The sequence below is a fragment of the Schistocerca serialis genome, chromosome 3, assembly GCF_023864345.2.
Source record: "Schistocerca serialis cubense isolate TAMUIC-IGC-003099 chromosome 3, iqSchSeri2.2, whole genome shotgun sequence".
Taxonomy (NCBI): domain Eukaryota; kingdom Metazoa; phylum Arthropoda; class Insecta; order Orthoptera; family Acrididae; genus Schistocerca; species Schistocerca serialis.
In genome coordinates, this window is record NC_064640.1 from 313,449,687 (window position 1) to 313,593,865 (window position 144,179).

A 144,179-nucleotide genomic window follows, 5' to 3' on the forward strand; every position below is an offset into this window, starting at 1 on the left:
GGTGAGTCAGTTGGTAACAGCTGACGGTAAGGATTGAGTGTGGCGCAGACCCCACGAACCCATGGACCCAAGTTGTAAACAAGGCATAGTGCAAGCTGGTGGTGGCTCCATAATGGTGAGAGCTGTGTTTATGTGGAATGGACAGGGTTCTCTGGTCCAACTGAATCAATCATTGACTGGAAACAGTTGTGTTTGGCTACTTGGAGACAATTTGCAGCCATTCATGGATTTCCTTGTTCCCAGATGACGATGGCATTTTTATGGACAACAATGCACCATGTCACCAGGCCACAACTGTTCACGACTGGTTTGAAGAATGTTCTGGACACTTTGTGTTAATGATTTGGACACCCAGATCACCAGACATGAATCCCATCGAACATTTATGGGATGTAATCGAGACGTCAGTTCGCGCACAAAATCCTGCACAAGCAACACTTTCACAATTATGGACGTTTATAAGGAACATGGCTCAGTATTTCTGCAAGGGACTTCCAACAACTTGTTGAGTCCATGCCACGTCCAGTTGCTGCACTATGTTGAACAAAAGGAGGTCCAACACAATACTGGGAGGTACTTCATGACTTCTGTAACTTCAGTGTATATGCAGCTCTTTCATAAAAAGAAATAGGTAGATGGAACGCAGGGAGAATGGAAAATGTAGTTTCCACACGATCACACTAAACACTCTCTCTCTCTCTCTCTCTCTCTCTCTCTCTCTCTCTCTCTCTCTCTCTCTCTGTGTGTGTGTGTGTGTGTGTGTGTGTGTGTGTGTGTGTGTGTGTGTGTGTGTTTTACGAAGTTCATTTTCATGCTATCATGTAAGAAATATTAAAGAACAGTTACTGGTTGCCACTGTTCAGTCCGCAGTCCACAGCAGTGAGCACAAAATGCAAAATGCAGATAGTTATTGAACATAAAACTGTGACTACAGATCTATACAATTAAAACTAGTTCAATAGAAGTTACAATAAATCAAACAACATGCAACAGTACTGAAGCTGCCAAATATTCACCTGAAGAAATTCTAGAGAAACAACTGTGGTCCTCCAACAGCAGCAGCACATACAGTTCTGTATAATAAGGTCCATAACCAATGTAAGAGTACATTTTAGGTTACCATGGGAGCATACAGTCAGAAATGCATCGAATGTGATGTAGGTAAATGCTGTAGGTGAAATTAAGTGATTCGGCAGCCTTTATTCTATGACAATACACGTATGATTTGATGCAAGTTTGGGGGCAGTGACAGGCGAGCTGCACTGGCACCATCAGCAGCAGTTGTTCTGCTTCTACTACCTCCAGTATATCATTAATATCAATAACCTCAGGTATTACAGTCATTGCTCGGTTTCAAGTAAAAAACTTGAGAATAACTGCACGATTTTACACTTAGAATACCTCAGCTTGTCTTCCAGAAGAGTTTCATTAATGTTACACACACCTTCACCAAATAACACTCTTTAATTTCAGTTATCTGCCTGCATCAATATTTGAGAAATAATGAGATGCAAAGTTTGCATTTTGTGTAATAGTCAATCCTGGGCCTATACAAACCTGTAAACTGACATGTTAGCCTATATTTGTAGCTTATTATTCTGGAGCAACTCATCCCTTCAGTAAAGTCTGTTTCGTACCAATAATGCAATATGCCATTCCATCATTATCTTTTAGAAATACTGTAGTCTTTGACCAAAACCTTTCAACTGGGAAGCCACAACGATGGGTAACTCCTAGTTGAATTCCAGCGAGACTATGAATGTAACTAGAATGAATCTTTCAATCTGCAGCAGAGCGTACACTTTTTGAATCTTACTGGCATATTAAAACTGTATGACAGGCTGGAACTCACGACTGGGTCAAGTCTGACCCTGGTACAAAGTTTTAGCCTGCTAGGAAGTTTTTGTAAACATGACCGCTCTCAGACTTCTGAACTATCTGCGAAGGCTGGCAGCATAGTAACTGTGGTTAACTGCACTCAGTTTAAATGAAAAGTTCAGAAATCCAGACTCTTCATTCCATCATCTTTCCGTGCCACATTTCATCCATATGCTAGACATATGTGCCAAATGGAAGGGGAGGGGGACAGGTAAAAAATCTGTAATATCCTACTCTTTGATAAAGCGAGAGAAATTTCCTCTTATGAAATAAATCTTTCTTCACTTACTCAATGACACGAATTAACTTATATATACCAAAACAACTTAGACAAAGGACAAGTAAAGTTTATCATTCTGTTGGCAACACGGTCATTAGAGTTAGAACAAAAGCTCGGATGGGGAAGGAAATTGGCTGTGCCCTTCTGAAGGAACCATCCAGAATTTGCCTTACACTGATTTCGGAAAATGAAGGAAAATCTAAATTTGGATGGGAACTAACTGCTGTCCCCCTGAATATGAGTCCAGTGTCTCACCCCTCCATGAACTTGCTTGGTAGCAATCTTTGGGTTGATGACTTCATTATAAGATGTTATATTGATATCAAATTATCGCTGTAATATTCTGATTGTTCACTTGATATTAATCCCTGTGATAGTGAATCAGTTGTTAATTGTGTAAGGTGGTCAAAAAAATATTCACATTTCTCTCATAAAAGTATCAGAATTTAGCATATACTTATTGATAATATGTCCCGTTACATTCCTGAGTGGCAGTCGTGCTGCAATAAGAAGGAGTCTTTTTTAATACACACACAGCATCTGCAAAGACTTAACTATGGGCACCTTTGGCATAGGAGATATGTGTTATGTAGAATACACACTAACAAAATGTTACACAGTAAACAGCACATTTCATGTACATTGTAATCAACTACAGTATAACTCCGCTTTTACATTCCCGGAATTAACATTTTCCTGCCGTTTACAACATTTTTTATCAGTCCCGTCACATTTCCTATGCCCACAATGTTAATTTGCACCTCATTTTGCGTCAACATATTTATAATTTTCCTGTGATTTACGAATTATGAAAAAATGTTTTGAGGAGAAAATATGATGCTGGCATAATGTTGGTCGTCCACAAGTGTTTACAAATATTAAGTGGTTATGTTTCTTGACACCAGTGCACTCTATTCAGTGGATTTGAATGAGTAAACGAGTAAAAGTTGTAACAATTCATGCTGTATCTCCTGCTGCTGCCAAGATTTACTTGGCATGGTGGCTGATGGGAGTAACAAGGTTCGTTCAAATGAAGATATATCTAATGCGCAAATGCAGTTTCGTGATTGTTGTGATCATTGTGGCACCTTTGTCAAACTATATTTAGCGTGTGGTCACGTGGAGCACTAGTTGACACCGTCATTCACTTTGTGTTGCTCAAATGTTTTTAGTGTAAACACAGCGTCGGTTACATATTGGATTCATGCTGAGCAAAACGTGTTTCGAGGTTCTCTTTGTTATGTGCAGTATTTACGTATGTATTTTTTGTAATGTTACACAAACAAACAATGTGAGTGATAGTTTGCGCATGTGTGTGTGTGTATTTGTTTCTACATAGCTGATGAGGCACAGTACTTGATAACCTCAAATAGATGAGTACAGTGCAAGAGACGCAGAATAACACATATTCAAACACCATACAAAATACTTATTTACATATTTGCACTTGACAACAAGAAAAAAATTCTCAAAATGTATCATGCTAAGCATGAAAAAATACGTAACTAGTGCAGTATTTCATTACTTAAATAATGAATGACAGCTGCTGGCTTTCCAAAAACATCGATTATGAAGTTTGAAATTAAAAATTCTCGAAATGCGTCATTAAGCATGAAAAAAATACGTAACTAGTGCAGTATTTCATTACTTAAATAATGAATGACAGCTGCAGGCTTTCCAAAAACATCGATAATGGCATTTGAAATTAAGTCAAACGTTTCCACTTCCCAGACAGTTATCAATTCCAGTTACATCAGCGGTTTTTATTAGATAATAAACCTTTATTAGATGATAAAGTCCCTGACAAGTCTTTTGATGCCTGTTATGTACATATATCATACATAAAGTGCCACGGGGGTGTCCTATACGTAACTTTTACAGCTTAAAACATTATTTCGCACATTTTTAATTTCCCCTTGTTTCACAGCATTTTTTTGAAGTCCCTTGAAAAGTGTAAAAGTGGGGTTTCGCTGTAACAGAGATATGTAATACAAATGTTGCTGGTATTAAAAATATACACAACAAATAAAAGAGATAAATAGATTATAAGCTTTACTTCATTCAAAAAATGTAATACTGATAAATTACAAATAAATTAACTTGCATTTTTGTCTTAGGAGACAGACAGACAGAGAGAGAGAGAGAGAGAGAGAGAGAGAGAGAGAGAGAGAGAGAGAGACTAAAATATTAAAATATATGCCTTCAGATTCTCTGTAGTTACAAATAGTAAGTGTAAAAATAACAGTTATAACACAAAAGATCACATCATATGGATTCAAATACTAGCACAAAAGTAAGTACATATATCACACTTATATTTCTAAGTATCCACAACAATCACATGAAATGAACAGGTCACTGTATTAAGTTGTTAAGTTATATCTATGTAACAGCCTACACAATCAACTTTTTACAACAATGTATCAACTTCCAATTGTCACAAAATAAAACATACTTTATCTAAGCAAAGACATTTGCTTTTAAACTGCAGTCTTATAGATTAGACAGTAAGTAACACATTTAGTAACTTGGAAGCTGAGCATTACAGATAATTTTATCACTTTTTCTTATCCATTACGGTATTACCACATAATGTGAACCATAAAAAATGATGGGATTTATATCAATTCAGCGAGCTTGCAGCACAGTTGATAATTTTAGCAAACTTACAATGGTAGATTAAATAAATACGATCACATATAAATAGTACACCAGTGAAATATCACACAACTTCGAACTCTTCACTTTCAAAATCATCTTCACTGTCATGTACAGAATCTGCAAGTCTAATGCTGTCATCTGGGATGCAAAATTTTGGAGCTGACATGACGTCTCTACTTCTTCCACTGCAGAATATAAACATGGGGTATTCAGCCTTTTCATGAGGAGGAATTAAGCACTGTGAACAAAAAAGGTAATAGACTTTTGAAGCTGAACGTACATTGAAACATTTTATTTTCAGATATTCATCAGGCTTATATTGAACAACAGAAAAAAATGGCCAATCACTAACAGTAAGGTAAAAACAAATTTCAGAAATGAAAATTGCTCAAACATGAGCTAGTAAATGGGTATGACAGCTGAATCCAAAGGGAGATACACAATGGAAAGTTTGTTTCGCTTTATGTTTACATATTTATCCACTCATCTTTCGTGTCTGACAATAACTTGAATTTTGATTTCTATAGATAACTTTTTTCTTTTTCCAACAAAGCAGCTAACTCCTTTCTCTCCAATATTATTTGTTCTGGAATTTAGCTATCTATTACAAGACTATCACTGAATTTTCACCTTAGCTGCATCTCTTACAAACCACTTCTCCAACACACACACTACATGCTTCTATACACTTTACTTCTATCAGACATGAATGCTGTCAATATTCCATATCAGTCATTGCATGGGAAAAATTGTTTTCACATGCATTCACAAGAGTGCGAGATACAAAAACTTGCCACTTTATCCTAACATAAGCTTCCACCACGGCAGCCAGTTTGAGTATCTCATGTGAATGGCTATGTCAGTTACCTTGAATATGCCTATATAAACTGTTCTTTATTTCATAATGGAGTGGAAACAAGGTGGAGAGCCCAAGCTGACCCACAGTCTGACCTGTATCAATTGTTGAGTGCTCAGTACATCATCCAGACAAATTGGTAATCTCACACTGCCATCCTCTCAAAAGAATTTCCCACTATATGAGCAGTTATTTCAAGTATTTGGTGCAGGTGATGTAAATTAAATTTACATAAAAATGTAGCTTTAAATTGGCTGCACAAGGTATTGATAAAGGTTACATTCTGTTTTGTGTGGTATTTGAAGAGATGTTATAGAACTGTGAAACCATGGGCAATGTGTGTGTGCAGTGATGAATCATAGTTTCTCATACGGTATTTTAATACAAATACATGGGTTTGTAGGTGGTCTTAATATCATCTATTGCTCATTTGGTACCTACAATTAAATTTACAAGTTGTAGAGTTAGATTGTGTTCTTATTGGTTGTGGAGAGGGCTTTAGGGGCTTCTGTAACAGTGCCATAGCAGAGTGTTACAAGACTACTCACACCAGCGAACCAAGTGGTACACATCTCACTATGAAAGATAACTCACTGAGACAGCATGATTAACTAACTAATTTCAGGGTAAACCGTCAATTGCAGAATGAACTGTGCTCGATGCTGATTTAAGCTTAGGAGTATTGAACCACTACCTTACCATCAGACCAAAAGCCTCACACATGGCATGTTCCTCACTAATGTTCATTAAAACTCTATCAAATATTACTGAGTAAAACAGTGTAGTGAGGAAGTTGGCTACAGAACCATGATTGTACTCAGGCATGCACCTCTTTGCCTGAAGCAAATTGACAGTCATAAATGTTTTCAGGGCACCAAAAATATTGAAATTGCTTGGGAAGATATCAGTACAACATTTTGTTGTGAAAATTCAGATCTTTGTTTTCAATTAATTTCTTTTCTTGTTAGACCTGCCACATTGTCACAAAAACAGTTACTGCTAACATTCAACTGTGCTGAGATTGAATTTCATCTTTAAATTGTGTAAACTGATAAAAGCAATAAAATAACTAACTAAACTTTTATATAATAAAGAACAAAACTGCAACAATTTCTTTGGCTAAAAAAAATTATAAAAGAGTCGAATGAAAATGAGACAGATGGGGAAAAAAGTAAGTAAACTGTTTATTATTTCAAAAGTTATTACCACAACTGTTAATACAATTATCCCACTGAGAGAATCGACAGTACCTTAATGGAATTTTTTTTGTGTTTCCTACAAAACCATGATTGTAGCCAAATGGGCACCTCTTTGTCTGAAGCAAATCAAAGGGCAGATGTTGCCAAAGTTGTTTTGATTATTGCTGCAAAAGTTTCATTGAGAAGCCCTTGCATATCTTTCATACAGTTCCGATCTCTTCCAACATGATTTCCATATTTTTGGAGTCCTGAAGTCATTCATGACTGTCAATTTGCTTTGGACAAAGAGGTGCACACCTGGGTAAAATCATGGTTCCTTAGGTAACTGCAAACATTTTTCCATGAAGGCACAGACTATCTTCTCAAATAGTTAAATAAGTGTATCAACAGTTACAGCAATTACTTCTGAAATAATGAAAAGTTTACTTAATTTTTCCATCTGTCTTGTTTCCATTTGACTGCCCATTACGCTACTTAGAAAATAATATGTAAACTATATTGACCTCACCGTTTGCACATTCTGAACAAACTTTTCAAGGTCATCTTTAGTTTGGCAGTAAAATCCTATGCAACACGATGGATCCATTTTGGAGAGATTCAGTTTCCTTGGTGACCTACAGTGAAAACTAGAGAGAGGAAACTCAGCTTTCCATACATCAACCATTTCTTGACAATAGTGTGGATCTAGATGAATCAATTTGTCATCTAGAAAGATCAAAATACAACATTACTATTACTGTTATTATAATAAGAGAAAGTATCTCTAATTTTAATAAAAGTTGCAGATCATTAAAACTCAGAAAAACTTGACTACTTTTTCCAATTCAGAGTGTAACATAATGGAAAGTAAGTTGTATAGGGCCAAGGAATATTATAATACAAGTAATTTCAAGAAGACAGTTATGACTGGTAAAGTAACTGCAGGGGGCAGTGTGGACATGTTTTATCACAGGTGTCAGCTTCTAACGAGTCTAATAAAATATGTTAAAAAAGAGGGTGAAAACATTTTACACTGCAGCAGCACTAGACACAATAAAAAGGTTAGAGTTTAATGCATCATCTACAATTAGGCTACAAAACAGTAAATTGTGTCAGTTGAGCAGGAGTATCTCTCAATGTTGTTGAAGCAGTAGCATGAAGCAATTTAATGAAACTACAGAATTTGGTTAAGATCAATTAGAAATGAAAGGTATACCATTAACTATGATCCACAAGTGTATGAAATATCAGTAATTTATTGCATACATTTAAAAATAATATACAACATAAAACATTCGTAAATCTAGGTTTTCACTCCTACTTTTATGGAAGGAAATGGATTTTCTATATCAAATTAGCTGACAGTTTTCCCATCATGGGATTAGTCATTTTTGGGAGATATGTTACATTGGGAGGAGAGGTAGTAAATTAATTAAAATAATATTGTGTTACAAGAGGGAACAGAAGCAATACCATACTGCCTTGCTGTGGTCTTAGACCAATAGAAATTGAATTTGTCATTTGCAAATCCACACAAATAATTACATATCTTACTTGCATGCAGAATCTTGCTACTTTATATTTGATCTTTGGCTTCATAACTCACTGTCAAATCATAATGGGCAACAGCAGTGGAAACTGAGGTAGGAAAAATACTCACTACAATGAAATATGTATGAGGAAAACCAAAAGTGCACACCCCTGAAAGATGGTAACTGCCTTTGATTTGGAGCCATCTGGAGGGTTCTTGCCACAGGCTCCACAGCCCTAGCTGCTGATTTCTGGGCTTGCATTACGGCTGGAGAATTGTAGGGCTCCCTTTCATAGTTCAGGCATGCAATACACAGAAGAAGCAGCTACTCAGGTAGCAGAGTACTTGTGGAGTGCACACAGCTTTTTTAGGATAGGTGATAATAGCTTGAGGTCCTCCAATGAATGCTCATCAGTCAACACACGAGTTACATCAGACCGCATATGACTTCGAATGCCAAGTTTTAATAGAAAACTTGTCTAAACATTTGTAATGAAGTCCTCGAATTTACCACCATCCAGGAAAGTAGTTGCACCCAAATTATATTCAGAACAGCGAGCTGGATGAAACACGGAGTAGAAAAGCTCTGAAATATTTAATGAGGCATGGCGTGTATATCGGAAAGACAGGTTAGACACTGTATGAGGGAGAGTATTCATGCAACTGACAAAACTATTGTGTATCAGGTTGAAACAACATAACTGTGAATTTATCTGCTTATGACTAACCAATCCAGGAAAACTCAAGTTAATCATCTCGTGTTTTTACAGACCACATGATTATATAGTAACAGTTGCAGAATTATCCACAGAAAGTCTGCACTCATTACTGTGTAACTACTTCTGTCATGCAATTTTTGTTGCGGATGACTTCAACCATCTATCTTGTATTGACTAGGACATATACAGATTCAATGAAGGTGGTAAGGACAGATATTCTTGTGAAGTAGTTCTGAACACATTTTACAAGAACTGTCTGGAGTAGTTACTTTGAAAACCCACACACAACAGAAATATTTTACACCTTGCAGCTACAAAAAGGCCTAACCTTACTGACAGTTTCAGTATAGAAACAAGGATTGGTGATCATGCTATAGCAATGAAGATTACTTAAGTAAATACAGACACCAATAAGGATATGGAGTTTTTATGCTGGAAAGAGTAGATAAGCAGTTGCTGGCATCCAACTTAGATAATGAATGGAGATAATTTACTTTCAACATGATGGACAAAAAAGAACTGGAGACAGAGCTTAAACTAACTGTAAATCATAACTTAGATCAATATATGCTGAGTCTGTGTATTAAGGGTAGTTTAATAACAAAATTCAGAAAATGTTGAGGAAACAGAGAGTGCTGCACTCTCGGTTCAAAAAAGAACACAGAAATGGCGGCAGGCAAAAGGTACTAGGAATTCGTGCACCTACAAAGAGAATGATGCATGAAATATAAAACTTATGCCATCATTTGTTAGGAAAGAGCTTGCTGAGAACACAAGAAAATTATGTTGTTAGATAAAATCATTATGTGGGTTGAAGGTTTCTATTCTGTCAAATCGTCTGATGTGACAATAAGAGACAGAAAAAGGAGAGCTGAAGTTTTAAATTTTTAATTTTAAAAATCATTCATGTGGGAGGATAATACAAACATACCATCGATTAACCATTGCACAGATACCCTTATGGAATTAACCACACACAAGCGTTACAAGATTTGCTTTTCACAGCCACACAAGGGTTACATTTCACTCCCTGGCACTGAGAAGCAACTGGGATAGCTGAATACATAATTCATCAGGTCCAGATGATATCCCATTTTATTTTACACAGACCACTCTTCAACATTGGCCGAGTACTTAGCTTGCATTTACTGTGAATATTTTGTCCAGCAGGTGACTCGTATATGTAAGAAAGGTAAAAGAATAGACCTGCACAATTACAGACCAATATCTTTAACACTGGTTTGCTGCAGAATTCTTGAACACATTCGAAGTTTCAATTTATTAAATTTCCTCAAGACAGAAGATGTTTTGTCCAAAAATCTGCACAGCTTTAGAATCCATCATTTGTACGAAACTGACCTTGCCTTTTTCTCACACGATATCCTGCAAACCACATTCCTACATTTCCAGAAAGCATCTGACACTGTACACCACTGCAGACTGATAACAAAGGTCTGAATGTAAGTAATGAGTACTCAGATATGTGAGTGGCTCGAAGACTTCTCAAATAAAAGAAACCACTGCACTGTCCTTGATGACGGATGTTTATCAAAACAAATAGTTTTCTATTGAGGGCAAACACAGCTGAAGTAACCCATGTTTCTGAAATAAACCACTTTCAGCTGTATATGAACTTTTACAGGAACATGACCGGTTTCGAGATTTCAAATCACATCTTCAGGTGTCTGACCCCAGTAGATGAATGGTCAGCGTGACGGATTGTCAATCCTCTGGGCCGAGGTTCGATTCCCGGCTGGGTTGGGGAATTTTCTCCACCCAGGGACTGGGTGTTGTGCTGTCATCATCATCATCATCATCATCATCATCATCATCATCATCCCTCATCGACTGCAGGTCGTCAAAGTGGCATTAAATTGAAAGACCGGCACCTGGTGTGGAACTGTTTTGAAGTCACTGTCTATGACAAAAACAGTTTGCTGCCAAACAACAGCTTCAGATGTGACAGACTCTTTGCTGTCCATCATGGCTCCATAAGACAAAAGCTGGTTCACAGTAACAGAATATTCAGGTGATGGGGCACACTTACAAACTTTCAAGAGACAATAGAAACCAATGTGCCAAACCTCACAGAGAGGAGTAGAAACCACCTTCTCGGGTAAAACATAAAATCTATGACTATTGACTATTGTGCAGGGGCAGTTGAATTTAGTGAAACTAAACTACTAATTGTTGTTTGTAGATCCCCTAACTCTGACTTCAGAGCATTTCTGCTCAAGCTAAAGAGTGTTCTTGGTTCACTTTGCAGGAAGTACCAAAAATTAATTGTATGTGGTTACTCCAACATTAATTTGTACATGAGTGTGCAAGGAAAAGGATATTGGTAGATCTCCTAAACTCATACGATCTGATGCAGATTGTGTTTTTTCAAACTAAGATGCAGGGGAACAGTAGCACAGCCATAGAGAATATTTTTATCCATTCTTCATTATTAGATGGGCATGATGTTACTAAAAGGGTGAATGGCCTTTCAAGACCATGATGCACAAATTTTAAGACTAAAAGGCTTTTGTACTCAAACAAATGTCACAAATAATTACAAACTACGTAGGAAAGATAACCCAACAGCAACAGAGAGTTTTTTAAACCTTGTTAAGGAACAAGAGTGGCACGTTGTTTATAGTGCCAATAACACAAGATGATAAATATAATGCTTTCCTTAACACATTTCTCACACTCTTTGATAGTTGCTTTCCATTAGAATGTTCTAACCGGGGTACTAGCAGTAGTAGGCAGCTCGGATGGCTGACTAGTGGGATAAGGATATCATGTAGAACAAAGTGGGAATTATATCAAAATGTTAGAAGTAGCCACAATCAAGCTACAGTAGCCCATTAAAAACAGTATTGTAAGGTGTTTAAAATGTTATTTGGAAGGCAAAGAATATGTGGTACGTAAATAAAAAAGCTAATTCACAGAATAAAATTAAAACCATGTGTTCAGTTTGTAGTAAAAATATTCTGTTACTGGTAAGTCAGATATATATACAGTATTTAACAATCATTTTCCAAGCATTGCTGGTGAATTAAATAAAAACTTAGTTTTGTAATAACTTCAAGTTGAACAAATATATTTTAAGGAAGACGCAATACATGAAAGTCACAGATCAAGTAAACAGTAAGACATGTGTACACTTTAACAGTCAAATCATAACTGAGTCCAAGTCTAGCGGCCGCTGGCTGGCTGGCCGCTTAGGTGGCGCAGCTACTGCATGGCTGGCAGACAGCGTCGCATGTAGAGGACACGCGTAACTGCGCGGCGGCACTTTGAAAGATCGACGAGTCACAACAAGTTTCTACAGGGATTCATATAACTGTTGGCAAATGCCTTTCAGAGATTGATGTCTGAAATACTCCTCTGTGATACTAACAAGGGGGAGATTGAGTCAATAATTAAATCACTGAAGACTAAGGACTCTCATGGATATTATGTAGTGCCTAGCAGAATATTAAAGTACTATGCTGCACATGTTAGCCCTGTACTTACCCATATTTGTAATTTTTCCTTTAAGACTGGTCAGTTTTCTGAACAATTAAAGTACTCGGTAGTAAAGCTGCTTTATAAAAAGGGAGAAAGGGATATGCCATCAGTGTTTGCTGACGTTACTGAAAAGGCTGTGTATGTAAGGATAACTGATCATTTTATATCACATAATTTACTGTCAAATGTACTGTTCGGCTTTAGAAGTTGTTTAACAACTGAAAATGCTATATTCTATTTTCTCTGTTAGGTACTGGATGGATTAAAACAAAAGGTTTCTAATGCTAGGCATATTTTCTGATCTAACTAAGGTGTTTGGTTGTGTTGATAATGAAATATTGCTCCAGAAGTTGGACCATTATGGAATACGGGAAGTAGCTCACAATTGGTTCACCTCTTACTTTAATTACAGACAGCGAAAGGTCTTTATTCACAGTGCTGAGAATGGCTGTGATGTGGGGTCTGAGTGGGGTACAGTCAAATGGGGGGTGCCCCAAGGATTTTATTTATATACATGATATGCCCTCTAGTATTATAGGTAATTCCAAAATATTTATGTTTCTGATGACACTAGCTTGGTAGTAAATGATGATGTATGCAACATTGGCACAGTTTCTAATAGTGCAGTTCATGACATAAGTTCATGGCTTGTAGAAAATAAACTAACACTAAATCACAGTAAGACTCTTTTTACAGTTTCTAACACACAATTCAACAAAATCCGACATTTTAATGTCACAGAATGGGTGTATGTGCAGTGAAACTGAACAGTTCAAATTTCTAGGTGTTAAGATAGATAGTAAACTGTCATGGAAAGCCCACATCCAGGATCTTGTTCAAAGACTTAATGCTGCCATTTTTACTATTAGAATGGCATCTGAAGTAAGTGATCGTTTGCTTAGTTTCATTCGCTTGTCATATGGTATTGTATTTTGGGGCAATTCTTCCCATTCTAAAAGGATATTTTTGTCTCAGGAACAGGCAGTTTGGGCAATAAGTGGTGCAAGTTCGTGAACCTCTTGTCAACACCTGTTCACTAGTCTGGATATTTTGACATTAGCTTCTCAATATATATATTCTTTACTGTTGTTTCTTGTTAACAATATTAGCTTATTCCCAAGAATCAGCAGCTTTCACCCAGTCAATACTCAGCAGAATTCCAATCTGCATTTGGATCGCACTTCCTTAACTCTCATGCAGAAAGATGTGCAGTATACTGCTGCATCCACTTTCAATAAGCTACCACAAGGATTTAAAAATCTTAGCAGTAATCCACGCACTTTCAAATCAGAACTGAAGAGCTTTCTCATGGGTCACTGCTTCTATTCTCTTGAAGAGTTCCTTGAAAAATTAAGCTGATTATTGGTGTATATTGTTGACTGCGTTTACTTAAACTTATGGCTCAAATTATTTTTGGGTTCACAAACATTTCATTTTTATGTGTTATTTCTTTTATGTTGTAATTTGTAATTGCACGTACCAACGTGTTCCATGACTTTGGAGATTTGCTCCTCAATTTGGTCCTACAGAACTAGAGGTGTAAATAAATATAAAAGTTGTTGGCATTTGATCTGTAGTGAAGGGACCCCATTCTCTGCATATAGGCTGGTCCAAAAGACACCTGTCACAAGTCTGACCCCACAGTGGCGGATTAGGTCCAGCACCTGCAATGCTGAAGGTGATGCTGAGCCCTATGCCAGACTTTCATAATAAAGACAGGGCAAAATCACAGTTTTCTAGAACTGCAAAAATGTAGAGCAGTTTGTGCTCCAGCTAGTGTTACTACGGGAGCAAAGAGTATAAAGATGTAATAAGCACATTTACTTAAGCTGGGAAAGCCACGTCAACTGGGCATCATAGACCACTCGTAGAAAGAAATAGACTCCACCCCAATGGGCAATTGGTTCTCAAGGTAGAGTTCCGATTGTGAATGGACAGTACCATGCCGACAGAAGAGCATGACGTGTCTTGGCAGCTAAAAACTGAAAGTCATGGGTGAGCGCTCATGACCGTGCCTTTTGTACAGCAGTCACCATTCAGTGACACCCAAAGAGGAGGAGCAATAGTAAATGCAAAAATCATCGGCATACTGGGAGGGTGACACTGTAAACCCCACAACTGCAGCTTGACCATTGATAGCCACTAGAATAAGAGACACACTCAATACAGAGCCCAGCTGGGTCCCATTCTCTTGTATATTGGGTGTATTGCAGAAAGTACCAACTCTGATACGGAAAGTATGGTGTGACAAGAAGTTCGGGCAAAAAATGTGGAGCAGGCCAAGGTCATATAGGGTAATGAGATGCCATGTGGTGTCAATGCCTTTGGCAAGTCAAAGATGACAGCTATTAGGTGTTGATGTCAGGCAAAAGCTGACCGGATAGCCGACTCTAGGTACCAACACAGCCATTGACTTACCATACATTCAAGCAACTTGCAGAGAACATTAATGAGACTAACTGGGCGACAGCTGCCTATGTCAAGGGGTGTTAACCAAATTTCAATGCCAGGAGTGTTACACTTCATTGTCATTGAGACGGAACTCATCCTCGCTCCAGATACGGTTGAAAATGGCAAGGATGTGATACTGGCAATTCACTGATAGGTGTTTGAGCAACTGACTGTGGATGTGGCCTGGCCGTGGACCTGTGTTTGGGCAAACGGCTAAGTCACTGGGAAACTCCGACTCACTGGATGGAGCATTGTTTAACTTCAGGTGAAGGGAGGGGGAGGGAGATGAGGGGAGGAGAGAGGGGGGAAAAAAGAGTGCCCAATATCCTACGAAATCCTAAACCAAGTCAAAGCAAAGCTGGCGCCAGAGAGACCATACAGTGGAAAAGCAAAGGAGAAAAAGGAATAGCAGAAAAATGGACTTGGAGTATGGAAAAGGAAGGTGTCCTGCAAGTGTTGAGAGCCCAGTTGACGAAACACATACAAAAGGGATCTGAGCCCCCTCGGGGCAGGGGAAGGGGGAGGGGAAGGGGGAGGGGAGGTTGTATGTAGCCGTGAGTAATCACTACTGTAAGGTGTTCATTTGCACAGACAGGCTACTATCTTCTGTAAGCTCTGCTTTTAGCAGTTTTGTTTTGTTAGAATGCATTTCTCCTCCAGTAAAGATGGTAGGGATTTGGTGACTTGGGACATTTGACTTTCCTGGTCTGTCTCTAGAGAAGAATTTGTGGCACTTTAGGGTTGCATGGTTTATTTTTCTTTTGTTTTATCTTATCTTGTGGGATTTGTACTGTTTGGTGAAAAGTGATTTGTCATAGCTCAGAAGTGTGATGGTCACACTTGCCAGTCAGCTTCCCTTGAAGTCATTCCAGGAGACAAATGCAGTGCATGGTTGGCTTGTGGGGTTGAAGGGACCAGACTACTAGGGCCATCGGTCCCTTTTTCCACGAACTTGAAACACCCACAAAGAATAAGAACAAGCAATGGAGATGACAAGAGACAACATAGGACAGGAAAGATACAGACAGAGACCAGAAAAAAGGAATTAAAATCACACCGAGTGTGACAGTGGTTGTCTGACCATAGAAACAAAAAATGAAAAGCCAACCACCAAGAAACACACTGAAAACCCCAGTCTAAAATCGTAGCCCAAAGGTCAGACTCAACACAAAAAAAAAGAACACACACTTAGATCAAGTGATAAAAACCCACTGCACGAATAAAACTCATAACTAAATCTGACGTCATCTGATAAAAGTGCAGGAAGCATATCAGACAGCGGAAACGTCTGCCTGAGCGGAGTTACAAGCGGGCAGTCCAACAAGATGTGAACCACCGTCAAAGCTGACCCGCAGCGACATAAAGATGGGTCCTTGTGGTGCAATAAATAGCTGTGTGTTATCCAGGTGTGGCCAATGCTCAGCCAGCAGAGGACAACAGAGTCCTTGTGAGAGACCCGCAAGGAGGAGCGCCACGTACCGGTAGCCCCCTTGATGGCCTGAAGTTTGTTGGGTGAAGGAAGGGTGCGCCATTCTTCACCCCAGGTGCAAAGTACCTTCTGCCGCAAAACTGACCTGAGGTCACTCTCCAAAAGACCAATCTCCAAGGCTGGTGCACCGACAGCCTGTTTGGCCAGTGCGTCAACAGGTTCATTTCCGTGGATGCCAACATGACCCGGGGTCCACACAAAGACCACAGAGCGGCCACAACGGGCAAGAGTATGGAGGGACTCCTGGACAGCCATCACCAGACGAGAGCGAGGGAAACACTGGTCAATAGCTCGTAAACTGCTCACGGAGTCACTCCTGAGCAGAAGCGGATATACTCTAGGGCGGGAGAGATGGCGACCAGCTCGGCAGTGAAAACACTGCAGCCAGCCGGCAATGAGTGTTGTTCATAACGATCCCCTAGAGTAAAAGCAGTGCATCAGATGATCTTAGAGGTCTAGACTCTTAGGAATAAATTGATGAACAACTCTGAACCACTATGATTACATTAAAGTGGCTTCAAATCAACAATGCATGAAATTTTTTTTAAGAAAACTGTCATGGGCACTTGGTGCCTTGTGCAGAAGTTTTGTCAGAGTGTAGTGGAGCTTATATCAGATTTCTTAATCATGGCATTTCCAATGTGAGAGGACTGATTTTGTTAAATACAGGTACTGAATGAGCAGTATGTGTGAGGCTTTTCAGAAGACAAAGGATAAAAATAAAAAAGTAAATGGCAATACCATTATCCTCATTTTGTCAGCTTCCCATCACTCTGTGCTACAACACTGGCTCTTTCAATTACGTACTGTGTGCGAGTTTTCATTACGGTCTTAGAATTTCCCCTAATCTACAGAATCCCATTCTGGACTCCACACTTAAATATGCCTGACCTGTAATATATATGGTCAAATACCCTGATCACTTTCAAATTGATTCTGGAAAGCATATGAAGCAGGCTAATAGTGACTTTACTGTTTAATTTTGTTATTTGTTAATATAAATACATAAATAAACAAACTCCTGCATTAAGGTAGTTAAATACATTTTTCCACTTCTTCAACATTTCTTTGGGTTGAGAAATCTTTTGCACAGATTAATTAATGACTATAAATGTGTAACTCCTGCAAAATCAAACTTTAAATATTTGTCAAATATACAGAATGTTCACATAAGAATTGTACATTCAATGCAATCTTTAACAGCCACCTATGGCAGAATATTTAGTTATCAAAAACCTTGTAAAACCACACATGTACTTATGTATGAAAATAACCTGATCTGTTATAATGATCTCTACAACTTTACCTTGGAATCCAACGAAGTACAGGGAATGTTTTGGTCGGCCTCCAATTATTCCAATACAATTATCCAAAGACAGCATGGCAGTAAGACATGGTGCATATATATAATTCAGTTTTTCTGCACCAAGACGAACTGGTATTAACAAAATTAAAGACTTCCAGGAGCCTTTACCATTTGCTTCACACTGATCTATCACATCTTGAAGATATACTGCAAACAAGCAAAATAGTACTCTGGTTGACTCACCTCCAGGAATAATAAAAAAAAATTACAAAAATGTACAACAATCATAATTATAGTATAGTATGCAAAAAGTTAATCTTGTACTCAGTGTTAAATGGCTTAATAACAATGGAAAAATAACAGGAAGATGCTTAGAAAAAGATCAGAAGAAGACATAAGAGAAGAAAGGCACAACTAAAGGTGGCAAAGACAGTTCAACATGATGGTTGGTAATGTTCTAGGCAGCGGGCACATAGTCTTAAGCAGAGAGACTGCGACAAAGTAAGATGTATAGCTTAGGAGAAACTAAGTTAATTAGTGTTAGCCAAGGAGTGAGAGGAATATATATGATTTCCAGCTGCATATTTAAAAAATACAGCTATTCATGAAAGAATTTCAAATAACTCGTGCAGAGAAATGTATGTTCATGCTATCTCTGTATGTTACAATGTAAATTTTGTAACACTGTACCATGTTGGTTGTAGTAACCATTTACCTGGGCCCATCAATTATTGCAGAGTATAATGATGGTTCTGCCAATCCAGAATACTGAACAGGGCCAGCATGTGGGTCGTCACATTATGTGAGTTCACAAATTGCTCTGTTTTATATTAACCTTCCAAACTGTATATACCAAGTAGGTACAATGACCAAAGTTTGTCACAGGGTCTGAAAAGAATGTATAGATTAGTTAAATGATGATAGGCCCTATTTGAGTAGCCCAAGGAGGATATTTTGCAGAGCAAATTACTGCACTAGCTGAATAATTCACAACTGACGTAAGGAGGACAGTGACTAGGTGTCTGTCCTGGTGAGGTTGATCAAACCTGCTGATGGTGGGTAATCGAAACTAGTTTGAGACAGTTGCTTTCAAAGTCGTAGCTTGAAACGCACAAAATAAATGTTCAATCATCATGGTGTTTTGTATATGATGAGCAATTCTTATCACATAAATCACTCAGATGAGTACGTGAAACGATTCTCTGCTAAGTCAGTGATTATCTAAATTTGTTTACTTTCAGTGTGACTTTTTATCTGTATCTCATCTATTTCAATTATTTAAGAAGTTATGTACATTTCTGTTAAATATAATTTCTATGACTTTAAAGAAAGGAGGTTCTCATGTGAAGTGATGCTAAAATTGAAGTAATTTTGTTCGTTTCTTGTTATGACTAGTTTTTTCCTGCTTCATTTAAATATTCTAGTACAAGGAAAAATTTAATGTCTGGTATGCTGGCCAGAACCAGTATGATTTCTATCCAATTGGAAGAAGTGTTTTCACTGCAATACAAACTACACAAGCAAACAAAACACAAGAAACAATATCAAAGAGCATACAGACAGATTGCCGACAGGATTAAGGTTATTGCTGATATTTGTTTTATGGGCAATAAGGCCATGGTCCAAGGCATAGTTCTCTGCCTAATGTTACGTCTTCCAAAGTTGAAAACATCAGTGGCGGCTTTAATAACTCAAAAAGTTGTTACAGTGCCACACAAGCTCAGTAAGCTTAACTGTTTATATGAATCCATACAATGGTCAGTTTGTGACATCATCTGATGACTGCCTAAGATCGCAGAGTCATGTCAACTTCAGTTATGGAACTTATAATGGCCAAGGGTTGCCAATGTTTGTTTTATTTATCACTAGGGCCCACATCTTGTCTATTTTCAATATGACTTCTTTTCTGTTAAAGTTGTTTTTGTGCTTTTGAATTTCTATGGTCCCTCTATACATCACACTGTACTGATGATTAGATCATGCTAAAAACACAGTGTCAGAGAACCTAATTTGGTGGTTCCCTGGTTCCAGTGAACGATCTGCTACCACCCATTTACTCGTCTTGCCCAGGTGACAATTACTCTTGTGTGCCATATAAAAATTTGCAACAACTTACTTTCAAAGGGACAACAAATTTTATGAGAAAACTTACAGAATGGCTACGGGGAACCCATTCAGTGGAGCTGCAGCAAAATTTTTATATGAAAAAATTTGAAGAGAGAGCCCTTCAGATGGGGAAGAAGAAACCCTCATGTTGGTTTTGGTATGTGGATGATACTTTAGTTACATAGCCTCATGGAGAAAAAGAATACTTACAATTTCTAATTTTTTTGAATAATATTGATTCTAATATAAAGCTCACTAGGGAAAAAGAGAAAGAAGGTCAAATTTCATTTTTGGATGTACAGGTACTTAGAAAACCTTATGGAACTTTAGGGCATAAAGTCTACAGCCCAGTCACATGGATATATACTTCACAGAAATTCTAATCACCATCTTAAGCAGAAAAGAGGAGTTATTAAAACATTTGCAGACTGGGCTAAAAGAAGCTGTGAGCCACAGCACTTGGAGGCAAGCTTTATCACTTGAGAACTGCCTCCAGAAAAAATGGCTATTCTTAGAATGAGATAAACAGAGCACTACATCCTAAATGGCCTAAAGCTCCTAATGAAAAAGAAGCATTTGTAAGAACTGTCACAGATTGCATCACAAACTACTAAGAAAACACTGCACGGACACATTGATTAATCTAACAAGAAAGTTAGGCAAATATTTGGAAAATTGCAGAGGATCTATGCTTGCTGCTTGCCACACCAGGAGAACATAAAATCCGTTGCACTTGTGGTCAAGTGTACATAGGAACTACAAAAGGGTGACTAACACTTGCCTTAGGGAACGAAAGAGCAATTGTTGCCCAGGCAAGATGGATTAATCAGCAAAAGCTGATCATGCACTAGAACCAGGGAACCACCAAATTTGTTTTCCAGACACTGTGGTTTTAAAAAGATCCATTAATACTATGCTAAGATGTACAGAGGGGCCACAAAAATTCAAAGGCACAAAAACAAATTTAACAGAAAGGAAGCAGTATTGGAAAAAAGCCAAGTTGTGGGCTTAATGCTAAATAAAACAAACAATATAAACATTTCCTTTTTGCAAGCTTCATGACTTAAGTGGGCACAACTGTGTGACCTTACACAGTGGTCTTATGACAACACAAACTGACCGTTGCATGGTTACATATAATCAGTTCAGCTTGCTTGAGAGTAACTGCTTTCTGAGTTGTTAAGGTATCTGATGATGTCCCCAGCACTGGAAGACGAAACATTAGGTATAGTGTCACACTTCTGACCATGATCTTATGCCCATAAAACCAATGTCAGCAACAATGCAAATACCATCCGCACAAGTCAGCATTATAGAATGATTAAGGTTGTCTGAATTTTACTGACATCTAAATAAAACTAAAGGGCTAACAGTAAATGGAACAATCATGGGGAAGCCACAAAAAGGGAAAAGCTACTTAGTCATTGCATGCATGGTGCACAGGGTGCCACGAAAGGAAACAGCAATTGAAGTAAGAAATCTGAGAGAGACATTTGCTCTGTTCCAAATGATTTACATCTCAACATCCAGCACCTTACAGCATCAGCATGGTGGACTAGTAACTGATATTTGCTGACTAGTATTACAGACTTTCTGTGAAGAAAACCTTTAAGGTGCGTCCACAGGATGCCCTTTTTCCATTCAACTTTGTGCACGTGCTTACATTTCCAATGTAGCAACTACGCACTTGCCTTTATGCATGTGTAATTTCCACTAAATGGAGGCCATATGTAGTTGCACATTGCTTCCTGTGATTGGTGGGAATTAATGTATGTTGACTCCAAAGAAAACAAGCTGATATTTATAGAAGATTACAGACAAAGAAAAGTTATGTGGAATGCTGCTTATACAGTTCATTTGAATAAAAGAGATGAGGTGCCCTGAGCGACAAGTACTAGATAAAAATTCTCCAATCATATTGCTGTAAAGGCATAGATACTGTAAGTCTCAAAGTAAGAAAACAAAGAAAAACCTGCCCACTATTTTATGAAAAGTGTATATGAAAACTGCAGATGATGATTCTTGATATGGTGACTTAACAGAACAGCTGGGGAGGCTGACATCTGAACAACAGAAATGACAGTGAGTGTAGCTCCTCAAAAAACAACTAGAAACTCAAATGAGGGACAATGATTTATGCAAGAAATACAAACTTTGAAAACACAACCTTAGTTCTAGTGGATTCTTGTGTCTGGCATTCCTGAATTTGTCTAGTCTGAGATTGTTAATCTAAATATAATCTTTAAAGATTAACGTTGTGTAAACAACTTTGTTATAAAATAAAATACAAATGACACATGGAAAGTTAGTTAACCACCTCAAAATGACTAAGATCCTCAGTCCTTAAGTACTTCTCAATTTCAGGAATAATCACTGAAATGTTTAGTTCTGAAACGTGAAATACTTAGTTCAAACTAGTATATAATTCACCGGTTACCAGCAAACAAAGTTATTGCCAGTCTTATCACTGCAGTTTCCTCAAGAAGAAAATCGAATATCTAAAACCTTGCTGTGACCACCTCCTGAAATTTGCAAACAAAATGTTGTCACTTTGTATTTCTTTACTCATATTATATAGATACTTTTTTACCCACAGCCACCTTTGTGTTTTCTCTTGTGTTGCCTTTTCATCACAATGCAGCACAAAATCCTAAGCATGAAGGGAATACATAGCAGACTGCTTGCACAATAAGGTAATGTGTGGACACGAGAAAACCCATGTATATATGTGTTGTTCTCATTAATTTTCCTGCATGCTCTTTGTCCCATGTCTCTCTAATTGTGCACAAAGAATGAAGCATCATGTGGCCATACCTTTAAACTCAACAGACTAACAGCTGAAAAAAAAGACAAGCACCCAGAAGGTACATTTTTGTGCAGGGCAGTTGTATACATTTTAAGGCACAACTGCACTCCAAACTAAAGCCAAGATTCCCCATCAGCTAATGTTCAAGCAGCTTTAGAATGGTGAAATCAAGTTTAAGAAGTCAAAAAAACCCAGTACTTCGATCTCTATTTCCTTTCCTGAGAAGAGAAAGGGAACATGTTAATTGCCTCAGGAGAGGAAGAAATGGACAGAAGTTGCATCTGACTGAACACAACAGTAGTGGTGAGTAAGCACTTAAGATTAATTTGCAGAGTTCTCTGTATTTATAATGCAATTTTATTTTATTTTCTGGCAAAGTTAACATCCCTTGAGGTTAATATAGTATAATGAGAGAAATCACCGTGCAGTTTTTTTTTATTCACAGAAAGATTTTCTGATAAAACAGTCTTTGTCAGTGAGCTACTCAATGTGGCCAAAAAGTTCCGAGACCGACTTTATTCCTGTTGTACAAACACCACTAGTGCAGTACCTATGGTGGCAGCTTGAACTAACAACTGCAAACAACAGATGTGCATTTGATCGGACTGTTGTGAGCACGCAGTGCTAAGTAGTGGATGTGTGGCCATACTGTGCCAACGTAGTGTCACAAATTGCAACTGAGTAACATCCCCAAGTCAAGTGTTCAAGGCATTTGGCAGAATATTTCGAAGAAAAGAAAAGTGTGTAAAATTTGTTCCACACAACTTGTAACCAGTTCATCACATTATGCACAAACAAAAATTAATTTATCAGTACACTAGGCTCCACTGAAATTCAGAATTGCCACAACACACTTGCATAGATATTGTTCACCCTGGAATCCAGCAATTACACATATGCCTCACCTCTAAGTGCAACGTCAAGTATGACAAAGCAGGCCATACACTCATTTTTGATAACTAACTGTTCTCATAATTGACAATATACCAAAAACTCATTTGACAGGCCATCATGATGATTATGCCACCTGCAGAAAGAAATTATCAACCAACACAAACATTTATGACTCTCTTGGTCATTCTGTTTGAGATGGAGTCAGGTGCAAGACCTGCCCAATCCACCCAGCCAGCACTTCCTCCTATTCCAGTCCTGTCACAGGCTTATCCTATCCCAAAAGATGCTGGACCACCAGTGAAAGCCGTAATGGCATACCAGCTCTGCTGCAATCAGTGCATGGCTTTTTATATTGGTATGACTACCAAGTAGCTGTCCACCAGGATGAAGGGCCACCACCAAACTGTGGCCAACAGCAAAGTGGACCACTCTGTGGCACACCATGCAGTCAACATAATAAGCTTGATTTCAATGGCTTCTTCCCAACCCAGGCTATCTGGACCTCCTCTCCACCACCAGCTTTTTTTTGAACTGCACATATGGGAGTTATCCTTACCACACATTCTCCACTCCCAAAATCATCTCGGCCACAGCCTACAGCAACTTACTGCTCCGACACCCTCCACCCATCAGTTTCCACACCCTCCATCCTATCACCTACTCCAACTCACATCTCCTCACCCCCTCACTCCCCACCACTCTGTGCCACACACTGCCAATGCACACACTGGTCTTTTCCCATTCTCTGGTCTCCTCCTTTACCACTCCCTGCTCCCCTCCCACCCTTACCCACAGCCTCACAACTATATGCCTGGCAGCCTTCTCCTTTCATCACCTAATCCCTGTGTGGTCCACCAGACAGTGCCGACTTCTTCTCTCTTGCTATCCCTCCCCCTTCCCCACCCCACTCCGGACTACTTCTCCCATTCGACGCAACACAGTTGCATTCTGGCAGAAGATAGCGGTCGTGTGTGTGTGTGTGTGTGTGTGTGTGTGTGTGTGTGTGTGTGTGTGCGTGCGTGCTTGGTTGTGTGGAGGGGAGGGAAAGAGAGAGAGAGAGAGAGAGAGAGAGAGAGAGAGAGAGAGAGAGAGAGAGAGAGAGTTTCCATTTCTGAAGAAAGCTTTAGCCAAAAGCTCAAATGTGTAACAGTCTTTGTCATACCTACTGCTACTCAGTGTGTTATCTGTATGGTGAGTAGCAATCTATCATTTTCATAATATTGCTGATATTCCAACCTGGACAGTCTATTGTATAATTTCAACAGATTTTCAATTTAGTGCTAATTCGACGTGTTGCTTTCTATTGCATTCTGAACTGTGTGTGTCAATTTTCTCATCTATGTTCACAAATTAACTGTCCAAAACATCTGCTACACATGCCATAATAATGCTACAATTCTTAGCAAAGCACTATCTTTTCTATGGTTAATTTCTCTGTTTCTCTTTTAAAAATATTTATTATTAGTTCTGGTTTAACAATGTTTACATATTTTACAAATTTCTATGATCACACAGAGAGTGCCCAATTCTTTTTCCCCATTCTTCTCTGCTCCTCCCTAACTCTTCAGGAACAGTCTTATTTCTTATTAACAAATGAGTCTACCAAATCCAAATATTATGTAGTTGTACCTGTTTTCTTCTTCCATTTGGCACCACATACATTACAGTCTTTGGAAGTCTATTTCTTGCACTCTTTTGATGAGCTCACACAACTGTAAGTGTTTCTGTTGAATAAAATTAATCACTGAATTTTGAACACTGATTTGGACTGATTACTTAGCTTCTTTTATTTTTATTTTCTTGTTATCACTACTGAACACCTTCAGAAATACATCTCTACAGGTTCGTAATTTTGAATTTAGTTACCATTTCTTTGTCAAAATTTCTGAGCCATAAGCGATATTGCTTATTGTTATAAAAATTCTTGCTCTAATATGATCCAGTAAAACCTGAACTTCCATGTATTAAACAGCTTCAAACATCTGATTACTTTAGAAATGAATTAACGTGTTAAATATTTAATGTTAAACATGTAAGTGAGAAAAGTTTAGAAAATATTTGAAACTATACTTAAATTTTGTCAGACATCATTAAATGCTCTCATTATGAAACACTGGCTGAACATATTCTGTGTAATTTGCACTCCATTTTAAGAAAAAGTGAAGTTTTTCACACATCTTAGTGTTTATGATGTCACATCTCCCGAACTATGTCTCATACAATGATATAATTTTGCAGATATATTGAATAGTATATGTGGGTACTGCCTGCAAACTGTATTGTAAATAGAGTCTGTGATGTAGTAATAAATTAAAATTTCATGGCTGATGGTGAAGTTTTACTGCATGAACAGTTAAAACGTCATACGCAATAAACTTTTTTTCCTTTCATCATTTTGTGGAGGGCCTCACCAACATATAAAGTTTCATACAGGTTTGAAATTATTTGTAAAGCTTGTCGGAAGAAGCTAACTGCTCTCATTCTCAAATACTATACGAATAAAGGCCAAGTATATGTGTGCGTCAGTTATGTTGCCTCAAAATAAACACAGTTTGTAACTGTAATACTTGTTTTATTGTATCAAACTTTTAATATAAGATTATACCTCTTAATTTCATGATGACAGCATTTTAAATTTTTAAATCCTGTCAATAATTAAATGAAGTATTAAAAATAAAATTTTTGTTGTCCCTAGAAGCTGTTCGATAGACAGCCTGCCACTGGTAGTGGGTTCCAGGATAGTCTCTTAGTAATACAGACCTTCCCTGTTTATCCCACAAAATTCCTTTTAATAAATAGTTCTTGATCTAATTAATTTACCTTGTTTCCTATCATTTGTTATTTCCACTTCTAAGTATTTATTTTTATCAGTAGCTGCAACTGTTCTCATCACTTTTTCGAATACAAAATTGTCATATACTCCACCAGTTACCATGTGTTTTGATGAATCTCCATATTTCTTAATTTTTTTTTCTTCCAGTGTTGTCAAATTTCTTCTGTGTATATTTTAAGTCACATGCATGAACTGTAATGTCCCTGACAACCAGTTTGTAGCTTGAAATCCAGGTGATAAATATTTGACGTGGCTAGGATATGCCTGTAAAATGTGCTTACCCTACCACAGGGCAGGACAACCTGTTAAAGGGATCAATGCCAGATACTAACTATGCTTTAATACTGAACATATGTTTATGTGGGCTTGAGTACCAACCGGCTGTCCATCATAGATTACTTATAGTTGAACTGGAAGTCTTTCAGGAAGATTGCAGAAGAAAGTTTCAGTGATGGAAGGAATGATTTGCTTAATGAGACCTTTGTGGAAATATACTATCCAAAAATGACCACTGTCAAACTGTTGGTAAGGACAAAGTTAACCATCCCATGGCAGGACAAGCTGCTGAGCACAACATGTTTAATTTCAATGGCTGGCCCACACCCTTTGCCATCTAGATTCTACACAGATGAAACTCATTCTTACAAATATCCTTTGATCCCACAAGCCTCAAGGTCTCAACCTCTACTAGCCCATGTCCCACACCCACCACTGTTTATTTTCCTGTGCCTCCCCCTTCACAGAATTAATCTATAAACACACTATTCTCTCCTTGGTTTCATGTTTCTTTGTTTCACCTTTCTCTCTCCCTTTTCCCAACCCACTTCTCCAGTCATCATGTGTCATACACATCCATCCTTGTGTGCACGACAGCAGGTTCACTGGTGATGCATTCCTATCACTTTCTTTCGCTGCCTCACCCTCTCGGCCATTCCACCACTTACAACCCCTCATCCCTCTGAACTTCAGCCTGGGACACAGTAGCCATGTGTGTGTTTTAATTGTAAAGAAGTATGCTTGATGTAAGCTCACAAATTTTTAATTTTGTTTACATGCATATCCACCATTCAACAACTCAACACTGAACTATAAGATGAGTTGCCACTTCGAATCTTTCCACTGTCTGTATTCCATCCATTCCTTCCACCACTGAAACTTCCTTCTGCAATTTTCCTTGAAAGACTTCCAGTTCAACTATAAGTAATCTATGAAAATATCCACATTAGTCATAAGATCACTATAAATATTAGGCTTTCATTTTACATAGGCAAGAATGTCATTCTAGGTGGAAAACTGCTACAGATTGCCAAAGGTTAGGAGAGATACTAAATATGCTCTTGTGAAGAAAATCATTCTGGCATTTATACTGAATTCTTTAGTGGAATTATGGGAAATTGAAACTGAGGTCTTCAAATTGGTTTTGATTGCACACTTCCTGTCCAAAAATCCACAGTTTACTAGTGTTTAAAACATTTAGCAGAAACCTTTAAGGAGTACACTTGTACCCTAAAGACAAAACTCATAACTAATTTACATTCAGTGAAGTCAGAGAAGCAATGGTTCCAAACAGCAGCATTTGCACAAATATAAATAAAATACTGCAAACTTGTACAAAACGTATCTCTAATGAAATTATGTTATTTACACTTGATACTATGTGAAGGACTAAAGAAACTATTCAGCATTCAATTAATATATATTTATGATTTTCTTGCTTTTGCACAAGCATAAGATAGTTTTTAGGCCAGTTTAAAAAATTATACACTAAATTTACCTGCACAATCCTGGGCAACATACACCGTCAACTGTTCAAAGTCACTGGTTTCTCTGGTGGCCATATCCACAGCTTTCCTGAAAAAGAAGGAAATAAATTGTAGCAAATAATATAATTTAATGCCATGAATTACCTCACATTAACAATTACTAAAACAGAACTTGTGGTCTGTACAGTCCAAACACTACAGTTACACTAAAAATTGAACTAAACAAGATTTGCCCATGTATCAACATGCAGCCCACTTAAAAACACACTAATGTGCAAAGAGCTGTTTTAACCATTAAATGGACTTAATTCAAACTCTGTCCTTAACAATTATACACTGAGGTGACAAAAGTCACGGGATAGTGATATGTACAGTCTTAGACACAAAAACTGAATGTTGACTGGCCGCCACAGAGACCAAGTCAGTCTGAGTTGTTCACTTAAGGTGGCCAATAAAACTGACCGCCCCTGACAACACTAAGTCCAGCCAACTGCACAATCTGGCAACACTGTAAGATGCGGAAGTGTCAGGAGGAAGTGTTGTCTACTTCCAAGATGTGTAGTGTGAGCCTGTGGTCTAGTGGTAATCATCGTGCATTCTAAACTTATAGTCGCATGTTTGTGTCCGACTGTATCTTTTTACCACATTTCGGCCATCGTCTGAAGTTATGAGTCTGATTGAACATTGAAGATAATTCGCTTCACATCGTACACACCAGTAAATAACAAATACTTCCAGAAAAAATTCCACAGGACAGCTTGTGGCTGCGTCATGATCAGAACAGCTTACGCTTGAACGTTTCCTTACGCTGCAGTGCCTACCGGACACCGGCCAGACACCACCCACCGCCTGAAATCGGGCGCCATCCAGGTGAACGCGGCATGATGCTGCCAGTGTATGCATCAACTGTCATTTGCGAATTTGAAGTTCTAGTTATCATCTTGCAGTTAAGTAATGGACTTTGCATACTTGAAACTTATGAACTACAGTTAAGAATTGTAAAATTGGGTTGCAAGTGGAAAAAGGTGTAACATCTGCAACACAGTATTTACTTCTGTTATAATAGAGGGGTGAATGCAGAGAAGGCAGCTTGAAAGATTTGTACTGTGTGTGGAGTGAGTGCTTTTGGGAAACATACACCAAAAAAAGATTCTTGATTCAACAAAGATCGTTCTGGCACGAATGTCTTTCCACATTAGGGAATCCTGACTACTGATGTAAGTGATGGATTACCATTTAACCATCAAGCGACATTTACTTTCAACAGGCAAGGTTCAGGAGTCTGGTTTAGGAATACTGCATGCTCTAATTCTAAACAACAAAAGTCAATGGAGTGACTGTTATTGCAGTTTTGCTTGAACGTCATCAGGTCACTCACTGAGCATCCCTAAGCAATACTGTTACTGGCGATGAGTAATGATGCTTTCATCGTTAACTTCCTAAAAAGAAGTGAAAGGCTGAACCCTACCAAAAGATGTAAACTTAAGCAAAGGGAAGTATGAACATAATATTTTCCATCCCAGAGCTCCAAAAGTGTGTTTTGCACTACGAATTCTTCCCCAAGTGTGTGTCCACCACAGCTGGAATTTCTTGCCAACAACAGACACCTTTCAGTAGCAGTGCAAGAAAACTGACCGACAAAACTACATCACATGTAATACTGCATGATAATGCACTCTGTTGATTTGAGGAACAAAACTATCCAGGAGATTGATAGGGAAGTCATCTCTCAGGCACTTGTTCCTCTGATTGTATACTCTTAAAATTTTACCTTTCCCACTCTTCATCGATCAACCGTCAAGGCAGTTCATTTCTACACAAAAATGTTCTTCAAACTACACTGCCTTAATGACATCGTTAGAACCAGTAGGTTCTACAGGCATAGAATTTGCAAACTACTTTAGCATTGTCAGATTGTTTTATATATTGTGAAAGAATACACTGTTGTTGATTAATTTCACTTTGGTCATTATTGTTGTGTTCAATAAACTAATGGAAAATGCAATTAAAATATTCACTGTACTAATACAAATTACATTCAACTTACTACAGAAACATCACGATGACTGTCTATCTTAATAAAGCATTATGTGTCTGTAAGATGATTGTGGCTATTTTAGCATGAATTAATAGGATAACTGACTTTTGACCTGGAAAAGGTCTGTATTTACTTCATATTCTGTATCATACTCAAGTATTAAGAAAATGTGGCAGTTCATAGATAAAATTATGTATTCATAATAACGAAAAATATGTGGGCAGAAAACAAAAGTGGCATTATGAATTTTGTAGTACCATAAGGTTTTCGCTCTGACTCTAAGGTGTACTGAAAGTAGCAAGACGAATTTTGCTCAAGCATTGTCTTATGACTCCCTTATGAGTTTCTATCTGCCTAGTTATTGCTCTGCTACAAAAGAATTAAAAATTTGGCTTTCAGGCAAACGAAGGCAGCTTGCACCTGGTGCGCAAGTACATTACCTTGGAGCTAGCAAAGAGGTGTGGCAGCTATATCTTACTTATTGGTCCAGTAGCTGCTATGACAGACAAATCACAGCATAAGAGATGAGAGTAGTTGTATTTTCTGTGCAGAATGACTTTCATGGACTAAAAAGCATTAACTGACAGCCTTATATCACATCTCAAAAGAAAATCACTCGCGTTACTCAAATGAAATGACAAAATGATATCAAGTGAATTTAGCAGGATAGTTCTGTGCCATCAAGGAAGTAATTCATTGGTCACAGAGTTGCCAAACATATTCTGCATTATTGCCAGGTTTCAGTTATACTACCAGGTAGGATACCAGATGATGTATTCTGTGAGTGACCTTCGAAGTGATTATAGCTTTGTCTCAAAGTTGTGGGTGACAAGGGATAGAATATCCTCATTATATGTCAATGAGTCTTATTCACATTTCTGTAATTAGGTTTAGCGGCTAGAGCATAATTACCTGTAATACATCGATGCACTGACTCCAAACAAAATGTCATAAATTAATAACTGCAACAATTCTTTGTGTCTTACTGTCTTAATCGGACCGAAACCTTGAAAGCGTATTGACCAGAGGCAATTCACAATTTTGGAGCTTCTCCAGTGGTAGAGTTGGCAACGTATCTTTGCTATACAATATTGTTATTGAGATCACCGTCATTGGCACACCCGCCAGAACACAGGAATGGCCTGACTTCTTCTTGTCAGCATTTCTGAAGGATATTCTGTCATTGCTCGCGCACGCACTCCGCTGCTCGACTCGCTGCGGCTTGCATCGTTACCGTCGCTCGCGCACGCCAACGCCACTAGCCCAACGCCATGTCCGGACGCAGAAAGGGAGGCAAACTTGCTGCTGTGGCAAAGCTTCTGCTCACGCTGGCAGGAGACGGCCGCGGCAGCAACAAGAAGAAGAAGTGCAGCCGACCGCAGCACAAGAGGCAGTGCTACCGCTGCCAGAAGATGGGACACGTCGCCAGGACGTGCAGGGACGCAATCGCGTGTCTGAAATGTGCAAAGGCACATGATACACGTGACTGCGGCAAGCCACCACACGTCGCGCCAACGTGCGTGCGCATACCTGAAGCAGCGGACACCAACAACCGCCAATAAAGCAGTACATGAAGAAGAGGCAGCCGTCCCACCACCCCCGCCCAAGGGGGAAAACGGCGCGGCCGCAATCCCGTTTAGCGCCGCTACCGACGACGCCGTGGCTGCCCTCAAAGCCACGATGGCGGCAGAGAGAGCGGCCATGCAGAAGAAGATCGTCGGTCTCCACCGGCAGCTGCAAGAGTTGCGGGAAGAAATCCGGACGACGCAAAAGAAGACACCTGCCCCCGTTGCCACCCCCACGGTGGTACAACAAGTTGGGGTGGATGTGTCCACGCAAACGGATGTGTCCACGCAAACGGACGTCGCCCCGGTACCTGTAGCAATACAGGAGACCGGGGAGACACCTATGGACGTGGTGCAGTCCGTCTCGCCGCCGCCGCCGGAAGTGGTGAAGAAGCAGCAGCAGCAGCAGCAGCAGCAGCAGGACATACAAGAGGCGGGAGGGATGTACTCCACAACCATCCCCTTCCCGGACGTCACCAACCTCCCAACGGTCTTGAAGAAGATCGTGACCATGGTGCGAGATGGGCGGTACGATGTCCGAAGAAAAACGTACCTTTTCGTGGAAGCGGAAGGGAAACAGAAGCCACCGCTTCCACACCGGCCGTTCGAGCTTCATGGCGGATATCGGGCAATTATGCTCGAATTTGTCACGAAGAAGGACCTCCACACCATAAATTCCAACCCGATCTTCACGCCGCGGGACTGAGGCTGCATCTTGGAGGACGCCGTCGCGCGGCTGAAGAAAGAAGTTGGAGATGGTGCGAGGAAGCTCACACCCGAGCTGGAGTCCACGCTGAACAACATAGCGCAGGATGGGAAGAACATCTAGTACCACAGGAACATCCACCGACACCGCCAGCATGCCTGTATGCTGGCAACCAGGACTTACGACCAGGCAACACACAAGGACCATCCACAACGAGAGGGAACACCATTCCAACAAATCCCGGAGACCCCACTCATACAATGTGGCAAGCATATGATGTCACCAGGTCATGTTGTATGCTTTATGCAAGTCAAAAAAGATGGCAACCAGATGTTTGCATCTGGAAAAGGCTGTTTGGATGGCAGACTCAAGGGCCACAAGATTATCAGTGGTAAAGAAACCCTTGCGGAAGCTGCCCTGACATGGAGCGAGTAAGCCACTTGACTCCAGGACCCAACCCAACCGCTGACACAGCATATGTTTCGTGAAAAAGTTCGAAAGTGCTGTGAGTGATAGTGATAATTTGGAACAAAAATTAAAAAAAGACAAACCAACTTTTTTAAGATGAAGGGACACAAAGAAGATTACTGTTTTTCAAGAAGCAGTTAAGTGTGCAAGCTCAAAATAATACTGACAAAGCTGACTGCTATTTCTCTATGAATGAGCCTGCTCCAACGTTTTGCGACTCACATTTTTTGGTACACAGACAGTGACTGCCCATCACACAAGTGCAACAATGAAAAAGTATTCACACAGAAAGGACAAAACATATCAATGACAAGATACCTGCCTGGGTTGATATCAACAATCTTGACGCCATAAGATGCTATTTGGGTATCAAACTAAATCAATCCGCTGACATAATTACATTACATCAAAGTGGTTATATCACAGAAGTTTTACACCGATTCAGAATGGATGACTGCAAGCCAGTAAGGACTCCATTGGCGACAGAGCAAGTTGGATGCAACAGCTGTGAACATGGAAGATGGCACTCATGGCCCATTCAGAAAGTTGGATGGAGCACTGATGTACTTCACTGTCGGCACCTGACGACAAACGCTATGCAGTCAATAAGCTAAGCCAGTAAAATAACAGCCATAATTTTGTTCACTGGTAAGTGGCTAAGCAAATCCTTATTTTCTACAAATGGACCATAGACAAGAAAGTGACCAAAATCATGGATAAGGAAGGTATATTCAGTTTCACACATGCTGATTGGGGAAGTTCTGATGCTGATAGGAACTCATTCACAGCGTACAACTTCACCTTGTCCAGATCAGCTGTTGTTGTTGTTGTGGTCTTCAATCCTGAGACTGGTTTGATGCAGCTCTCCATGCTACCCTATCCTGTGCAAGCTTCTTCATCTCCCAGTACTTACTGCAACCCACATCCTTCTGAATCTGCTTAGTGTATTCATCTCTTGGTCTACCTCTATGATTTTTACCCTCCACACTGCCCTCCAATGCTAAATTTGTGATCCCTTGATGCCTCAGAACATGTCCTACTAAACGGTCCCTTCTTTTTGTCAAGTTGTGCCACATACTCCACTTCTCCCCAATTCTATTCAATACTTCATCATTAGTTATGTGATCTACCCATCTAATCTTCAGCATTCTTCTGTAGCACCACATTTCGAAAGCTTCTATTCTCTTCTTGTCCAAACTATTTATCGTCCATGTTTCACTTCCATACATGGCTACACTCCATACAAATACTTTCAGAAACGACTTCCTGACACTTAAATCTATACTCGATGTTAACAAATTTCTCTTCTTCAGAAACGCTTTCCTTGCCATTGCCAGTCTACATTTTATATCTTCTCTACTTCAACCGTCATCAGTTATTTTGCTCCCCAAATAGCAAAACTCCTTTACTGCTTTAAGTGTCTCATTTCCTAATGTAATTCCCTCAGCATCACCCGACTTAATTCGACTACATTCCATTATCCTCGTTTTGCTTTTGTTGAAGTTCATCTTATATCCTCCTTTCAAGACACTGTCCATTCCATTCAACTGCTCTTCCAAGTCCTTTGCTGTCTCTGATAGAATTACAATGTCATCGGCGACCCTCAAAGTTTTTATTTCTTCTCCATGGATTTTAATACCTATTCCGAATTTTTCTTTTGTTTCCTTTACTGCTTGCTCAATATACAGACTGAATAACATCGGGGAGAGGCTACAACCCTGTCTCATTCCCTTCCCAACCACTGCTTCCCTTTCATGTCCCTAGACTCTTTATAACTGCCATTTGGTTTCTGTACAAATTGTAAATAGCCTTTCGCTCCCTGTATTTTACCCCTGCCACCTTTAGAATTTGAAAGAGAATATTCCAGTCAACATCGTCAAAAGCTTTCTCTAAGTCTACAAATGCTAGAAACGTCGGTTTGCCTTTCCTTAATCTTTCTTCTAAGACAAGTCGTAAGGTGAGTATTGCCTCACGTGTTCCAACATTTCTATGGAATCCAAACTGATCTTCCCCGAGGTCGACTTCTATCACTTTTTCCATTCGTCTGTAAAGAATTCGCGTTACTATTTTGCAGCCGTGACTTATTAAACTGATAGTTCGGTAATTTTCACATCTGTCAACACCTGCTTTCTTTGGGATTGGAATTATTATATTCTTCTTGAAGTCTGAGGGTATTTCGCCTATCTCATACATCTTGCTCACCAGATGGTAGAGTTTTGTCAGGACTGGCTCTCCCGAGGCCGTCAGTAGTTCTAATGGAATGTTGTCTACTCCCGGGGCCTTGTTCCGACTGACATCGTTCAGTGCTCTGTCAAACTCTTCACGCAGTATCATATCTCCCATTTCATCTTCATTTACATCCTCTTCGATTTCCATAATATTGTCCTCAAGTACATCGCCCTTGTATAGACCCTCTATATACTCCTTCCACCTTTCTGCTTTCCCTTCTTTGCTTAGAACTGGGTTTCCATCTGAGCTCTTGATATTCATACAAGTGGTTCCCTTTCCTCCAAAGGTCTCATTAATTTTCCTGTAGGCAGTATCTATCTTACCCCTAGTGAGATAAGCCTCTATATCCTTACATTTATCCTCTAGCCATCCCTGATTAGCCATTTTGCACTTCCTGTCGATCTAATTTTTGAGACGTTTGTATTCCTTTTTGCCTGCTTCATTTACTGCATTTTTATATTTCCTCCTTTCATCAATTAAATTCAATATTTCTTCTGTTTCCCAAGGATTTCTACTATCCCTTGTCTTTTTACCTACTTTATCCTCTGCTGCCTTCACTACTTCATCCCTCAGAGCTACCCCATCTTCTTCTACTGTACATCTTTCACCCATTCCTGTCAATTGTTCCCTTATGCTCTCCCTGAAACTCTGTACAACCTCTGGTTCTTTCAGTTTATCCAGGCCCCATCTCCTTAAATTCCCACCTTTTTGCAGTTTCTTCAGTTTTAATCTACAGTTCATAATCAATAGATTGTGGTCAGAGTCCACATCTGCCCCTGGAAATGTCTTACAATTTAAAACCTGGTTCCTAAATCTCTGTCTTACCATTATATAATCTATCTGATACCTTCTAGTATCTCCAGGATTCTTCCATGTATACAACCCAGATCAGCACTCACACTGAATTCACTGTAGCAGACAGCCATTGCTCTTTCATCAACTGAAGCTGAGTTACATGTGCCTCACCAAGGCAGCAAAGGAAGCAATCCACTTTTCAATATTCACATGAAGAAAGAGGGTTAGAGAAACTGTCATACATCACCTTGTTCAATGATAGCCAGTCAGGTCGAAAGTTTGCACATAACCTAGATTTCACTCACAGCTGAAGCACATTAGTATAAAATATTACTTCATTCATTGAGCTCTACAAGTGTATCTCCTGAAATTAGAACACCAGCCAACAGAAGGTATGGTGGCAGATGTACCGATTAAGGCTCTTCCTGCACTGAAGCATGAGAAATTTGTTTAAGGACTTGGGCTTCAACCCTTGAACCATAAACTTAAGACTACTTTCTTAATTTATCCCTGTCTCTAAAAACTGAGTGAGGATGTTGAGATGCAAATTTTACCACCATGTAATATCTTTGGTGCCTACAGAAGTTGCTGTGTGAATGTTTTTAAGTCTGTTGTTCTGTGGCTCTGAAGTCTGTGTTGTTAAATGTACAGTGAGTTATGAATAAAGTTGTTTAGTATTTGTGTGTTGTGCCATAATTTTCAAACCACATCCTGACAAGAACAATGCACCAGCCCACAAAAAATGCTTTGGCAATGGCAAGCAAGACACTGGGAATCCCAAAATTAAAAAAAAAATTAAAAACATACCTTATTAGTGACTCCTACAAATTACCTGAATATCTAGATTCAGGAATTTCAAATTTTTGTTAGCTACATGGCAAATAGCAGTGTTTGTTATAAAGCTGTATGACAAGTAGTAGTGTACTATAACCAGAACTCAGTATTTATAAACGTAAAAATATTTTCCTTGAAAAATATCATTGTAATGAAGCAAATATTAAGCTGCTGATTGCAGTTAACAATAGAATACCAACAGATTTTCAATAACATGTACAAAAATATTGAGGGGGGGGTAACCTTGCAACCACAAGAAAATTCTTTAATTATTGCTGAATTTTATTAACAACAATTTTTAAAGCAATACTAAAGTGTAAGTAGGGTGAAGAACCTGAAAATATTGAATGCAGAATTCGTTGTGAGAACTCAGTCTACTAATAAGTGAATGACAGTTTATGAACACCTCAATTAGATTAAAATTTATGGATTAAGTTTAAATCAAAAAATTTAAAACAATTTTAGAATATGATACGAGAATTCATTAAGAACAACAGATTTTGAAAATTTTAAAATATAAAATATACAACTAGATTACAATATTTATATAATAAAACTGAAGAGGCAGCAGCGTTTTTTGAAAGTAACATCATTTTTACTAATTTACTCAATGATATTTAGAGGCATAAGCATGAGCAGCATAAAGTAGTTTAGTGACAGTTCATTGTTTATACATCACCACACAGGTTAAGTTTCTATGATGTCTTTGTCTCAAGCTAATATATACCTTGACTTGTTCCATATCCCTGATGCTTGTCCGCGATGGGATCTGTTGCAACTCAAATAACTTAGACACCACTGGGTAAAATTATGACACCTTCCTTGGTTGGCACAAGAAACCAGAGTAACAGGGAAAGTCAGTCGACTGAGCAGAAGTTACACCACGGCTGATTGCTCGTGCAGCAAACATGGCTGCGGAAGCACTGGGTTGGTTACCTCATGTTGTTGCCAAGCAGAGGAGCTAGGAGTGTAAATACCATTGGTGCAGCACAAAAGCAAAGACATCATGGTCTAGATGGCCACTTACTTCATATCAGAGCCATGGAGTTCTTGTTGCTTTCGTGATCGGAACCTATGCAATAGTAAAACATGTACCCACAGAGCCAGTATAAAGCACCCTCATGTTTAGTCAAAGAGATAACAGTCTAGCAGTCACCGTCTACAAGGAAAGGTCCTAACCCAGTCCACTTGGCGATACACACACACACACACACACACACACACACACACACACACACACACACACACACACACACAAAAACCGTATGTCAGTGTTCCTGCTAAGCCACTGGCATCACAGCAGGCATCGTACCACCTGCTACATCACAGCCTTCCCACCTGCTGCCTTCAGCACACGCTCAGGAGGGCATGGCCACAACAAAGCATTGCAATGAGTGTTGTTGTGTGTTGTGTGACTGCTAATGATGTTTCTCTGAGCAACCGGTGGTCATCACCCTGACAACAATTCACTGACTCAACTCAACCCTCTTACTGTACAGGTCATGCAACCCAAGCCTCTGCAGATGGATGGAACATGATTAGTAAATGAATGAAAACTGAAGTATTTGAAAGATTAACTGCTGGAACTAGATTTTACATCCTCTGAATTTCACCTACCTGTTGCCACAACCAAGGAAATCTATGACTGGAGAACATTTTGAGTCCAACAGGTTATCAATGTTGTGAATGGATATTTTGCAGATTTACCAGAATCACACTTCAGGGATGGAATCTAGGGTGAAAATGGTAGATAATGTACATTGTCTTAAAGAGGATTATACTGAAATGTATATGATTTTTGACTGAAGTAACTGTCTTTCACTTTCAGGTCAAGAAATTTTCACAATAACCTCATGCTTACTTAATCCCTCTTGTCTCAAGGACTCAGTAACAGAGCACATACATGGAATTCATCTGTAAAAACATCACCTAATGTCACGCGAGTATTTGCTCAGCAGTGAAATGGCAAAGTCACATGAGACATCGGGGTCACATAAGTAAATTGAAGCCGACTGCAGCTGAATAATTTTTATGTTGTCTAATTAATGTGGCACTCGAGCCAAGTATTGGTCTGCAGAGCATTTCCCAGTGATTCTGTTTTTAAAATAGAACTCTGCCTTCACAGTACACAAAACAGCCACCACCATGTTCTTGACATACCAACAGTCTCAAACTGTGACAGATTCTCCAGTTTTGAATACACATATCTTGTTTTGAAAGTTGGTTTTTTATTACTATGAAGCCAGATTCTATAATTTTAACAATGTGGGTTCAGACAATGCTTAAGGAAACCTCCATCTAGTTACATCATCCCCTACATTTGATGTGAGGCTCAAACAGCTACCAGATCTGAATTTTAATACACATAGTGGAAGCCAGTCAAAAAAGAAAAAAGGTCCCAGAGAAAATATGATTTGTACACTCAGCTTTAAAAAACTACTATGGGAATTGTGAAGCAGAAAGTAAGTGCGACAAGCAGTTATTTTTATATGACAGGAATATAAAAACAAATGGAGGTAGTAGGCAGTTATTTTTTGGGTGATGAAGCACTGAGAAATTACCTCCAATACTTATCTCAACTGGAAATCTTTCATGATCACAAATCATCACACAGGGTGCTCCATGCCTCAAAATGACATCATCTACAAGGAACCTCACAATTTTCAAGCTTCAGCAGGCACAGCTTTGATGACTGTGTAGCAGGTGAGGGAGCCAGTGTAGACTATTATTCAGTGATTACCAATTTGGTTGAATGGCACTGCTGATGGTGAAATTAGTACCAGATGCCCCAGAGGTAATTGCAGCACATGCTTCTGTTGCTGGCACTCCTCACTGTGACTCATAGTGTCTACAAGATCGGTAGAGACCTGGCCAGTGATACCTGCATATGAGTCTGTCTAGAGTCTTTGCAAATGACAGGTGATAGATGTTTGAGCATCATGGAAAAGTTCAGGTTGGCTGTCTGTAGATGAGCAACCATTTCCACCCTGTCAGACTATAGTTCCACTGATACAATGTTCCATCAATTTATTTTAATTTTACTTTGGTTACTCAATCATTCTCCAAGGCTCCACAGCTATCCGCAAAGTTAGACTCCACCTCTGTTCAGCAGCAATGTCATTTAATGTAGCAATGGTTGAAATTGTGTCCGCTGTGTTCTGCCAAGGGATTCCTTGAAAGGCAGGCAGCATCCTTGTGTTTGTGTCCATTTTTGTATACCATTGTGATGTCATACTGCTTAAGCATCAGTGCCCATGTTGCCAATCACTTAATGCCTCCTTCAGGTTAGTCTACAAGCATACGGAATGGTGGTCTGTCAAAACGGTGAATGGTTTGCCAAGTAAATACAGCAAGAACTTGTAGGTAGCACAAATGACTAGAAGGTACTCTGCCTTGATTGTAGAATAGTTTTTTTTAGTACTCAATACTCTGGGATATTAATATCTACTCTGGACCTTGAGTTTATGACTATTGTTGCCGGTGTTTATTCAGTGCTCTTCTCACAATGAACTTGGCATTGTTTATGTTTAGGGCTTACACATTCATATCCGGTGCGGACATTTTAGGAAGGAAACGCAACCATGTTCTCAGTACCTTCCTGAATTCATACTAGAACTGCACCTACCTACACCATGTGATCAAAAGTATCTGGACACCTAGCTGAAAACGACTTACAAATTAATGGCACCCTCCATCGGCAATGCTGGAATTCAATAGGGTGTTGGCCCACCCTTAGCCCTGATGGCAGCTTGCACTCTCGCAGGCATACGTTCAGTCAGGTGCTGGAAGGTTTCTTGGGGAATGGCAGCCCATTCTTCACGGAGTGCTGCACTGAAGAGAGGTATTGATGTCAGTCAGTGAGGCCTGGCATGAAGTCTGTGTTCCAAAACATCCCAAAGGTGTTCTATAGGATTCAGGTCAGAACTCTGTGCAGGCCAGTCCATTACAGGGACGTTATTGTCATGTAACCACTCTGACACAGGCCGTGCATTATGAACAGGTGCTCGAACATGTTGAAAGATTCAATCTCCATCCCCGAATTGCTCTTCAACAGTGGCAAGCAAGAAGGTGCTTAAAACATCAATGTAGGCCTGTGCTGTGATACTGCTAGGCAAAACAAGGAGTGCAAGATACCTCCATGAAAAACACGACTACTCCATAACACCACCACCTCTCAATTTCATTGTTGGTACTACACACGCTGGCAGATGATGTTCGCCAGGCACTTGCCATACCCACACCCTGCCATCAGATCGCCACATTGTGTACCGTGATTTGCCACTCCACACAACATTTTCCCACTGTTTAATCGTCCAATGTTTACGCTCATTGCTTATGAGCAACTGCTTGACCATGAAACCCATGTTTTCTCACCTTCCGCCTAACTGTGGATCCTGATGCAGTTTGGAATTGCTGTGTGATGGTCTGGGTAGATGTCTGCCTGTTACACATTATGACCCTCTTCAACTGTCAGCTGTCTCTGTCAGTCAACAGACAAGGTCAGCCTATATGCTTTTGTGCCGTACGTGTTCCTTCACGTTTCCACTTCACTATCGCATTGGAAACAGTGGACTTTGGGATATTTAGGAGTGTGGAAATCTTGCATACAGATGTATGACACAAGTGACAATCAACTGACCACGTTCGAAGTCCGTGAGCTCCACGGAGTGCCCCATTCTGCTCTCTCACAATGTCTAATGACTACAGAGGTCACCGATATGGAGTACCTGGCAGTAGGTGGCAGCACAATGCACCAAATATGAAAAACGCAAGTTTTTGGGGGTGTCCGGATACTTATCACGTAGTGTATCACATTTAGCGTCACTGTATAGTTCTGTCTAAGCATTCTTGTCATAGAATGCCAAGATCTGCAAAAGATATTAGAGCCTCCTTAAGAGCAGGGAAAAATCTTTTTTGCACATTTTTCCACAAAAATTTGCCTTCTCCCTGAAGTACTTTTTGCAAGGGACATGTCTTGATATAGAAGTACTTTTATGAATCGCTGGTAGTACTAGCACATTCTAAGAAAACATCACGAATGTGCTGAGTAGGAAAATCTATGACTGCTCTTATTTTCTCTGGGTTGGAACTGACTTCATCACCACTCACCACGTGTCCCAAAACTTTTATTTCTTGAGTGGCACCATTCTGTTCAACTGCTCCTGGTAGTCCTTTGTTGCCTTGGGCAGAATTATAATGTGATCGGCAAACCCCATAATTTGTATTTTTTCTCCATGAACTTTAATTCAGTTACCACATTACTCCTTGGATTCCTTCACAGGTTGCTCACTACACATATTCAACAGCTTTATACTGATTCAGTAACATATAGGATAGGCTACAACCCAGTCTAAATCTGTTCTCAATCACTGCCTCCCTTTCACGACCCCAAACTACCATAACTGCAGTTTGATTTCTGTACAAGTTGTAGATAACTTTTCATTACCTATATTTTTTTGCTGCTACCTTCAGAATTTCAAAGAGTGCATTCCAATCCACATTATGAAAAGCTTTACCTGGCTCTACAAATGCTATAAACATATGAAACTTCCTGGCAGATTACTCTTTCCAGTACACAGTTTCAATCTGCCAGGAAGTTTCATATCAGTGCACTCTCCACTGCAGAGTGAAAATTTCATTCTGGCTATAAACACAAGTTTGTCATTCTTCAGTCAAACTTCTAAAATAAGTAGTATGGAGCAACATTGCTTCTTGAGGTTCCTACAATTCTTCGCAACCCCAAATGATCTTTCCCGAGGCCAGCTTTTACCAGTTTTTCCAATCTTCTATAATCAATTTGTGTCAGTACTTTGAAATCACAGCTTCCAACATTGGTGGCGGTTTGGTAATAGTCACAAAAGTATACCATTTTTGTGCCGAGTCAGGTACAAGATTTACGTAAAAATTACTCTATGAATTAAAAAGAGTCAGCTACAGGAAACTTATTCAGTTCAGCTGTATTTCAAATTTAGCCTTGCTGTCAGCCAGTTTATGGTACATGATCAGAGAATTTGATAGTAGTATTACTTGCCTCTTTCTGAGATGAATCCAATTTTAAATAAAAATAGCCAAGGTATTATTTCCCTTCATGTACTGTCATTATTGACATCAGTACTCTGAATTACTAACAACAAATTTCAGCCAAACATATGTAGACTCCCTCACAAAGAGCCTAGTCATCCACGGTACATTTATTTGTTCCACCAGTGAATCTATCAACACCTACACCAACACTCTTACCCAGCCCCCCTCCCCTGTAAATACTTAACAGATCTTACACACAAATAAATTTCCGTGCCAGTACCCTCCTCTCACTCCAACTAGTGCCACACCCTCTTCCAAAATCGAAAACTTAGAGAAGTACTCTTCTTGTATGCAGCACCAGCCAGGTCAACAACGTCTCGATACTTTACTCTGTGAAGGCCATGACTTCCTGAAGCTGAGCCCTGAAATGAGATCATAGCTCCCAAGCCTATCCACACCACCAGCTGTAGCCTTCTGTCACCCTCCCAACCTCTGTAATATCCTTGTCAAACCATGTGACAGTCCCAGACCATTATCTCTAACCCCACAATTGTTCCTTCACTACACTGCATTTTATACATGAACGTCGATCACCATGCTGTCTTCACTACACTGCATTTTATGTATGAACGACGATCACCATGCTGTCTAAGTGTATAAATGAAACCAGTGTCCAGTTGTTGAGCATGCTCTGCAGTGTGACTTATGTGACCTGAGTGCCCAATACACCACACTAACTATTTGCATCTCTGAACTCCTTGTGTGGAAACTTCTTTTCCAACATATCCCTCCATCCAACAACCACCCTTCTGGACTTAATCTCCATTAACATCTCTCTCTCTCTCTCTCTCTCTCTCTCTCTCTCTCTCTCTCTCTCTCTCACACACACACACACACACACACACACACACACACACAAATTATTTTATTAACTCCTTTTTTACCTAAAAAATACAACCTTCCCCCACCCCATTCTTTCTCTGTCTCCATTTTAGTTTTTAATTTCATTATTCATTTGATTTCTCACTTCCCCTCCTATATCATCCTTTTTCTTCTCACTCTGTCCTTATATAACTGAAGTTTCCATAATGCTTACCAATATACTATCTTTGGTCTCCTACTCTCTTTGACACTTCCCCCTTTCACGGTATCTTTGTTTTCCATCATCCTCACAACACATTGGTCCATCTCATCACGGGGCATGAGTGGCCTGTTGCTCCTTTCTAACTTTCCCCCAACCTATCTATCTTTGCATAAAGGTGTGTATCAAAAGCACTGTTATTTCACCTCCTGAAGACAATTGTTGGAGAGTCATCTCTGTAATTTTAATGTGTCGGAATTACATAAATCTGTAACTGTGACAGGAGAGTTCCTGGGTGATCCATGGTTAGGTAGAAGCAGAAGTTTTCCTGATATAGTATGAGATGCTGACATATCAGTAATCAATATTTACGCTTCTTTTCAAATATGCCAGGTGATTTCACAATATAACTTACAATCCATCATAAAAAAGTTATTCCACTGTTACTTCCTATTTCTCCTCTATTTGCATGTAATCCCCTTCACTAACATCTTCAAACTTCTCTCCTTCCCTCCTATAAGTACAAGGGGCATTTGAAAAGTCCGAGAGATGGCACCACCGGCGTGTATCGAGGTCATGTTTAGTTGGTAGAATCTTTGGAAAGAACGCACACCAAGTTTCAGCCATATTGGTCTATTTCTTTGTGTTTGGCATTCGTGTGAATCAAGGAAATTGAGTGATTGTCAAAAAATGGACGAAAAAGAATTTTGTATGGTGACTGAAATGAAATGGATCATATGGCATTGTTGGCTGGGAGGTCCCATTCAGGGCAGTAACCATTACTTTATGAAAGGCAAAACGCCTCAGGAAGCTAAAGAGAAGCTTGATAGACATTACAGTGATTCTGCACCTTTGATTAGAACAGTTTATAAGTAGTTTCAAAATTTTCGGAGTGGCCATATTGGCACAAGTGATGCTGAACGTTCTGGATGCCCTGTGGAGGTTACGACTCCAGAAATCATTGATAAAATCCATGATATGGTGATGGATGACAGAAGAGTTAAGGTGCATGAGATTGCTAGTGCTGCGGGCATCTCGAATGAATGGGCACATAATATTTTGCACAAACATTTGGACATGAGAAAGCTATCCACAAGATGGATTCCATGATTGCTCACGCTTGACCAAAAACGGAATCATGTGAAGTGTTGCAAGGATGGTTTGCAGCTGTTCAGGAAGAATCTGCAGGACTTGAAGCGTCGTTTCGTCACTGTGGATGAAACATGGATACATTACTATACTCCTGAGACCAAGCAACAATCTAAACAATGGGTTACCAAGGGAGAATCTGCACGAAAAAAGGCAAAGATCATTCCTTCGATTGGAAAGGTTATGGCGACTGTCTTTTGGGATTCACAAAGGATAATCCTCATCGACTACCTGGGAAAGGGTAAAACTATTACAGGTGAATATTATTCATCGTAATTGGACCATTTGAAAACCAAGCTGCAAGAAAAATACCAGTGATTGGACTGCAAAAAAGTCCTTTGCCATCACAGCAATGCACCAGCACACACCTCAGCAGTTGTGGTCACAAAATTAACGGAAACAGGATTCCAACTCGTTTCACAGCCCCCCTGTTCTCCAGACTTGGCTCCCTCGGACTACTATTTGTTCCCCAATTTGAAGAAATGGCTGGCGGGACAAAGATTTTATTCAAATGGGGAGGTGATTGCAGTAACTAATAGCTATTTTACAGACTTGGACAATTTCTGTTATTTGGAACGGATCAACAAAATAGAACAGCAATGGAAAAAGTGTATAAGTCTAAAAGGAGACTATGTCAAAAAATAAAAAAGGTTTACCCCAAACATGTAAGTAGTTTTTCTTTTTGCACAGACATTTCTAATGCCCCTAGTTATCTACATTGTGACTTTTTCCTTCTATGTCTTGCCTTTTGGTTGTGACAGGGCAGAGCAGGCCAGAACATACCAAATGCGGCATTTTCTACCTCTCTTGTTTGCAACCTTATTAGTTTCATAAATTTACCATTTTTTTTAGCAATACAAGGGAACAGTGAAGTTTAGATGGGTATATTAGGTAAATGATGACAAAGTACTGAATCAAGCTGGGGAGAAAAAGAAATATATGCACAACGAAAGGAAGGCGTCGGTTGATAGGATGCATCCTGAGGCATCAATGAATCATCAGCTACAACAAGCAAGTTCAAATGGACGTAGTTTGCCACAGTTGGTCAGAGATGAAAGTGCTTGCTCAGGAGAGACTATAGTGGAGAGCTGCATCGAACAAGCTCAAGTGCCCACCTGTGGGGAGCTGGGCATCCGCAGGCTGAGGTGGGCAAAAAGCTCACATACAGTCACTCAAAGAGATGAATGGTAAATTGGATGATCATATGCCTTAGTCAAGCAGCTGTGGGCAGGAGTAGGTACATGCCTTCTGGCAGGTAGCCTACCACCTACATCTTCTCTGTGGGCACCCAGGCCCCATGGGGAAACAATTGCTGAGCCTCCTTTGGATTTCACACACAATGAAGAAGGGGAGATGCTCAACAAATCAAGAAGTTTACAACAACCGTTCCTTCACATTACATCCCATCTGCTTCAACCAAAACTGCTACATATAACGTAAGCCCAAGCCAATACAAAATAATCAGCTTTTAGGGTTCTATGCCTCAAGTGGTAAAAACAGAAACCTTATAGGATCACTTTTTGTTGTCTGTCTGCCTGCCTGCCTTAACACCAGACTAGTGGTATCAAGTCGAAATTTATGTCACATACTAAGGTATACACTCCTTGGTGGTGTCAAAAATTTTAGATTCTAAGTCAGTATAATCAAAAGATACATGTATGTCACATACTTTGATATTCAGAAAGTCAGTCATCAAAACTGATAGATGAACTATCTATACATATAACAGTTCTGATGGTGTAACAGTAAAGCATGTGCCTGGAAACAGAGATATTGTGGGATCGACTCTTGGTCGGACTACCGATTTTTCAGTCTTTGTTTTAACCTAGCCTTCACCTGTCTATGACGTGAGGACTCATCTGAAACAACATGTAGTTTGGATTCTGCATTAAACTGTAGGACCCCTTTCCCCGGTTACATAAGTGAGGTAGAACAGGGGCGCACAAGTTGCTGAAGTGGCATCCAATAGAAAAACTTGCACCAGGCCATTATGCCACACAAAATAATTGTCATTTTTTCCTTAGAGCACAAGGGCTAATCACACTTGCCCATTTTTTAAAAAATAAATAGTACATCTTAAATTGCCAAAAAGCTGCTACATGAATACTATTCTCTACGAGTTTTGATCCTTGAGACTACCATCTCCTCAATGTAATAATACAAATGCTTAAAAAATAAAGTTCCTTGGCACCATATACAGAAATAAAAGGTACATTTTCAGTGCATGGAGTATAGTGGATGGACCTGCTAGCATACAGATCTTCAGCAAAGAACAGAAAAAAATTGTTCATATAACAATATAAAGTGAAATGTGTCTAAGTCCTCAAACAGTTCTCAAATTTACAATTGGCATAAAAGTAAAAAAGACTGTGCTATTCACTTGAAGTACACATGCACTACACGTGTCAATTTTTCCGTAACATGCAGTACTATTAGAAATGTTCATCTGTCTACTGTATCAATTCACACTCACTTTAGCAAGTGTGCCACTGAACCAGGACCATACCAGTCTCCTGGCTTCTTTCCAGATACTTCCCCCAATGATACCAGTGTATGAATTGATAGAGGACTCATTTGTGATGGTGTATCACCAAACCACTTGATAATCTTTCGATGGTTCACAGCATCCCTGTATTGTTTTTCATTACTAGGTCGCTGGTTTGGATCCCACCGCCAGCCTGAAAAGTATTATTTTGTCTATAATAATGAACATTTGTTAATGCTAAATGTGGATAAATTTAGAGACCTAGGTTACCTGTGTAAAGTTTGAAGAGAAGACTTCTATTATTTCTGAGGCTTAATAATTTTACACTGATATTCACTGCAAAATATTCATGCATTTCTATTATTTTCCTGCATGTGGATTTATTGGTAAGTCCCAAAGGTCAAGAAAACATCAAAGTTGCATATGTCATCTACTATATCAACTATAAGCTTTAGAAGACAACAAACATACATAGCATACATTTTCTGCTGCCTGAGCATTTACTACAAGTAGCAAATTTCTAACTCATCAAGAGTGCCCCTACAATTTCCTGTTTCACAATAGAGGAGTTTAACACATATGTACTCCCGTTCATTTTAGAAGCCAAAAGGTCTAATTTACACCTTCCATTCTTTACAGTTCCTGTAATTTCCTTTGATATGGGTAATTGTTAACACAGTTTATGCTTGCAATAAAAACACACACACTGTTGGTACAACACTGTAAAATCAAGGTCGTTGCAGACAGTGGATGATTATGAGGCTGATTCTGCCATTGTACAGCAGACACAACAAAGAGAACTGTGCCACATGAAATCTTTGGAACAGTAACTCCATCCTTATAAGATGTGTTTAATACAGTATGAATGGTAAAGGCTACTCATCAGACTGCAAATAAAATTTTTGTAGAAATCTCTCAACTGTGAACAAAATAAATGTACATTATCTACATCTACAACTACATTTATTCTCCGCAAGCCACCCAACGGTGTGTGGCGGAGGGCACATTACGTGCCACTGTCATTACCTCCCTTTCCTGTTCCAGTCGCGTATGGTTCGCGGGAAGAACGACTGTCTGAAAGCCTCCGTGCGCGCTCTAATCTCTCTAATTTTACATTCGTGATCTCCTCGGGAGGTATAAGTAGGGGGAAACAATATATTCGATACCTCATCCAGAAACGCACCCTCTCGAAACCTGGCAAGCAAGCTACACCGCGATGCAGAGCGCCTCTCTTGTAGAGTCTGCCAATTGAGTTTGTTAAACATCTCCGTAATGCTATCATGGTTACCAAATAACCCTGTTACGAAACGCGCCGCTCTTCTTTGGATCTTCTCTATCTCCTCCGTCAACCCGATCTGGTACGGATCCCACACTGATGAGCAATACTCAAGTATAGGTCGAACGAGTGTTTTGTAAGCCACCTCCTTTGTTGATGGACTACATTTTCTAAGGACTCTCCCAATGAATCTCAACCTGGTACCCGCCTTATCAACAATTAATTTTATATGATCATTCCACTTCAAATCGTTCCGCACGCATACTCCCAGATATTTTACAGAAGTTCTACATCTACATCTACATTTATACTCCGCAAGCCACCCAACGGTGTGTGGCGGAGGGCACTTTATGTGCCACTGTCATTACCTCCCTTTCCTGTTCCAGTCGCGTATGGTTCGCGGGAAGAACGACTGTCTGAAAGCCTCCGTGCGCGCTTTAATCTCTCTAATTTTACATTCGTGATCTCCTCGGGAGGTATAAGTAGGGGGAAGCAATATATTCGATACCTCATCCAGAAACGCACCCTCTCGAAACCTGGCGAGCAATCTACACCGTGACGCAGAGCGCCTCTCTTGCAGAGTCTGCCACTTGAGTTTATTAAACATCTCCGTAACGCTATCACGGTTACCAAATAACCCTGTGACTATTTTCTAAGCACTCTCCCAATGAATCTCAACCTGGTACCCGCCTTACCAACAATTAATTTTATATGATCATTCCACTTCAAATCGTTCCGCACGCATACTCCCAGATATTTTACGGAAATAACTGCTACCACTGTTTGTTCCGCTATCATATAATCATACAATAAAGGATCCTTCTTTCTATGTATTCGCAATACATTACATTTGTCTATGTTAAGGGTCAGTTGCCACTCCCTGCACCAAGTGCCTATCCGCTGCAGATCTTCCTGCATTTCGCTACAATTTTCTAATGCTGCAACTTCTCTGTATACTACAGCATCATCCGCGAAAAGCCGCATGGGACTTCCAACACTATCTACTAGGTCATTTATATATATTGTGAAAAGCAATGGTCCCATAACACTCCCCTGTGGCACGCCAGAGGTTACTTTAACATCTGTAGACGTCTCTCCATTGACAACAACATGCTGTGTTCTGTTTGCTAAAAACTCTTCAATCCAGCCACACAGCTGGTCTGATATTCTGTAGGCTCTTACTTTGTTTATCAGGCGACAGTGAGGAACTGTATCGAACGCCTTCCGGAAGTCAAGAAAAATAGCATCTACCTGGGAGCCTGTATCTAATATTTTCTGGGTCTCATGAACAAATAAAGCAAGTTGGGTCTCACACGATCGCTGTTTCCGGAATCCATGTTGATTCCTACATAGAAGATTCTGGGTTTCCAAAAACGACATGATACTCAAGCAAAAAACATGTTCTAAAATTCTACAACAGATCGACGTCAGAGATATAGGTCTATAGTTTTGCGCATCTGCTCGACGACCTTTCTTGAAGACTGGGACTACCTGTGCTCTTTTCCAATAATTTGGAACCTTCCGTTTCTCTAGAGACTTGCGGTACACGGCTGTTAGAAGGGGGGCAAGTTCTTTCGCGTACTCTGTGAAGAATCGAATTGGTATCCCGTCAGGTCCAGCGGACTTTCCTCTGTTGAGTGATTCCAGTTGCTTTTCTATTCCTTGAACACTTATTTCGATGTCAGCCATTTTTTTGTTTGTGCGAGGATTTAGAGAAGGAACTGCAGTGCGGTCTTCCTTTGTGAAACAGCTTTGGAAAAAGGTGTTTAGTATTTCAGCTTTACGCGTTTCATCCTCTGTTTCAATGCCATCATCATCCCGGAGTGTCTGGATATGCTGTTTCGAGCCACTTACTGATTTAACGTAAGACCAGAACTTCCTAGGATTTTCTGTCAAGTCGGTACATAGAATTTTACTTTCGAATTCACTGAACGCTTCACGCATAGCCCTCCTTACGCTAACTTTGACATCGTTTAGCTTCTGTTTGTCTGAGAGGTTTTGGCTGCGTTTAAACTTGGAGTGAAGCTCTCTCTGCTTTCGCAGTAGTTTCCTAACTGTAATGTAGTACCACAGTGGGTTTTTCCCTGTCCCTCACAGTTTCACTCGGCACGTACCTGTCTAAAATGCATTTTACGATTGCCTTGAACTTTTTCCATAAACACTCAACATTGTCAGTGTCGGAACAGAAATTTTCGTTTTGATCTGTTAGGTAGTCTGAAATCAGCCTTCTATTACTCTTGCTAAACAGATAAACCTTCCTCCCTTTTTTTATATTCCTACTAACTTCCATATTCAGGGATGCTGCAATGGCCTTATGATCACTGATTCCCTGTTCTGTACATACAGAATCGAAAAGTTTGGGTCTGTTTGTTATCAGTAGGTCCAAGATGTTATCTCCACGTGTCGGTTCTCTGCTTAATTGCTCGAGGTAATTTTCGGATAGTGCACTCAGTATAATGTCACTCGATGCTCTGTCCCTACCACCCGTCCTAAACATCTGAGTGTCCCAGTCTATATCTGGTAAATTGAAATCTCCACCTAAGACTAGAACATGCTGAGAAAATTTATGTGAAATGTATTCCAAATTTTCTCTCAGTTGTTCTGCCACTAATGCTGCTGAGTCGGGAGGTCGGTAAAAGGAGCCAATTACTAACCTAGCTCGGTTGTTGAGTGTAACCTCCACCCATAATAATTCACAGGAACTATCCACTTCTACTTCACTACAGGATAAGCTACTACTAACAGCGACGAACACTCCACCACCGGTTGCATGCAATCTATCCTTTCTAAACACCGTCTGTACCTTTGTAAAAATTTCGCCAGAATTTATCTCTGGCTTCAGCCAGCTTTCTGTACCTATAACGACTTCAGCTTCGGTGCTTTCTATCAGCGCTTGAAGTTCCGGTACTTTACCAACGCAGCTTCGACAGTTGACAATTACAATACCGATTGCTGCTTGGTCCCCGCATGTCCTGACTTTGCCCCGCACCCGATGAGGCTGTTGCCCTTTCTGTACTTGCCCAAGGCCATCTAACCTAAAAAACCGCCCAGCCCACACCACACAACCCCTGCTACCCGTGTAGCCGCTTGTTGCGTGTAGCGGACTCCTGACCTATCCAGCGGAACCCGAAACCCCACCACCCTATGGCGCAAGTCGAGGAATCTGCAGCCCACACGGTCGCAGAACCGTCTCAGCCTCTGATTCAGACCCTCCACTCGGCTCTGTACCAAAGGTCCGCAGTCAGTCCTGTCGACGATGCTGCAGATGGTGAGCTCTGCTGTCATCCCGCTAGCGAGACTGGCAGTCTTCACCAAATCAGATAGCCGCCGGAAGCCAGAGAGGATTTCCTCGGATCCATAGCGACACACATGATTGGTGCCAACATGAGCGACCACTTGCAGATGGGTGCACCATGTACCCTTCATCAATCCAAAGCAGAGTTTAATAATGTAGTAACTGTTTTGTATGCTACGGTGTCATCGTATAATAGGGCACTTATAAAGGACATCAGCACCTGTGTGAAAATATTTTAAACTGCTGCATTTGCAGACCCATTTCCCTGTCTCCCAAAATGCCCTGGAACCAACAGAATGCCACCCTTTTCTTCTGCCTCTGTAACTGGATGAATGAGTCCCAGATGTTCTAGGCTTTATCTTGTGCAATAATGCAATAGGCAGCTTGAAGAGGGTACTTGGTGGATGAGAAGCATATGAGGAATTTTGAAGCATAATGTTATCTCATTCAACAATGCTGCTGTTTCTGGCATATTCTCTCTCTCTCTCTCTCTCTCTCTCTCTCTCTCTCTCTGTGTGTGTGTGTGTGTGTGTGTGTGTGTGTGTGTGTGTGTGTGTGGTACACATGTAATAATGTTGATGGCGATATCTGTCACAAACTAGTTTGGGAATAAATGAATAACAAAAGTGTTTTGCATTAAGGTAGACCAACAATCACATATTATTGTTTTTGTACGCCAACACGGACCAACGGAAGTTTCAAGATAAAATTACTGTCATCTCATTCACTCTAGTGCCACCAACATTGAATTCGATGCAATTTACTTGCAGTGATTTCACTTGGCAAGGGAATATTGAGAATAAGTTCAGAGAATACTACAGAGTATATGATCGGATCACCCTGTTTAGGTCCAATTAGTGTAAACAAACACTCAAAGTTCGTAAGACATGAACTTAACAATGTGGTCTGGTGCAAGATTCCTTTTGAATCATAACAAATTTAAAATAACATTGTGTCTCCTTTTCAACCACAATGGTGAATGACTCCATCCTCAGTTACGTGCAGCAATACAGTCCACACTTAGTGCCAACAGGTTCCTGCTTAGAGCAAACCCCAAATAGCCTAGTTGCTCATGCCAATTCATGAATTTTTTTCCCCACTACGGGGTAAGCAATTGCACAGAACACTGCTGTGTGGTGCTGACAGCAGGCTGGATGTATAACACATCATGAAGATCTGCTGCTGAATGGCAAGTGCTACCTCACAAACTACAGCACAGAGATTGTGAGCTGGGCTTGTGTTGTATGATGTTGTCGTCAGGTGGTAGGAGACAGGTGTTGTAAATCACAGTGTGGTTAATTGTCCAAAATCCTAGCACATGTATTCCAAGGAGAGTGAAGCAATCTATGACCCCCTCCAACATATATTTCACATACTACCAAGATGATACAATACTCACACAGACACTGAGCAAGTCATTCTTCCCACCCATAATTCATGATCAAGACACAAAAGGGGGGAAGGGGGTGTGATGACAGTGGTACCTTCAGCCAAACACAGTAAAGTTACTTACGTGCGAAGTACGAAAGGCATAAAAAACAAACATTGACATCTGTCAGTATGTTGTGCATGGTCTCCCTTGAAAAATGAGCCATTTGTCATTCTACACAACATACTATGAGTTCTCTGTGGACTTTATATAGCCCTGTAAATGTAGATGTAGCTGGTTCAGTCTTCCAGGTCTCTGACAAGAGCTAACCCTGCTCTCACATGGAAAAGAGTCTTCCCTCCATTAATGCCATGTGGCTACAGAAAGATGATTCCCAATTTTCAGTGTGTGAAGTACTCTGCCATTGTCTGGGTGACATCTCGTGTTTGGAGATTTTTGTGCTTCAATACAAAAATTACTGATGTGTGACAAACTTACAAAAAATTCTTCTCATATTTTTTTAAGAGTTAAAAGGACAATTTACTGCATGAGAAATCTACTTGTGTTCTATTTTGCTGTTCATTGACCCTCTGTCTTAGTGACCTGAAAATCTAAGGGTTTTTCAACAAATGGTTGGCATTTAAATCGTCTCAAAACTGTGCACTAATTGTAACTGAAGAGCGGCACTTTTCTTTGTATAACAGAACATTCTGGCTGTGAAATTTGCTGATTATTTTGGGGCGGATAGACAGATGAATGATACAGTGGATCATGTTTACAATATGATCCATCCAGTCCTGAACAATGTCTAGAGGTATAAAAATAGCCATTTTGCTCTGCTGAGCATCCACAGCTGTGGCTTCCTTTCAGGGCCTTAACTACCTGACAGCTACAGATAGGTGACAAAGTGGTCACTGGGGTCCAAGTCATCAACCATTTCCCACTGAGCAGTGTCTGTATGTGCAGACGAGCACAATGTAAAGTTAATATCAGACATTAAAGCACCTAAATGTACGTTACAAACTGTAACTACAGACATTGCTATTTGTAGTCATATCATACAGTAAATCACGTTGCAGAATAAGAGAAACTTGTCAATGACAAAAAACAAATGAGACAAGTTACCAGTTAACTTAAGAATAGGTAATTATTAAAACACAATGACTAACATGAAATGAATCCATTTTTGGTTATCATGGCAGTTTTCATTTAGTTCATTGAGCTTTTGTAACGGATAAATTTTGATAAAACAATTACGTCATTTGCAGACTAAAGATTTGAAGATACACTTATGTGAGAATCGGCAACAAAATTTATCATAAAATATCAATTTGAAATCATTTTTTGTAGGACACTTCATTAAAGACTGTATTTTAATACCAAAAATTGTTGTTGGCCACAACAGGTTCTGCAACTGCAGTCAAGTGTCCCATTGTGCAAATCATTTTAATTATCAGCAGTTCAAGGACTTCTTGGACTAGAACATTTACTTATTACAAATCAAATCACAGCTTCTGTATTTTATTTACTTCATCACTATCATCAATGGAATGAGCTTCAGCCCTGTATGCCGCATTCAACAAGACACCTGTAGCTGCACGATATGTCTCACAGTGGTGAGCACTTCCACTCCCAGAGCCCTTTCTTCCTAGAAAAGGAGCAAAATCTTGCTTCCCCATAGTGTGAAATGGTTCTAGTTTGGTCCACAAGACTGTGCATGAAGTGTGGTAGTTTGTTACTAATTGTTTGGCAGTTCAATACTGGATATTATTTGGTGTTGCATCCTGAACAGTCTTCATTACATGGTTGGTTTGTTCTGCCATTGCCTGTAGCTCACTTGGTTAGCTTGTAGGCAACATACTGTAACAAGGTACACATAGTGTGTCAGGATATATTTGCAATAATTAAAAAGGAAGAATGTGAATTAATGTGTTACCATTACACAAACAAAAGAGCTTAAGAGATTAACCAGAGGGAGAAACTGGGTATGGCAGCTCATACAGAAGACAGCCTGCATCTCTCCTAAGCAGGTCAAAGTCCTCCGCTCGATCATTTGTAGGTCAGTCTGGTGTGGCAATAGAAGACAGCAACAGGAACTCTGCAGTTTTGGATTTCACATCTAAGAAATCATTCACACAGTAGGATCACACAGACATACCACTGTTTGACAACCAACCACTGTTATGTAGGACATAGAAACAGTCTTCCCTGGCACTGAAAAAAGCTGAAAGAGTTGAAGACAAATAAGTTTCCAGATCGAGATGGAATCACATTCTGATTTTACAGTCGGTACTCTTTGGTGTTGGCTCCATATTTAGATTTCTTTTATCATGAATATTTTGTCCAGCAGAAAGTCCCAAGTGACTGGAAAAATGTAAAAGTGACTCCCATACATAAGCAGGGTACAAGAATGGAAACAGAAAATTATAGATCTAAAACTTTAATGTTTACTCGAAAACCTTTGAGCATATTCTATCTTTGTGCAAAACAAATTTCTTTGAGACAGAAAAGCTTCTATCCACAAATCATCATGGATTTCAAAAGCGACTCTCATGTGAAACTAGGACTGGCCTCCTCCCACATGATATGAACCACAGGTGGAGAGCAACAGGCAGATTCCATATTCCTGGACTTCGAGAAAACATTTGACACAGTGCTACTCTGCAGGCTGTTAACAAGTCTTTGAGCATATTGAATAGGTTCCCAGATATGTTAGTAGGTCAAAGACTCTAAGTAATAGAACACAACACGCTGCACTGGACGGCTAATCTTCATCAGAGACAAGGCTATTGACAGGGGTGACCCAGGGAACTGTGATACGACTGCTCTTGTTCTCTTGACACACACACGATTTGACACACACGATTTGACACACAGGGTGAGCATCAGTCTGTAAATGTTTGCTGCTGATGCTGTAGTGTATGGGGAATTGTTCTCCTTGAGTGACTGTGGGAGGATGGAGGATGAGTTAAGCTGAATTTCTATTTTGTGTAATGAATGACAGCTTGCTCTAAGTGTACAAAAATGAAATTTAGTGCATATGTGTAGGTAAAACAATCATGTAATGTTTGAACATAGCATTAGCAATGTACTGCTCAACATAATCACATCAATCAAATATCTAGGTGTCATGTTACATAAAATATCTAGGTGTAATGTTACATAAAATATCTAGGCAGAATGTTGCAAAGCAATATGAAGTGCAAGGAGCACAAGATATGGCAAGATTAGCAAAGACCATTCTCACCTGAAGATGACAGCCAGATGAACTGTGAAAATATTGTGTTCAGGTGATATCATTATCTGGCTGGAGACATGACAAGAATATCAAATATCTAGGTGTCATGTTACATAAAATATCTAGGTGTAATGTTACATAAAATATCTAGGCAGAATGTTGCAAAGCAATATGAAGTGCAAGGAGCACAAGATATGGCAAGATTAGCAAAGACCATTCTCACCTGAAGATGACAGCCAGATGAACTGTGAAAATATTGTGTTCAGGTGATATCATTATCTGGCTGGAGACATGACAAGAATATCAACAGGTAATATGTCAGAAACGTTATGTAGTCACGTCAAGTACCTCTATGGGGAGGAGATGCTTGAACTTTTAAGGAAGTTTGATAAACATTGAAAGAATAAGGGGAGCTGCTGACTGCCCTCACTTTTATGATGAGCCGCCATAATACTGGTATCATACTGTACCTAGATTCGCAAAATTTGTTCAATGTACTGATATCAAAATTGCCAATAATATTAAAAAGCATGTTAGTTTTGTCCTAGTAAAGTAGTGCATTCATTTTACTTACATATACTGGATGTTATATACAAAGATTTTATTTCTGCATTTGGAGGCTTTATCAATGCTGCCAGCTGTGTTTTGGGAATGAGTGGAATGGGCCCACAAGAGTGCCGTCATTAGGCAACCTTCAAAATTTCAATGTCTCTGATTTCTATCCCATGACATGATTAACCTCACGAGTAAAGAATTGGATGACATCACATTATCAGTTTTGGAGAAAAACCTAAATTTTGCTCCTCCTCTGTGGAGTCTGTCCATCAATAAATTTATTTGCTCAGTGGAGGAGCAAGCAGTGTGTAGCTCTCCACAGGTCCGAGCAGAAGAAATCAGGCAAGAGATTTTGAGCACGCAGTCGGACTCTGAGGCCAGAGGGCAATATTTCCTCTCTTGAAAACTCAATTACTGAAAAATTAGACATGGAAATGATGAAGCTTTGTCATCATGTATTGATGTCTATATATTTTTTATTAAATGACAAATATTTTGAACACACTGATGAACTGGCTATTGGGAATCCATTACACTCATATTTGCCAATTTACTTATGGAAGATTTTGAAGACAGGACACTGAGGACAGCATTTTTGAAATATACCATTTTTAGAGAAATAATGATGATACATACAGCTTTCCTTTTCTTATATGCTCTGCGAACTGTGGATGAAAGGCAATAGGCAGATTCCATATTCCTAGATTTCTGACAAGTGTTTGGAATTGTGCCCTGCAGCAGACTTAATGAAGGTACGAGCATATGGAATAGGTCCCAGGTATGTGTGTGAGTGGCTTGTAGACTTCTTACATAATAGAACCCAGTATGTTGTTCTCGAGGGCAAGTGCTCATCAGAGGCAAGGGTACAGTCAGGAATACTCCACAGAAGTGTGATAGGACCTCTATCTCTCTCTCACACACACACACACACACACACACACACACACACACACACATATATATATATATATATATATATATATATATATATATATATATAAGGGGCAATCAATCAAAAAGTTTCCATTTGAGGGCTCTTCAGTCCATAATCAGTATGCCAATTAGGCTACATCACCATCAGCATTGAGGATAGCATCCAATGGATGCACCAGGTAGAAGATACCTGTTTAGTGAAACATTGTATTGCTCCATGAAGAAGTCTGTACCTGCTTGCTGCACATCCTCATCTCACACAAGTCGTCAACCCTTCAAGACATTCTTTAAAGGACTGAAGGCATGGTATTAGCATGAGGAGACATCAGGACTATAGGGCTGATGCTCAAGTATCCTCCATTTGAGTTGGCATGACTTCTGTGTTAAGACATTTGCGATACAAGGATGTCTGTTATCATGAAGTAGCAGCACCCCTTGGTTTTTGACAGACATGCTGCCCCATACAAATTCTCCATTCTCCAATGGATGTATACTGATGTTTGTCCTTCAGCAGCCACAAAAAGAATAACAGCATGTTGATCCTGTTTGGACACATTTGGTAATAATGTCACCACAGTTCACATTTCTGCATTTACTGAACACATGTCATAAACACATGAATGCTTATATACCAACATCAGAGTCGTGCTATGTTGCATATACACTGCAGCAACACCATCAAATGGAAATTCTTTGATCACTCCTTATATTACCTTACTTTCTATATAAAAATTTATGTACCACAAAGACTTGAACATATCTTACTTGGATTATAAATAAAACAGAAGAAAAATATTACCTCTTCCAAGAAAATGTGAAACAAGTGCCTGGGCTAAAAGCATTTGGCCACTGCGAAGCATGCAACCCCAACCACAATCTGAGCTAATGTTCGAACCATCAAGACTGGGGAACTCCTTTCTGTATGTTAGCCAAATGCGGCTCATGAAGTCACTCTTAAAGCTCTCAATTCCTTCTTCTTTCTCATCGCTTACCAGTTGTTCATCACATGGGTCAGTCTTACGATGGTAACATCTTCCTAAGAGCCACACTGGAGAATCTCGTGAAAAGTTTGTTTTCATCTTCACATTAAGACCTTCAAAAAGACAAAGAAATGATTATTGAAGGAGGACTCCAGTTTCAGAACTGAACACCGAGCTATAACTACATAATATCCCAGTTTTCTCAATGATGTTCTCTCTCCCTTACTACTCACAACTGTTTTCACTGCAATATAACATTTAATACATCTAAATATAATCTGTAATATTAAATATACACATAGCAAGCTTTAAAAACTGTCAAGAACCTGCAGTGACAATATGTGCTGTGAACTACACCTAAAAAATGATAAGGTTGCTTTAGGGTCAATTTACAGACATACTACTCAAGTATATCCACGATATTCATTTAATCACCAAGTTTCTCCCAATATCAAAGGTAGAATGACCCATTTTGGAATATTCTCCACATTGTTTTCACAAATACTGAACCCTTTTACATTTTGAATTACAAAGTAATGTGCTGATGTTACAGACTAGCATAAAACGTGTGTTTTGTGCTTGAATGACTGCCTCCTAACAACATTTACTGAGGTGATAAAAGTCATGGGCTACCTCCTTTTGCCCAGAGTAGAGCAGCAACTCTATGTGGCATGGACTCAGTCATTGGAAGTCTCCTGAAGAAATACTGAGCCATGCTGCATTTATAGCTCTCCATAATTGTGAAAGTCTTGCCGATGCAGGATTATATGCATGAACTGACCTCTCAATTATGTCTTATAAATGTTTTATGGGATTCATGTCCGGCAATCTGAGTGGTCAAATCATTCCCTCAAATTATCCAGAATGTTCTTCAAATCAATCGCGAACTGTGGCCTGGTGACGTGGTGCACTGTCATTCATAAAAATTCCGTTACTGTTTGGAAACATGGAAGTCCAAGAATGGCTGCGAATGGTCTCCAAGTAGCTGAACACAACCATTTTCAGTCACTGATCAGTTCACTTGGACTAGAGGACCCAGTCCATCCCATGTAAACGCAGCCCACAACATTATGAAGCCACTGCCACCAGCTGGCACAATGCTTTGTTGTAACTTCGGTCCATGTTTTCGTGGGCTCTGCGCTACACTCAAACCCTACCATCAGCCCTTACCAACTAAAATCAGGACTTATCTGACCAGCCCACAGTTTTCTAGTTGTCTAGGGTGCAACCAATATGGTCACGAGCCCAGGAGAGGCACTGTTAGTAAAAGCACTCGCATCAGTGGTCTGCTCCCACAGCCTATTAATTCCAAATTTCACCACACTGTCTAATGGATATGTTTGTTGTACATCCCACATTCGTTTCTGTGGTTATTTCACGTGGTGTTGCTTGTATGTTACAACTGACAACTCTACGCAAAGGCTGCTGTTCTCAAAAGTTACATGAAGGCTGTCAGCCATTGCGTTACCTGTGGTGAGAGTTAACGCCTGAAATTTGGTATTCTTGGCACCCCCTTGACACTGTGGATCTCGGAATATTGAATTTCCTCACAATTTCCAAAATAGAATGTCCCATGTGCCAAGCTCCAACTACTATTCCACTGTTAATTCTCGTCATGTGGCCATAATCACATTGGAAATCTTTTCACATGAATATCCAGAGCACAAATGACAGCTTTGCCAATGCACTGACCTTTTATACCTTGTGTATGCAATACTACAACCGTTTGTATATGTGTACATAACCACCCCATGACTTGTCACCTCACTCTATAAGAGGCTCAGTAAAATTATCACCAATCACACTTAAAAAAATCGGATTTTAATCAAGTGGTTTTAAAACTGCATATATCACAACGAATCATTTGCAAGTAATTAATTACATTACAGACCAGAGCATCAAGTATGACTCACCACATTATCTAGACATTCATAGATTTTGATAAAGCTTTTGACTACTTCAACAAAATCGGTATTTACAGCCCTTGAGACAATATATACACAAGAACAAAGTTGACCACCCAGTGGCACATACTGCTGGGCACAACACTTTTAAGTCCAATGTCATTTGGATATTTCCCTCTAGCACAAGCTCTTCTGAACTACATAGATGGGAAACTTCCCGGCAGATTAAAACTGTGTACCGGACCGAGACTCGAACTCGGGACCTTTACCTTTCGCGGGCAAGTGCTCTACCAACTGAGCTACCCAAGCACGACTCATGCCCCGTCCTCACAGCTTTACTTCTGCCAGTACCTTGTCTCCTACTTTCCAAACTTGACAGAAGCTCTCCTGTATACATTCTGGATACATAGATGGGAGTTATCCTTGCAATACATCCTTCACTCCCATAATCCTCCTGACCTCCACTCTGATAACCCACTGTCTCCAACCCTCCACCCAACAATTTTCCTTTTCTCTGTTCCGTCACCCCCTCCTATGTTGTACCTCCACATCATCATCATCATCATCATCCATCACATCTAATCAGCTCCGATACTCGTGTATGATATGCTTAGCCCATGCACCTGCCACTCCTCCTTCCCAGCACACCTGCTGGCTCCCTCCAAGCTACTAGCCACAAACTACTCAGTAGGTATCCCTGAACAACCTCAACGTTCACCCTGTTTATATATTGGCTGTCCACAAAACTCTGAGGCTAATTTTATTCGCGATATATACATGACATCAGCACAGTATCTATGGTGGCAGCTTGAACTAGCAACTGTATACAGTACATGTGCTTTCAAACAGTCACTTGTGAGCAGGCAGTGCTAAGTAGTGGATGTGTCGCTGTAGTGTCAATGTTATCGTGTCACAAATTGCAATGGTGCAACAAACTGAATGCCTCTAGGTCAAAAGTTCAAAGCGATTCTCCAGCATCTTTTGAAGAAGAGAGAAGTCTGTCCAATACACAATGACCCCTGGAAGAAAAGAGAGAGAGAGAGAGAGAGAGAGAGAGAGAGAGAGAGAGAGAGAGAGAGAGAAGTATGTGGATATCTGCCATGACCTGATTGTAATGAGAAACATGGAAAAAATCTTTCCTGGAAAAAAGATTACCATGGGTGACAAAAATGGGTGTTACCGATATGAACCTAGCATAAAACGACAAAGTGCAGAATGAGTCTCTGGTGGCTCACCAAGACTGAAGAATGTGCGAATGTTACACAGAGTTGACAATCGTCCCAAAGAAGGCCTTTTCCAACAGTTTCACATGGCTGTATAAACAGTCTGTGTGATGTACTCAAGTGGGGGAGATCAAGAAGAACACCTGCAGCACCATCAGGATAATCATAAATTCAGAACTGAAAGAGGAGTTAAACAAAGAGGTTCAACATCACTAATGATATCTTCAGCAGTTCTTGAGGAAGTTTTCTGTAATCAAATTGGGAAAACCTAAAAACAAATGTATGTTAATGGAACATATCTGAACCACCTTTGTTTTGCAGGTGTTAATGTACTGTTTACTTCTAGTGGTCATAAATTCCGACAAATAGAAGAATTTAACAGAGCTAGTTTGAAAATAGAACTGAAAATAATGTACATTCTGAATGAAAATTATAATGCCAATGAAAAGAAACATTACAAATTAACAAACAAGTCATGGAACAAGCTGACGAGTTTTAGTATTTAGACAGTTGAACACAACTGGCGAGAAAGTAAAAGAAATACAGAGAAGGTATGGCTTGGAGTGCTTCTGGTAAACTAAATACAGTTTTCAAAACTCAATTATAAATGTCTCTGAAATGAAAAGTTTACAATCATGTGTATTACGAGTTTTGACTTACAATAGTAAGGCATACATTTTCAGGATTGAAGAGACAGGAAAAGAAACTGATGGAGTGGACGATGCAATTACAATAAACAATGAAATGGAGATGGGTCCTATTTGCCATTCCTGCGTGTAACCTGATGTCTTCTTGCACTTGTGGGAGCTCTCTTCACCTTCATATTTGTGTGCCCTTATGATGTAAACTGCAGATGGCATGGGGGGGGGGGGGGGGGCAGGAATGAGGAATAAGTTGGGGATGACATGCATATATGCTATGAACCTATGTCTGATACATGAACAACAGTCATTAACATCTGTTTTAAGTGCTGATCCACAGCTCAGTGCAGCTACATGGTGTACTACTTTGTACCAGTGTTACTTGTTTCCCTATCCTTTCAATTCACAGTAGTTACAAGGAAACAATGACTACCTGTACTAAAGTCTCATCTCATCATGATACATATATATTAGGAAAAAAAACAGGTTTTTACACTGCATTAGTGGCCTCAGAATGTAGTTTATTATGGTGAAATTCTTGGATAGATGTTTCACTGATTTCTCACCACTTGATGCTAAATGTATATGCCATGTGACTAGGGCCTCCCGTCGGGTAGACCATTCGCCGGGTGCAAGTCTTTTGATTTGATGCCACTTCGGCGACTTGCGCGTCAATGGGGATGAAATGATGATGATTAGGACAACACAACATGCAGTCCCTGAGTGGAGAAAATCTCTGGCCCAGCCGGAAATCAAACCTGGGTCCTTAGGATTGACATTCTGTCGTGCTGACCACTCAGCTACCAGGGGCTGACACCACTTGATGCTGACAAGCTACAAAGAAGTAAAGACAGCAACAAAATCTTTGTGCAAAATATTTGTGACTTCTGTGACATCTCCATGACATAATTCAGTGAACTAAATAAAGTACTACATGAGCTCCTGGTAACTCCTGATGAAAACAGAGGAAGCTGGTTAAAAATCCTTGGGTGTCAGCTCTAGCCATCTTGTAAGGTCTCCATGAGATTTTGGCAGACTCATTGCCATCTTCATGTGGTTCCTGATGATTGCTGATCTGCTTGTCTTGGTCTCCTGTATATGTTGGCCGTTACCTCCTGCATCACTCCACTCCTGTCTTCAGTGCAGCCATGGCACTGATTGGTGGTGATGGTGGGGCTGGCAATGCCCAGTTGCGAACTATGGTCTCCAGTGTCCATGCTAACACTTTCGGGTGCAGATATCACTGTATGGGTATGCTTTGCTGCTTCTCAACTTTGTGCACGGTTTGACACCTGACTCAGATGTAGGCTGCTATCTTTATTAATTAGTCCATCTTCGGCCCCAATTTCAATGAGCTCTTTAATCACACAATCCCAGAAGGAGGAAGATTGCCGAAGTATATTGGTTTTGCTGTACTCTATAATATATAATATGACCAGTTTTTAAACTGTGGTCAGCCATGACCGACTTGGTGGTGATGTATGCGTTGCTGCATTGACAAGGGATTTGGTAGACCCCAGATTTGTATGGCCTAGCTCATCCTTTACTGAACCTAGTAGTGTTGAGGTCTTGGGGGGGGGCAATGTACACATTCGATACTGTGTCACTCCACCCGCTGTAGTGGCTGCACTTATAGCAACAGGAGCAGGATGACCGAGGGGGTAATGGCCAACATGTATAGGACGCCGACATGAGCAGAATATCAGTCATGAAGAACCACCTGAAGGTGGCAAAGAGTTGCCTACTGATATATCAAAGAGAATCTACAATTTGACATGGCTGGTCAACCAAGAACTGAAAAAGTAAGACATACCCAGGGAAAATATTAGCCTGCTTGACTGAGGAAGCTGTCAAAAGCTTTAGTTCACACACAAATATCATGCAGCAACAAATACAGTGGAACTTCGCACAGCAAGCACAATTCGTTCCACAATCTTACTCTTAGTGCAAAACATTCATTAAGCAAAACAATTTATCCCATATAAATTAATACAAAATACAATAATGCACTTCATGTGCAAAAAGTACTGAAAGTTGTATCATATTCATGCCATTTATTCAAAGAAAATTATATGTACAGTATTATGTACTTTATTATTCATGATACATAACTAATTGTTTTTTACTAGGAAACTATCTACAGTCATTTGTTTCTGCTGACGCTTCAAGTCTTGGTGAAAATGTGACACAGAATTATCATCAAATAAATTTGCAGCGTGTGTAGTCACTGCTTTATTGGAGTGATGATTTTCAATGTATGATGCAACTGATTCCCACACTTTCAGCATTTCTCTTATAGTGGCAGAAGATTGCTCCTTTGTTGTTACCGCCTCCTCCTCCCAAGAACTCCTCTCGGCAGCTTCCTGCTGTAAAACACACAGCTACTCCAAAAGCTCGCCAGTGACCATTTCTTGGCTGCAATCTTCCACAAGCTCATTGATATCATTGTCATCCACTTTTAGTCCCAAGCTCTTGGCCAAAGACACAATCTAGTTGACTACGGGCTCCAAAGGTACTGACTGAAACGCCTCAGAGTCACATTCGAGAAAGCACTCCAGCCAAAGCTGCTTCCAAGCAAAAGTGAGAGTTCTCTTGGTAACCCCTGACCACGCCTTTTCAACCACCTTGACACAGGCGACGATGCTGAAGTGATATTTCCAAAACTTTCTAGGAGTGAGATTGGTAGCCTGAGTCAACGCAAACCAATGCTCGAAGAGTGCATTAGAGTAGAGTTTCTTAAGGTTAGGAATAATTTGCTGGTCCATAGGCTGGATAACAGAGTGGTGATAGATGACAGAAATTAGATCCTAATGAATTGAAATTTCTCAAGGTGGTGGTCTTATAGGCCTGGAGAATGGGCAGGAGCATTGTCCATAAGAAGCAAGACATGGAGTGGTTGACTCATCTCAAGCAAATATTTTTTCACCGAAGGACCAAACACTTTAGTGATTCAATCAGAAAAAAGATCACAGGTCACCCAAGTCTTGTTGTTGGACCTCCACATCATCACATTTAGCCTGCCCTTATGAACTTTACACTGCTTGAAGGCTCATGCAGTTTCTGCATGGTAAACCAACATCACTTTAATTTTCAAATCATTGCTTGCACTGGCACAGAATAGCAGTGCGAGATGGTCTTTCATGGCTTGTGGCTCGGCAATGCATTCTCCTCTGCCATTAAAAAGGTATGCTTCAGCATCTTTTTCTGGACTAGACCAGTCTTGTCACAATTAAAAACCTGTTGTGGCACATAACCCTCAGAATCTACAAGCATCTGGACGTTGCTGATGAAGTTCTCTGCTGCCTTTGTGTCTGAGCTGGTTGCTTCACTGTGCCTCACAACACTGTGAATTCCAGTTCTTCTCTTAAACTTCTTGAACCACCCACGGCTTCCCTTAAAAACTTCTTTGACCGCTAATGAGGTAGTGATGCTGCTTTGTCAGTTGCTCCTATAAAAGGCTATGTACAGAAACATTTTATTTGTTACCTTGCTTGCACAGGTACTACCCACACATGAGTAACAGGATTTGTACAAACCAACTGTTGAGGGGCATGCCATGTGAACACTGCAGCAAAGCAATAAAAAACTTCCATACCAATGGCATTAGAGAGCTCATTACTATGCAACCATTATTACTCAAGGACATGTCAAATTTCTTGCAAGCTGCTACCGCTATAAACAAGTTGTATCTACCTACAATCCACTCAGTGGCTCAGGCATTTCCTGGTAAAAATTCACAGGGTTCCACAGTTTTAATTCTTTCTGATCAATCAATCCATTAGTAACTGACCTTAATGATTTTATCATGACAACACTTCAAAAGTATAGGGTATTTACATACACTAATAAACAATACTTTGAATTTGTTTATGCCTTAATGATATTCTCTCTAACTGACAAAGAGAAAGTCTCCTACAATTAGTCCTGCATCAAAGCAGTGGATAGGTGAAAGAGCCACAACTGATATAGTATAGCACAGTGGCTGTATTGAAGATATCAGAAAATAAAAATTTGAAGTTACAGCTTTGCAAATACACTGCCCAGTCACATTAATGTGACCACCTATCAAGAGCCTTTTACAGCACAGACCACTGCAAGCCATGAAGAGTCAATGAGGTTCTGGAAGGTACTGACTCCAGTACCATGGCTAGCTGCACCAAGTTCCTTGGTTGAGGATCCCTGGGGTGAACAGCCTGATGGATGTGGTCCCACACATTCTCAAATGCGTTTAAATTCAGGTGGCCATGGGTATATGGTAAACTCATCCCCCTGCTCTTCAAATCACACACGTAAAATGCGAGTTGTGTGACATGTTGCATTGTCTTGCTGGTAGATGCCATCATGTCGAAGAAAAGGAAACTGTGTGTGGGGAAGGACATAGTCCCCTGGGAGAGATGCACACTTGTATACGTTTCCTTTCAGACATTTCACATTGTACACGCCACCGGCCATCTGTTGATGGAGCATAAAACATGATTTATCCCAAAAGGCATCCTGTCATCTCTCAGTGGACATCCATTTGCAGTACTGATGTGTAAGTCCCAGTATTTGTCGCCGATGAACAGCAGTCAGCATTGGTACACGAACCACGTGCCTGCTGCGAAGACCCATACACAGCGATGTTTGCTGAACAGTCATTGCTAGTGCCTTGGTCCACCTGGACAGTCAGTTGCTCAACAGTTGCCCATCTACTCACCCATACACATCTCCACAGCTGTCACTCACACTGTCACTGGTGCACCACAGTTGCCTTGGTGCTGGATTTGAATAGCGCTATTTTGCCATGCACGGCATACCTCGTCCACAACATAACAAAGTTTACAAACACAGCTGTTTTGGAAATTCTTCCTCTCTTGCCTGAAAGCCCATGATCATGCCTGTTTGGATATCAGATAAATCACTCCATTTTTGCATTACAACAACTGCAATATTTTCCACATCCCCCAACATGCTTTATATACTGTCCACTACTAGTGTTGCCACCTGCCGTCTGGGAGTGGTTATTGTGAGTTGATGATTAACATAGGTGATGGTCACTTTAATGTGAGCAGATTGTGTACGAGGCATCTGAGAAAAGTAATGAGACTGGCAACACTGTGAGCAGTCCGACAATGCTGTGTTGTTCTACTTACGTAGACTAGTGTGTTCATCCTTTCCAGATGCTCAGTCCAAGTTTAAACTCCGTACAAGCAACAATTGATGTCCGAGAGCATCATCACTGAAGGTGTGTGTCATAAAGACAGAACAGTGGAATTTAGAGTGACATCGTGTGATATAGTTTTGTGTTAAACTTGGGGTCTCTGTGAGCATTATATTTGAAAAGTTGGAACAGGTCTATGGGGAACATTCCTTATCAAGAGCACAAGTTTACCACTGGCAAAAATCATTTTTGAAAGGCCGAGAACATGTTGAAGGTGAAACTTGCTCGGCAAGACCTTCAATTCCAAAAACCAATTAAAAAGTCAAAAGCATGCATGTTCTTGTGAGATCAGACCAACCCTTTACTAATAAGGATTATGGGTGATCTGTTAAACACTTTCTCAATACATCAAATTGTGACTGAAGGTTTGCACACGCAAAAGGTTTGTGCCAAACTGGTGACAATGCCCCATGTCACACTGTGATTTTCATCAGGGAATTTTTGACCTAAAAGACATTACTGTTGTTCCACAGCCCATTATTCACCTGATCGGAATCCTTGTGACTTTTTTCTTTTCCTGAAATCGGAAAATATCTTAAAAGAATGTCATTTTGGGACTCTGGAGAACATTCAACAGAATGTGACCAAGACTTTAAAGGCCCTACCAGTTAAAGGCTTTCGATGCTGCTATGAAGACTGGGAACAACTACTACACTGGTGTATAGCTGCCAAGGGGGACTACTTTGAAGGAGACAATACTGTTGTCTGAAAAAAATAAAAACTTTGGTAGATAAAAATCACTAATTTCTTTTCTCTCACACCTTACACATTCTTTGTGGCACTTACAAGTATTGAAATACCTCATTTACGACATTAAAGTGCCAAAGAAACTGGTATAGGCATGCATATTCAATTAAAGAGATACAAAAACAGACAGAATATTGTGGTGTGGTCGGCAATGCCTATATAAGACAAGTGTCTGGCGCAGCTGTTGGATCAGTTACTGCTGCTACAATTGCATGTTATCAAGATTTAAGGGAGTTTGAACATGGTGTTACAGTCGGTGCATGAACAATGGGACACAGCATCTCTGAGGTAGTGACAAAATAGGGATTTTCTCATACAACCATTTCACGAGTGTACCATGAATATCAGGAATCCAATACTGAGGAGGATCATTCAATGTGACAAAAGTGCAACCCTTCTACAGATTGCTGCAGATTTCAATGCTGGGCCATCAACAGGCATCAGTGTGCAAACCATTCAATGAAACAACATCAACATGGGCTTTCAGAGCTGAAGGCCCACTCGTGTACCCTCGATGACTGCATGACATGAAGTTTTACATCTTGCCTGGGCCCGTCAACACTGACATTGGACTGTTTTATGACTGGAAACATGCTGCCTGGTCGGACAAGTCTCATTTCAAATTGTATCAAGTGGGTGGATGTGTATGGGTATGGAGACAACCTCACGAATCCATGGATCCTACATGTCAGCATGGGACTGTTCAAGCAGGTGGAGGCTTTGTAATGGTGTGGGCACTTTGAGTGATGTGGAATCCCTGATATGCCTAGATATGGCTCTGACAGGTGACATACACATAAGCATTCTTTCTGATCACCTGCACCCATTTATGTCTATTGTGCATTCCGACAGGCTTGAGCAATTCCCACAGGACAATGCAACACCCCACACATCCAGAATTGCTACAGAGTGGCTCCAGGAACACTCTTCTGAGTTGTAACTCTTCTGCTGACCACCAAACTCCCCAGACATGAACATTATTGAGCATATCTGGGATGCCTTGCAACATGCTGTTCAGAAGGGATCTCCACCACCTCGTACTCTTATGGATTTGTGGACAGCCCTGAAGGATTCATTGTGTCAATTCCCTCCAGCACTACTTCTGACATTAGTCAATTCCATGCCACATCGTGTTGCGGCACTTCTGTGTGCTTGTAGGGCCTTACATGATATTCGGCAGGTGTACCAGTTTCTTTTTCTCTTCAGTGTATATGGGAGACTACATAATTGGAAAATCTGGAATTCACAAGGAACAACTAGCAAGAAGTGGAAACAAAGTGAATATTTTCTGCAGGTAGCTCCTGTTGCAAGAGTGTCCTCAGGAAACAGAAGATAAATTGTACCTGAGGACTTACTGATGTTCTATCTGGCATTGTGTAGCAGCATAATGCGTTCTGGGAGCTCAGGCACTGTAACAGATAGCTTGGATAAAACACCACCAGCCGGAAGTGAATTTTCTCACCATTCTGAAAAATGCACAGTTGAGGATCGCCAGGGGATAGTCTGTCTTCAAACATTTGCAGAGAAGAACATCTACATAAATGATATGGGAATGTTATTAAAAATTTCAAGGCAGGCTATCAGTTTACTGTAGGGAATGATAATTAATCACACGACTGTGGGGAAAGGGGGGGGGATGAGAGATGAGGAGACAAGGAACACACAGTGGTAGTGATTTCGTGTGTAAATAGGTGCTGAGAAAAAAGCAGATCACATGGACACAGATGTGAATGAGTGCAGGCATGGGCAGTGAGCAGCTGTCTGACCTTGAAATGGTAAGATACTGATTTCGTTTAAATTACAAGTGCAATGGACTAGCAAATACTGCAAGACATTATGGTGAATGAGTAGAACTAAGAAAAGGCCAACTGGGTTGTCCTAGCATGCTAGAGAGAAGCACACTACTGCTTAGACAGGTTTCCATGACTGAGGTTTCATTCATAAATGTGACAAAATACTAATAGTAATTTTCCAACTGGACATGGAATCAATTTAATTTAAACAGAATAAATGTTATTCTGTATTTGCATTTCTATTTTTATTTTTGTGTTCCCTTGATTCTTCAAGTGTTTCTGTATGTTTTGTTGCTGCCAATTTTGTCCTATTGATGACCTCACAGTTTCTCACTGATCTGATAAATAAATCACACATCTGGAATAAAATAATCAGAGTCTATGAACGTCCTGAAAGCTGATAACTCTTGGCTCAGTGTTTTGAATGTAGTGAGGCTGCTGACTAATGTAGAATCTACAAGTCACTGAAACAGCCAACTTGTTTTAATCAACATATATTTTGATTGACCCTCCATCTTCCTGTCACCAGACTACAACAATGGGACAATTGCTTATGTTATGATGATGATACACTTTAAACAGAAGACATGATTTGGAACAGTTATTTATCTTACACACAATAAACTATCTGACAATATGAATATAAAAGACTGTGTTAACTCAACAATTCACTCAATTTATGGCCTGAGTCTAACATTGTTTGTGTTTGTGGTACCATCAAATGTACTGAAATAAAAATTCACATGGATATAACAAATCTAACAACTTTAGCTCCCTTGGGAGGCCAGGCTTTGTCAGTCCCAAGTCTGGATAAAGGGGGAGTGATGGAGTAACACCACGTTAAGAATCTCCAGGTAAAAGTCCTGACCTTGTAAAATTCTCTTGCTAAAGTAATGGAGATGCAACCGTCTTGGACCTTGGGACCAGCTTCTCACAGAGCGGAAGCAGCAGGCACACTTTGTACAAATCGTGGAGATTGACACATCAAGTGTAATGCTACCTGCAGTTGTCAACTAATGGCTGTACTACTGTGATGTGAAGGCTAAAGGAAACCACATTATTTTTCTCTAGTACATGCAGTTCTCTGTTAAAAATGTTATGACAACTTCCTCTTGGGTACAATAGTTTCCCATTTGGATGTCCAGGTGGGGATTACTCACAAGCAGCTATCAAATGAAACAGAATTTTGATTATGGGGGTAACACACAATGTTAGAATGTCAATGCAGAGTGGGGAAACTAGAAAATCTAAAGGCAGAAATGCCAAGAATGGAGACACACGTAAGGAATCAGTGAGATGTGATGGGCTGAAGGGAAATAGTTTTGGAGTGGAAATCATGTGATTAGTCACACTGAGACAGATAATGGTACAACAGGAGTAGGAATAATCATTAAGAGCAAAATTAGCAATAGCATAAAGGGTTATCTGCAGCAAACAGAAAGAGAACTGATAGTGGAATTGAATGGATATCCAAGAGATATGGCAGTCATATTCATGAATTAAAATATCTCAAAAAAGGTGGTAATTTAATCATAATCAAGTGCCAGAATGCAGGTATCAGTAAAGTATGTGAAAATAAAAAGCGAGAAAGTTGGGTCTTGGCAAGCAAACACAGTAGGAAGGTTGAGTAACAGAATTCAGTACTATGCACAAGTTAGTAGTTGTGAATATACAAGGTGGTTATACTTAAACTGATGGTGTTCTGAGTGAGGATATTGAGATATTTTACACATGTTCATTAAATGGTGCACTCGTTGAGTATGCTGAAAAAAATAATAGTTCCACTTTCTGCCACATAGTGAAAATACGGCGTTCCAAACAGTCAATATGAGAAATGTTTGTTGTTTTGACTTCAATGTGCTGTTTGTCAATTGGTGATACTTGATTTCTTTTGCGAAGTGACTGTTGGTGCAAAGTGTTAAGAAGATTGAACTTTTCCATGGCTATTGAGAAATAAGACTGGGCACTGCTGGTAAAGTTGTTTTATCAGAATGGCAGCAATATCAGTGCTGCATAATGGGAATTTCACCAACAGAAACAGTTCCGAAGAGGCCCCACATCAATAAATAGGCTAAAGAGTATAATCAACAAATTTGAAGAAACAGTCGAATTAGATGGTGCAGCAAGGAGGAGGTGGCCCATTCCCATGGCAGCTGGTCGAGAAATTGCTGTAGCTATAGTGATTGTGCAGCACAAGCTTCAAATTCTGCAACCAGTGCTTGAGATGTGTCACAGGAATTCTCTCTCCCCTGGTCAACAGTTAAAAGGATTTTGGGCACATTTTACACTGGCATCCATACAAGATTCAAAAGGTGCAACAAAGACAGCCCCAAGATAGGCTACAAAGTCGTGACTTTGGCCTTGGCCTTAGTTTTTGAGCATGCACAGAAATGGATGACATGTGACCAGGCATATTCTTTGGACGAACGAGGCCCATTTTACTCTACTTGCTGCCGTGAATGCACAGAACTGCCACATATGGGGTTCTACTTTGCCGCATTGTGCCGGAATATCTACTGCACTCAGCTTATGTGACTGTATGGTTAGGTGGTGTGGTTTCACAAGATCCTTAATTCTCGGTCCTTTTCTCTTCAAGGACGTCACATGGGCCTGTTAAGTGTACTGTGCACATCTGCAAGTTAGAAGGACCTTCCTGAGCAAAACATGATTCCAGCTTTGCAAGACCACAGCTGTGTCCTCATGACTATTTTCAAGCAAGATGGGGTGACACCACATGTCACTTGCCAAGTGAAAGATTTGCTTCAACAAACCTTTGGTAACACTCAAATTATTTCTAGGCACTTTCAAGATATTTGGTCTTCATGATCACCCGTCCTAAATACATGTGACTTCTGGTTGTGAGGATATCTGAAAGGTTGTGTCTATTACAGATGTTCTGGACTCTTCCTGATCTGAAGGATAGCATACGGCAACATCTCACTCCAATTACACTGGATATACTGCAAGCAACTGTCCACCATGCCACTGTTATGGAAGCAGCATGTTGCTGACTCGGGAAACCATACTGAACATGTGTTGTAACTTGTGAATATATTCTAATAAACGTGCCACCACCATCACTGTCATGTGTCTGATTTTCCCTCCCCTTTTCCTGCATCCACACCATATTCTGATTGCTTGCGGCACATTTCCACCTGGTGACAGAAAGTGGAACAACAGTTTTTCTCAGTAAAATCTGCGAGTGCACCAATTAATGAACATACCTATGATGTTTTGGTGCCTGTGATGTATATAGCCTGTACTGCAACATCTGGAACATCATCAGTTTAATTATAACTACCTGGTACTTTACAAGTATCACTTGAGGTGGTGGTAGACATAAAAGATATCAGATGATCAGAAAAGGTATCGAGAGTTACTATTTTTCATCTTTTTTCTTTCTTGTGAGAAAAAAAATAGTGAAGAATCAAGTTAAAGTCTGCAAGAGTTATCTGGGTGCTGACTTGATAGTGAACATAACTTCATACTAGAGAAATACCACTTGGAAGCAAAAAAGTTAAAAAGACTATTAACATTTTAACATCCTGTCAACACTGGAGTGATTAGAGATGAGGTACAAGCTTGGATCTGGATAGCATCCAAGGAAATCATGCTGCCTGCTTTTCGAAACAACCATCCTGACATTTCCCTGCAGCAATTTAGGGAATCTAAATCTGGATGGCTGAAAGATGATCTGAATTATTGTCCTCCCAAATTAGAGTCCATTGCCTTAACTACATTGTCACCTTGCACAGTGAAAGAAGTTAAAAACTCTGATGTCCTGGAGTGAAATGCAACAAAAGAAATAATGACACTTTGAGGAGTTACACAATGTGGAAAACTAGAGGAATAGTGTTAGAGGAAGAATAGTAAATGCAGCAAATGGAGTATTAGGGTTGAAAAAGGCAGTAAAACAGAAGCCACACATAACAGGCAGAATAAAAACATGGTAATACAGATGCTGCATACCACCCAGAAACAATCACTTTGTGGAGCCCATGGAGGCAAATGAGTAATGGAAGCAGCAAAAACAGTGAAGAGATGGAAACAATACTTAGAAAAACTTAATAGTGATGCAGAACAAATTTGGCTAAGGTGCAAGAAGAAGACATGAAGATTCAGGCTTCTGTCCAAAATTCAAAAATCTTTGCACAAACTCTACATATTCCCAAAGAAAGTGAAAGAGGATGGATGTGAAACTTATCACACAATCAGTTTAGTACCACATCCACCAAAAATATTCATAAGTAGATTTTACTGAAGAATGAATGGTAAAATTGACAGGTGCACCTGGAAAGCTATTTTAGCACTGTGGTTAATTGCCTTTACAAAAAGCAGAATACAGCAGTTGGCACAGACAGAATGATACAATTTTTTCAATGCGATAGGGTCCGCAGCTGCAATGAATTTTTTGAGTGATTTCTTGAAGCCTTCAGCTGCCATTCTCTTTATTTCCTGTACGATATCATAGGAGCAATGACATAAATGACATAATCTGTTACTAAAAAATCATCCATAAAATACTTGAAAATGGCGTAAGGCCAAAATTGCACAATCATACAGGAAATAAGAGAATGTCAGCTGAAAGCTTCAAGAAATCAGTCAAAGAATGATAACCGCTGATGTTTAAGGAAAGTGCACAAATGAAAGTCTTATTTAAGAAGGGACAAGTTCTATTTAAATTTCACAGTTTATGACAACTGCAGAAGAACCACAAGGGAATGCAGGAAAACCTTTCCATGAAGGAAAGATAGTGGCATTTCTAGACATTGCATTACTTGAGAGTTACAAAAACTACGATGATATCACCTTCTGAGGATGGGGGGAGGAGGGGGAGGTGCAAAAATCATTGGAAAAAAATAAAATTAGGAATCCTTTTCAGCAATTTTGAATACCAGTATTGTTATTTGTAAACATTTCGACACAGCATAAAAGTCAATAAAGAAGGGTCAAGTGAACCTGAAAGTTTTGTTTTGAAGTTGCGCTAATTGTGGTGAATTTAAAGTACAGCAAAAAACCAATAACACAAGATCAAATAGCCGAGTGGAGAAAATACATTATGAGAAATGATCCATTTGCAATTGCGTAAATAGTGTAACATGCCTGTAAAATAACATTTTCTGTGTAACATACATTATCTCCACTTTCTCATCCACAGATGTAGCAACAGTACAATGACATGTCACACATCTAGATAACAGCTGTTATTAGTCAAACATTCCCTTCAGGATCCCCATGTGAGGGGCCGATTCCTTTGAAAACTGCTTCCTGAAATTCTCTAAGGAGATTTTTTTTTCAAGATTCTCAAACGGTTTTTTCCAACAACACAAGAAGTATATTTTTAAATGTGAATTGCCGTATAAGACAGGAAGTTACCATCAGAATGAAAACAAAACTGAAGCATTTGAAGATAATCAGAGGGACATTATAGTATAAATTCAGAAGGCTATGAACTATTGTGCACAACAGCAGTATTCCTTTACATATTCACCCTTTAATGCAACATATTTTTTCCAAATTATGGATGACTTCACAGAACTCTTGGTTCTGGAAGTCTGCATTTTGGCTATTCAGAAATTTTTTATCTAAAAAGTCATGTCATCATCCTGTAAATGGCTGACACATAATGGTTTCTTCATATGAGAAACGACAAAATAATCATTGAGTGCTGTGCCAGATTAATAAGAGGATGAGACACACAATGGAAGAACCGTGGAACACCGTAGGTATGCTTTAGCCCTTTACCGTGTAATTTAGTTTAATGTGAGAGCCAGATTTCAGTCAGCAATATCAGTGGTAAAAATAACGTAGTGGACCTCCTTTACATTCAATATGGCATGAACATAAATATTAGGCTATATTAAAGATCAGTGTTTTACCACAATTTTATTTCACATTCAAATTTGTTGGCATCACCAATTCACAACCAAATCATCATCTTCCAACATAACATAGACTTGAGCTAAGCTACAGATCAATCTGTTAAGATTTCAAGGATGGGGTGCTTGTCCACTATCACACACTCATGAAGTGGAACTTATCACAACTCTCCATCAGCAAATGATGCTGATGACATTGGTTCTTTTCTAAAAGTAACTTAACCACTTACCACAGTATTTTCTTGTATCCCTCACGCTGCCACTGCCTTTCTAATCAACAGTCACCAATGTGTAAAAAGGCAGTGGATTTGTGAGGTATCAACAAATGGAGCTACAATTCAACACCATCATCTACAATCATGAGCAGTTCACACTCTTCAGCGATGAAACTGTTGCCATAAGAGGTTTATGTTGACTGACACACACATCCTTATTTTCAGTGCTGGAACTGAGAACAGGAATGGGCACTAACTAATCCATAGCTCTTAAGTAAGTTCCAAATTTCACCATACAATTTAATGAACAGTAAAAAAAGTGCACACAGTATAAACAATGAGGCATATTAAGAGCCATGAATCTTTATCTCTGATATCTCCTTAGAAGAGAGTAATTAATATTAATTTGAAGTCTCTTATATGTAATACATAATATACAAGTACAATTTATATGAATATCTAAGATCTCATGAGCACCTGTCCGTTAATCATATGGATAATCTCTGTACAATATGGTGAATCAAATAACATATAGCAGCTGGCTATGTTCTTTTTGTTACAATGCATCATCATGAATGGGAGATGCACACTTTAAATAACACACATTTATGCACCTAATCCTATAATAAATATGTAGCTCCAAGTTCTGAATTGATAGAAGTGAAGTCAGTAATGTTTTGCATATGGCCACTGTCAACACAGTAATCAAAAAGTATGGTGTGCAGCAGTACTAGGGCAGCCAGTGCTGAATCACATTTCATCTTTTGTGTTGGACTCTACCAGTTTGTGTTAGGATTAGTAATTAATCACTTTCTTGTTGATCACAGGCACTATCTATCGCTTCTCAATAGAGGAGACAGGGATTAATTGAACCCTTAGACACTGCTTTGGCAGCTAATAAGCAAACTGTCCTGTCGTATTCCAACCTAATGTTGACTTCAAGCTCCAATACTGATTAGTGTGTCACCACAACCTACACCAAAGAATAATACAGACATAAAATACCAGTGTTCTGTTCTCTTTCTATTTGTGCACATATGATGCAACGTCATCACCACATGGGACACTTCTGACATTAAATATCTATTGGTTCAATGGACCCAAAGAAAGTTCAGTATTCAATCAGTGAGCATATACTATGTATGAACATAAAGCATAACTACAACAGCCATAGGACAGTGAGGGAAATGGGGCCTGCTATCTCTACAACCCCCCCCCCCCCCCCCCACATATAAATAAAAGTCTATGCGTGCCTTTTTGGAGGTCGCCACAACCACGATGTCAAGGTGGGGCATCATCATATTAACCTGGAAACTGTGTTGGACACATTTCTAGGAATATTATTTCACAATTCATAAAAAAAAAGGTAATACTACATTCTGATATGGTCACATAAACAAGTGATGAGCACACAAGATAGCTGTACTGCAATCTGGACTATAGTCCTCCCAGTGTGACCATCACTGTGTTACATCACTCAATGAAACAGGAACCTGGAAAGTTCCTTAGATAATTCATAATGACTTAAGCTGCATGAAATTAACTAAGAGTTACACAATAACTGATTCCAGATTAACATCAATTCAACTCCCCCCCCCCCCCCCCCCCACTCCCTCTCTCTCTCTACCCAAGGTAAGTGACCTTACAGGCAAATGATCCTCTAAGCACTATGGGACTTAACATCTGTCATCAGTCCCCGGGTAAGAGATGAAAACTACCAATTTGCAGAGGTTTATGACAGCTGTGAAGAGTGTTGCAGGTTTGCACATTGTGTGAAATTTAAATGCATCTGTCACAACATAAATGACTATAACTCTGGATGTAATCCAGATACAGTAATGAAACTTATATAATTGACGAGCTAATGAGTAGAGCTTTACATTGATTTGCAACACGGTAGGTTTCTATGAATTTTTACATTCAAGGTCATTGGCATTAATCTTTGACCATGAATATCTCAAAAGACCCTACCTTTAATTTTTATGAAAAGAAAAAAGTATTGGTCCAATATGCTACTATAAAACAGGAAATATCTAGATAGCTCACCAAATACAGTAAGCAGCTATGTATCAGAGCTTTTCTGGAACAGCAGACAATAGCAGTCACCATTATTCTGAAAATTTCTTATTGTGAACAGTCAATTAGAGAAGCTTTTACTGTAACCAGTCATCATTAGTCTGTTTCATACGTGTGGCCTGTTTACTCAAACTGCTGTGTACACATGCTGTGAAGCAGTATTTCACTTCAAAATTATCCCACTGCAATCCATTTAAAGAAGAAGAGCACACAAGAGTACAGAAGATTCTGAGGAACGTTCAGCAGTGGATGGTAAATGTATTGCTAAGTGGAAAAATTTGCAGCAAATGTAGAAATCAAGTATCACAAAACCTATCAATCTCTACATGTGCTGCCTCAGCTGTGCTAGGTACTTCCAGATAAGATAAGTGAAGATGAAAGAGCATCACATCTGGATTCTTTAAATATTAACTTCCAGTTTTTAGTTGAATCTCCAGTGAAGAAAAAGAGGTTTCATTGTGAGGAAAAGTATCCAAAGTAAAAGTTGAAAAAGGTTGCCTCAGTTTTGGAGCATACTTATGTGCCACAATTGTAAAAATAAGTGTGTGAAAAATTGGATAAAGAGAAATCATGTTGTTGTTGTTGTGGTCTTCAGTCCTGAGACTGGTTTGATGCAGCTCTCCATGCTACTCTATCCTGTGCAAGCTTCTTCATCTCCAGTACCTACTGCAACCTACATCCTTCTGAATCTGCTTAGTGTATTCATCTCTTGGTCTCCCTCTACGATTTTTACCCTCCACGCTGCCCTCCAATGCTAAATTTGTGATCCCTTGATGCCTCAAAACATGTCCTACCAACCGCCTTCTTCTAGTCAAGTTGTGCCACAAACTTCTCTTCTCCCCAATCCTCTTCAACACCTCCTCATTAGTTATGTGATCTACCTATCTAATCTTCAGCATTCTTCTGTAGCACCACATTTCGAAATCATAGCCCAACTGAAAGATAAGTTTCACAATACAGAACGTATATGTAACAAAATAGAAGTTTTGACAGTACTTCCAAAGACCTGGGGTACAAGGAAAACCACAAAAGGATTTCCCACTTTGGATTACTTGGCACAAAGAGCAGAACAGTGAGCAGCAGGATGTCATATTCATCTTTAAGATCTGCAGCTCTTGCCTTTCTTTCTGTGTTTGCAGTTAAATTATTGGATACAGGTCTGCCTTTTATGCAAAAACACTTTTCTTGTTAGCCAAACATGTTTTGGCATGTCTGTGTCATCCTCAGTGGGTTTTGTTTATCAAAAACGTTATTTTACACTATATCTGTATGGTGTTCTGCAATGATAGCTTGTCATGTTTTGTTGTGAATTATACTCCTTTTGCATTCTGAGGGCACGGCAAACACATACATTAACGTATCTTGTGTGCAGTGCCCTCAGAACGCAAAAGAAGAGGGATCAGTCACAACAAAACATGACGAGCTATCAGTGCAGGACACTATATAGATTGTCCTGCAAAACCATATAATGTAAAACCACATTTTCAATAAACAAAACCCACTGACGCTGGCACGGGATTATGGAAGTGTCCAATTCCACCCCTCTGCTTTGACCCATGAAGTCATCAATATGGCGGAAACGGCTATTCTGAGCATCTCCAATATGGCGCCTATGATGCCAGTATGTACACACGGCAACAAACTTAAAACTACGTATATGTAAGACAATAACATCTCCCTCCAAAAATACAATCAAACTAATGGGACAGCCACGGGAAATTGGGGGTTTTAGAGAGGGGGCAAGGTAAATATAATAGTAAAAAAAACACCATGATCCCAAAACACACAAAATGACAAAAAACAATTACAAAATCTACAGGAATCTGACACTTCCCTTGACCTATATTGGTCAACCATAACTACTGATACGAAAAATCCAACACCTACAAAAAACAAAACCAAAACCACAACTCCTCAAAAAGTCAAAAGCCAAACATCCCTACATAGATTGAAACACATTCAATACACAAAACATTACAACACGAGGGGGGGAAGAAACGCCCCCCCTCACACACACAGGGTGCCATCAAACACAACAACATCTACGAACACAACCAACTTATAAACTCTGCGCCATAATGTCACACACCAAAACACCCTTACGTCATGGCGTCAAAGCAGATGGGTGGAATCGGATGCTTCCTTGTCGAAACGTGTTTGAGTAACAAGATGAAACAGTGTTTCTCATAAAAGGCAGACCTATATCCAATACAGGACATATATTAGCAATACCAAAGCCAAAGCCAGGCAGGGGGAGAGAGAGGGGGGAGGGGGAGAGAGAGGGGGCAGGGGGGGAGAGAAGGGGGAGGGGAAAGAGAGGGGGGAGGGGAAAGAGAGGGGGGAGGGGGAGAGGGGGGAGGGGGAGAGGGGGGAGGGGGGAGGGGGAGAGAGGGGGAGGGGGAGAGAGAGGGGGAGGGGAGAGAGAGGGGGAGGGGAGAGAGAGGGGGAGGGTGAGAGAGAGGGGGAGGGTGAGAGAGAGGGGGAGGGTGAGAGAGAGGGGGAGGGGGAGAGAGAGGGGGAGGGGGAGAGAGAGGGGAGGGGGAGAGAGAGGGGGAGGGGGAGAGAGAGGGGGAGGGGGGAGAGGGGGGAGTGGGAGGGGGGAAGTGGGGGAGAGAGGGGGGAAGTGGGGGAGAGAGGGGGGAAGTGGGGGAGAGAGGGGGGAAGTGGGGGGAAGTGGGGGAGAGAGGGGGGAAGTGGGGGAGAGAGGGGGGAAGTGGGGGAGAGAGGGGGGAAGTGGGGGAGAGAGGGGGGAAGTTGGGAGAGAGGGGGGGAAGTGGGGGAGAGAGGGGGGAAGTGGGGGAGAGAGGGGGGAAGTGGGGGAGAGAAGGGGGAAGTGGGGGAGAGAGGGGGGAAGTGGGGGAGAGAGGGGGGAAGTGGGGGAGAGAGGGGGGAAGTGGGGGAGAGAGGGGGGAGTGGGGAGAGAGAGGGGGGGAGGGGGGGAGGTAGAAGGGGGGCGGAGGGAGGCAGAGAGGTGGGTGGAGGGAGGGAGGCAGAGGGGGGGAGATATATTTCAACATGTACATGATTTTTACTGCGATCACAATATGAGCCAAATGATGCCAAGAAGAAAATACTGTGCCTGTGGGGAAAAAAAACAGAGGCAGCCACAATTGCACATACTTATGGAATTGTATGCTTATTTTAAAGATAAATACCCAAATGTAAATATTGGATTCTCAAAATGTTGTTATTTGCTGCAAAGTACTGTTTCTTGCCTATTCCAACGGGACCCATGCTATTTCTTTGTGTGTGTTACACCAAAATTTTCACAAAAGCACTGTGTAGCATTTAATTACAGGCAATCCTGCACTACTAGCATGTTTATTAGGTGCATGTCCCTATTGCCCAAGTTTGTCAAGACTAACCAAATAAGCATTTGAATTGTTTAGTATGAACTGCATTGACAAAAATATGAAGTTCTAGAGACTATAACAAAACCAAAAGATTATTTAGTTGAGGTGTTTGCACTGAATTTACAACAGCTGCTACCACACTCGTGTATCACCCAGCAGCAGTCACAGTTCTTTAAAATCACTGAAGAACAACTCAGAGCAAATCAATATCTAGTTGTTTGTGATTTTGTAGAGAATTACTCCATCAATCAGGATGAAGTGTAGGGATTTCTTAGGAATAAGCCACAGGTTACAATTCACCCACTTGTAGCTTACTACAGACACATAAATAATAATGAAATATACCACATGTCATATGTGGAAATATTTGGTTATCTTCAGCATGATAAAGAGAAAAGAGAGAGAGAGAGAGAGAGAGAGAGAGTGAGGTTTCTTTCCACAACAATCTCATCAATTTCTTAAAATGTCATTTTCCAACCATTTTCCAACGTGAAAGCACGTTTATTACTTTTCGGATGGATGTGCTGCCAATACAGAAACAGAGAGAATTTCAAGAATCTGTCCCACCATCAGAAAGATTTTTTTTTCTTTTTTAAATGGTAAAGGACCTTGTGGTGGTGTTGCAGGGGCTGTAAAGATATTAGCCATACTTGTCAGCCTTGAGCAACCTCATCAAAACCACATTTTGACACCATGGTAGTTGTTTCAGTGGTGCAAAGAAAATATTCCTTCATGTGTCTTCAAATATACATCAGTTTCCCATCATCATTAAGACATCGCCAAGCTGCAGAAATGTTTCAAGAATACAGCTGCAGGTACTCAGGTACTCATAAGTTTCATCATTGTGTAATAATAATTACAGTTATAGCAAAAACAAAAGCATATTCTGCTTGTTTACTGAGCAGGAACGAGTCACTGATTGCTATGTGGAAAGAAATACTGTTCACCTACATACACAGATCTGCTGTCTGTATGTATGACAATCATTGGTGTGACTGATGCATGTCTTACAAACTTATGGAGAAACAGAAGAAGTATGGGCCAGCTTCTTGGATCCACATGGACCACCTCCATGATTTCTGTTTCCTGCCGTAACAGTCAAAATTGTGTTGTCAGATGTGACATTCACACAATACTTGATCCAGTGACATCAACTGGAAGGGCATTCATTCACTGTCACTCTGCCACACTCTGCAACAGATTTGGTGAGCATCAAACATTTATAGATACATGAAGGTATGTTCGGTCTTTGCAACTAAACGAAAGGCAGTTTGTTTTTTGCCATTAACCATTTAATTGGAGACTTGTGAAACGAGATGTAACCACTTTTTATCGCCCTTTCATTGACACTACACCGTAAATGGTTCATAATGCTACTATAATTTAAACCATACTTTTGGGTAACATTACCTATGAACTGTATTTTTTAAATACAGTTTTTATGTGCTATCATCTGCATTTTGATAGGGCATTGATGCTTTGAAAATAAATTTTTGGGCATGGTGCATTTGGTGTGCCACTTCGATTTTACCACGTTTATAGTAGCACATTTGAGCAATATAATATACAGTGGGGTGTTTTGCGATATTCAAGGTCAAATGTAAAGGTCAATGACCTTGAATGTGACAAATTCTTAGAATCCCGCCATGTTGCATATCAATGTAAAGCATTACTCATTAGCTTTTCAATCATACAAGTTCCACTGCTGTATCTCAATTGGAACCAGGGTTCTAGACATTTATGCTGAGGCATACGCATGCAAAATTCACACAAGTTCCAAACTTTGCACACCTGTAACTTTCTTCACAACTGCTATACATCTCAACAAACTGGTAGTTTTGCATCTCTTATCCTAGATGATTGGACGCACCAAATTTGAAAGAAATCCAAGATTGTCAGGTTGAAAACGTTACTTTTCTGCGTTGAAATGACACTATTACCCATATGGAACCACACGACACATACAAAAAGGACAGAATACTGCAATGCAATCAACACCATACATAATTTTACCTCCCAAGCATCTAATAACGTCCGAAGGAATTAAAATACATATCGAAGAATTAATTATGAGACTAGTATTGACTGGACAAGGGTGGAGGAAGAACTACATTATGCCATTGTTGCAGGAACCGTCCCGGTAATCATCTCATCGGAACACACAAATCTAAACCAGTCTAGCCAGACAGAGATGTCGACACTGCTCTTCACGAATACCAGTATCGAGTTTTAACCATTGGTCACAAGCAAGCCACAGTAAGCAATAGCTGTTTTACTTCGTCAGTTCTGTGGTAGAAGCAACTTCACGAAAACAAAGGGAAGAATCACCTAACAGAACGAATGTCTGTTAGTCTATCCTCATTCTGTCATTAACGTTTCCTCATCAGCTTACCGGCATATATCAATGGTTAAAAAGTTAACAATTCGTCTTTACAATACATCTTCTGACAAAAACTCGCATATGGAAGCACAGACGTAAATAAATGTAACTGCATCTTACCATATTTCATGTTGTACCACATAGCAAGCAACTTTGTTTTAACTTTGCCTTCACCTTCTGCCAGCTCATTGTCTTCCTCGGCACCTCTCGCCTGCGGAAATGTAATCCGTCCATCCTCCCTAATACCAGACAACAAACGTTTACTTCTCGTGAAATAATCCGTATTCATAATTACAATAAATTACAACGGCATCAAAAATAGGAACAGTAACTCCATTATGTATCTGAATTGAGAATTTATCTTTTTTGTGAAATTCAACAGCAGCATATTGACACAATATTGCCCACTGCCTTCAATGACATTTCCAGCCTACCACAACACGCCCTTCCTACATAAACAAAACTAATGGGATTTGCAAAGAACTTAATTTGGCAAAGATGTTGAATTCCCAGAAGCGCCTCTTTTACGAACATAAAGGATTTTATTGATTCGAAGGCGCACGCATTCATGGCCAACTGTGACGCGTCTCTCGCCTCAGTAAAATAAAAGAATTAGCCAAGGGTACAGTAGTCATAATTCCATCTTTGGGGCTGAATAATAAAATTTTATGAAGTTTGGAGCAAAATGAAATGCAATTCTTGACATATAGTGCATATAAAAAGTATTTGCACACCAGATATTTTTAATCTCACAGCTTCCTTAGGAAACAAATCATTTGCTAATAAGAAAATACACTGCTAATAACAAATGTAGAAGAATTTACTTACTATGTGAAACAGAATAATAATCAAAATCAAGCATTCTGTGTCAAATAAAATTTAACTTTAGAGCCCCACTCGTTTTTGTCCTACTAGTATTGTAATGAGGTGTTGGGTTGGGTTGATTTGGGGCAAGAGACCAAACTGTGAGGTCATCGATCTCATCGCATTAGGGAAGGATGGGGAAGGAAGTCGGCCATGCCCTTTCAAAGGAACCATCCCAGCATTCGCCTGAAGCGATTTAGGGAAATCACGGAAAACCTAAATCCGGATGGCCGAACGCGGAATTGAACCGTCGTTCTCCCGAATTGGAGTCCAGTGTGCTAACCACTACACCACCTCGCTCGGTACATTGTAATGAGGAAGGACGGTTGGAGTTTAACGTCCCGTCGACGATAAAGTAATTACGAATGGAGCAGAAGCTCATATTGGGGTAGGAAGTTGGCCTTGTCCTGATTAATGGAAGCATATCGATGTTTGCTTTAACCACAGAAAATGTAAATCTGGACGACTGAATGGGAATGAGAAACAGTGTCATCTGAATGTGAGCCCAGTGTCTTAACCACTGCGCTCTCTCACTTGGTAACAAGTATTCGGAAACTGCTACAAGGAAGAAAGAATCATGTGGCATTGTTAGCTGGAAACTGAAGATTTTGCTTCAGCTGCATAAATTGAAAGGGTCTTCTGTCTCTGTGCACAATGTTTCGATTTCCTGCTGCTGTGAGTGAGTTGTATACTGAGCGTATCTATTGACTGTAGGTAACTGTCGTGTATGTGTGTGTACAATCCAGTGTTAGATTTTTGTTGTATGGTGCTATAAGAAGAGAAAGGGTAAAATCAGGTGCTGATACTACATATGGGCTATTCATCTATTAATCGTAATTATTTTTGGTAATTGGTTAGGGATACACCAATATTTCTTTTACATTAAATAGTTTTTACATAAGTGATTAACTTTACAATTAATTATTTCAGTTTTTGCAGTTTGGAAACTAAACAAGGAAGAAAGAATAAAGTAGCATTGTCTCTCTAACACACATTATTACACAAACAAGTCCTCTTGTCCCTAGTACTCATCGTGTAATGTCAGCATAAGTCAGAACATTTCATGTTGACTGTGTTTCTCTTACAATTGTGGCAAACATCGGTGACCTAACAGCAGGAGCTCCTAAGTAATGAGGCAAAGTCTTGTGCTGTGTGTGTCAAATTCAGAAATGAATAGCGTAACAAGTGTGTATGAATATGAATGTCTCTATGATGTACTTTCACCAAACCTTGTTACTTCTGTCGTAATTTATGTCATAGCTTCTGATAAGTAGCAGCTGCATGGACCTACAATTTGTCAAACTGGAGGGAAATAAGTAACCATTCCCCCTTTCAAGACCCCTCACCACACTGCGACCACGTCATCTTCCTCTGCTCTCCTCCCCCCATGAGCCATTCAGACTTTCACCTGTAACCAAGCCTTATTGTTGTGTCTACTTTCCAAACGATTGTGTCTAAATACGCGCTAAGTTAAAATCATGCCACGAAAGACATCATGTAAAGTATGGAAATATTTTGAGAAAAGTGACAAAGATTTATGTAAATGTAAGCTGTGTTTCTAGACCACAAAAAGTTTGGTAAATAGACCAAATCTGATGAATTACTTGAAAATTAGCCATGTGTTAACGAAAAACAATCATGTAAGTTCTCCAGTAGTTTATTTCCCAATACATCATAAATGTTAAAGAAACAACTAATAACACAAACAGTTCACTATGATTTACTGTAACTAAAACTAAAATATTTGTTATAAATTTCAAAATATATTATGAATAAAAAGTAAATGATTTTCATATTGTTGAACATGTGATAACTGAATGATACTTTTAATTCAGCATTAACATCCGTGATAGCAAAAAACTGCTTGCCTGCTATGATTACCTAATGGTGGTTCATTTGCACACTTGTAAATAAACCTTGTTTGAAAGGGCAGCACTATAAAAAATATGTTGTAATAAATAAGCAATAGTAAATAACATTTATTAGGAGTGTGTTACAAAACGGTACTCAGATTTGGTACAGTCTGATTCTAAATCTAAATCTAAATCTTGATGCATGGCACTGGCACATGATGTCCTATACTCAATACGATTATATCTTAATAACTACCGTGTGGGGTAGTGCAGTGGTTAGCACACTGGACTTACATTCAGGAGGATGACAGTTCAAAGATGTGTCTGGACATCCTGATCTGGGTTTTCTGTTATTTCCCTAAATCGCTTAAGACAAATGCCGGGATGGTTTCTTCGAAAGGGCATCGCCACTTTACTTCTCCAACCTTCCCTAATCCGAGCTTGTGCTTCATATCTAACGAACTCGTCATCAATGGGATGTTGTACACTAATCTCCTCCTCCTTGTGTTAATAACTTTGCTGTCTTTTGGAAGTCTATAATTTTCTAAGTATCACTGATAGTAATGTTTGCAGACATTCTGTTACTGGTCACAGTTCTCTGTAAACAGCAACTCCTAAATTGGAGAGTAGTCTTCTGAGGACTGTACTAAGCTAACTGCAGGTATGGAAGTGAACTGTCTGACTGCTGGTTTATAACTATTTGAGTGTTTATGGCACATCACGATTTGGAATCATTGCAGTTTGGTAGCAGTTGGGGCCCACTGCTGGAGGTGCAGGCAGAGGCAGCTGCCAGCTGTGTAGGAAGGTCCCTGAGAAATCTGACTGCATGTAAGTCTTTTGATTCTGTAAAAGTAAACAGCCTAGGAGTTTTGCCTATATCCATACATGGGCAGTGTGGCCTGATTCGATTGCTTTGCTACGGTTTCATGTGAATATTTAGCCTTAAACACATAATTGCCAAGCTGCTCTATGACTATGTCTGGTACTCATTTTTTTCTGACACTTGGACATTGAAATGAATACTAGATCAGTCAGCTAAAATGCTTTTTGTTTCAACTGTTGTCGAGACTCAGCATGAGGATGCATGAGTGGCTTTAAAATTGACATTAATATCCAATGTGGCGTTCCATGGAGTTTCTCTACTGTAGAGTCACTCTGCACTGAAATAAGAAGATCAATAAAGCACTGTCTTTATTGTATTGTTGAACAAGCTATGTCACATGTGACTTATGACTTAAAAGTTCGTATAAATCTTTCAGTGGGTCCACTGGCTCAGGACGAAAAGGTGCAGTCCTGAAGTGTGAATGTGAAATGTTGGTTTCACAAACCTGCTTATATTCCTAAGAAGAAAATTTTGTGCCATTATCAGTGACAACAGATTGTGGTGGTCCTTCCACAGAGAAGACCTTTGACAAAACCTGAATAGTCTTCATTGAAGATATTTATGGCATCTACATCACAAACAGAAATTTAGATAAAGCAGTGATGAGGATATGCTAGTAGGTTTTGGGAAACCGTCCAAGAAAGTCAGTATGCAGACATGACCTGGCTTCTGATGCCTATGAACACACAGTGCTGTCCACAGGGAGATGTCTGATATTCCTGACATAAACAGCTTTTAGCCATCATAATTTCAATGTCTTTTTCAATATTCTTCCAGTAGCAGTGCTCCCTGGCAATGTGTTAGGTATGAACAATGTCTGCTGGCACTGATGTAGCATTTGCAATACCTTATATTTACGCACCACAGGAATAACGACTCGTGCCTTGCTTGATTCTGTATGCACCAGAACGACACCTTTGTACACTGCAAGTGCATGCCTCATATTGCAATAAAATTTAATCTCTGGTTATTTAAGCAACTTCTTATCATTACATCACTCCATTTGGAATACTGTTTGATCTTAGACAAAACAGTATTTTTAGGCACACATTCGCTAATTACATTAGAGGTTACTGGAAAATTTTCCATAGTGTCTTGATTACTACTGATAAACAAACATAAGGTAGCGAGTCAAACTTTTTGTTTTGTCCTGCTGGCAGTCATGAAAGAAAATACTTATAATTTTGTAGTCGTAAGTCAACAGAAGAAGAGCCCAGCGCTGCAAACGTTGAGCTATCCATGTAGGTACAGTATTGTGCGGTCTATATATTGAGGTCTGTGGAGAGGATGAATATACGTCCATAAATGCAATCATGAAGTGTCTAGGCTGCGAATAGAATAGCGAAAGTCTCTTTCTCGATCTGACAGCAGTTTCTTTGTTCCACTGTCAGAGTTTTTGAAGCAAACAGTATTGGTACTTGAAAACCATGATGCTGGTGTTACAAATGGTGCCTACATCGTAATCTGAAGCATCAACTGTGAGCACTTTGCTCAGATCACATGTAATAAAATATTTGGTGTCAAGAAAACATTGTTTTATTTTGGTAAATGCACATTGGCATTCATTAATCCAGTTCATTTATTACCTTCTCGCAAAAACTTGTCCAGTGGTTCACTGATGGAAGCTGCATGAGGGTGAAACTTCCAATACTAATTTATGTGTCTCAATACAGAATGTGATTGCTTGGCATCGATAGGAGCAAGATGGTTTTTAATAGTGTCAATATTTGCAGGAGTCAGTTTGCTGCCATGTGCATACATGTCTCTTAAGTATTGCACTTTACATTTAAAGAAGATGCAATTGTCTATATTACATTTCACATTTAATGCTAGTAGATATATTGTGTCACTTCAAGTGCAACTTAGTGCAAGTTGTAAATATTTTATCAATAATGGAAAAACTATGAAAATATCACGAAATCTCAAACAAGAAACAAGATTCTGCCAAAAATATGATTTTAATAACGAATAAACTCGATTGTCATTTTTTCAAGAATTGCAATGGTTTTTTCTTGTTTTTTTTTGAAACACTACATAATTTTTTAAGTAATTTTACCATTAATTTATAATGTTTTCGAAGTTTTTCCAATGATTTTTCAAATATGTTCTAATTATTTCAAAGGAAAATAGCAGAATTTCAAGCATAAAATATAGATACAAATGTTTAAATCATACCCTCATTTTCATCTCTTTGTTCTTGGCTATATGGATGGATAAGAAAATGGAAAAACTCAGTAAAATGAGAAATTTTTTTCACTTTATTAAAAAATTTCATATTAAGAAATAAGGTGAAATTCTTTTCATAATTACTAAATTAACTAATTTAGCAAAAATTTTAGTGTTAGTCATTTGATTCTTTTATTAAATTTGGCGAAACTTTACCGAGATTTGAGGACAAATTTAAATGCATCAATAAATCTTATTATCAAATTTTCTTTTTTTACCAAAATTAACGAATCTATCTACATTATGTAGTAATAAATCTATTTCTTTTTTACCATAACCAAATCCTTTAATGAATAAATTAGAATCGTACCTTGTCAAATTATATAAACAAATAGGTACAGAATGTGGCTGTTTTTGTTATAAATTACAGCTATTACATGTTGGATTAATATATTTTCCAGTTAACTATTCATGATGATGAACTGTTTTGTTATTTTGTGAATAATGAAATTGACATAATGACGTGATTTTGATTTATTATGTCTTGATTGTGCATCATTTATTAGCAGTTTCATTCCTTCAGTTTTAGGATACATTTTTCATATTTCTTCAAGTTTGTCTTTCATACATTCGATAACTTTTTATGTCACTTTCGTTCTCAATATCCAACTGGATTTTTATAATGTCCATTGATATATTTAATTTAATAATAATTACCACATAGATCATGTTTTTTTATATTTCATTATATTTGTTTTTTTCTGGATCAGATGAATGGTTATGTTTTTAAAAAGCAAAAATTTAAAAACTCAGCATAAATAACGAATGGAACTTTCATTGTATGTTGAATATTCAATATATATATATATATATATATATATATATATATATGAATTTTTAACTGGCAATTAAACTTATAATGGTTTATTAATTGAACAATTTGGAATGTGAATATCTAATTTTTTTGGTAGTAAAGAGCAGTAAACACATATTACAAATAAATTTTGCATCCTTGTGTTTCTGTGATTTGGTTTGAAACAAGTTTGGATAAATCTTTTATTGATGGAATAAAGTGAAATATTTTTGTGTTTCAAACATAATAGGTTGAAATGCTAATCTTGTTTGTATTTAGTTATTTTAAATGGGTATACTTGAGGTTTATCATCAGATGAATAAGCATTGATTCACAGATTAATATTGGCCCAGTTTTTGGAATATGGTCGATCTCAAGTGGAAACTTTCATTTTGTAAGTTTTTGGTCGATTTTCGGTCCAAAATTTTTATATTTACTAATTCTTTGTGTATGTTTCTTTACAGGATATAAAGTAGTTTTTATTGACAACAAAAACTTTTATCATTATTTTTAACATGAACAAAGAGGTTTTAGGTTTTAAGTGTTTTTGGGTAAATCGATTTATGTTGAACCTCTTAATGGATTATATTAATTAATTGCTATGTGTAATCCAATAGCTCGACATAGACGTCAACCAGGTCCTCAAGCTTGAAGCTTAGACACTTGTGATATAATTTTTTATTTCCTATATTTATAACATTGTATTAAATCTTTTTCATTCATGATTGTATAACTGTGTATGAGAATTTTAAATTCCGTCGTTTTTTACGATTCTGATACTTTCATCTTTTAATCACGAAACACTATAACATATACTGTCAACAGATTGTGTGATTTTAAATTTTCTATCACTGTTACCACAATTTTAGGTTCCAATGCATTAAAAAAACTTGATCAAGGAGGTTAAGATACTTCTCTAAATTTATAGTTTATAATATATTTTCCAATACTTTATTAACTCGATACTGATTAACTGTTTTCCTGTTTTTTGTTAACAGATACATTGGTTGAGAATGGAATATTACTTTCAATTGTTAAGTTTCATCATTTTTAAAAATTTCATCATTGTTTTTTACTTGAAAATGAGGTATTTTTTCCAAATAATGTTGAGCAACTTTGCTCTGTTTCGATTTTATCGCCATTTGCCTGGAAAAAATTAATTAGACAAATCAAAATGACAAATTAAAAATTATTTAAAAATAAGGAAAACAAAGCTAAGAGAATCAAACATTATTATAAATTACTTGAATATAATATAAATGTCAATTTAATTTACTTAAAGTTATAGATAAATTTGATGTTAAGATTTGAAGACTAATTTTAACTGGGTTCAAAATGATTTTTTCATTATATGATTACTTCATTATTTATATGTGAAAAAATTTTAGAACTGAATAATAAGAATTAAGAATATATTAAGAATTATGATAAATTAATTGAATGTGAGATAAAAATAAATTTGTGTGCCAGATGATTTTTAACATAAAATACTTTTTAATTACCCCTTGGACTAATACTTATAAATATATTTTTGACATATACACATATTTCTGTTATTATTATAATGTTTTTATGATATTTGTTAAAACAGTGTCTCCATATTGTCTTATAGCCATCTTTTGTATATTTCTGTAAATTAAAATTATCAAGTGATTTGAGGGCATCATACATTTCATACTTTTTAGAGTTAATGTAGTCACACCAGTTTTTTTGGACATTTAGGTTTTCTTTGTCAGTTTCACATTTATGTACAAATATTTAAGTAATTAAAACAATAGTGCTACTGATATTGTGATTGGTCTTAATATCAATAAATTCTTGTTTTAATTAAATGCTGCTTCTTCTTATTGTACAAGGTTCTCATTTTCTCCTTTACAAAACCATTTTATAAATATTTTGTTCGATTTCTACATAATTTTTCTACAACTATTAAATGAGTCTTGTACACCACATTGAGGCAAATTCAGTAAATTTAATATGTCTTTACTTAAGTTGCCTTTTATTTCATTATTAAAAGTCATCCAAAATAGCATTATTACACCTCTGACTGCATCATCACTTGATTGTCTATTTAAATTATCTGATGTGTCCGTGTAACCGAAATTATTTAAATAATTTATTGCTTTACTCTTGTCATCATCAGCTGTTATTTTTACAACAATAATAATAAAAGTATCTTTATTTATGTATATTTAAAATAAAATATGGGTTGTGCTGAAAATTTATGAATCAGATTTAGATAAAAATAATTTTAGAAAATTTAAAAGGTATTAAAAGGAATCAAAATACCACATGTCTTTGTTCATGAATCCGTTTATATTACAGAGGAATCAGGTTACTGCCTTGCAGATTTTAAACAAAATATATAACAAAATATCGAAAAATCAAGTGTAATGATTTGTTACTCTTGCAGTGAGATACAGATTTTTTTTAATGAATCGAATTTAAATATTTTAATTTTGTGACAAAAATAAGAATCTAAAAATTAACAATATAAAAGAAAAAATATTTGTAATGAAATTGTTTTCTTAAGGAATGAAGTGTATCCAGGTTTCAAATAAATCTAACGAAACAACAATGTTAAATATATTCAACTTTTTCAACCAAAACATTCATCAATAAAATTTAGAGACATGGTTTAAAGATATATGGATTCCACTATTTGAACAAATGAAATGGATTGATTACAAAAGATATTTTGTCATTTATATACCATGTTCCAGGTAGTAAAAATTTATTACTAGAATTATATCAATAAATAAGAGAGATTATGTTAACTTTCTTGGCTAAAACGATAGTTCATTTGCTGAAATAAAGCATGAGTCCACTTGTTTTAGAATATGAATTTATTCAATATGAAATTTAAATTTTGAAAGCAAATACTCTTGTTCAAAACAAATGGATTTTATTAACGGTTGATAATTTTAAATATTTGAAAATGACATTTAATACTGAACAATGTAAACAAGTAATGAAATATTATTTTCCTATAGAAAAAATTTTGATAGATTTCATAGAATATACGCAGAATATTAATCACTACAACTCGTAATTGGAGAAAAAGAATTATAAGAAGTAAAGTATAAATATTATTGCACTAAGTAACATTAATAGAACTTGTCGAAAAGTGATCAAAATGATATCATATATGTTGTTAGTACAAAATTACTGCAAGAAGATCATTTTTATAAAGTTAGTGTTACTAATCTACAATAAATCTGAATATCACTACATGAGAAGTAGTGTTAATTATCGTCTTAATCCAGTATTATTTAAAAACAGCTTTTAAATCGAAATGATGAGAAGAAAGTAAAGAATTATATAACATGAATTTGAATAACAAAGAATATTATTTAGAAATTTTTTATTGGTTTAAAAGTGATTCATTCTTAAATGAACTAAAAATAAATGATAACAAAACTGGAGATAAAATATTTAACAAAATATTTATATCTCCTCAGAAAACAACCATTAAATTACCTCAAGAAATTACAGCTACTTGGTAAATTAGTATTTGATAATATCAGGTATTACTACATAAAACAAGTAATAAAAAACGTTACTCAATAATTTATGAAAGATAAAATACTGGCAAAGATTTGGAACAAGACCTATATGATAATGATTTAAAATAAACAAAAAGAAAGCTATATTACCAAGTGAGGTGGCACAGTGGTCAGTACAATGGACTGGCATTCGGGTGGGCGATGGTTCAATCCCGCGTTCGGCCATTCTGATTTACGTTTTCCATGTTTTTCCCTAAATCGCTTCAGGCAAATGCCAGGATGGTTCCTCTGAAAGGGCACGGCTGAATTCCTTCCCCATCCATCTCTGATCTGACGAGACCAATGACCTCGCAGTTTGGTCTCTTCCCACAAAACAACCCAACTCAAAGCTGTATTGAAAGTAACAAATTTGACAATAAAATTAAGTACGGATATTTGTCTGTCTATTAAAATAATCATAAACAAAATATTTCATCACCGTTTAGATCAAATAAATAACTGACAAAATCATCAGTCTATTTGTTTATTAATCTACATACTTCATCTTCATCATTATCAGGATAAAATACGGAGAGAAAGAAGAGTGCAGATTTTTTCATCTATAAATAAAACTGTTTGTACAAGTATTTTATTTTTATTTAGCCAAGTATTATCTGATTTATGAAATCTGGAACCTTTAACAAAAGCTTTCTCACCTTGCTTTTGTAAAACCTTTACTATCAGATATGTTTTGTGTTTTGTATTTCTTGCTCATAAGAATTTCCTTTTATACCTTTGTTTCTATGTAGTTGGATCTGAAAGTATAACAGCTTCAATGCCAAAGATTTCCATAGGTTAATAACATTTCAAACTTGCTTTTCTTCAGGAGCATGCAATGCCACATCTCAGCTTACAGGAGCACGAAACAACATGAACTGACTCAAGTGTTGGTTTCTTAGCTCATTAGAACAGGCCTCAGACTGATTACTGGAATTCTTGCCTGATTTTGCAGGATGTTTCCGGTTTCCCTTCAAACTTTGGACTTGCTTGTAATTCCATACTGAATGATGTTGTGCAGCTTCTTTCGTGAGTCACAACCTGGCAAGGTTCAACTTGCTTTTTGTGGCAGACTTGGTGAATAGCTGGTACCACAAGTCATTTAGTGTGTGGGATCTACACTACACAATGAACTAATAAACTATTCACCAGCTGTTACTATCTCTTCACAGGTTTCTTGAATGTGCCAGGTGCTGAATTATTCTTAATAATATTGCAGAGACCAGTTTTTCCTTAACAGAAAAAAATTGATGTTGTATCTTATCCACTAACAGCGCCAGTGAACAGCATATTTTCACTGTCGAACTGTAGAATCTGGTACAAAACCACTTCTGCACTTCCGCTTCCCAGCTTTAGAAAAAGAAAGTTTTAGAGGCCTTTTCCTAAACTAGCTATGAGCACAAGAAGGCCACCATCTTCTCCCACTGTGACCATACACTTCCAAAATCTTCAGTTACTGAAATGGATGATGGTACTATCATAATGGCAGCATCTTCTTGTACCTGGTCCAACTCAGTGCTACACTCTCTAAATTCCTTCTTAAAAGGTGTGATCGTGCAATTCTGCTTTCGTTCATTGAACAAGAATTTGTCCTGTAGTTTACCATCTCTGATTCAACTACAACTGGAACCAATGGAATGTTTTCTAGGCCTATGAATTCTCTCAACACTCTTTGTGCTATATTTCTCTCCCATGCAAGAGTACAATATCAAATTGGGATTCAAAATGATGCTGCAGGTAAGAAATATGACTTTGGGCTTTTGATTTGAAGGTGAAATTTCACTGCCAAGTTACTTTGTGTATGAGATATCCTCCATGAACGAAAAAAAATTATTCTGTGCAGTTGAGTTCACGTCCTTTACTGGAACAAAGCCTTTCTAGAATGGAGATTTTGTTCTGTTTCACATGGTTTTTTTTCTGAGAGCAGAGACATTGGATAAGGAGCAAGTTCATATTTCAGAAAGCCTTTTAATTATTCTTTACTTTGTTGCATTAAACACATGTTGGTCCAGCAATATATGATCGCTATGCTGCAAAGTGGGATGTTCATTTCCAATGTATAACACAATATGTAATACACTTCTATTGTATAAACAGAAACTGAAATAAAGGTGCTCAAAAAGTTGGTATTATGTCATTTTGTGCTAAGTTTGAAACATAGTTAGTTTTTGAGAAACTGTAGCACCTTTGGTATAGGATGCAGAAAAAAGTTGTAGTCATCAAATTTATAGAGAAGACTGTGCTATTTTATAAAGGAAATAGATGCCAAAGTGTCAGGTTAACAAGAAACTAAAATTTTTTGAAAAAAGAAAGAAATTTTTAAGTTTTTTGGTTACAGAAAATTTGGTCAACATAAATTTTGTTGCAAAAGTTGATTTTCCAATCTTTCCAATTATATGAACGAAATAAAAAAATTAAATCTTCTACCCCACCTTGTATACAGTTTTTTTTCGAGAATTTGATTGGACTAACGTAGTTGTTCCAGTACTTTCCCAATGCAAGCCGGAATGTGTGCCGGTGGCAACTTGAACTGCACTAGTTATTCTTATTGGCCGTCGTTCTTGTGTTGTTCAAGTCGGGCCAAGTGCGCCACCAAGAGTTCCAGGGTTGCTGACAGCTGTTACAATAAGTGTGGGGCTGGCTGCAGGACGAATGCCATTTTGACTGTGTCTGAAAAACATGCTCAGAACAGGTTACAAAATTCACAAAAATCTTCCTGGAAAGAAAGCGGATTATAATCCGAGACTAGAAGAATCATAGAATAAATCCACTCAGTGTTACAATAAAAATTAATGAAAATGAAAGAACAATAAAATTTTTCCTTGTTGGTAATTTTGACCGTTTTCTCCAGTAGTATTTCCTGTTATTCATTGTGTAATGTTGACAAAAAGACTATAGGTTTGCACTGATTAACAAGTTCCAGTTTTTCTCATCGCCAAGTGTTGAGTATTGGCGAAAAAGCGTGACCAATCTTTTGTTTTTCACATCGTTAAAATGTTGGTGGGCAAAAATTGTTATCAATTCTTAAAGTTTATTTATATTCTTTAGAATGTTGTGAATGTAGTAACTGAATGCTCCTATTACTTCAGCCCAAACATCCATGGTAGCAGAAAACTGATTTCCTGCTAGTGTTCCTTAATTGTGTCTGGTATGCATGCTTGCAAAGCAACCTTGCTTGATAGGACAGTACTATAACAAAGATGTGGCAACACAGTAAGAAATAACAAATATCGTCTATTAAGAATATGTTACAAAATGATACTTGACCTTGGTATCATTCTGTGTGTGGCACTTTATGTCCTATACCTAATACGAGGGCAGTTCAATAAGTAATGCAACACATTTTTTTTCTGAAACAGGGGTTGTTTTATTCAGCATTGAAATACACCAGGTTATTCCCCAATCTTTTAGCTACACAACACTATTTTTCAACGTAATCTCCATTCAATGCTACGGCCTTATGCCATCTCGAAATGAGGGCCTGTATGCCTGCACGGTACCATTCCACTGGTCGATGTCGGAGCCAACGTCGTACTGCATCAATAACATCTTCATCATCCGCGGAGTGCCTCCCACGGATTGCGTCCTTCATTGGGCCAAACATATGGAAATCCGACGGTGCGAGATCGGGGCTGTAGGGTGCATGAGGAAGAACAGTCCACTGAAGTTTTGTGAGCTCCTCTTGGGTGCGAAGACTTGTGTGAGGTCTTGCGTTGTCATGAAGAAGGAGAAGTTCGTTCAGATTTTTGTGCCTACGAACACGCTGAAGTCGTTTCTTCAATTTCTGAAGAGTAGCACAATACACTTCAGAGTTGATCGTTTGACCATGGGGAAGGACATCGAACAGAATAACCCCTTCAGTGTCCCATAAGACTGTAACCATAACTTTACCGGCTGAGGGTATGGCTTTAAACTTTTTCTTGGTAGGGGAGTGGGTGTGGCGCCACTCCATTGATTGCCGTTTTGTTTCAGGTTCGAAGTGATGAACCCATGTTTCATCGCCTGTAACAATCTTTGACAAGAAATTGTCACCCTCAGCCACATGACGAGCAAGCAATTCCGCACAGATGGTTCTCCTTTGCTCTTTATGGTGTTCGGTTAGACAACGAGGGACCCAGAGGGGATAAACCTTTGAATATCCCAACTGGTGAACAATTGTGACAGCACTACCAACAGAGATGTCAAGTTGAGCACTGAGTTGTTTGATGGTGATCCATCGATCATCTCGAACGAGTGTGTTCGCACGCTCCACCATTGCAGGAGTCACAGCTGTGCAAGGCCGGCCCGCACGCGGGAGATCAGACAGTCTTGCTTGACCTTACGGCGATGATGATACACGCTTTGCCCAACGACTCACCGTGCTTTTGTCCACTGCCAGATCACCGTAGACATTCTGCAAGCGCCTATGAATATCTGAGATGCCCTGGTTTTCCGCCAAAAGAAACTCTATCACTGCCCGTTGTTTGCAACGCACATCCGTTACAGACGCCATTTTAACAGCTCCGTACAGCGCTGCCATCTGTCAGAAGTCAATGAAACTATACGAGAAGAAGCGGGAATGTTTGAAAATATTCCACAAGAAATTTCCGGTTTTTTCAACCAAAATTGGCCGAGAAAAAAAATGCGTTGCGTTACTTATTGAACTGCCCTCGTAGAATGAAATGTGAATAGCTTTGCTATCTCTTCGCAATCTATGATTTTGTAAGTATCACTGATAGCAATGTTTGCAGACACTCTGTTACTGGTCATAGTTCTTCATAAATAGTGACTGCTAAGTGGGAGGGTAGTCTTCAGAACACTGTTGCAGCCACTGAAGTGAACTGTCTCACAGCTGGTTCGTGACTGTCTTTTGTTAGTGTCTATGATATGTCGTGTTTTGGTGCCTGTCGGCGGAAGGATTTCCCTGTCTGCCAGTGCATGGTGGACGTGAAGTAGTTCACAGTTGACCGCATTCCCTATTGGCTGTCTGCACTATGGGCAATCGTACACGACACACCGAAGGAAGGCAGAAGAGGTTCATGTTTTGTGATTGCCATCTGGAGGGTGCTTCACAGAGCTGAGAAAGACTAGGTGAGTAGCTATGCCTGTGTGGCGGCGGTCTGTGTTGCTGTACTTCTTGCCAGATACACAACACACACATATCATAGGCTGCAGCTGCTGAAATGAATTATTTTTCTATTTTTTTTCAAAATATAAGTTGGATACTTTTAAATTTCAAAATATAAGCTAGACCAGTTTGCTTGATGTGGACATTGCAGACAATCCTTGTTCTGCGCTTGGTCCAGCAGTATTGATTAATGTAGCTAGAAATGTAAGTGAAAACAGCCAACAATTTCTGGAACTTCGAAGAGACAAAAAATTTAAGTAGGTAACTTACTAATCATAAAATCATAAGTTAATTAAATATACAGGGTCCTCTACTGATCGTGACTGGGCCAAATATCTTACGAAATAAGGGTCAAACGAAAAAACTACAAAGAACGAAACTTGTCTGGCTTGAATGGGGAAACCAGATGGCGCTATGGTTGGCCTATTAGATGGCGCTGCCATAGGTCAAACGGATATCAACTGCGTTTATTTAAGTAGGAACCCCCATTTTTATTTGATATTCGTGTAGTACGTAAAGAAATATGAATGTTTTAGTTGGGCCACTTTTTTCGCTTTGTGATAGATGGCGCTGTAACAGTGACAAACATATGGCTCACAATTTTAGACGAACAGTTGGTAACAGGTAGGTTTTTTAAATTAAAATACAGAACGCAGGTACGTGTGAACATTTTATTTCGGCTGCTCAAATGTGATACATGTACCTTTGTGAACTTATCATTTCTGAGAACGCTTGCTGTTACAGCGTGATTACTTATAAATACCACATTAATGCAATAAATGCTCAAAATGATGTCCGTCAACCTCAATGCATTTGGCAATACGTGTAACGACATTCCTCTCAACAACGAGTAGCTCGCCTTCCGTAATGTTCGCACATGCATTGACAATGCGCTGACGCATGCTGTCAGGCGTTGTCGGTGGATCACGATAGCAAATATCCTTCAACTTTCCCCACAGAAAGAAATCCGGGGACGTCAGATCTGGTGCACGTGCGGGCCATGGTATGGTGCTTCGATGACCAATCCACCTGTCATGAAATATGTTATTCAATACCGCTTCAACCGCACGCGAGCTATGTGTCGGATACCCATCATGTTGGAGGTACATCGCCATTCTGTCATGCAGTAAAACATCTTGTAGTAACATCGGTAGAACATTACGTAGGAAATCAGCATACATTGCACCATTTAGATTGCCATCGATAAAATGGGGGCCAATTATACTTCCTCCCATAATGCCGCACCATACATTAACCCTCCAAGGTCGCTGATGTTTCACATGTCGCAACCATCGTGGATTTTCCGTCGCCCAATAGTGCATATTATGCCGGTTTACGTTACCACTGTTGGTGAATGACGCTTCGTCGCTAAATAGAACGCGTGCAAAAAATCTGTCATCGTCCCGTAATCTCTCTTGTGCCCAGTGGCAGAACTGTACACGACGCTCAAAGTCGTCGCCTTGCAATTCCTGGTGCATAGTTTTTGGTGAGCAGTGAGGCTCTCTGGTAAAATGCTTGCTCGCTGTGTATGTATGTGTGTGTGTGTGTGGGGGGGGGGGGGGGGGGGGGAGGTGGGAGCATGGGTTCGATGCCACGTCAAATCAAATTTTTAAAAAGGTCCATGTTCTATGAGCATTTCTGTGAAGTGTAGCATACATAAAGCGCACGATGCAGGTAATCACTAGACCTAATTCCATTTTTCTCATTTTTTTCCCATTTAGTTCGAATACCTATGTCATTTAAGTATAAAACAACTGATTGTCATGAAACGTGCATGTCATCTTATTTCTAATTATATCGGGTGGTCAAGCACAATCTGAGAAGTTTGTAAGAGTGTTGCAGGGTAGGTTGTGGTGAGAAATAATTGCTAAGAAAAAAATAGATACCTTGCGGCGTTTCCGAGTTAATTAGTATTGAAGTTACCCAATCAGGTCGTTGCACATGCAACTCAAGTGGCCCACCAGAGACAGTGTCGCCAAATGTGTTAGTCGTTTGGTTTCCTAAAACCGAACAAGAGAGCGATACAAATGCTGGACATGGGACAGTGACAATGACTGAACCCAAGCGAAAGGCTGAGCAGGCTTAAGAGCTATCGTCTACGCTATGAGAACACCTGGCGAGCCACTTGAATTTGCGAGTGCAACGGCCTCATTGTATAAATTTAATGTTTATTAACTCGGAAATAGCGCAACGTATCGAATTTTTTTCTTAGCAATTATTTCTCAACACAGCCTAACCTGCAACACCCTTACAAGCTGTTCAGATTGTTTCTGACGACCCTGTACACTGCAAACAAAAATCCAGTATTCATTGCAAACAAAAATTCTTGATTACCTATCTTTTATAAAAGATTCCGCCACTATTCAAACACAGGCCCTCTACCTCTGAGGGAAGCACCATGTCACATAGCAACACTGCTTACCAGCAGAACAACAGTTTAGTTTAGCATATTAAAAACGGTCTGAAAACTTCAAAGACTATTTTTTGAGTGTTTTTGAGGACGGCATCAAACTGCTTTTGGAAAGGTCTATTAGAGTTCTGAACATCAAGTACCATAAATGTACAAAATTACAAAAACCCAATAGCCATGTGGACCTGTCGTAATTTTCCGTCTTGTATATTCATGAAGTGTCCAGGTCTGACAACAGTAAGTCAAAATGGGGAAGATGTACTGATCAAAAACTATTTTTTGCAATTTCCCACCACGTTTGACCCAAAGATAGTTGAATGTCTTCTAAATGATTGCCTACCTGGCTAGATGCATCAAAAGATTTACAATCTTACTTCTACTGTCATACTTACAAGTTGGCCAAGATAGATGTAGTCTCTGAGCGTGACCAGCAGTGTTTTATGAGATGTACATTTTCGGATACGCTCCACTTATTAGACATAATTTTTCTCTTGGAAAAGTTTATGTTCAGTCTCACTTCCTGACATTCCAGCACGAGATTTGACACCAACGTCATTAGTTCTTCAAAACCATTTACCAATTGTACAATATCATCTGCAAATATCAGATTTTTAAGTCTCTCCCGGTTGATTCGAATTGTTTTTTTCTTTACAGTTCAATTCTGACATTCCATTTACAGGATGCCTGAGAAGAGTTTGGCCCTCCCACGAGACACAGCCTTATCGAATGCATCTTCAGTTTTGGATGGGAACTATGCTGGGAGGTAGCACAGCTACTGACAGGATCACCTAAGCTGGTTACACTCTCACAGAGGGTCCAGATGAATCGTGTCTCACACAGGACAAGGGGCGTGGGCGCTCTATAGGCGTAGGGCAACCAACCCTCCTAGGGGAGTAAACCTGAAGGGAAAATCTTAGTCTTCCTGGTTGGGGTTGGCAGTGGGGCTAAAAACCCCACCTCATAAAATAGGATTGTTGCAGATACTACACATCAGCCTCAGGACGATACGTATTACAAGATGGCGACCTGGCAAGGAAAAAGGTTAATGATGAATGAATACTATGGTAGTCACCTGGAATGTGACAACAGTTAAGAGACGTGGCAAACTGCAGGAAATTAGAGAAGAAATGGATAAGTTTAGAGGGAAAATAGCGGCACTACAGGAAATACAACGGAAAGGACAAGGAATGATTGCATTAAGGAAACTTATACTGGTGTATAGCGGAGGGGGTACAGGCCATCATGGCATTGGCTTCCTTTCATATACAGGGTGAGTCACCTAACATTACCGCTGGATATATTTCGTAAACCACATCAAATACTGACGAATCGATTCCACACACCGAACGTGAGGAGAGGGGCTAGTGTAACTGGTTAATACAAACCATAAAAAAATGCACGGAAGTATGTTTTTTAACACAAACCTAGTTTTTTTTAAAATGGAACCCCGTTAGTTTTGTTAGCACATCTGAACATATAAACAAAAACGTAATCAGTGCCGTTTGTTGCATTGTAAAATGTTAATTACATCCGGAGATATTGTAACCTAAAGTTGACGCTTGAGTACCACTCCTCCGCTGTTCGATCGTGTGTATCGGAGAGCACCGAATTAAGTAGGGATCCAAAGGGAACGGTGATGGACCTTAGGTACAGAAGAGACTGGAACAGTACATTACGTCCACATGCTAACACCTTTTTATTGGTCTTTTTCGCTGACGCACATGTACATTACCATGAGGGGTGAGGCACACGTACACACGTGGTTTCCGTTTTCAATTACGGAGTGGAATAGAGTGTGTCCCGGCATGTCAGGCCAATAGATGTTCAATGTGGCGGCCATCATTTGCTGCACACAATTGCAATCTCTGGCGTAATGAATGTCGTACACGCCGCAGTACATCTGGTGTAATGTCGCCGCAGGCTGCCACAATACGTTGTTTCATATCCTCTGGGGTTGTAGGCACATCACGGTACACATTCTCCTTTAACTTACCCCACAGAAAGAAGTCCAGAGGTGTAAGATCAGGAGAACGGGCTGGCCAATTTATGCGTCCTCCACGTCCTATGAAACGCCCGTCGAACATCCTGTCAAGGGTCAGCCTAGTGTTAATTGCGGAATGTGCAGGTGCACCATCATGCTGATACCACATACGTCGACGCGTTTCCAGTGGGACACACTCTATTCCACTCCGTAATTGAAAACGGAAACCACGTTTGTACGTTTACCTCACCCCTTATGATAATGTACATGTGCATCAGTGAAAAAGACCAATAAAAAGGTGTTAGCATGTGGACGTAATGTGGTGTTCCAGTCTCTTCTGTACCTAAGGTCCATCACCGTTCCCTTTGTATCCCTACGTGATTCGGTGCTCTCCGATACACACGATCGAACAGCGGAGGAGTGGTACTCAAGCGTCAACTTTAGGTTACAATATCTCCGGATGTAATTAACATTTTACAATGCAACAAACGGCAGTGATTACGTATTTGTTTATATGTTCAGATGTGCTAACAAAACTAACGGGGTTCCATTTAAGAAAACGTAGGTTTGTGTTAAAAAACATACTTCCGTGCATTTTTTTATGGTTTGTATTAACCAATTACACTAGCCCCTCTCCTCACGTTCGGTGTGTGGAATCGATTCGTCAGTATTTGATGTGGTTTACGAAATATATCCAGCGGTAACGTTAGGTGACTCACCCTGTATATTAATGAAGGTAAATGTAATTATTTTGAAAGCAATTATTAATAAATTCTATTCTCTATAATATGTTGTTGTTGTTGTGGTCTTCAGTCCTGAGACTGGTTTGATGCAGCTCTCCATGCTACCCTATCCTGTGCAAGTTTCTTCATCTCCCAGTACCTACTGCAATCTACATCGTTCTGAATCTGCTTAGTGTATTCATCTCTTGGTCTCCCTCTACGATATTTACCCTCCACGCTGCCCTCCAATGCTATATTTGTGATCCCTTGATGCCTCAGAACATGTCCTACCAACCGGTCCATTCTTCTCGTCAAGTTGTGCCACAAATTCCTCTTCTCCCCAATTCTATTCAATACCTCCTCATTAGTTATGTGATCTACCCATCTAATCTTCAGCATTCTTCTGTACCACCACATTTCGAAAGCTTCTATTCTCTTCCTGTCCAAACTAGTTATCGTCCATGTTTCACTTCCATACATGGCTACACTCCATACAAATACTTTCAGAAATGACTTCCTGACACTTAAATCTATACTCGATGTTAATAAATTTCTCTTCTTCAGAAACGCTTTCGTTGACATTGCCAGTCTACATTTTTATACTTTCTCCTTTCATCGAATAAATTCAATATTTCTTCTGTTACCCAAGGATTTCTACTAGCCCTCGTCTTTTTACCTACTTGATCCTCTGCTGCCTTCACTACTTCATCCCTCAGAGCTACCCATACTTCTTCTACTGTACTTCTTTCCCCCACTGCTGTCAATTGTTCCCTTATGCTCTCCCTGAAACTCTGTACAACCTCTGGTTTAGTCAGCTTATCCAGGTCCCATATCCTTAAATTCCCACCTTTTTGCAGTTTCTTCAATTTTAAACTGCAGTTCATAACCAATAGATTGTGGTCAGAGTCCACATCTGCCCCTGGAAATGTCTTACAATTTAAAACCTGGTTCCTAAATCTCTTTCTTACCATTATATAATCTATCTGATACCTTTTAGTATCTCCAGGGTTCTTCCATGTATACAACCTTCTTTCATGATTCTTGAACCAAGTGCTAGCTATGATTAAGTTATGCTCTGTGCAAAATTCTACCAGACGGCTTCCTCTTTCATTTCTTAGCCCCAATCCATATTCACCTACTATGTTTCCTTCTCTCCCTTTTCCTACACTCGAATTCCAGTCACCCATGACTATTAAATTTTCGTCTCCCTTCACTATCTGAATAATTTCTTTTATCTCATCATACATTTCATCAATTTCTTCATCATCTGCAGAGCTAGTTGGCATATAAAGTTGTACTACTGTAGTAGGCGTGGGCTTCGTGTCTATCTTGGCCACAATAATGCGTTCACTATGCTGTTTGTAGTAGCTTACCCGTACTCCTATTTTTTTTAATTCATTATTAAACCTACTCCGGCATTACCTCTATTTGATTTTGTATTTATAACCCTGTATTCACCTGACCAAAAGTCTTGTTCCTCCTGCCACTGAACTTCACTAATTCCCACTATATCTAACTTTAACCTATCCATTTCCCTTTTTAAATTTTCTAACCTACCTGCTCGATTAAGGGATCTGACATTCCACGCTCCGATCCGTAGAACGCCAGTTTTCTTTCTCCTGATAACAATGTCCTCTTGAGTAGTCCCCACCCGGAGATCCGAATGGGGGACTATTTTACCTCCGGAATATTTTACCCAAGAGGACGCCATCATCATTTAACCATACAGTAAAGCTGCATGCCCTCGGGAAAAATTACGGCTGTAGTTTCCCCTTGCTTTCTGCCGTTCGCAGTACCAGCACAGCAAGGCCGTTTTGGTTATTGTTACAATGCCAGATCAGTCAATCATCCAGACTGTTGCCCCTGCAACTACTGAAAAGGCTGCTGGCCCTCGTCAGGAACCATACGTTTGTCTGGCCTCTCAACAGATACCCCTCCATTGTGGTTGCACCTACGGTATCGCTGAGGCACGCAAGCCTCCCCACCAACGGCAAGGTCCATGGTTCATGGGGGGGGCTCTGTAATATAGGGCAACATTTTTTTTAATGTTAAGAAGATGTGTGCCTATGCCCTCACCAAAGATGCAGATGAAAATGAAGAGAATGTATTTTATTCAAAACTTGGGGAGAAAATCTGCAAAATTCAAAAGTATGATGTGAAAAGTTTTCTTTGGAATCTGAATGCAAAAACAGGGAAAGAAGAAGTATATAGAAACATAATAGGAAAAGAAAACCTGCATAAAATCAATAATGATACTGAGCTAAAGGCTGACAGACTTTGCCAGTGGGAAGGAGATGATAACAAAAAGCACATGGCATCTAAAAAGAGATATTAAGAAGTGCTCTTGGGCATCGTCAGACATAGTTACAACGGTACTCACCAGACATTACAGAAGTTAGTAGCTGTAGAGAGGAGCACAGACAGATCACCACTCATTGTGGATCAGATACAGAAAGAAGGTAGATATGGCAAGAAACAAAAATAACAGGGGACAAGGGAAACACAATAAAGAAAGTCCCCAAATTAAAGAAAAGCAGGGAGAACGCAAAAAGAAATTAGAAGGACTTCTTCACACAAGGAAGAACACAGGAAAGTAAGTGGATGTGGAAACTAAATGGGAGATACTGAAAACAGTCATCAGTGTAACTGTGCAGGAAATACTGGGGAGGGTAGAATACAAAAGAAGAGTGAAGTGGGTCGACGAGAAGCGCTTATTGGTGATCCAGGAGAGAAACGAAGCGAGACAAACAATGTTGCAAAGAATAACAAAACTAGCGACGAAAGTCTACAGAGAGAAGAGGAAAGGAGCGGAAGAACTATGTAGGCCGAAGAAACAACAGTATAAAAGGAGTAATATAGAGCAGTTGGACGAAATGAGGGGCAATAATGAGATACGGAAGTACTGTGAAAGACCTAGAGAACTGAAGAGAGGTTTCCAATTGAGAGCAGTCTTCTATAATGAGAAGGATGTAAACCTAATTGAAATGAAAAGATAATCTTTGAGAAGATGGTGAGAATATTTTATTGAGTTACTCGATGGAAAGAGGGGAGGTAGCGGAGAAGAAACCTCGAATGAGGAAGAGGAGGAACCAGATTTGGAATTGGAAGTATAAGTGGAGGAGCAGGACGTTTAAACACCAGGCTGCGTATTCTTGTCGAAAAACACATACAGTAATAGTAAGTAGAGACGCATGGACAAAGCATCCAATCACTGCTGCTGCTGCAGGCAGCGCTTCATACTGGACGAGTTACAGACGTTTCCAGAATGAAATTTTCACTCTGTGTGTGCTGACATGAAAATTCCTGACAAATTAAACCTGTGTGCTGGACTAAAACCTTAACTCAGGACCTTTGTCTTTCACAGGAAAGTGTTCTACCAACTGAGCTACCCAAGCACGACTCACAACCAATCCTCACTGTTTTAGTTTAGTCAGTGCATGGTCTCGTACGTTCCAAACTTCACAGAAGTTCTCCACCGAAATTTGCAGGCCTACCATTACTGGAAGAAAGGATATTGCGGATGCTTCCAGAGCGAAATTTTCACACTGCAGCGGAGTGTGCACTGATATGAAACTTCTTGCAGGATTAAAACTGTGTGCCAGACCGAGAATCAAACTCGGGATCTTTGCATTTCACAGGCAAGTGCGTCTCGTACGTTCCAAACTTCACAGAAGTTCTCCACCGAAATTTGCAGGCCTGGCATTACTGGAAGGAAGGATATTGTGGATGTTTCCAGAGCGAAATTTTCACACTGCAGCGGAGTGTGCACTGATATGAAACTTCTTGGAGGATTAAAACTGTGTGCCAGACCGAGAATCAAACTCGGGATCTTTGCATTTCGCAGGCAAGTGCGTTACTAACTGAGCTGGCCAAGCACGACTCACGACCCGTCTTCACAGCTTTACTTCCGTCTGCTTGGGTAGCTCTCCAGACTACATCTGGATTGCTGTAGCAGTGGCCTCGTTGAACAGAAGTGCTGCGCTGACGACAAGAGTCAGTGAAATTTCTTCATGGTACTGGCACGACCCATCAGCCGAGGCTGACGAGGAGACACAGAACTGACTATATGAAAGAATAAATAATAACTTATTAATCATGTTTTATTAGCGGCAAAAGATGCTCTACGGGTTGTACAATACCATCTTGACAACGCAGAGCTGTCTCTGCTCGTCATCCCTTCAGATTGGCACCAATAGTTATTCTTTAGCGACATCAATAAGGTACTGATTTCCTGGAATGATTGAGGAACCAGGAGAGAACATTGCAGCATCAGTAAGAGCCATTTGAGGTCTCAGACGGCATCCACACATCTCAACTACGACAGCAATACGTGAATCAGAAAAGCATTTTCTATTGGCCTTTCTTTGTTGTTTTGTTATGGCTGTGATTGGAGGTAGAGATTGGCATTCAACGTGGAAAGTGACTTTTGTAAAACCAGACGAACGTGTATGTCTGTCATAATTTAGAGGGACTTGTAAGGAAACTTATTTCGTAACTGTGAGGTGGAAGAGCTGTAATTTAACTGGACAAAGTGTACCATGAAGCAGAATGGTACCTGTAACTACCACGACTTGTAGGCGTAATGGTCAAGCAGCACACGATTGTACAGAGTGTCGATGGGCAACGTTCAGACTTAAAGATTAGCTGACATTACCTCAATAAGTTTTGGATGCGATTATGCCTGTTGAGTTTTGCTGTTGTCTTAAAAACAGAGGAAGCTTTCGGTGATATTAGTCTTGTAACGGTAAAAGCAGTAACAAAGAGCACAAAAATGCCGGAAACACGGTCCATTAATACGAGTGATGTTGTAGCCACTCTGGTGGAGCAGAGGCAAGGTTCGTTAGTCAACGCGCATTTTCGTAGCAATTTCGATTTCCTGCAAGTGCGTGGCAATCCGAAACGCTGCACCTAAATCATTCAGATTTTCCATAAGAACTCTACGTGAAAATTCCGCAGGAATATCCCATAGAAAGACTACTAGAGCCCATCTTCCGCTTCTCTGAGTATGACTCGATCCGCTTCTGAATTTTGCTTCAGCACATATCTCTGTGCATTCACTTTTTGAATTCTATCAGAAAGGGCTTCAACAGCTTCATTGGCATGCTGTAATAATCCACTCAACTCCTCTCTAAAAATCGAGCGCTTTTATGTTTATGGTATCTTTGCTGTAACTGCTCTACTAATTGTTCGAATGTGCTCGATTTGCTAAGCGTCTCTTGATACATCACATACATTTGAACGTTACCTATTAGACGTAGACTGGCCATCCGCAGAGTCGTTTCAGATGATCAATTACTCAGTTCGGCTGTGATTAAAACATCGTTTATGAATACTGTTATGTCCTCTGTTGCATTACCATAGTAGTGTATTATTAGATTAGCTACCGAATTATTTATGGAGATGGAGGATACACTCAGTACGGCCTTCTCCTTATCCGAAGCCGACTGTGATAGTTGCACAGCTTGTAAGACTTTATTTGCTTATTTAACTCTTCATTATACACTTTCCGTCGAGTAGTGTACTCTAAAATTTTAATACCCGCTCCAACAGAGTGGCTACAGCATCACTCGTATTAACTGACCGTGTTTCCGGTATCTCTGAGTAATTTATTACTGCTTTTACGTTTATAAGACTAATACGAACGAAGAACTTTCTCTTCTTAAAGCAATAGCAAAACTCAACAGACATAATTGCACCAAAAACTTATTGAAATAATGTTAACTAATTTCTAAGTCCGATCATTGGCGAGCGACCAACGGTACAATCGTGAGCTGCATGACCATAACGCCTGCAAGTGATGCTAGTTACTGGTACAGCTTGTTACATGGTACACTTTGTCCAATTAAATTGCATCTCTTACACTTCACAGGTACCAAGTAAGTTTCCTCACAATTCCCTCTAAACTATGACAGATCTAAACGTTCTTCAGGTTTTACGAAAGTCACTTTCCACGTTGAATACCAGTCTCTACATCCAGTCCCAAGTATAACAAAACAACAAAAAAACGTCCAACAGAAAATGCTTTTTTGACTCATCGTGTTGCGGTCGTAGTTGAGATGTGTGGATGACGTCTAAGACGCCAGATGGCTGCTGCTGATGCTGCAGTGTCCTCTCCTGGTTCCTCAATCACTCCAGGACATCAGTAGCGCACTGTTGTCACTAAAAAATCACTTCTGGCGCCAAGCTGTAGTGATGCCAAGCAGAGACAGCTCTAACTGTCAGGACGGTACTGCAGAACCTGTAGAGCATCTTTTGGCGCTAATAAAACATGATTAATAAGTTATTACCTAGTCTTTCAGATTTATAATTCTGTGTTTCCTCGTCAGCCTTGGCTTATGGGTCGTGCCTGTGACATGGAGAAATTCCGCTGACTTCTGTCATCGGCTCGGCACTTCTGGTCAGCAATGCCACTGCTGCAGCAATTCAGCTGTAGTCTGGCGGACTACCGTCTAGTGGGCGAAGCCGTGGTGTGAGAGTATAGCCTCACACGATGTCAGAGCGTCCTCGATCCCATTCCAGAAGATCATGATGACCTATGATGTCCCATTGGGATGTAGCACACCGTAGGAAGTCGTGTAGTTGGGTGATCCTGACCCCACTGGACAGGAAATCCTTTGGCACATGGAAGTGCCTGCAGTAAAAATCAGGAATAGAGGCACGGGACAGCACTCTCACACAGCAGTGACGACGATAGTGTGACAAGCAGCATGCGATGTATTGGTGACAGAGATGCCTCAGTCTACCCATCAGCAATGTGGTAGGCGACCAATGTGAAGTCCTTTAAGTGGCAGGTCATGGTTACTTGGATGCTGTCATATTGGGGACGACAAGCAACATGTTCACAAGAAATGCTGGAACACTTAATACATGGATGTCACTACATCATAATAATCACTGAATCGAGTGCTTCAGTACGAATGCCATCGATCCTAATGATCAACTAAACTCATAGCTGGAGAACTGGGGTATTTATGGGGACTGGGGGGAGTCTATGAAGTGAGGCTCTTTTTATTATGACCGAATATGGCTCGCTTCTTAGTTAGCTGTCTGCGGTCCTCGTTTTGTCATGTTTGCTTAATAATTTGTTAAAGGCTCTTAACTGCACTGTCATGTCTTTGGTAGGTGGTCTTGTGTCCTAGATATTGCTTGTTGCCTAATGTAACAAGAGTTAACAAACATATCTCTGTCTCAGTCTCACAGTGGACGTTTTGCTGAATGTGTAACTTGTGCTTGGTGGTTGGCACTGATGCAGCAACCTGTGCTCATTTACATGACATACTTACAGCGTTGATTGTTTCTTTCTCCTGCATACCTATGTCACCACTTCTGCCTAGTGTTGTCGCCTGTGGCTGTGCTGGCGTGAACTTATGAAAAATTTTAATTTCTTCCCCTTTTATATTCTATGGTGTAACAATGTGATGGCCAAAACAAAAATACTTGTATTTCTGATCTTGATATTCCATTATGCAGTCGTCAAATACGAATATGGTATTTGAGTTTACTTTCTCAGGAGGTAGAATATCACTGATTTCACTAAATGTCTGGTAGGTTATTCCATCAACGTCATGTAAAATTTCCTAAATATCCAGTATTTGGGCTGAAATAGTGCTTTTGAAAATATACATACATGATCGAAGCAAATATTCTCAGGGTATGTTAGCAGTTATGGAAGAAAATTAGTCTTCCCACAGTCTTAAGGCTCAACAGTCAAAGCACATATATTTATCAGCAAGTGATAAACCATTCTTTGTTTTCTCCCAGTTTCCAAAATCATTGCAGGGCCAGTCGGTTACTACAAGGCTCATGATGGGTGTGCTTCATCCACTCAGTCATGTTGATTACAGTAGCATGCAGATGGCTTTTATAGCTTGTTTTTATGAACTCTTACATATAGTATCCGCCTCCATAGCTAAGTGGTCAGCATAGACGGTGGCATGGGGGACCCAGGTTCGATTTGTGGTACTGCTAATGATTTTTCCTTGGTGACAGGAATGGTACGGGGTGCACTCAGCTTAGTGATGCCAGTTGAGGAGCTACTTGATCGAGCAGTAGCGGCTCCACACTCTGGAACGTCTGGAAAACGGCTGGGAGAGCGGTGTGCTAACCACATACTGCATCTGCATGATGCTGTAAGGTAGAGGATGACACGGTGACTGGTAGACATCCCTTAAGCTTTCACAGCCTGGCGAGGAGCTCATATTTTTTTACACATAGCAGGGCACATGAAGATACTTAAGTAAGATTATTGTTTTATAGCCACTTTGGTTCATACATTTCCTCTTCCTTTTGTATCAATGTGCAGCATGTATTGGGAATTTGAGCGATGGTATCTTCTGTGAGATGAAGAATTTGTCATGGCAACTACAACAGTTTGCTTCACATCCTCTCATAGAACTGACAGACATAGTGTTGCCAGCTATGCTGTTAGTCTACAGCATGCTGAATTGCATGATTGGAGTACAGTAAATTGTTAAAAGTGTGCTTCTGTAGATTGTACTCTCTCTTGTTAAACAGTAAAACTGTTCATGTGAAGTCTCCTGCTGTGACAGTATGATGAAACAGTATCGCTGAGGAGGAGAAATTACTTCTGTGGAATAAATCAGCAATCTGCACTGATGCAGTATTTAGATGAGTCCACTCAGCTAAGGAAAATATTCAACGTCACTATATCCTAGATTTTGTAATACCAGTATTGGATAAAACTCGTGATCCAACATCATCACCAAACTCACGCATTTACAGGCACTCTTATTTAAGCTATAACTGCCTGTGATGACATGGTTAGCCTTCAAATGTTCTCACACAATTGTTTGTGTGATTTAGTGACAGTTGTTAATATACAGGGTGAACATTAGTAAAACCAACAAACTGCAAGGACGGATTTCCGACTGGAAATGGAGGAAAAAAGGTCCAATGAACATGTGTCTAGAAATGCTTCATTGCCATGGTAGATATCGCTGACGAATAAAAGATCCTCTGACCACATTCCGTGTGTTCCTTGTGTGTTGTTGGATGTGAGATTGGCGGAGCATACTGTAAGCAGCATAATGGTCGGTATTCATGTCAGTAACAAGCCGAGATGGTGTTTGTGTAAGGCCAAATAGATGAAAATGGTCGAGAGGAAGCATGGCTATATCAAAAGCAAGTACCCCCCCCCCCAGACACCAACGACATCACACAACTTTTCAAGCCCTTTTTGGGCATTTGTGTGATCATAGGTCCTTTTCAGACAGACAAGCATACAGGGAAGGTGGCGGTTGTATGTACACCAGATCTGGAGGACCAGGTTTTGCCTCTCGACCTTTTCCATCTGCTTGTCCGTACACAAACACCATCTCAGCTTGTTCCTGACATCAATACCAAGCCATTCTGCTGCTTACAGTACGCTGTGTCAATCACACAGCCTGCAACACACGGGACGTGGTCAGGCGAACTTGCATTCGTCAACGCCGGCTACTGTGGCAACGATGCATTTCCAGACAAATTTTCATAGGACCGCTTTTCTTCCATTTCCTGTCAGGAATCTGTCCCTGCAGTTTATCGGTTTTGTTAATATTCACTCTGTATATACTTAGCAATTTTTAAAAACAGAAAATCTTGTGTGCACAATTTTTTTGTTTCTATCGCCGTTTTATTAATGTAGAATATTTTTGTCTTGTCATTGAAGTGTTACAACACATGTGCCAAGGTCACGACTGGGAGATGCACAGTGCAGCAGACTTATTTCTATCCAACATCTGGCCACATGCTACGCGTGTATCACTCTGCCAGTCACCCATGAGGTATCACACATGTCAGACACTGGCTGGCGTCAGTGCATGTACCTCCTGTCTTGGCTAGTATGCAGATATGCACGTAATTATATCGGAGGTGTTTGAATGTACGCCATCCATTACGCATTTCAGGTGGCGTATTTACACATGTCAGATGCCATTCGTTGGCATTTTTACACATGACAAATGCCATTCATTGGCATATTTACACATGTCATAGACCATTTTCTTGGTGTGTTCACAGGAAATAATACATGTAATTCAGGTGGAAGCGTTTGAATATACAGCATTTGTTACACATTTAAGGACAATAGATCTCAATTTTTGGATTTGGAGGGAAGAAGAACAAGGCAAGGCTCAAGGCAAGACTCTCTGTTGACAGATCTCATATTAATATTGATCCTATAAAGTTTTTATGGAAAAGGTTATCGACACACTGTCTCTGCATCCAACTTGAAGTGTAATACGCATGGTGCAGCGAGGCTGACGTCCACTGCTCCAGCAAGCGCTCGTATAACCCTGTGGCGTAGCGTGAGGGGAAACTTTGGGACTTAGTCTCCACTGTATTTGTGTTTAAAAAAGATGTAAAATAATTCATAACAAAAATATTAACAACTTTATACTAAGAGCTCTAAATGTGCGAAGACATCAGTTTTGTAGCCCGCGCCGCACCCTGAGTATTGGTGTATTTGCCTGTTTGAGACTCGGCTGCTCTCAGTCTGTGCCTCCCTTCCCTTATCCGGCTATGTGCGCCCGCACGTTAGTGGCATTCTCGGCTCCCCTCCACTTCCCCTCTTCCACGAAGGCCGGTGCGCTGCACTCGCAAGCAGGTATCGAGACTAGTCTCTGCCGCTTCTATGCTGGCTTTTAATGCGGAAGCAAACAGCCGCGCGGTTTGTGTTCATAGTCATTCTTGTGTGATTTTAGTGCATGTTCAAATGTTTAAATGTGTGTGAAATCTTATGGGACTTAACTGCTAAGGTCATCAGTCCCTAAGCTTACACACTACTTAACCTAAATTATCCTAAGGACAAACACACACACCCATGCCCGAGGGAGGACTCGAACGTCCGCCGGGACCAGCCACACAGTCCATGACTGCAGCGCCTTAGAACGCTCGTGGAATTTAGTGCATAACTGCGTTGTGTCGCCAACATGAGTGAGCCAGCAACTGAACTCCTTATACAATTTTTATTAAAACGCCTTTTTCTACATTAACGTACGAAAAAAGTGCGAATTCAAGGACAAACGACCTACTCCCATACTCAGTGTAGTTTTAAGTGAAGCCAAACAAAAACGCACTTTTCAGACAGCCTGGTACTAAAAGTATACATAGCTAACTGCGAATGCAGTTAGTAACAGATTATATTATTACAGGGCTATTACAAATGATTGAATCGATTTCATAAATTCACTGTAGCTCCATTCATTGACATATGGTCACGACACACTACAGATATGTAGAAAAACTCATAAAGTTTTGTTTGGCTGAAGCCGCACATCAGGTTTCTGCCGCCAGAGCGCTCGAGAGCGCAGTGAGACAAAATGGCGACAGGAGCCGAGAAAGCGTATGTCGTGCTTGAAATGCACTCACATCAGTCAGTCATAACAGTGCAACGACACTTCAGGACGAAGTTCAACAAAGATCCACCAACTGCTAACTCCATTCGGTGGTGGTATTCGCAGTTTAAAGCTTCTGGATGCCTCTGTAAGGGGAAATCAACGGGTCGGCCTGCAGTGAGCGAAGAAACGGTTGAACGCGTGTGGGCAAGTTTCACGCGTAGCCCGTGGAAGTCGACGAATAAAGCAAGCAGGGAGCTAAAAGTACCACAGCCGACGGTTTGGAAAATCTTACGGAAAAGGCTGAAGCAGAAGCCTTACCATTTACAATTGCTACAAGCCCTGACACCTGATGACAAAGTAGAACGCTTTGAATTTTCGGTGCGGTTGCAACAGCTCATGGAAGAGGATGCGTTCAGTGCGAAACTTGTTTTCAGTGATGAAGCAACATTTTTTCTTAATGGTGAAGTGAACAGTCACAATGTGCGAATCTGGGCGGTAGAGAATCCTCACAAATTGGTGCAGCAAATTCGCAATTCATCAAAAGTTAATGTCTTTTGTGCAGTCTCACTGTTTAAAGTTTACGGCCCCTTTTTCTTCTGCGAAAAAAACGTTACAGGACACGTGTATCTGGACATGCTGGAAAATTGGCTCGTGCCACAACTGGAGACCGACAGCGCCGACTTCATCTTTCAACAGGATGGTGCTCTACCACACTTCCATCATGATGTTTGGCATTTCTTAAACAGGAGATTGGAAAACCGATGGATCGGTCGTGGTGGAGATCATGATCAGCAATTCATGTCATGGCCTCCACGCTCTCCCGACTTAAGCCCATGCGATTTCTTTCTGTGGGGTTATGTGACAGATTCAGTGTTTAAACCTCCTCTACCAAGAGATGTGCGAGAACTGCGAGCTCGCATCAACGATGCTTTCGAACTCATTGATGGGGACATGCTGCGCCGAGTGTGGGAGGAACTTGATTATCGGCTTGATGTCTGCCGAATCACTAAAGGGGCACATATCGAACATTTGTGAATGCCTAAAAAAACTTTTTGAGTTTTTGTATGTGTGTGCAAAGCATTGTGAAAATATCTCAAATAATAAAGTTATTGTAGAGCTGTGAAATCGCTTCAATCATTTGTAATAACCCTGTATATATGTCTTCTGTTTTGTGGTGAAAAGGAATGGTGCAATGAGGGCATTTGTGCAATATAGAACTTTAACAGGAAAGCACAAAGGCATCAGATATCAAAACGTCACCTGCAGAAAAAAAATTTCAGTTATTGGACAAAAGTAGAATTGAGCACGCCCTTTCTGAAGCCGTTCGTCTGACAGCAGTGAAATACAATGAACAAGTTGCATCCAACAGGAGGGTATTGGCTCGTCTTATTCAGGCAGTTGTATTTCTTTGTAAACAAGAACTAGCCTTTTGCGGCCATCGAGAAGACGAATCCTCCAGCAACAAAGGTAACCATCTGGAATTGTTGGATTTTTTAGCTCAAGGAGAGCAGTTAATCTGAAACCATCTGTCATCATCTTTAACCTTTTAAGGAACTTCTCCAGATTTACAGACTGATGTAATAGAAATGATAACTCTGGCAGTTAATGAGAAAATAAAATCTGAAATTCAGAACTGCAATTCCATTTCGATTCAGGCTGATGAAACATTAGACTTGACATGCAAGAGTCAAATGAGTATAATATTCAGGTACTGTATTGCACACAAAATTGAGGAAAGATTCGTTGGATTTTATGGTGTTTCTGGAGATAAAACTGCTGAAGGTTTGCCAAACATTATTCATGCAGTATTGAAAGAATGGAATGTGGAAGGAAAAGTGGTTAGTCAAACACATTATGGCACTTAAGTAATGGCGGGCAGAGAAAGAGGACTACAACAATTGGTGAAGCAGTTCTGTCCCTATGCGTTGTTTTTTCATTGTTACGCACACGAACTGAATTTGGTACTGTTACATGACTCCAAAATCATACGACAATTACACATGTTTGTAAGTGATCTTACTGTATTCCATTCGTTTTTCAGCAAATCATTAAAACGAACTGTATTGCTAACTGAGAAAGGATTTAAACTGCCACATGCAAACAACACTCGCTGGAACTTTCGTTCCAGGGCAGTTTCAACAATATCTAGTCATTTCTCAGAGCTCTTAACTATATAATTGTTGATATAGACTCTCAGTGGGACACAGAATCTTTGAGCTGTTCTGTGGGAATGAAATGACGGATGGATGATCCTATGTTTGTCTACTTGCTTTGCTTCTACTGAGGACGCTTTGTTTATGTTGATCATCTCTTTAATGTTCTTCAGTCAAAATCAGTCAGTATAATTGCTTGCCACGACGAAATAAGAACTGTTTTGAGAAACTTACGACAGTTAAGAATGGAAACATTTGTTGATGAATGCATTAAATGCAGCTTGTGTTTGAATGGCAACTTATCATTCTGTGACAGTAAAAAGACATCTCTCAGGGCACTAACTTGTGAGATACTGGATCTGCAGACTGTTCAGATGGAAAGAAGATTTCAAGACTTTCCCCAAATTCAGTTTGTTGAACTTTTGAACGAAAAGTGTTTCCTGAACTATCAAAAACTGCTTCAGTTATTAGAACAGTACCCTTTTCTAAAACAAGGCCAACTTGAAAACGAACTGTGTAACATATACACTGATGAGAAAAAACACTTATCTCCAAGAATTCTCTTAAAGCACATTGTCAACAATGATTTACACTCTGTTTATGAAGAAACAACGAAGTTCGTGTCTTTGTTTTTGAACCTACCCACAAGTACAGCAAATAGTGAACAAAGCATGAGTACTCTTAAACAAGAGAAGAATTATTTAAGGAATTCAATGTCCAACACCCAGCTGTTGTATTTGAGTACGTTAGCAATAGAAAAGACTCTACTTGGAGAGCTATCCAGTGATCAGATCTTTGTAGACCGAGTTATAGACTTATTCGCGGAAAGAAAAGACGGGCGCATTGCACTTGTGTACAAGAAAATATAAGTGTTTCTTCTCTTACTGCTGGAGTTCTATAAATTTGTCATCGTTTCTTGAACAAGTTAGTTATTATTATTATTATTATTAGTGGCGGTAGTGGTGGTGGTAGTAGTAATAGTTGTTTTTTTTTTACTTGATTTTATCCATTGTTTTTCAGTGTTTTGTCCGCGACTGTTTTACTTTCGTAAAATGAAGAACAAACCGCCTTCAGTCACACGTTGCGTTTATTTACTGCACTATGCATTTTGGGCACTGGAGGCTCTTCTTCAGGTGCTTTTTAGTGATTTACATCAGGTTTTTTTAGTTGTTTGCCTTTTGATATTACATTTTTGTGTTACAACATGGTATATTCTAGATATAAGTTTAACAGCGTTAATAATATGAAACTAACTTACGGTTTAACATTGTATGATGTCTGCTTCCATTGTGCAGTTGGTATACACAATACACATCTTTAATTTTGCAGTACATACTGGGATATATACATTGTTACATACTTTTTCACACAGTGTAGTAGCAGAATGTAAACGTGCAAAAGATTCTCATTCATACAGATGTTCTACTTCTAAATATAATCGATTTTCTTGTTTTACAGAAGATAATATGATATAATATTACTAGTACACAGATATTATTAAAATAATTATTAGACACCATGTTGTAGGTTGTCAGTTGTTTGTACTATTATAGATTTGATTCTTCAGGAAAAAATAAACTTTTAAAGGTGTAGAAAAAATTGTGTCTGTTAAACTCTGTTTGTTCATTCAACAAGTTTTAGGAACATTTTTCTTTGTGTAGCATTATATCTAACTGTTCTAGTGGATTAAGATTTTTACTGTTGGGTTCTGTGTGAAGTGCAGTTAGGCTGCTGTGGATGTCATCAAGTCTGTGTTTATTAATATACATGTGGTTAGCTATTGTAGATTTTTCAAAATGGTTTAGTCGAAAGGCGTCAGTGTGTTCTTTATACCGTGTGTGGAAGATTCTTCCGGTTTTTTCTATGTAAAATGCAGGGCTACTGTTACATTGTAATTTATGTATTCCACTGTGTTGTGTTATTGGCTTGTTTGTGTTCTCTGTGTGAGGTAAATGGAATCCAAGTTTGCTGTTTGTGGAGAAAGATATTTTAATATTTTTTTTTTGAATAAGTGAGCTATTTTTTGTGATACTGTGCCTAAGTATGGCATGCTTGTAAAGATTTGTGTTGTGTTGGTAGTTTTCTTTTCAGTGTTTTTGTGAGTGATGTTGGTCTGAATTTTTCTAGATAGTTTATCAATTGATTTTACAGAGTAACCATTATTTACTGCAATTGTTTTGATAGTATCTATTTCTTGTGTTAGTGTTGAGTTTTAAAGGTAATGTATGTGCCCTGTTCAACATTGATCTAAACGCAGCACGCTTATGTGTACATTTATCGAAAACCGACCTACACTGACATCACAATCCATGAATTCTCAAACCACTCGAACACACATAGTGCAGTAAATAAACGCAACTTGTGACTGAAGGCAATTTGTTCTTCAGTTGTTGTTTTATTTGATGCATTTTATTTCATTTGTTTAAATTATGGTTTATTGTACTATTTTGTCTCCCTATAATAACTGTAGAGTCTCCCCAACCTTTACAACCATGCTACGCCCCTGGTATAACCCACCACAATGCTTGTGTGCACTGATTGTACAACACATCTCTCTCAATTTCAAAGAAGTGCCACAGAATGTGGTTTAAAAAGCAACAACTGCAAAAAAATATCTCCTGGGCTGAAGAAATGGTGCAACTGCGATCACACACACAGCAAGTAATATACATCAAATTGAGACACTTGTCAGTGTATTTACCACAGAGGTGTTTAAATATACGCCATTCATTACGCATTTTAAATGCTTCTTTACATGTCATACATCACCCGGCTTATTTATACGCCATATGCCATTCATTGGCATATTTACACGTCTCATACACAATCTTACTCATCATCTTGGCGTATTTGCAAAATAATAATAAATTGCTCATCTATCACTGTAGGGCATCACCTTGATAGTTCGATAATAATGTCATTTTTTTTTAAATTCAGAGCAAAAAATGCCTGTAGTTTTCTCATGGCACAGAGTACAGATCTTGAATGATCCCAGTAGGAAGAGAGGGAAACAGGGGGTGGAAGAGAGCTTGATTTCCATTGGCTGAGACATGCAGAGCATGCCAGTGCCCAACACTCGCCTCAGCTGGACAGGAAGCAGCTGCCCCACCAGCAGCCCAACAACAATATAAGGCCACTGCGTCTTTTAACCTCCCCCTTTCTAATTGGCCTAGTGGATTGCAATGTAACTGACCGTGATCGCATATGCCTAATGAAATTTTACAATGAGTAAGACTATCGTTACCAAAAGAAAATAACACCAGTTAGTTGGAGGAAAGTGTACAATAGATCCGTCTGAAGGAAGTATATATTCCAAACCTAATCTAAATACTGATAATAATTTTGAAATGGGAGGAATATAGTGCAATCGCTAACAAACCACATGGGTGGAAAAGGGTACCACGTAATATTTACTACAAAAATTACTGATAATACAAAGAAAACACTTATTAGGTAAAAAGGGGATAATTAAACTATTGCCAGCACATTAGGGCAATGAATCTCCAAAATCTTAAGAAACGTAATGGCAAAGAAATTTAAGCAAATAATCATTGGTGTGGCAACAGAAGGTTGCCATGCTTTTCCACAGCACAACAGTTCATGAGGAAATAAACGAATCAGAAAGCACTCAGTTTGTAGTTACTTAATTTGAAACACTAAATTTTGAAAGTAAAGTTAAATGGAGTTACTGGTTAAATAAATGTAATTAAAACTTTGTTAAGTAAAAAAATTACTTTCAATAACATCTGTGTAATGTAATGCAAAATTTAGAAAATCTGTGTAATGTGCTATTAAATTTAGAAAAGGGTAAGAAATTTACTTTTGATTATTGAAAAGTTGAATTTCATTCCCTTTAAGCAAATCAGCATCTCATCTTACTTTAAATATGACAACAATAAAATACACTCCAACCAGCAGAGTCACACACTAAGCTAAATACAGAATAAATGAAACTGTGCACTCTTAATTTGTGCTGGATATTTAGTTATTAGTTTTGCCAGTGAAATTTAATATTAATTTAAGGGAATGAAGTAATACTCAAAATTGCAAATTAGTTAAGCCTCTGTTATGCAATACAAGAAGTAACAGTTACTGAGGCAGGTCATTAGCAAACAAGCAAAACTGTCAATAAATAGTTAACCAGTTTTCATAATTTTATGACACTTGGTGATTGTCTGGAAGGGAAAGGGACCCTGCTTGGTAATAATGTCTCAGGACAATGACAACACAGGTGCCCTACAAGTTTAAACTATTGTGAATTATTATTCAAATTAGTCATACGTTGTGAAAGAAATACATCTGGGTAATGCCTATATAGGTTTATAATTTTTCAATTAACAGTCTTACGATGTGAGGATAACAAACAATGCAGCTGCCAACAATGCTGAGCTGTCGCTATTGCTGCTAGTTGAAAACCCCAAACCATCTCCAGATAATTATGGGACAGTCAACAGTTAGAACTGCAACTTCCTCCACCTCTCAACTCCTACCATGCTCTCAGTACTTGCAGGTTAATGTCTTTGGTGCACATATACTGGTGCAGTCATAGCTGCACACTGCGTCTGTGGGAGAGCCTAACAAACATTTCCATACTCTTTCATGACTTAAGCTGCTCTGTTTCCTCTCTGCTTGCAATGCGACAGAGACTCTCCGTACACAAAGATAAAAATGGCACAGCTCTACCATTTCACAGTTGCTATCAATACATTTAAATAAAGTTCCCTTGGCTATTACCCAGCAATTTACAATATTTTCATTGCAGTTAATACACTATTACATCGATTACATATTTCATATAGTTTCTGTAATAAAGCCTACAGATTTAGAATCAGAAGTGCAGTTACAAGTTATCAACAGATATTAAACAGTGAAAAATTTTGGACAGTGCAGAGGGTATTTTATGTGCATTTTCGTTGTTACAACCTGACACAGCACTATTGAGGCATGCTGACCATACAAGGCCTAAGCGATATGGAAGCATCAGCTACTGCAGTCATCTGACGCCACTTCTCGCCATCGAGGGCCTTGAGATCGACACCTCAGTGTGCCCATGGGATCTGGATGCTGTGGGATGAGTCTGGGCTACACTGCTAGATGAGAGTGCGCACCTGTAACTGCTAGAGCTTGGTGAAGTAATGAAGTGTTTACATGCACCGATATGTCTTGCTGTAGCCGCCTTCACCTTCGCTGGACTCCTATAGCCCCTGCCAGTCCATCAAACTTGCAATGCCCAGGTGGGAGATCCATCACCATCCTGACTAATAGAAGAATGACCCCTCACCTGCTACAGTACTTATCAACAAGTTACGCCTCATTTAGGCCAATAGTATTAAGAAACCTTGATTTTCATATATAATGCTCCCACCATCTGGCTACTCTAGCACAATAGCTCATTGCCCTATAATATGTGAGAACTGTTTTAACCTGCTTTTATTTAACAAAATGTAAGTAGGAGGCCTACCATTGTCGGCACAGTTTTGATCTTCCTTGCACTGGTAAAACTTATCAGATGGAGAGTCTGGTGGAAAAAATAGTACTAGAACTAGCAGATAGCCAGTCATACCCAAAAACTATGCTTATGGTGCACCAGGCTTAGTCCAACACATTTATTTATTTATTGTTGGTGCTAGTTTTGAAGTTGTGGATGAATAGTACATGTATGGGGTTCCAGAACCTAAGAGAACATTTTTTAAAAAATTTCTCTATATGAAGCCAAGACTTTATATTGTCGTTTCCCCCATTTAAAAACTTGTCTATATCCATAAACCAAGATTTTCATTTATTTAAAAAAGTACAAAAAATCTAAAATTTACTCAAATTGAATAACATGAACTGATTTACCTTAATTTTTTTATCTCAATAAATAAAGTGTAATCCAATAATTTTGTGTAATTTATCATAATCTCCTGAAAATATTTTAGTATAACTAATTGGAAGAGTAATTATATATTTATCATCTAAGAGTAAGAAAACTTTTTCTCCATATTTCGTTATTACGATTTCAGCTCTTGAAGTATTGTAAGATTTATTTTTTTCCAGCTCTGATAATTTAGAGAACACTTCTGCACACTTATTATTACAACTGTTAAGTTCGCTTACTAGATTTTGACCACTACCATTCATGTTCATTTTGTTTTGTTTTTATTTATATAGAAAAAGTGTAGACTTTAAAAAATTAAAACATTTATCACATCTAAATCAAAATTTTTTCAGTATTTATCTTCTCTATATTTCCAAAAGTTTTTCAAAAGCAAATATAAAAATAAAGCTAACACTACTATAACTTTTAAAATTTTTTATTCATTTATGTAATCAAAAATTTTTTGTTAAAATTCTATGTTGTAAATCATAAGTTAAATACATTTTACTATACATTATTCTATGTGCAATTATATCATTAGCTATATTTGCATTAAAATTCACATAATTTTTATTGTTGTTTTTTGAGTAGTTAAAACAGTCATTTTTCTAGTCATATCTATGACACAGATAGGATAATTTTGAATAAAATTGAATGGATTTACATTTACAACCCTATTTTAGTGTGTTAGTCATTTAAAACCTCTAAAAGCATTATAAGCTTTTAAAAACATATTCAGGGATCAAGATTCCGTAATTCTTTACGAAAAACCTCGTTTCTCCATTTTTTACATAAATATTTTGAAATTTAAGATGACTGAATAAAGATGAATTTTTCTATTAGTCTGCAAAACAACGAAAATAAAGTAAAGTAATTCAGCAGAATTATAATAATTAGTAACATGAAACATCCTGGGAGATTAAAACTTTGTGCCAGGCCAAGACTCAAATTTGGGACCTTTACATTTCATGTGCAAGTGCTCTATCGACTGAGTTACCCAAGCACAACTTTCAGCCCATCCTCACAGCTTTAATTCTACCAATACATTGTCTCCTACCTTCCAAGCTTCACAGAAGCCCTGGTTTGCCAAAGAGCTTCTGTGAAGTTTGGAAGGTTGGAGACGATGTACTGGCAGAATTTAAGCTTTCTTTTATTAGAACAGTTAATCTCTCTTCAGAATAGATGAATTACACTCAATTCAAAAAATTTACTCATTTATATTAATAAAAATTATATAAATAAACGACAAATTGGGAACCAAAAATAAGAATTCCTGAAAGAGAAATTAAAAAATAATCATGGTAAACGTTTACCAAATTCTATTTGATGTTCAGTAATAGTGCAAAGTGTTGTGGAAAAACAAAGTTAAAGATTCAGGTTACCTTGCATTAGGAAAGTGTGTGCACTCGGTGACTGTTAAATAACTTATAACTAATAGAGCACAGCAATCAGTTGCCCTTTTTTCAAAGGTTTTATTATGAAAATCAAGATTTTGGCTAGTGCTTAGCCATTATCAATGCACTATTTTGTAATCTCGATGCGTGTTAGTTCCCATTTGTTTAGGTGTCAGTCACAGTTCCTTGAATACTGCATAGTTCTTTGAATCCTACTACAGTAGTATTCAAAGAACTATGACTGACACCTGAACAACAGGGCGCTAACATGCATTGAGAGTAAAAAATACTGTATTGATAATGGCTAGACACTAGCCGAAATATGCATTTGCGTAATAAAACCAGCAGAAAAAGGATGACTGATTGCTGTGCTCTATCATTTATAAAATATTAATGACTGATGACAATATTCTAGATGGTGAAATTTTGAAAAAGTAATCATTTGTATGTTTATTCTAAAAGTTTACATCAACCAAAATGTAAAGAATTTACAAAAAGATGTGAAAGAATTGAGGACAAAGTTAATGAAACATTGCTACTCTTATTGAAAATACTGAAGAAAACATTCCATTAGATGAATGTGAAAGTAATTCAGTCGTAGTCTTTGATCATTTCATTCTTGAAATTCAAGTTATAGTTAGAGAATATTTTACTAAAGGGAGACATAAAAGAATCGATCATTTCTATTTAGCTCAAACTTACTCAAAAATACCAAAACAATAACTTAGAAATAATCTAAATTTTCGAAATATTCTCGCACTAGATGACACAAATCTAATTCATATTTATCAGGAATTTGTTGGTGATGATTTAAAATATGACAGTTTTACAGAAATGTGTAATAAATGTTGGAATAAAGTTGAATTTGGTTTTGTAACAATAGATAAGATCAGAAAATTAATAATAGTAAATGTGGAGAAAAGATTATACATACATGTGTTAAAAATGAAAGTGATGAATGTAAACATTGACCATAAAAACGTTGAACATAAAAGTGAAACATAAAATGTTAAATGTAAACATGTTGACCAGGACAACATTGAACACAAATGAAGAATGTGAAATAAGAGATTATTGTATTTTTATACTTAATAAATGTTTTCAGAATATGACCCAGAAATTACTAAAACCACTATACGAAAAAGAAAAGTAAGAGAACAATTAGAAGAAGAGATTAAAAATGGAAAAAAATAACCAACAACAGATTATGAAAAATTTAAAAAAGATCAGCCAGTTATTGATACAGTTGAGCATGTTATACAAGGACTTGAACGATTAGAGGATGATGTGCAACAAGTAATTTAAGGAAACAGAGAAGATTAAAAACAAATGGTTCCTTATAATCAACATTATTTAGAAGAATTTAACGATATTCCAACAACTGAACAATATGACAGTGATAAAAGGATTATACATTAGGGAATCAGAAATACATGATTTATTGAAGAAATATGAAGAAGAAGTTAAAAACAAAAAGCATCAAAATAGAAAGGTGTTAAAAATAAATATAAGTGAGAGAGTGTTAAAATATGATAATACTAGTGAAAATACTAACTTTTGATTAAGAGCTGTGGGAACCTTTTAATATACTGGTAAATATTGAGTTGAATCCAATCATGATAAATTAAGTATTGGTTAAAAAGAATATGAAGGTACTGAAGGATTAATAAATCTCTTAACTAGAATACAAATTATTTTGGATGATTTTTAATAAAGAATTTGATTCCCTTTATTTACAGAATTGCAGTAAAATTTTTTCGAACTAAAATGCAGTATATTCTGGTAATAATCCTAATAAAAATAGATCAAGTGAAGGAAATAAATATACTTAATGTTAAAAACAATTTCTGAAGACTATTTTTTTAGGTGTCCAGAAGGAAATCTTAATTTTGATTCATTTCAAAATGTTTGTGAAGGTTTATTGAAAAAATATTCATAAAAACCAGTTAAATATATTTGGATGAATGATGACTGTCAATAAATTGATGGCTTAACACTAATCCATAGAGAAGAATTAGCTAAACATTGTCATAATGAAAGAGTTGAAATGACAAAAATATTTTCTAATAAATTTAATGATTCTATAATTAACAATTCAAAAGGAATTCTGTATTTTATTGGAATTTTGAATAATTTACCATATACATTTTGGGAAAGCAAATATGGAAAAGGCTTATTTAATAACGAAATTAAAAATTTTCTATTTGAAATGCAATTACCTGGTTATAATTAGTGTGGCCCCCCCATGAACCATGGACCTTGCCATTGGTGGGGAGGCTTGCATGGCTCAGCGATACAGATAGCCGTACCGTTGGTGCAACCACAACGGAGGGGTATCTGTTGAGAGGCCAGACAAACGTGTGGTTCCTGAAGAGGGGCAGCAGCCTTTTCAGTAGTTGCAGGGGCAACAGTCTGGATGACTGACTGATCTGGCCCTGTAACACTAACGAAAATGGCCTTGCTGTTTTGTTACTGCGAACGGCTGAAAGCAAAGGGAAACTACAGATATAATTTTTCCCGAGGGCATGCAGCTTTACTGTATGATTAAATGTTGATGGCGTCTTCTTGGGTAAAATATTCCAGAGGTAAAATAGTCCCCCCTTCGGATCTCTGGGCGGGGACTACTCAAGAGGACATCGTTATCAGGAGAAAGAAAACTGGCATTCTACGAATCGGAGCATGGAATGTCAGATACATTAATCGGGCAGGTAGGTTAGAATATTTAAAAAGGGAAATGGATAGGTTAAAGTTAGATATAGTGGGAATTAGTGAAGTTAGGTGGCAGCAGGAACAAGACTTTCAGTCAGGTGAATACAAGGTTATAAATACAAAATGAAATAGGGGTAATGCAGGAGTAGGTTTAATAATGAATAAAAAAATAAGATTGTGGGCAAGCTACTACAAACAGCATAGTGAACACATTATTGTGGCCAAGATAGACACGAAGCCCACACCAACTACAGTAATACAAATTTATCTGCCAACTAGCTCTGCAGATGATGAAGAAGTTGATGAAATGTATGATGAGATAAAAGAAATTATTCAGGTAGTGAAGGTAGATGAAAATTTAATAGTCATGGGTGACTAGAATTCGACAGTAGGAAATGGAAGAGAAGGAAACGTAGTAGGTGAATATGGATTGGGGCTAAGAAATAAAAGAGGAAGCCACCTGGTAGAATTTTGCACAGAGCATAACTTAATCATAGCTAGCACTTGGTTCAAGAATCATGAAAGAAGGTTGTATACATGGAAGAACCCTGGAGATACTAAAAGGTTTCAGATAGATTATATAATGGTAAGACAGAGATTTAGGAACCAGGTTTTAAATTGTAAGACATTTCCAGGGGCAGATGTGGACTCTGACCACAATCTATTGGTTATGAACTGTAGATTAAAACTGAAGAAACTGCAAAAAGGTGGGAATTTAAGGAGATGGGACCTGGATAAACTGACTAAACCAGTGGTTGTACAGAGTTTCAGGGAGAGCATAAGGGAACAATTGACGGGAATATGGGAAAGAAATACAGTAGAAGAAGAATGGGTAGCTTTGAGGAATGAAATAGTGAAGGCAGCAGAGGATCAAGTAGGTAAAAAGATGAGAGCTGGTAAAAATCTTTGGGTAAGAGAAGAGATTCTGAATTTAATTGATGAAAGGAGAAAATACAAAAATGCAGTGAGTGAAGCAGGCAAAAAGGAATACAAACGTCTCAAAAATGAGATCGACAGGAAGTGCAAAATGGATAAGCAGGGATGGCTAGAGGACAAATGTAAGGATGTAGAGGCTTATCTCATGAGGGTTAAGATAGATACTGCCTACAGGAAAATTAATGAGACTTTTGGAGAAAAGAGAACCAGTTGTATGAATATCAAGAGCTCAGATGGAAACCCAGTTCTAAGCAAAGAAGGGAAAACAGAAAGGTGGAAGGAGTACATAGAGGGTCTATACAGGACGATGTTCTTGAGGACAATATTATGGAAATGGAAGAGGAGGTAGATGAAGATGAAATGGGAAATATGATACTGCATGAAGAGTTTGACAGAGCACTGAAAGACTTAAGTGGAAACAAGGCCCCAGATGTAAGCAACATTCCATTAGAACTACTGACAGCCTTGGGAGAGCCAGTCCTGACAAAACTCTACCATCTGGTGAGCAAGATGTATGAGACAGGCGAAATACCCTCAGACTTCAAGAAGAATATAATAATTACAATCTCAAATAAAGCAGGTGTTGACAGATGTGAAAATTACCGAACTATCAGTTTAATAAGTCACAGCTGCAATATACTAACACGAATTCTTTACAGACAAATGGAAAAACTGGTAGAAGCCGACCTTGGGGAAGATCAGTTTGGATTCCGCAGAAATGTTGGAACACGTGAGGCAATACTGACCCTACGACTTATCTTAGAAGAAAGATTATGGAAAGGCAAACATAAATTTCTAGCATTTGTAGACTGAGAGAAAGCTTTTGACAATTTTGACGGGAATACTCTCTTTCAAATTCTGTAGGTGGCAGGGGTAAAATACGGGGAGTAAAAGGCAATTTACAATTTGTACAGAAACCAGATGGCAATTATAAGAGTGGAGGGACATGAAAGGGAAGCAGTGGTTGGGAAGGGAATGAGATAGGGTTGTAGCCTCTCCCCAATGCTATTCAGTCTGTATATTGAGCAAGCAGTAAAGGAATCGAAACAAAAGTTCAGAGTAGGTATTAAAATCCATGGAGAAGAAATAAAAACTTTGAGGTTCGCCGATGACATTGTAATTCTGTCAGAGACAGCAAAGGACTTGGAAGAGCAGTTGAACGGAATGGACAGTGTCTTGAAAGGAGGATATAAGATGAACATCAACAAAATCAGAACGAGGATAATGGAATGTAGTCGAATGAAGTCGGGTGACACTGCGGGAATTAGATTAGGAAATGAGACACTTAAAGTAGTAAAGGAGTTTTGCTATTTGAGGAGCAAAATAACTGAAGATGGTCGAAGTAGAGAGGATATAAAATGTAGACTGGCAATGGCAAGGAAAGCATTTCTGAAGAAGAGAAATTTGTTAACATCGAGTATAGATTTAAGTGTCAGGAAGTCATTTCTGAAAGTATTTGTATGAAGTGTAGCCATGTATGGCAGTGAAACATGGACGATAAATAGTTTGGACAAGAAGAGAATAGAAGCTTTCGAAATGTGGTGCTACAGAAGAATGCTGAAGATTAGATGGGTAGATCACATAACTAATGAGGAAGTATTGAACAGGACTGGGGAGAAGAGAAGTTTGTGGCACAACTTGACTAGGAGAGGGGATCGGTTGGTAGGACATGTTCTGAGGCATCAAGGGATCACCAATTTAGTACTGGAGGGCAGTGTGTAGGCTGCAGTAGGTACTGGGAGATGAAGAGGCTTGCACAGGATAGAGTAGCATGGAGAGCTGCATCAAACCAGTCTCAGGACTGAAGACCACAACACCAACAACAATTAGTATGACTCTGAGACTAAAGCAATAAAAGATTTACATGTGGAGATAAATGAATAAGCCTGTCAGATGAAGCACATAAGCACATAAAGAACAAGATATTTTCGATAATTGTAATACAGTATTATTTAAAATACATGAAGCTGATAAAAAACTTCGTTAGCTACAAACAAAAGAATGTATGCTCCAGATGCTTCGAATGGTGAAAAATTAGCTGCAACTACAGTTAGAGGGATGATGTATGGAGAACGAAAATCAGCACTTGGATTAAATGTTGATGAAAATGTTTGGGGACTACAAAAATTTTTTCATTAGTTTTTAATGTATATACATTAATATCTTTAGTATTGATCATAATAATCTTCGAAATGGTGAAACAAAACCATAATCTATCAAAGTTAATTAAATAATGTACAATTAAATAGCATTAAACCATTTTTAGCTCCTACATTAAAAAACTGGAGAAAATTTGCTTATTACATGTGGTATTCATGTTGTGAAAATATTATTGAATATTTAATGAACTAAAAGGAAAAAAACACAAAAGTCGATTTTGATCATTATTACTTTCAACATTAGCCTTTTTATTTGTTGCTACTTCAGCTTCTGCAGCTATTGCAAATGCAGCTATAAACAAGAAAAAAGCTGACAAAGAATTAGAAGAACAAAAAAGATATAATTTAGGAATGGAAAAGGAAGTACGTTGGTTAAGAAAAAATTTCAAAGACATAATCAAAAACTTTAATATTCCTTTATCTAATTCTGACATAGAAGAATTAGTTAGGTAATTAAAAATTAAATATTTTAACGGCGTTTTTATGATTGATGACTAACTTGGTATGACAAAAATACAGGGTGATTCAAAAAGAATACCACAACTTTAAAAATGTGTATTTAATGAAAGAAACATAATATAACCTTCTGTTATACATCATTACAAAGAGTATTTAAAAAGTTTTTTTTTCACTCAAAAACAAGTTCAGAGATGTTCAATATGGCCCCCTCCAGACACTCAAGCAATATCAACCCGATACTCCAACTCGTTCCACACTCTCTGTAGCATATCAGGCATAACAGTTTGGATAGCTGCTGTTATTTCTCGTTTCAAATCATCAATGGTGGCTGGGAGAGGTGGCCAGTGATGAAGTGCTCTGCCACGGGCTGCCTGGCGGCTGATCCATGGCCTCGGGTAGTTGACGTTCAGGTAGTTACGGACAGATAAGTGCCAATGTGGTGGCGCTCCATCGTGCTGAAATATGAGTTGTTGTGCTTCTTGTTCGAGCTGAAAGAACAGCCAATTCTCTAACATCTGGATGCGTGCTACATTTTCATCACTCGTTCTCGGCCGTCCAGAACTTTTCCCTTTGCACAAACACCCATTCTCTGTAAACTGTTTATATCAACGTTTAATACACCACCTATCAGGAGGTTTAACACCATACTTCGTTCGAAATGCACGCTGAACAACTGTCGTCGATTCACTTCTGCCGTACTCAATAACACAAAAAGCTTTCTGTTGAGCAGTCGCCATCTTAGCATTAACTGACGCTGACGCCTAGTCAACAGCGCCTCAAGCGAACAAATGTACAACTAAATGAAACTTTATAGCTCCCTTAATTCGCCGACAGATAGTTCTTAGCTCTGCCTTTTGTCGTTGCAGAGTTTTAAATCCGTAAAGTTGTGGTATTCTTTTTGAATCCCCCTGTATTTAGAATGTTGAACAGTAAATTTGGATACATCTGATCATGCTTATTCTCCTTGGATGTGTTATTATAAGAATAAAGATACAAAATTTGTTTTTGAGGTTTTTGCAGGAACTATACCAAAGTAATCAGTAAATTATCTAGGAAAAAGTATTTGTGTCATAATAACGAAAGGATACAAAATTTTACCGAATTTATTTGCAGTCATTTGTGTTTATTTGTTTTAAAACTATTGTGTATGAATTATAAGTTTAATGATATTTTCAGTTTAATAAATGGACATTTGTGAAAATAAGTTACATGTTAAGCTCAATAAAGATTTTGAAAAAAATAAAAAGATTTTTGAATAATTAGAACCAAAAATAAAAGGAGAATTAATGTCAAAATTTGTAGATTTTCGATCGAAAATCATAGATCTTAAATAAAAATTAAAAATATTCAATCAATAATACATCCAGAAATTCATGAAGAATTAGTGAGAGAATTAAAAAAATAAAACCTTAATTACAGCTGGTAGATTTAAATTTAAGTATATTCAATCATTGGTAGACTCAAAAATAGATAATGCATTTAAACAATTTCAGAAAGAATTAAGTGCCATTTTTACAATACCTGGATGTCATATTAGTTTTAAAGGTAGGAGAATTCTAAGTATTAATGATGCAGTTGATATAAAAGATGCAGTGAACAAACAGTATTTAGTTTATGAATTGAATCTTCGTTACTAAAGCTGAAAATACAAGTATTTTAACAAAGATGAATAATTATGTCAGTAAAACAGATTTTGATCAGGTTAATAAAAATAATCTAATTAATTTACAAAAAAAGGATATATAAAAGCCTTTTTCAGTTTATTTCACAAAAACAGATTTAACTCCGCATTTAAATGAGGTAAGTAAGCTTAAAAATAAAGTATATGATAAACAGATTATTGAATTTACTTTTATGACTGGAGATGAACAAAAATGCACAGTTTCAATGAATATGATTGTATTCTTAGAATAGTCATTGATTTTGGTAAAAATAAGAACAGAGAGTCAGTAATTAATATTTTGCTTTTCCAATCGGTGTTCTGCACATGCTTTACAAAATATCTAGTGATATCCAGTCAATACAAATACTATACATGTCAAATTTTCCAACTATAAGGTTAAACGTTTCTGTTAAAATTGATCAAATTGATGTAAAGTTTAATATAATTGGTGAAATAACTCAATTATTTTTACTGAATATAAATGGAAATCAAAAAGAAAACTTTAAAAATGTGATTAAATTTTTACTTCAAAGTTTGTTTTATTAATTTTCTATGCAACTGTTTATTATGCATAAGAAATCGTTGTTATCATCTATTAATTTACTTGAGCTTAATTTATAAGAACCATGTGGTAATGTAATAATTCCATTATCATTACAACTTGAAACAATTTCATTATATACAACTGATATTTAAATGATCCAACTAATTAATTTTTTTATTATTTTATTTCATACGAACTGCAGCTAAATTTCCTGAAAATGTTCATAATTTGCTTTTGAAATATGTTTTTCTGGATCTGTTACTTTTTAAAATTATTGTCATTTGTAATATTTTGCATCGTTTTTCCAAACACTAAGTTGTTCATTAACTTACAAAAATCTCTTTCAAACTTATTATTGCATTTAGTTCTCATTTTTGTATTAAAATCAATGTATTTTTTTCAACAATCCGATTGTTTAAATGATAGGATTCTATGCATTTGCGTTAATTTTAGACTAAGATTTAATCATTGTTCAAGAGTTCTACAATGTGAAATTTAGTATTTTATTATTTAATGTATAATAAATATAATAAACATCTTAAGTATAAATATAATAAATATAAAATTAACAAAAAATTTATTTCCTCCTTCTGGTGCTAATAGAAAATTTTTGTGTAAATCATGTGTTTTTCATTGATATTCTAAATCCACTTCTACAATAGAACCATATTTTTATTATCTGCTATTATAAGTAGTTTTTAATAATTAAAACATTTAGGATTGTCGAGCTGAACTTGATAAACGGTAGAAGTTCAGATATTGCTCGACTGCATAAATTATTTGTGGGCAAACATGCAAAATAATTGATAATACTTTGAAGAGCTCCACTTCGAAGCCCTCTGTGAAGAAATAAAATGATATCATAATCGTATAATAAATCTTATTCAATTTTTTCATTTCTTTCATGGTATGCCAAGATAAACCAGGAGCTGTAAAATGCTAAGAATGATCGAGTTCAGAAGATTGAAGACATCCATCTTCTTAATTTCGAAAGTTTTGGCTAAAATTAAAATGTGAGATTTATTATATTCTCTTTTATATTCATCTAAATTGTTAATATCGTTTTTTTTCCAACTGTTTTTGCACGATTATAATCTTCATCAGAAATATTTTCTTTATTAAGTCAAGAATAAAACCATTCTTTTTTAAGTAATTCTGTTTCTTGTAATTTTTCTTCAGAATCCATATATATGTAAGGATGTACTCCTTTTCTAACAATTAAATGTAATTGTTCACCTTTAATATATATTGCTGTTTCTCTAGATTGTCAATTTGTAACAGCAGAAGATAATTTATCCATACTTGAAGAAATAAATTTAAATGTATCCACAAATTTTTTTTTAATCCATCTTCAATATCTTTACTAAAAGAAATATATTTTCTTCATTATTTGGAATAGCAATAATATCTTGTTTATTTATTGCTAATTATTTAATAAAGAAATGAACAGCATAATTCATTAAATTATGAATAAAAACTGGATTAAAGTATGTGTTTTCATAATTAATATTGCTATCTTCATGTGCAGCTACTTGATATTTTCCTGTTAAATCACAAGTATCTCTTTTTTTCTCATTTAGTAAATTTTTTACACAAATAAATAAAGGTTAGGAAAAAAATAAAATTTATCTTCATACATCATTATCGTTTGAATATTTTGGTCATATTTTTCAATATTTTCTCTAGAGCCTTGTTTTACCATTTCAACGAATCTGATTTTTTGTGATCAATATTAGAATATTTAACATGATAACAAAATGAATTGGTAAATGTTTTTGATATTTTTAATATAACTTTTTTCAGGATTTGATTGACAAATATTAACAGCTTTTAAAAGTCATTCGAAATCTGCATAAATTAAAGAAGGTACTCAAAATGAGTTATAATAATTTTTCTTGAGAATATAAATATCTTGTTTTTCTTGTTTATTCTTTTATGGTAAAGAGGATATACATTAAATTTTTCATTATTAGCATAAACATTATTTGAAATATTTGGCTTGTACCTAAATTTTGGAATACCTGTTAAATGAACAGGAAAATGAATTTCAAGTTTTTTTAAAGTTTTATCTAATTTCAATCCAATATTTTTATTATTTTGAAGTCTTTCAACATGATCATTTGATCGATGTAAAGCTGATTTTTTTGAATAAAGAATATATTTGTGATCTGCTTTTTTCCATCAATTACAGCATTATTATCTTTACTTTTTTTGGTAAATCGATATAAGAAGAACCAAAGGACAGTATTATGTCTATTAACAATTCATTCTAAACTAGTTATATAAAATAAAACTCACCAGATTTTTGCTTCACATTCATTCCATTTCAGTTAGTAGTTTATTTGTTGATTTTTGTAATAACTTTTTAAATTTGTTGTTCTTAATAGAACTATATTATTTGTTTTGAATTTAAGTTTTTGTATTTTGTCTTAATTTTTAAAATTATAATTAAACTTCATATTAACTTTATCAGCCTTCTTTGTATTAACATATTCTTAAATTTAGTGATTACTTCTTCTTAAATTTAATCAAAAATTTCTTGTAGTTCAACAATATTATCGGCATTAGTGATTTTTACGTTATTATTCTAGAGGTAATGGTAAAAGCTTCATCATCTATGGAAAGTAGGCAAATTTTTCTGATAATTTTTTATTTTATTTCTTGATATTTATGTAGCAGAAGTTTTTGAAAATAATTCTTATTATTGATATTATAAATGTTACTGTCAGATCTTTTGAGATGTAATTGTTGTTTATTAAGTTTAGAATAATTTTTCATGAAACTTTTTACATACTAATGTTAATCATTTAAAAGTTTTTCGTACAATTCGTTATCATTATAATTGATACTGTCTTCAAATTTTTTGATGACATCGATTAATTGTTGTTTATTAAGTTTGGAATATCTTTTCAAATCTTTTGTTTTAGATGTTCCATCAGGTTCCCTTAAATTTTTTTTTATTGAATTCGCTATCATTATTATTAATATTGTCCACAGGATTTATAATAAGAGAAATTAATTTTACTTTATTAAGTTCAGATTAACTTTTTAATTTTATTATTTTACAAATTGCCCATATTTTTTACATTTTTGTATGTTAGCCCTTTCTTCTTCATTTCTATCATATTAAAATAATCAATAAATTTTTGAAGACCTTGTTTAGTTATATCTGAACTATCTTTTTCTTTACAATAATTTTCTAGATGAGCATTACTTAATCCATCTGTTTCCTTACAATAATTTACCAAGTTTTGAAATAGCTCAGCTTTTGGAGTATATTTTTTGCATTTATTTATATAGATCAATTAAACTTTTTAACTAATCGATATGTTTACAGTTGAAATGTACATTTAATTAAAATTTCAATCAATGATATAGGTATATGTTGTTTGACATAGCTTATTCACAAAGAGAAAAATTTACTAGATTTTAATTTTTTAAATAAATGAAAACTTGGTCTGTGCGTATAGAGAAACTTGGTCTGGGAGCGCTTGTTTATAAAGAAAAAATTTTATTAGATTTTTATTCTTTAAATAATTGAAAATTTCGTTTTCAGATTTAGATAAATACGATCTCAGAAAATCTATTTATAAAGAAAAAATTTCTTAGATTTTAATTTTTAAATAAATGAAAATTTGGTCTGCAAATATAGTTAAATTTTTGAATGGGGGAAATGACAAAAACAACATCTTGGTTTCATATCGAGAAATTTTTAAAAAATGATCTCTTTGGTCCATAAATCCAATGCATATACTACCTGTGTGTTAACCACAAGGTGATATGTTGAACGTCACTAGGGTTGATCTGGTGTTAGGTATCTGATATGACATTTCTGTAGATTAGTTGAGTCTGAAGCAGTTATGAGAGTTTCATAAAATATTGGGCTGAGTTTGGGAAATGTGTGTTAATCTTTGTCCTACACCACAAACGAAGGAGAGTCAGAATGTAATGATTACGAATACAATGAATGAAATGTCATGTGACTATTGCCTCCCATCGGGTAGGCCATTTGCCAGGTGAAAGTTTTTCGATTTAACGCTACTTCAGCGAGTTGTGCGTTGATGGGGATGAAACGATGATGATGAGGACAACACAACACCCAGTTCCTGAGCACAGAAAATCTCTAACCCAGCCAGCAATCGAACCTGGGCCCTTAGGATTGACATTCTGTCATGCTGACCACTCAGCTACCAGGGGTGAACAGGATTACAATGACAGCTCCCTAGTGACATATGTACTGATTGCCAATGAAGATGCAACACTAAAATGAGCTATGTTTATTATGGCTGTACAACATGGTCAGAAGTTGTGTAATTCACTCCATTAAGAAACGAACACTATGCTGGAGATGCTTGAAAGGAATCACATACAAGGTGCATTCAAATTATACCACCACTCACTTGCCATGAATGCATGACAGAGATAGCAGCATTGTACAACACACAGAATTCTAGCGTTAGTGGTGAGAGTGAAAACTAGTTCTGGTAGTTAAAATGGCGTCATTTTCATTACAAGAACAGCGTGTAATCACTCGTTTTCTCGATTTCATGGTGAAACGTTGATTGAAATTCACCGCCAATTGAGTGTTACAGGTCGTGATCGTATCATGGATGTCTCTATTGTGTGTTTATGGGTGTGACAGATCAACGATTGACAACAAATCAAGACTTTCCACATTTCTATTTCGCGTTACGTGTCGTCAAGAACTAACGATTTCCATTTGATTTCTACATGTGGCCTGACACTGAATGCTATAAACTACAGCAATAAATAATCACTTTCACAGTTACAGAACTTACTAGCCATCAGGTAGTTAATACAGCTTACACTGCTGGCCCCTGTATCCATGAAAAAAAGGAATTCCACAAGGAAGCAAATGAAGTAGAACAACTGACACTTGAAGCTTCAGTAGTTCAGTGACTATCGCAAGATGTAGTCAGTGACACTTCCCTACAATGTGGGCAAGTTCAGACCGTTCCATACTATATGGGCCATGGTAGCACAGATATCCAGAGGAAATGTTTCCAAGTTCACCTGTATCGAGCAATGATCATAGTTAAAAGTCCCACAGTAGTACATCAGAATGAGACCATGAGTCCAGCAGAGTGGAGCGATGTCATTCTAAGCTTCACGATCCTCATGATAAGCTGACCTAGCCTATGACTCAAACAATGAGACTGTTAGTCTCTCAGTTGATAAGAATTGTGAAGATGTGATAATAATGAAGAATTTCCGGCTTAAAATGTGGGTAATGGGTTGTACCTTTTAAAGCAGCCGACACTGTTCAAGGAGTATACGAAGGGCGTTCAGTGAGTAATGCAACACTTTTTTTTTCTTCTTAAAGCATATTGGTTTTATTTAGGATTCCAATACACCATATTATTCCCCACTCTTTTGATTAGAAAACCCTGTTTTTCAAAATAATCTCAGTTCAATGTGGCGGTCTTACGTCTCCTTACTGAGAGAGCCTGTATGCTCACATGGTACTACTCTATTGGAGGACATCAGGGCCAACGTCTTGCTGTCTCAGTAACCTTCTCATTATCCATGTATTGCTTCCCGTGGAGTGCATCTTTGATTGCGCCGAACAGAAGGAAGTAGGAAGGTGCGAAATCTGGACTATAGGTTGGATGAGGAACACAGTTCAAGGACGTTTTGTGAGCTCCTCTAGCATGCGTAGACTTGTGTGAGACCTTGCATTGTCAAGGAGGATCAGAAATTCGTTTGCATTTTTTTTTTTAGGTTACGAACACAATGAAGTCGTTTCTTCAGTTTCGAGAGGGTAGTAACCAAGCAAGATGGCACAGTGGTTAGCACACTGGACTCCCATTAGGGAGGGTGACGGTTTGCACTCGCGTCCAGCTATCCATATTTAGGTTTTCAATGATTTTGCTAAATCGCTCTAGGCAAATGCTAGGATGGTTCCTTTGAAAGTGCATGACCAATTTCTTTTCTCTTCCTTGACACAATCCAAGCTTGTGCTCCGTCTCTAATGACTTCGATGTCGACGGGACGTTAACCCCAATCTTCCTTCCTTGAGGATATCGCAACACAGTTCCGAGCTGATCGTTGCAATATGAGGGACGGGATCAAACAGACTAATCCTTTCAGAGTCCCAGAAAACCGTTGCCATGACATTATCACCTGAGGGTTCGGCTTTGAACTTTTCCTTCGGAGTGGAGATAATGTTATGCCACTCCATGGATTGCTGTTTTGTTTCTGGTTCGAAGTGATGGACCCATGTTTCATCGTCTGTGTCAAAAAACTGTTACGATCAGCCTCGTAAAGAGCAAGAAGTTCCGCACAGATGGTCCTTCGTCGCTCTTTATGGAACATAGCCGACACACACCACTGAGTACTCCATCTGGTGGACGAGTGTGTGACGTCCAACTGAGCAGCGAGGTGACTGATTGTGATCCGCCGATCACATCAAATAAGAGTGTCCGCAAGATCCAACATTGCAGGAGTCACAGCTGTGTGTCACCGGCCGGCTCGTGGGAGATGGGACAGGTCTGTGCGACCTTGTTAAGATGATGACAGACGGAATGTCTGAGATGCTCTGGTTTTTTGGAACGCACCTCCGTTACAGACGGCATTGTGTAGGCTACGTATCAGCGAGGTCACGTATTGGAACTTCCTGAAACCATAGGGGTTGAAGCGGGAGAATTTCACGAAGTCCCACAACGACTTTCGTTTTTTTTTAAACTGAAATTGGATGAGAAGAAAAATGTGTTGCATTACATTCGACAGTATGTCCGAAATTTCTGGCAGATGCATGTGAGTGTATCAATATGGGAGCCCGTAGAATTTTATCCAGGGGTCGGGGTCAAGATACTGAAATCGCCATTGTTGTAAATGAGTTGCTTAGTTTCGAGACGCATGAAGCAAGAACTAAACTATATAGGAAAAAAAAAGAGAATTGATGGTTATTCACTCAATATTTGTTATGGCACTCTGTACTCCGGATCCCAAGAGGGCAGATGGTGGCGGGGGCAGAGCAACTGCCTCATTTGCTGTCCCACCAACCCATTAAACGCGCCCCGCTCCCTTGCAGACGCTTATGGGTAACAATGTATACTGAGCTGTTGGTCAAGCAACGGTCACACTTTCAACATTTTGCAATGTAAGAAGGTCAGTGCAAGTTGGATGTTGCTGCGCTTAAGTCATATCTCATCTTATTCCTTCCACTGGCTTCAATTACTTGCGCATCCTTCGGCCGGAGTTCCCCAGCATGCAGCTAGCCAGTGGCGTAAAGTTATGGTAGGATGCCGTATGCTGGCGCTCTTGGCCTGGTGACGTTTGGTACGGCTAACAATACTTTCTGATACATTTCCAGCCACGGTTCGTTACCTGCCTTTTGATCTTGTGGACCCTATTCACACAGAAGTGGCGTGGCGTGGTCGTCTGGCGGCGACTAGGCCGGGAGTGGCGCTGTCGAGATGTAAGGAAATGCCCAGTGAAGTGTCGCTGTCAGAGGCAAGGCGCTCGTGTTACCATTGTCGAACCACAAAATACTTTGTTGCGGCCACAACAACCGCGGTTCAAAAAAGCGCTTATATAAAGTAAGGAAACGTACTGTCGTCATTTGTGGGTGGGAGGACAATAAGCGCAAGGGGCTGAGAGATAGTAGACGTCGTTACATACTGCCGCAAAAAAAAAAAAAAAAAAAAAATCGTTGCGTCAAAAATTATTGTAGAGTACTGAAATTTAGGGAATACATTTGCCTAGGTAGCGTCAAAGAAACTGGTGTAGGTAGCTGATCCTCCTTGGTACACAAAACGCGTTAGAACACTGTTGCAGAAACAAACATGCTAAATTTAAACAGACGCAAAATCCCCAAGATTGGCGGTCTTTTACAGAAGCTCGACATTTAGCGCGGACTTCAATGCGAGATGCTTATAACAGTTTCCACAATGAAACTTTGTCTCGAAACCTGGCAGAAAATCCAAAGAGATTCTGGTCGTGTGTGAAGTATGTTAGCGCAAGAAACAATCAGTGACTTCTCTGGACGATAGCAATGGAGAAACTATCAAAGACTGTGCTGTCAAAGCAGAGTTACTAAACACAACCTTCCGAAATGCCTTCACAAAAGAAGACGAAGTAAATATTACATACGAATCGAGAACAGCTGCCAACATGAGTAACGTAGAAGTAAATATCCTCGGAGTAGTGAAGCAACTTAAATCACTTAATAACAGCATGTCTTCTGGTCCAGACTGTATACCAATTAGGTTCCTTTCGAAGTATGCTGATGCATTAGCTCCATACTTAACAATCATATACAACCGTTCGCTCGACGAAAGATCAGTACTCAAAGTCTGGAAAGTTGCACAGGTCACACCAATATTCAAGAAAGATAGTGGGAGTAGTCCACTAAATTACAGGCCCATATCGTTAACGTCGATATGCAGCAGGATTTTAGAACATATATTGTGTTCGAACATAATGAATTACCTCTAATAAGACGTTTTATTGACACACAGTTAACATGGGTTTAGAAAACATCGTTCTTGTGAAACACAACTAGCTCTTTATTCACATGAAGTGCTGAGTGCTATTGACAAGAGATTTCAGATCGATTCCGCATTTCTGGATTTCCGGAAGGCTTTTGACACTGTACTACACAAGTGGCTTGTAGTGAAATTGCGTGCTTATGGAATGTCGTCTCAGTTATGTGACTGGATTTGTGATTTCCTATCAGAGGGGTCACACTTAGTAGTAACTGACGGAAAGTCATCGAGTAAAACATAAATGATTTCTGGCGTTCCCCAAGGTAGTGTTATAGGCCCTTTGCTGTTCCTTATCTATATAAACGATTTGGGAGGCAATCTGAGCAGCATTCTTCGGTTGTTTGCAGATGATGCTGTCGTATATCGACTAATAAAGTTATCAGAAGATCAAAACAAAGTGCTAAACGATTTAAAAGAAATATCGGAATGGTGCGAAAAGTAGCAGTTGACCTTAAATAACGAAAAGTGTGAGGTCATCCACATGGGTGCTAAAAGAAACGTGTTAAACGTCGGTTACACGATAAATCAGTCTAATCTAAAAGCCATAAATTCAACTAAATACCTAGGTATTACAATTACGAACAATTTAAACTGGAAGGAACTCATAGAAAATGTTGTGGGGAAGGCTAACCAAAGACTGCGTTTTATTTGCAGGATACTTAGAAAATGTAACGGACCTACTAAGGAGACTGCCTACACTACGCTTGTCCGTCCTCTTTTAGAATACTGTTGCGCGGTGTGGGATCCTTACCAGATAGGACTGACGGAGTACATCGAAAAAGCTCAAAGAAACGCAGTACGTTTTGTATTATCGCGAAATATGGGAGAGAGTGTCACAGAAATGATACAGGATTTGGGATGAACATCATTAAAAGAAAAGCGTTTTTCGTTGCGACGGAATCTTCTCACGAAATTCTAATCACCAGCTTTCTCCTCCGAATGCGAAAATATTTTGTTGACACCGACTTACATAGGAAGGAACTATCACCAAGATAAAATAAGGGAAATCAGAGCTCGTACGGAAAGATATAGGTGTTCATTCTTTCCGCGCGCTATACGAGATTGGAATAATAGAGAATTGTGAAGGTGGTTCGATGAACGCTCTGCCAGGCAATTAAATGTGATTTGCAAATTATCCATGTAGATGTAGATGTAGATGTACAGAGATATGTAATCAGGCAGAATACATCACTGCGTTCGACAACGCCTTATAATACAACAAGTGTCTGGCACAGTTGTTAGATCGATTACTGTGGCTACAATGGCAGGTTATCAAGATTTAAGTGAGTTTCAATGTGGTGGTATAATCGGTGCACAAGCGATGGGACACAGCATCTCCGAGGTAGCGATGAAGTAGGAATTTTGCCGTACGATTATTTCACGAGTGTATTGTGA

The 144,179-nt window shown here is 38.6% G+C and overlaps 1 protein-coding gene across 2 annotated transcripts; it reads right to left on the reverse strand.

Annotated features, from left to right (window-relative positions):
• Positions 1–3,946: 3,946 nt before the first annotated feature.
• LOC126470123 (cysteine protease ATG4C) lies at positions 3,947–85,147 on the reverse strand. Of its 2 annotated transcripts, XM_050097738.1 has the most exons (8): positions 84,801–84,934; positions 76,887–77,104; positions 59,089–59,382; positions 47,612–47,816; positions 28,261–28,337; positions 17,848–18,054; positions 7,383–7,579; positions 3,947–5,057 (listed from the first exon to the last, which is right to left on the reverse strand). In XM_050097738.1, exons 3-8 carry the CDS (start codon positions 59,366–59,368, stop codon positions 4,881–4,883), a joined length of 1,143 nt encoding a protein of 380 aa, XP_049953695.1. In that variant the 5' UTR covers positions 59,369–59,382; positions 76,887–77,104; positions 84,801–84,934; the 3' UTR covers positions 3,947–4,880. The 2 variants fall into 2 exon arrangements, with proteins under 2 accessions (XP_049953695.1, XP_049953693.1); XM_050097736.1 differs by lacking the exon at positions 76,887–77,104 and having other exon boundaries at positions 3,948–5,057; positions 84,801–85,147.
• Between the last annotated feature and the right edge of the window lie 59,032 nt (positions 85,148–144,179).

Bases quoted from the DNA above. Each gene is read 5' to 3' on its own strand.
- LOC126470123 (XM_050097736.1), bottom strand. From the start codon at position 84,969: ATGAATACGGATTATTTCACGAGAAGTAAACGTTTGTTGTCTGGTATT. The intron at 47,817-59,088 runs GTAATATTTTTC...AATACTTTTCAG, and splicing joins TTCACATTTTCTTGGAAGAG to GCTGGCGGTGGGATCCAAAC. The intron at 18,055-28,260 runs GTAAATTTAGTG...GCTTGTTTGCAG, and splicing joins TGTTGCCCAGGATTGTGCAG to TATATCTTCAAGATGTGATA.